Source organism: Capra hircus, chromosome 2 (genome assembly GCF_001704415.2).
Source record: "Capra hircus breed San Clemente chromosome 2, ASM170441v1, whole genome shotgun sequence".
NCBI classification, from domain to species: Eukaryota; Metazoa; Chordata; class Mammalia; order Artiodactyla; family Bovidae; genus Capra; species Capra hircus.
In genome coordinates this window covers 30,375,682-30,519,860 of record NC_030809.1, presented here as the reverse complement: position 1 = coordinate 30,519,860, position 144,179 = coordinate 30,375,682, and the positions used below count along the sequence as shown (strand labels likewise).

Below are 144,179 nucleotides of genomic sequence, written 5' to 3'. Positions count from 1 at the left end.
TTATTTGGTCTCAAGTTTTTATTTTTGCTTACTTTAGCCACAACAAAATAACTTAAAACTATTAAAAATCAACTTTTAAAATATTTCTTCAAGGGAAAAAAAATGAATTTACAACTCTCTTGTCAACAACTTTTATTTTCCCAGAGTAACAGTGGTTTTGCTAACTTGATTTTGATGATGTTGTATTTGTTAAGAAGGCAATTAGCACATTATAACATAAGAGACTGTAATTAAATATTTTATTAATATTTGACTTTGCATTTTTCTCTTGCTATGATCTGGGATGTGTGAGAGGCAGAACTCTCTGAGGGTAAGGGATAGGCAAGGTGGCCCCAGAAGAACTGGAAGTGGCATCTCTGAGGTTAGAAAAGGATGCCCAGGGTTTGGAGAAAACTTGCCCTCCTTCCCTGTCAAATGCAGGAAGGGACTGCCTTGAGTAACTGAGAAACTGTAGGTAGACTATGAGGTTCCAAGGACTTAGCAGTGTGGTGGCATCTCCTTTTCACTTGATGACTTAGGTCAAGTGGATGAAATACACTTTCAACGTGAAAAACTAATAGTGATCAAAAGTTCAAACATCTGCAAAGACGAATTCTGGTGAAAATTCATCTGACCGGTAGTAAATCAAAGAGTAAATTAACATCCCAAGACAAATAGGAAAACAATTGTTTTTAGAGGGAATTAAAACCCTACCACAGACCCTATTGCCAGAAGGGTCCAGACTGAGGCACTTTTGGACCTGGGGTCTTTTTTCTCACTTTGTCTTGTTTCCAAGCCCTTCTGCCATCCCTTGCCCCATAAACAAAAGATGCCTCATACACATTCCCTCATGCTTATCTTCCCTCAGATCTCCCTCTTGCTTGTGAGTTATTTATCTTTCTTCTCACAATCTCCATTCCTTCCTCATACCCTTCCACTACCAAGGTACCTTCCACTCAGTCCAATGAGTGGAGAGTCAGTACTTACATTACTAATCAGTTAAAAGATCTGAAAGAGATGAGGTGAGCAAAATGGTTCTGGGAAGGAAGTGAGGAAAATTTCCTCTTATGAAAGTCTGAATTTTAAAGAGAGAGAAATAAAAAAAGACAGCAGAGATCATTTCCTCCCAATGTGACAACACTCACAAAGACAAGGACCAAAACTAAATAATCTGTGTGGTGTGAAGCCCCTAAGTATGCCTGAGAAATTTCAAATGTATCTGTTTGAATGGAGAGAAATGGCAGAAGAGTAGACAGTCTGGAGGCAGATAAAACTCACAAGGGCCTAATTTACCATAGTAAGCAATTCAGTGTTTACCCAGTGTGTAAGTGAAGTAGACCTTTGAACAGAGAATGCTATGGTCAAGGTCCTGAACTTCTAAGTCCTATGCAGAACTCAGGGTGGATTCTTGTATCATATCTCCATTTTTTGCATCCAGTTACACCCACTTTTATCTAAGCACCATCCCCACCGTGTTCAGCATCACCTCCACCACTCATACAATCCCTTGTCATGGGCATCACCCTCACCACTATCCCCATTACCACCTCCCCATCGCTGCTTCCCCCACCACCTCCCATCGGTGAGCTGTACCCCGAGTGATTACCAAGCAGCAACACTGTCATTCACTTTTTGAGCAGATACCAGGCAGACAATGTACTAAATATTTTTAAGTGTCTTGTTACTTTATCCTTACATCCTCATAAGATACATTCTCCTGGGACCCCCATTTTATAGAAGTGGAATGCAAAGATGAAGAAATGAATCATTTGAGAATCGTTATGGAGTAAGCAAGTGACAGAGAGGGCCAGACTGGGGTAGCGACCTCATTTTCAGGCTCTGAAAAATGGAAATGTGGGAACTCTTGCTCAAAAAGCCAGGGAAAGATGGCATAAAGACAGGAAAATATAAGGTATTTTCTATTCTCCCACAATCTCTCCTGATATTTTTTTGTCTATTTAATGTTATTCTAAGAAACAAATTATAAATTATTAGCATGGATTCTACCATTCATCTTTAAATTGTACAGTGACATTTATTTTATTAAGATATAGTTGAGAAAAGGGAACCCTCCTACACTGTTGGTGGGAATGCAAACTAGTACAGCCACTATGGAGAACACTGTGGAGATTCCTTAAAAAATTGCAAGTATCTTTTCATGTGTTTGTTAGCCATCCATATGTCTTCTTTGGAGAAATGTCTATTTAGTTCTTTGGCCCATTTTTTGATTGGGTCGTTTATTTTTCTGGAATTGAGCTGCAGAAGTTGTTTGTATATTTTTGAGATTAGTTGTTTGTCAGTTGCTTCATTTGCTATTATTTTCTCCCATTCAGAAGGCTGTCTTTTCACCTTGCTTATATTTTCCTTTGTTGTGCAGAAGCTTTTAATTTTAATTAGATCCCATTTGTTTATTTTTGCTTTTATTTCCAGAATTCTGGCAGGTGGATCATAGAGGATGGCTAACAAACACATGAAAAGATGCTCAACATCACTCATTATTAGAGAAATGCAAATCAAAACCACAATGAGGTACCACTTCACACCAGTCAGAATGGCTGCGATCCAAAAATCTGCAAGCAATAAATGCTGGAGAGGGTGTGGAGAAAAGGGAACCCTCCTACACTGTTGGTGGGAATGCAAACTAGTACAGCCACTATGGAGAACAGTGTGGAGATTCCTTAAAAAATTGCAAATAGAACTACCTTATGACCCAGCAATCCCACTGCTGGGCATACACACCGAGGAAACCAGAATTGAAAGAGACACATGTACCCCAATGTTCATCGCAGCACTGTTTATAATAGCTAGGACATGGAAACAACCTAGATGTCCATCAGCAGATGAATGGATAAGAAAGCTGTGGTACATATACACAATGGAGTATTACTCAGCCATTAAAAAGAATTCATTTGAATCAGTTCTGATGAGATGGATGAAACTGGAGCCGATTATACAGAGTGAAGTAAGCCAGAAAGAAAAACACCAATACAGTATACTAACACATATATATGGAATTTAGGAAGATGGCAATGACGACCCTGTATGCAAGACAGGGAAAGAGACACAGATGTGTATAATGGACTTTTGGACTCAGAGGGAGAGGGAGAGGGTGGGATGATTTGGGAGAATGACATTCTAACATGTATACTATCATGTAAGAATTGAATCGCCAGTCTATGTCTGATGCAGGATACAGCATGCTTGGAGCTGGTGCATGGGGATGACCCAGAGAGATGATATGGGGAGGGTGGTAGGAGGGGGGGTTCAGGATTGGGAACTCATGTACACCCATGGCAGATTCATGTCAATGTATGGCAAAACCAATACAGTATTGTAAAGTAAAATAATAAATTAATAAATAAATTAAAAAAATTTTTTAAGTTATGGAAACTGAGATTCAGAAGTTTAAAGTAGTTTGCATAAAAGTTACATATGTATGGAGTATGTGAAGCATGTGATTGCAGTGTAATGGATTAGAATACCCCAAATCTCTCTTATGCCACCACCTTATTCTGTGACCTGGACTTAATCTCTTTCTAGAATAACACAAACCATTAGCAAAACCATTATTCTTTAAGCATTCATTCAACAGCTTTTTATTGAGATACATCATCAACTGAGCCTAGCTTACTGTCTTGTATATATTTGCAAAAGATGACCCAGCTATTGTCTAGTCTCTTAGAGAAATTAACTTATCAAGACAAACTAATGAATCCTTCCTTGATATATAAAGTGTCCTGAGAAGGGGTACTATGTGGGTTCAGATGCATCATCAACATGATCCATATTGTAAAGAACTCAGCTGAAGTGATCGTTTATATTATTAGGGAGATATATTTGTCTTTACTGAGTCTTTCCTGAGAATATTCTGTGTTCAAATAAAAACCGCTCTACAAGCTGAGTTATGGGAAGACTTTAGCCTTTATGGTGTTCTGGAACTCACGCCCATAAAGTAAGCACAGTTCCTAAGTGACTTGGCTCCTTGTCTCCAGGAGGACAGCAAATAAATCAATTCACCCCCTCCCCACAATAGAAAAAGATTTCAGATTAGAAACTGGGCAGAAATAGTAGAACAAAAAGTTCAGGACTAGGGAAAAAGAGCCCAAGGTGAAGATGGGGATGGCCACTTATTATGACTAGGAAATGACTTGGAAACAAAATGGCCTTGTTTGTAATGGGAGTTAAGCTCATTTAATCTTACTTTATTCAGCTATATTTGAAAAGAAGCTAGCAGTACTCTTTTTCTTCCAAGATTCTCAAGAAGTTCAAATGTTTTTGTTGCCCTTTTTGATGTATTGGCCCTATCACAATTTCAGTTTTTGCAGCCTCTCACTCAGACACTTTTAATATGTTTACTTTTATCCAAGAACTTGTCCTTTTAATCATTTCTGCTGTTTTCCAGGAACAAGAGGATAAACAACATGACTTTGCAGGAGTTATCCCTAATTTAAAATTGGAATTTCTTCCTCATGTGACATATCTCTTTTGAGATCTTACTGACTCTAGTTCTCTGGCCCTGAAGTTATTGTTCGCTTGAGAGAATGGGGTTAGGGCATGAAGGCATGAGTTCAGAAGAGCCAATGTAACATGTGACTATCACTCAATCCTTGGCTCACATTCAGAATGCATACAGGGATATTTGGAGACTAGGGTAAGCACTTGTCCTTCTATTTGTGGTTTGAATTCTATAGGCAGAGCTAATTGAATCTGGTAAAAACGGATACAGAGGAAAAAGCAATTCTGTTAATGGATTAAACATTAGAAAGCTCTGGATCAAAGGATTCTTGCATCATTAAAACTTCAGGAAAAGAGTACAGTGGTTTTCTAAAGCAGGTGCTCAGGCTAATTTCTTAAGGATTTGCGTTTTGCGGTGGATTGACAAGTTAGCTATTGGAGACTAAAGTTATCCCTGGATTATTCAAAGAAAAGAATAAATTCTTGGCTGGTAAATCTAAAACTTGAATTCAGTGAATGAAGGTGCATAAGATTTCATGCTCTATGGTTTCCTGGAAGCCTGATGTAAGTCAATGTCCAACTGAACACTTGGTGATGAGCAGTGGAAAAGTGAAATTGCCCTGGATGTAGAGTGAGGACATGCGCATGCACACACACACACACACACACACACATATGCACACATGCACACACACACCACTTGCCATAATTCGGACACTGTGTTAGAGATTGATATGCAACAAAAATAGCAGGATATACTCATTGTTAAATGTAAATTCTTTAAAGGCTGAGACCAAAATGTGTAATTTCTCCTGCCATGATTAGTAATGTGCTTATTCAGAATATTCAAGAATTGTAATATTTCTCTTCAGTCAAAATTCTGAAGATACATGTAGAAAAGAAATTCAGGTTGAGTAAACTTAAGGCCTTATTTGACAAAATAGGGAGAAAGATTAAGACAGGAAAATGAATCTACTTCCATAATTATTTTGTCATGGCAAGAGGAATTAGAAGCACCTTGTCATTGGATCCCATCTGGGTAATAGTCCACATTTCTTCTTATGCTAAACAGTTAATCATTGTGTACCTGAAATTCAAATTTAACTGAGAATTCTTCATTTTATCAGGCAACTGTAAACCACATCCCTCTCCTAACCTTCTTTTCACCAAAAAAAAAAAAAAGAATTTAAGCCCTTTTCATTCATTAAGAGGAATATATTGACTGTGTGGGTAAGATGGATTGGTTCAGATCTGTGTGACTAAAGAAATGTTATTTTATCAATGAGGATTAAGACTGTACACTTTTGGGGGGGTGTGGAAATGTGCATGTCTTTTAAAAGACTACTGTCATTTAACATTATTTTTTTAATTGTACAATTTGACAGTCAAACTATATAGACACATGTAAAGAAAATTGAGTAGACTGCTACTCGCTGAGCTCCAATCTCATCTACCCATAGTGACCAGTATCCACTGTTTGTGTATTTATGCACATCTTCACTATGACCAAGTGTTTATGTACTTCCATAAAATTCTCTCCTAGTAGGGTCACAACACTCTGAACTTGATATGCTTACTTTAAGGTTGTCTAGTTAAAGGAACTGGAGGGTTACAGCTCACACCGTGACAATGGCAGATTATCATACATATTCCATTGCTCCCAGCCTTGACTGCAAACACATCCTGTGTCCAGTGTCCCCTAGGACTTCTGTTACTTCTGCCATCAGAGTCCTGTAGCCCAGAGCTCTCTAATACAGCAGCTACAAGCCACATATAGCTGATGGTCACTTGAAATATAACGTTTTCAAATGGAGATGTGGAGTAGGCAGAAAATATGCACTAGATTCCAAATACTGTTATGAATATAAAATAACTCTTTAATGGTTTTTATATCTATTACCTATAGAAATAATGATGCTTTGAATATATTGGGTTAGATAAAATGTATTATTAGAACTAATTTCATCAGGTTTTTTTTTACATTTTTAAAATGAGATGACTAGAAGATTATACCTTACATAGGCAATTTGCATTATATTCCTACTGGCAGCACAGTTCTAACCTAAAGGCCTCCAAACTTGTATGAGTTCACCCCAGGGATGCACAAGGTGATTCTTCCAGGGTGTGAAAGAAGATATAACGTCTTACTCATTTTTATCTTATTCATATTATTATTTCTAGTATTGAGTCAGTCTCAGATAAAAGCAATACATCAGTATAGCAGCAACTATGTAAAATTTGCAATTAAAGAACATATGTTCATTTGGAAATAACATTTTTACTGATAGGGATGTGCCATTAAAAAATGAAAACATGTAGAGTCCAGGCTGTGTGGGGATGCACAGAGGGTCTGTCTTCCTGTCTCTCTTTGGTTGCTCCTCTTTGTGGTGCTTCCATGGGTGTGAGACCCTTCTTCCACTCCTTTGTGCTACTGACTTTCATTCATTTTCTCTGCTGAATCATGTCCAAAGGCTTCCCAGGGAGGAGAAAGGAAGCTATAAGCTTTGGCTTCCTGTTTCTTGAATCTTACCATTTGGTGTCCTTGTTCCTTGCATAACCTGAACACAGTCTCTAGCAAGGTTGGGCTCTCCTGGCCTTTCCCACATGTCTTCTCTGAAAGTCTAGTTCCCACCCCAAGGCATAGAGTTCTCTTTCGGATGTTTCCCCAGCACCTCCTTCCATCCTCTTGCTATGAAACCCTGCTTAGGCTGCTAAGGTGACTGAGGAGAACTGAGTTTGCATTACATTAGTCCTATCAGGTGATAAGGACAAAAGGGAAAGCAAAAGTGAGAGGGGAATATAGACTGGTTCCAGGGGCTTAGGAATGTGAGATGAAAAGGTAGAATGATTCCAAGGGCTCGGGAATGATCACAAAATGATTCTTTCAAGTCAATTCCCATTCAATAGAAACCAACACTCTCCCAACCTAGATTCCTGGCATTAGAAATTAATTATAGGAGTTCATTAAGACTGTAGCACTTTGGGGGCTTCCCTGGTGGCTCAGTGGTCAAAATCTGCCTGCCAATGCAGGATACACAAGTTCAATCTCTGGTCCAGGTTGGTCCCATGGGCCGCAGAGCAGCTAAGCCTGTGTACCACAACTACTGAGCTCTCAGGCTGCAGCTACCGAAGCCTAGTGCACCCTAGAGACTGTGTTCCTAAACAAAAGAAGCCACCGCAAACAAGAGAAGCCCGCACACCACAAGTAGAGAATAGCCAGCACAGCAATGAAGACCCAACATAGCCACTAAATGAACAAATAAAATAAATAAATAAATTTAAAAGAAGACTATGGCATTTTCTTCAAAAGTACATCTGTTCAGAAAGTTCTTTTGGAGGTAATGTGCTGATTCTCTGAAAAAAATAAAAAAGACAATGAGCTAGTGAGAAATATGGGATGGAAACATGAGTGGTCATACAACCATGCAGGGAAGGTAAAGACAGGGTTGAACTTTTTTAAGAAGTTTGGACCCCCACCCGTCAATGGCTTTGGTCCTAGCACACACGTATACACACATGCACACACTCACATACACACACACACCCCTTGCCCTGCCCCTGGCTCATTCTCTCTGAAACTGAAGCCTGTCTTTGTTTCTGATAATTCATATATTATTATGTCTCTCCCTTTCATGTACTCTCATTTTTGTGCTCAGGAAACATAATACTGATTGAGGGCCTGATCTATGGATTGCACCAAAGTATAAAAATAATCAAGCCTGGTGACCACATTCAGAAAACTTCTTATCAAGCAGAGCTTGGATCCACATACCCACTGTGCAGCAAAGTCAGTTTACTGACACCAGCTTCTGGTGAAGGAAAGTACAGCGTTTATTTCAGGGTGCCAATGAGGAGAATGGGCAGCTCATGCTCAAAAGAACTGAACTTACCAGTAGCTTTCAGGGAAGGATTTTTAAAGGCAACATTCGGGGTGAGGGCTACAGGGTGCATGACTTTCTTCTGATAAGTTGGTGGTGAGGTAACAGAGTGGTTTTTCAGGAATCTTAACCATCAACCTCTGGTTCCAACCAGTCCTGGCTCTATGTGCTTATGCTCAGCACTAGTCACCATCCTCTGCCTGTGTGGGGGTCTTAGTTCCTGCAGAACAAATCAGAGATACATGTCAGATTGTTGTGTACATCCCTTGAGGAGGAACTAGGACTCTGATTTATTGCTGAACTATTGTTTCTTGACTGCTTTCCCTATTTCTGCATTCCTCCACTTCCTTAGTTAGTAACTGCTTGAGTTTGCTCTTTGAAACTCACAGAAGTCCTAACAGACTACAGCCTTCTACTCCAAACAAGAAATAGGGGATACTGAGGGACTTTGTACCGGGAGTGGGGTAGGGTGGAGGGTTAGGGTCTTGCTTGATTTCAAATTCTGCATTTGGTGTTCTAGTTCACAGTTTCTGACTTCCAAAATGACCTTTTTGTGTGGTTCAGCTTAATGTTACTCATGCCTGCACAAAGATATTTTGTGGTTCATAGCAACACAGAACATTTGTTAAAGACATAGATTCTGGCACCAGACATATTATTATTATTTACTAGTTTTGAAAACTTAAGTAAGCTTTAAATACTTAGCTCATCTGAACCTCATTTTCCTCATAGGAAAATGGAAATAATAATAGGTTCTACTTCATGGAGTTGTCCTGAGGATTTAAAGAAATAATCCTTATAAAGCAGTTGATGTATTCGCCAGCACAGTAAGTGTTCAATCACAGTTAGCTGCTATGATTTTATTGCTGGGAGGTGTTATCACTCTCATCTCTGTGTTTTCTTACTTGCAAAACAATAAAATAGACCTGCTCCAACTAGAGAAAAAGCTCCTGCTGTTCCTTCCAGCTCCCACACTACCACCACATCAACAGGGAAAATGGAACATGTAAGCCATCCACAAAAGTTCTTCAAAGAAGGCCATTATGAATTTTAGTGTTTGATGGAGAAGTACAAAATGACAGCAGGAGAAAGAAAGAAAATGTGATGGGTGCAGGAAGAGAGGCAGCAGGTGTCCGTGCTGGCTTTGTTTCACTTTGGGGCAGGGTTTTAGCATCCAGAGCTTTGCCTATTTATTCTGAGTGAAAGCCAAGAGGCGAATGCCCTTGTGAAGAGTCCGTGCTGAGTTTCATGTTTGTGCAGGAAAGGTTCAAAGGGCAGAACACAACCACAAGGACTGACGGACAGAGAGATAGACGTGCTTGGATTCATGACAGGGTAGCTGATGGTGCTCATGGTCTGGTAAAGACACACAGTTGATTTAGCACAAGCTGCTGGTCTCCCAAGCCAGAAGTTGAAGAAATAAATCATTGGTGTTATTAAGCGTCTTCTGGCGGGAGGGTTGCACTGCTGCCCTGGCTGTGCCTACAAAGCTAAGATTCTCTGATACTGATTTCACACTGAACCACCCCTACAGAGAAGCTGTGGGCTAAGAAGCCCTCCCTTGTCATCGTCAGAGGTCACCATGATCATCTGGTTAATCATTCCAACAACCAGAGGGGCTCATTTACAAGGGAGAGAATGAGACAAAAGATAGTCAGACAAATAGATGTTGTACTCAATTAGCCAATAGATCCAAAGGGTTTGATCCAAAAGTGCCAACACAGATAAGGGGTGGGATCAAATCTCTCCTTTAGCATTTAATATTTGTGGGACATGAGTTCATACCTCCAGCCGTCAGTTTCCCCACCTGAGAAATGGTGTGAAAATCTACTGCATGCAGTTGGTTGTTGTGAGGTTAAGAGGAGATCATGCAGGTCGGGTGACTTTCCTCCTCTCTGTAGAAAGTCAGTCCAGGAAAGAGCCAGCAATTCTGGCCCTGACAGGCACATACAGCCCCACCCTGCCTATAAAAGCAGGTCCCCCTCTTTCCCTCCCTCTCTCCCTCACCCTTCTCTCTTCCTGGCTTTTCCCCAGAAGGCCCCAGGGCTCCCAGGAAAACTGCCAAACCACAGGATGCTGAGATTGGCGGTGAGGCACCCTCTTCTTTTGCCCCCTTCATCTTCTGTGCGGCAGTCATGTTTGGGGCTCCCTCCTGGGAGGGTAAGACCCCATGGTTGCCCAGCTTGCTGTGCTAGCATTTGTAGGGGATTCATCTGAAACCAGCATCAAAAGTCTGTGTTTATTTAGGGCCTGCAGAGGAGCCAAGGGTTATGAACAGATCTGCATTCCAGAGCTTTCCATGACTCCCATCAGGCTATGTCAATCAGATCCTTTACCTGGAAGGAAGCTAGGTTTTCTCTTCCCAACTCCCCCAAAAGAAGACCACACAATAGTTGTTGTCTGAAATTACACTTTTCACCCCTTGACAATGCAACCCAACCCTGTGCCTTATCAAAGATGAGAATTATTAGAGAGATGATGAGAAATGCTGTGTCTATGATTGCAAGGGATGAAAAGACTATACTGTTTAATATTTCAGCTTTTTATTGAAATCTAATACATACAGGGGAAAATGTACAAATTATAAATGCACAGTTAGAAGTGGACAGCAGGACAAAATTCACACTAGCACTGGGCTCCAACCTTATTAGCTATACTGTGAACTTCCTATTGGACAAGAATTGAGAATATACATTAGTAATCTTTCAGTGTATTGTCACAACCAAAAGTGGACAAGAGCCGGCTCTCACTGGCTCAGAAGAGCCCATTCCACATCACTTCTCATTGCCACATTCAGTGCCTCACTTTGGTCTTTGAAATCAGTGTTAATGGAAGTATTTACACCACAGAAATCAGTAAATGCTGCAAACCAGAAGAGATGTTATTTATCAACAAACCACTGCTTGCCACTCTCTCGAAATCTGTGAATAAAATTTAAGCAACTTCCTGACCAACTCCAGGTTACTTAACTCTTATTCTTTCTCTTAGAAAAAATCTGCTTCCCACCCTCCTGCCTTCATGGTACCCAGCCTTTGCTGTCTTCCTCTGGAAGCTCTCATGAACTTGACAACTGCCACATTCCAGGCTGTTCCCCTCTTTTCTGCATTCTGCTGAATGACTGCTGTTCTTCCTTTGAGGGTGTTTAAGAGGTTGCCCGGAGAGAGATACAGAAAGTCCATGGGTAAATACCAGCATGGCCTGGACAGTAAGTTAGGTTCCGAGGCCTCCAGTAGCTTCCATGGCCCCTTGGAGGTGGACACTTCCTGTTGTCCCTCTGCTGGATTCCCCAACCCTAAACCTATTTCAATTCATTTCATTTCCAACCTGACCCTTAGGGGAAACACAATGACTAAAACCGCTCACCCTAGCCAGGAACCATAGTAACCATGTGCATGAGTTATTTTATGACAGGAGGTTTTATTAAGGAACACGGAACTAATAAACCACCTTTAACTGGAAGAATTTTGGAAAGGTCAAAAGGAGATGTCATGTGTCCTACAACCTCCTAGAATCCTTCTCGCTGTCATCCATCTTGACTAAGCAATGTGTGAACCACCAGGAAGGACCCAGAGCCCCCAGAGTCAGAACGATTGGCCAGAGACAACCTAGAAACTAATCTCATCACCATAAAACCCAAGACTGTGAGCCACATGGCAGAGCAGTCCTCCTGGTTTCCCTTGCCCTCCTGCTTTGCACCTGGCCGCCCCTTGCCAATGAAGTCTTTTGCTTTGTCAGCGTGAGTCATCTCAGACAATTGATTCCTGAGTGTTAGACAAGAGCTCACTCTCGGGCCCTGGATAAAATTCCCCTTCCTGCAAAATGACCATGGACTGCCCTCTGGACATTTGAAAACCTATGACCTCCAGGTAGCAAGATAAGAAGGACCAAAGGCTCAGCTCCTTCTTGTCGCTGTCTCTCAGTCCCTCCTTTGCTGAAGGACTGTGTGGGTCAAATGATGCCCTAGTCCCTTCTGATTTGGTCTCTTTGTATACCGTGTTCCTTTCCACAGGCTGGCTGCACAGGGAAGTCCATTTTTTTCTTTTAACCTGAATAAAAGCAGGTGGGACAAAATACTGAAGCAATCTTTTAAAGACCCTCTACATGACCTCTGTCTGAACAAATAATTAATCTCCAGAAAAATCAGCTCACTGATGGGTCCAGGCTGTGCCTCACAGTTTGGGGCCAGGAACAGAGCCTGCGGATTTATGAGGTGACGTCAGTTTGCAGCCCGGCTAGCTAGCGGGGCCTGAGCTGTGTTTTACACACTCCTCGATTGTTTTAAAGGGGCCTGCTCTTGAAGGATTCCGAATCGCTCCCCAGCTAAGCTTTATTAAAATGGCAAAGATGGAGGGGAGTGCTTTTCCAGATAAGTCAGCTTATTTAGGTTCTGCTCTCTCCCCTCTCCCCACTGTCTACTGGAAAGCACTCCCAGCGGGGAGGAGGAAATGAAGAACAGAAATGCGTACTTGCAGGTACACGCTTAATGCCTTAAACTCTTGCATTGTGTTAACAGCTCTTCATGGGTTGGGCTTTAAAGAAATAGATGGATTCTCAATCTGAGCAATTTAAATAATCCCTGAGAGAGAACTAAGGGGAAGATTTATGTTCTCAGTAACTAAAAGACACACCAGCATTAGCCTGGAGGCTGGGTCGCTGCACTCAGAGTATCACAGTGCAATTCTTTAAGAGGATCCAAATAAAACTAGGTTTAAAGGATGAATGAGGGGAGGAGGATGGTAGGGGGTAAAGGGGGAGTAAAAAGGTGAAAAGCCAGAGTGAAAGGAGAGAGGAGGAGATGTCAACAAGAGGGGAAAAGGCAAAGGTTTTTGTTTAAGGCTAGCATGAGAGCAAAAGTGTACAAATAGAAAATAAATTTTTACTTTGTTTATTAAATGTCTAATGTCTATAAATACATACACATGTGATATACAAATATATATACACAATCTCTATGTATATATATTAGATGTCTGTTTGTCTATTTCCAAAACTAAAGAAATATAAAGACAGATTTACTTATATTTAGAATTGCAGGAGCAGAGTACTCAAACCTGGTGCTCTGGGACAACCCAGAGGGATGGAGTGGGGAGAGGGTGGGAGGGGGGGTTCAAAATGGGGGGACACCTGACATCCATGGCGGATTCATGTTGATGGTCAATGTATGGTGAAAATCACCACAATATTGTAAAGTAATTAGCCTCCAATTAAAATAAATAAATTAGTTAAAAAAAAGAATTCCAGAAACATGCATTAATTATGGAGATGAAGAACCTCAGAGATCTGAAATATCTAATTTATGAGAATAAAATTAAAAACTTATTGTTGCAATTTAGTAAGATATTTGAGAGATGGTGATGATGGAGGAATAATTTCAAACAAAATGAGAGGGCCTACTAGAGAATGAGAGAAAGGACCCAATTTAGGAGCACACAGGCCTGTATATGTGTGTGTTGGGGAAATCTCTACTGGGGCAGCAGTCAATCAGAGAATGGTGAAAGACAAATGATCTGGAGCCTTATACCTTGATCCTGACAACCATCCTATATTTATAATGGGACTTTAAAAGGCTGGTCAACCTAGTCAAAATTTAATGGGAAAAATAAGTGACTAAACCTAAGAAGCTCAGTTAGGCTAAATTGAATTAAATTCAATCATTTCTGATTCTAAAGCCCATCACTTTCTACTATTTTACGTTCCTGTGGCAGTTGCTAGGTAGTCAAAACAGAGCATGGGGGGATGGAAAAGGGTTTCTAGGGCTAGAACCCCAAAAGTTTGTGAGGATAACTTGGGCTGGGTTTTGTCATCTCAGTGATTGCAGGATGGATGCCCCTGATGGCCTGGGGAAGCTGCTTTGACACCCCTCTGTGCTCTCATAGGGCCCTTCTGGAGCCTCTGTCAAGGTCAAAGAAGACAACCTTCCAAGACAGAGAAGGACCAGCCTCTGTGAAGCCCTTAAGAGCAGAGGTCACAAGTGTCTCATTTGGTACCTGCTACTCTGCACAGTGTCTGGCCCAGGTTGGACTGCATGAAGCCATTTGCACAATTAAGCATGTCTCCACCACATGGAATACTAAGCAAGGCCTGCATTCTAGAGGATCATACTCCAAATGAAATTGGATTTCTACCTTGAGAGAGAACTAAAGACAGCATTAATGAATGTAATATATATATATTTTATCATAACAATATCAAATATCAGCACTGTTCAGAGACATGGAGAAAGTAGCTTCATATAGATAAGCAATACTTTGCCATGGTGAGATATGGAGAATGCATGGTGGCAGGCTAGATATAGATCTTTTAGAATAAACTGAAGTTAAGGAGTCAGGATCAGCTAGACTTTGAGAAGAAAACATATCTAATAGAAAGAACCCTGATAGATAAAATCAGATTTCACTTATTCAGCCCTAAGACCACATCAATGCAGACTTAAGGCAATCTCGTTTGGACAGATTTAACAGAGTGTCTGGTTAGATCTTGGCTCAGGCTCTGGAGTTTTCTTTTAAACAACACTCCTTCCACCCAGGCATGGGGTTATAAGGGAGAACACAGTTGATGCCTTCAAGGAACTAGAGTCTAATGAGAAGACAGACACACAAGACTGCCCCCAAAAGTAACTCAATAAAATCAACAAACTATGTGTACAAAGGGAATATGGTAGAAGAAATAAGTAATTCTGCATACCAGCTTTAGCAAAGGCTTTACAGAAGAGATTGTGCTTAAATCAAGACTTGATGGAATTTCACTTATAAGTTAGGTAGGAAAAGTACTTTCTCCTCATAGAGAAAGCTATGTTTGTGAAGACACATATGGCCAAGAGAGCCTGATACCCTGGGGTAATTGCAAATGTCAAACCTGAAACTAAGAGGTAAATGACACCATGGAGGCAAAAGGTAAGGCAAAAGCTTGATCACATATGGCCTTCTGAGTCATTCAAAGAGTACATTTGTATCCTGTAGGGTAGGGACTAAGGAGTCATTGGGAACTCTTCATCAGGATGGTGACATGATGGGACTTGCATGTCATAACAACAACTAATTTTTTGAATAATGTCTACTCTGTGGCTACAAACATGAAGTAGTTTTGGGAAGTTTTCTCCAGTCAGTGCTTTCTCCAGTCATGCTTTCTGGCCTTCTAATGATGTCTTAGACACAACTTTCTGGTGGCCGGGTATTGATCATCTTCAATAAGAAATTATCTATTTTAAAGCTATAAGCTCATATTCCATTTAAGGTTTCTTCTCTTCCTCTTATGTGGTTAGAGAGTACCAGAGTGTGTGTGCACACATTCAGTCATGTCCAGCTCTTTGCAACCCCATGGACCCTGCCAGGCTCCTCTGTCCATGGGATTTCCCAGGCAAGAATACAGCAGTGAGTTGTTATTTCCTTCTCCAGGGGACCTTCCTGGCCCAAGGATTGAACCCAAGTATCTTGCATCTTCTGCATTGGCAGGCAGGTTCTTTACCAGCTGAGCCACCAGGAAAGCCCAGAGAAGGGACGCCTATTCTTTTATTTCTTTTCTTGTTCCCATCCAAGGAGTTGGTAAGAAAGAATAGTCAGGTCCACCTATCCACCTCCCTTTTCAAGACTCTAGTCCATGCGAGATGTTGGAAATGAAAGAGAAAAGAAATAAGGGTATCTGACTGATAGTGGATACCTTCCATTGCTTGCATAAATGTTTTCCTGGCCTTTCTGATGGAAGAGGACTCCTATCAGTTGCTTGACTTGGAGAGACTGGTCTTCGGCAATTTTTTTTCAAAAACACTTCTTCCCCCTGCCCCCACAGAGTGACCACCTATTGCTGCTGGGTACTCATGGGCACTGACCACCCATCCTGAATGGACAGCCAGAAAAGCAGCCAAACAGCACATACCTAGGCCCATTCTATGGTATCCACTGGACCCAAAGAAACCTCACAGCTTCATGGCAGCATGAAAGGAGAGAGTTCAGAGTCTCTCCATTTCTATGCAGTTCTCTTTTTCTCTGCAGGGGTGTCAGTGACAATCGGAAAGGAATGCATGCAGGGAGTTCAATAGCTTATCAAGTGGGCTACCCAGGAAAACCTCTAATGAGGGTCTGGGATTCCAGTCTCTACTTCTTGGGGCATTCAGAATTTCTAAGAGACACTCTTTCAGTGGGTCCCTCGCTTGGCTTAGGTAAAAGGAATATAATGCAGTCCCCCCTCAGCCTGTGAGTCATCAAAGTGATCATTCTTTCCTCTGCTGTCTCCCTGTCTTCTACTTATATGGATCTGGGGTCAGGCAGAGGAAAGGGAGTGATACTGATGATGAGTGGGCTAGTTGTGAGATCACAGGAAAAATTCTTGTTTCGTGGTATCTATTTTGTAGGCAATGTAGCAAATAGACGGAAGCAAGTTATGAAGTTGCATCCATAGTCCAGCTGACTGATGATAAGAACAAGAATGGGAAGGAGGAAAAAAAGGTAGGAAGTAGACATGAGTGATTAAGCTCAGGCAGCAGCAGCAGGCCAGCACACTAAGCGTGGCCGAGAGCTACCCCACGTCCGAGGCCAGGAGCAATGGCCAAGAGGAGCTACCCCGTGTCCCAGGCCAGGGACGGCGGCCAGGAGGAGCTACCCCACGCCCAAGGAATGGTGGCTGTGTGGGGCACAGGAGGGCCTAGAGGAGCCATCCCACGTTGAAGGTCAGGAAGGGTGGCGGGAGGAGATACCCCTCATCCAAGGTAAGGAGCAGCGGCTGTGCTTTGCTGGAGCAGCCGTGAAGAGATACCCCACACCCAAGGTAAGAGAAACCCAAGTAAGACGGTAGGTGTTGCAAGAGGGCATCAGAGGGCAGACACACTGAAACCATACTCACAGAAAAGTAGTCATTCTAATCACACTAGGACCACAGCCTTGTCTACTCAATGAAACTAAGCTATGCCCGCAGGGCAACCCAAGACGGGCAGGTCATGGTGGAGAGGTCTGGCAGAATGTGGTCCACTGGAGAAGGGAATGACAAACCACTTCAGAAGCCCATTAACAGTATGAAAAGGCAAAATGATGAGATACTGAAAGAGGAACTCCCCAGGTAAGTAGGTGCCCAATGTGCTACTGGAGATCAGTAGAGAAATAACTCCAGAAAGAATGAAGGGATGGAGCCAAAGCAAAAACAATACCCAGCTGTGGATGCGACTGGTGATAGAAGCAAAGTCCGATGCTGTAAAGAGTAATATTGCATAGGAACCTGGAATGTTAGGTCCATGAATCAAGGCAAATTGGAAGTGGTCAAACAGGAGATGGCAAGAGTGAACGTTAACATTCTAGGAATCAGTGAACTAAAATGGACTGGAATGGGTGAATTTAACTCAGATGACCATTATATCTACTACTCTGGGCAGGAATCCCTCAGAAGAAATGGAGTAGTCATCATGGTCAACAAAAGAGTCTGAAGTGCAGTACTTGGATGCAATCTCAAAAACGACAGAATGATCTCTGTTCATTTCCAAGGCAAACCATTCAATGTCACAGTAATCCAAGTCTATGCCCCAACCAGTAATACTGAAGAAATTGAAGTTGAATGGTTCTATGAAGACCTACAAGACCTTTTAGAACTAACACCCAAAAAAGATGTCCTTTTCATTATAGGGGACTGGAATGCAAAAGTAGGAAGTCAAGAAACACCTGGAGTAACAGGCAAATTTGGCCTTGGAATGCAGAATGAAGCAGGGCAAAGACTAATCATGTTTTGCCAGGAAAATGCACTGGTCATAGCAAACACCCTCTTCCAACAACACAAGAGAAGACTCTACACATGGACATCACCAGATGGTCAACACGAAATCAGATTGATTATATTCTCTGCAGCAAAAGACAGAGAAGCTCTATACAATCAACAAATCAAGACCAGGAGCTGACTGTGGCTCAGATCATGAACTCCTTATTACCAAATTCAGACTGAAATTGAAGAAAGCAGGGAAAACTGCTAGAACATTCAGGTATGACCTCAATCAAATCCCTTATGATTATACAGTGGAAATGAGAAATAGATTTAAGGGCCTTGATCTGATAGATAGAATGCCTGATAAACTATGGACAGAGGTTCATGACATTGTACAGGAGACAGGGATCAAGACCAACCCCATGGAAGAGAAATGCAAAAAAGCAAAATGGCTGTCTGGGGAAGCCGTACAAATAGCTGTGAAAAGAAGAGAAGTGAAAAGCAAAGGAGAAAAGGAAAGATATAAGCATCTGAATGCAGAGTTCCAAAGAATAGCAAGGAAAGATAAGAAAGCCTTCTTCAGCGATCAATGCAAAGAAATAGAGGAAAAGAACAGAATGGGAAAGACTAGAGATCTCTTCAAGAAAATTAGAGATAGCAAGGGAACATTTCATGGAAAGATGGGCTCGATAAAGGACAGAAATGGTATCGAGCTAACAGAAGCAGAAGATATTAAGAAGAGGTGGCAAGAATACACAGAACTGTACAAAAAAGATCTTCACGACCAAGATAATCATGATGATGTGATCACTCATCTAGAGCCAGACATCCTGGAACGCGAAGTCAAGTGGGCCTTAGAAAGCATCACTATGAACAAAGCTAGCGGAGGTGATGGAATTCCTATTGAGCTGTTTCAAATCCTGAAAGATGATGCTGTGAAAGTGCTGCACTCAATATGCCAGCAAATTTGGAAAACTCAGCAATGGCCACAGGACTGGAAAAGGTCAGTTTTCATTCCAATCCCAAAGAAAGACAATGCCAAAGAATGCTCAAACTACCACACAATTGCACTCATCTCACATGCTAGTAAAGAAATGCTCAAAATTCTCCAAGCCAGGCTTCAACAATACGTGAACCGTGAACTTCCAGATGTTCAAGCTGGTTTTAGAAAAGGCAGAGGAACCAGAGATCAAATTGCCAACATCTGCTGGATCATGGAAAAAGCAAGAGAGTTCCAGAAAAACATCTATTTCTGCTTTATTGATGATGCCAAAGCCTTTGACTGTGTGGATCACAATAAACTGTGGAAAATTCTGAAAGAGATAGGAATACCAGACCACCTGACCTGCCTCTTGAGAAATCTGTGTGCAGGTCAGGAAGCAACAGTTAGAACTGGACATGGAACAACAGACTGGTTCCAAATAAGAAAAGGAGTACGTCAAGGCTGTATATTGTCACCCTGCTTATTTAACTTATATGCAGAGTACATCATGAGAAATGCTGGACTGGAAGAAACACAAGCTGGAATCAAGATTGCTGGGAGAAATCTCAATAACCTCAGATATGCAGATGACACCACCCTTATGGCAGAGAGTGAAAAAGAACTAAAAAGCCTCTTGATGAAAGTGAAAGAGGAGAGTGAAAAAGTTGGCTTAAAGCTCAACATTCAGAAAATTAAGATCATGGCATCTGGTCCCATCACTTCATGGCAAATAGATGGGGAAACAGTGGAAACAGTGTCAGACTTTATTTTGGGGGGCTCCAAAATCACTGCAGATGGTGACTGCAGCCATGAAATTAAAAGACGTTTACTCCTTGGAAGAAAAATTATGACCAACCTAGATAGTATATTAAAAAGCAGAGACATTACTTTGCTGACTAAGGTCCGTCTAGTCAAGGCTATGGTTTTTCCAGTAGTCATGTATGGATGTGAGAGTTGGACTGTGAAGGAGGCTGAGCGCTAAAGAGTTGATGCTTTTGAACTGTGGTGTTGGAGAAAACTCTTGAGGGTCCCTTGGACTGCAAGGAGATCCAACCAGTCCATTCTGAAGGGGATCAGCCCTGGGATTTCTTTGAAAGGAATGATGCTAAAGCTGAAACTCCAGTACTCTGGCCACCTCATGTGAAGAGTTGACTCATTGGAAAAGACCCTGATGCTGGGAGGGATTGGGGGCAGGAGGAGAAGGGGACGACAGAGGATGAGATGGCTGGATGGCATCACTGACTCGATGGACGCGAGTCTGAATGAACTCTGGGAGTTGGTGATGGACGGGGAGCCCTGGCATGCTGCGATTCATGGGGTTGCAAAGAGTCGGACACGACTGAGCGACTGAACTGAATGATTGAAGAATCTAGGAGGATAAGGAAAAGAGTTGTATCTAAGATGTCATGCTTTCACTTCAGTAACATATTTCATTAGAGCATTATTCAGAGTTGAGAAATCTGCAGCTGGGAGTGATAGGGTCAGGGTAGAGGAAGAATTGAAGGAGTTAAGAGATGTGAGTCAAGTTTAGGGTGTGTTATGGTGGAGCTGCATGAGATAAAATCCAGGCAAAAGGCATTGTTTGATTAAAAATAAGGAATTATGAAAATAAAAGTAATGTAAGAAGAAAGAATAGTTGAATATGACAGAAGACACCCACATCTTCACTGAAAATACAGGGAGAGCAGACAATTGATTCTATCGCAGAAGGACTGCATGTCATGGGAAGGGAAGACTGTCTGGACCCTGGGGTGCCAGAGGAGAGTTTTTTGGCAGAAGTGGGGTAAAAAGCATTAAAACCAGAGCTATAGGTACTGCTAGATCATAAAGAATGTAGAAAAAGCGCAACATACAATTGAAAGCAACAAAATGATATGTGCATGCATTCTATCAGCAAATGTGTCAGGAGAAGGGAAGCACTAGAATTAGGAAGCTGTTTCTATATGGTGCAATCTAAATAACAGCTACACATTTATTTGTGTGAGGATTTTATAGTTATCCAGTAATGATACTAAAAGTGCAAGGGTCTTCTACTGCTACTACTGCTAAGTCGCTTCCGTCGTGTCCAACTCTGTGTGACCCCATAGACGGCAGCCCACCAGGCTCCCCCGTCCCTGGGATTCTCCAGGCAAGAACACTAGAGTGGGTTGCCATTTCCTTCTCCAGTGCACGAAAGTGAAGAGTGGAAGTGAAGTCGCTCAGTCGTGTCCGACTCTTAGCGACCCCATGGACTGCAGCCCACTAGGCTCCTCCATCCATGGGATTTTCCAGGCAAGAGTACTGGAGTGGGGTGCCATTGCCTTCTCTGAAAGGGTCTTCTAGGAGCTTTGCAAATACCTGAGTTGCACTGTAGGTTAGTCTAACTAAATATGTCATTTTTCAGAACCATATTCTTCAAAACTGAACACTATCAGCTGATTCCTTGACCTGTACTCTGTGGGGCGGCCGTGTCTAACAGAACGAAGCCCTTAGCGAATGACCTCTTATCTTGAGAGCTGTTTGTTCCTAGGTTTACCACTGCCCTAAATAATTTCTTAGGAAGGACTCTTTTTGGATTTAAAACTGTGTCAGGAAGGGATGTCATCATAGAAGAACACATGGCAAAACTGTCCAGGCATTTGCATTCACCTCCCACGTTTGCAGAATATTGCCACCTACCCCAGTAAATCCAATACTCATATCCTCTCTTTGTAACAAGCCAGTTGTTTCTAGTCTTGCTGCCAACATGGCAGTCAAGTAGTCACTTGATAATCCCACAGCACAGTACCCGGCACCCCTGTAGATGAAGCAAGCTACAGAGGTCTGGTCTTCAAATTTTGTCTAGTATTATTAGATCTGATCTTTGCAGCTTACTTCACCCGCAAGAGTAAAGAGAATCTCTCTCCCTCCACCAGCCTCTGCCAAACACATGGTCTGAGTCCTTGAGCATTTCAGTGAAGGAACTTGGGTGGAGGGACTCAGATAATGTGTTTATTCTTTCCCAGACACCCTGCTCCCATCTCCAGTTCCAAATGCATTTATCTCCCCCGTAGAGTGCTTATTGACAGAAAACTTGAGTGCTCAGGATGGTGCCAACTGAAGAGAGACCTCTCCAAACAGAGCAGTCACGCTTCCCCTTGATCTCCCCAGGCTGAATCCGCAGCAGCCGCGTTTCAGTCTCAACGTTAAGGATTAGTTCAGAGACCACCCCCCCTCCACCCCTCCCATTAGCAATTGCTTTCTTGCATCATTGATTTTTCAGGGAGAAAATGCTTGTGGTAGAAGCATGAAATAGCACTGCTTAGCCTCAAGAAGAGGTTTGCAAGCTCACTCAAGCCAAAAAGTAATTTTGTCAGGCTTCTAAGAGAGTCTCAGCTCCACCTACATTTGCAAACACTCTCTTACTATGCACTCTGTGTTTTTTTAAGTATCTCTACTTATGACTATTCTTTCATTAGAATAAGAAGAAGATGAGTTTCCAGGTGTGCAACAAAGAAAATCAATCAAAAATGAGATTGAAGGGAGAGGTAGAGCTTAGCACATGCTTTTGAGCCCAATGTCTGATTTCATGTAAGACTGTAGCCTGGTTTCTCTTGTGTCATTTCTACTCTAACCAGGGACTACTTAAAGGATCTGGTCTGGTTAAAGTCTGTCATCAGACTAAATTAGGTATGGTCTCCCTTCTACAGGAACAGCAGGAACAAATGACTTCCAGCTTCATGTTCTTCTGAACTCTGTCATCAAGCAGAACCCTCATTCATGCAAAAAAATATATCAAGAATCAGCAACTATTAGTAAGGCACTGTGCAGAAGTGACAGAGTTACACAGAACAATGCCTACTTCAAGGAGTTAAAGTCTAGAAAAGGAAGCCAAGTGTTTTAATGTAGCCCTTTGTTCATTGATGAGACAGAGATTCAGATTCCATTCCAGTCCTGTCTCTTACTCATGTTATCTTGAGAAAGTCACTTAACCTCTTTGTACCTCAGTTATCTCATCTGCAAAATGTGGCTAGTAATTGTCTGTATCTCAAAGGGTTTTTGTGAATATTAAAGGAATCAATGTAAGTAAAGCCTGGAAAATAATGTAAGTAATGCCTGGCACTTAGTATTGCTTGGAGCTATTATTATCATAAGAGAGGGCTTTCCAGGTGGCATTAGTGGTAAAGAATCTGCCTGCCAATGCAGGAGGCTTAGAAGACCTGTGTTCGATTGCTGGGTCAGGAAGATCCCCTGGAGAAGGAAACGGCACACCACTTTAGTACTCTTGCATGAAGAATCCATGGACAGCAGAGCCTGGCAGGCTGTAGCCCATGGGGTCACAAAGAGTCGGACATGACCGAGCATGTGAGCATACAGCCCATCATAAGAGAACTGAAATAGGTACAACATATAGGAAAATACTGTGAGGATGAGACCTTATTTATTCAGGGAGAGGAAAGTATGAAGAGTGGGAATATATTCCCAGTAAACACTAAATAACAGGCGATGAAACCCTAAACTCTAGTGAACTGCACTCTCCTCATTTGAAGAGAGAAGACTCCATCAATTTTAAGAAATATTGTAGTCTGAGAACCAACAAGGTTTTGACATACACTAGATGGAGTGGACAGTTGACAAGGAGTCAAAGTACTGAGCCTTGGCAAGCTGAGGAATGATGGCATCATTAATATCAATTGGGAAGTCAGAAAAACAAACGTTTGTGGAAGAATGGGGTAAACTTGGTTTGGAGTCATGCTGAGCTTGAAGTACCTGTGGCATATCCTGGTGGGGATACCTAACCTACAATTAGAAATTATGTTCAAGGAAAAATGTGAATTTCAGAGACGTGAATTTGAAAGTCACCAGAAAAAAAAAGATATAGTTGAGAATTCAGGTTAAGATATCCAGGCAAAAGGTGAATATAGAATCTTGGACTAGGTGTGCATTTAGGTTCCAGAACAGAAAGGATAGCTATTACTTCTCAAGGGAGAGGGATAAGAGTCCCTTCCTAGAAAGATGATGCTTCAACTAGCCAATTAACGGTGGATCAGTTCAACTCACCATTATTCAGTGATTTGTTTTTCCCTCCACTATCAAACTCCAATAATGATACTGATGTCTGGAATGCATTAAATATTCAGTGTCCATGACTTAGTCTAGCAGCTTTTAGTCAGAGTTGTTCTTCTCACTGTTTAACCACACCCGCTTGGCTGACTCTGGATCTCTGAAAAGTACTTTCAAATTTCTGAATTATTAGGGACTTCCTTGGTGGTCCAGTGGTTAAGACTCCACTTTCCAATGCAGGGGCGGGGGGGGGCGGCGCGGTTTATTCCCTGGTCTGGGGAGCTAAGATACCACATGCTCCGGACAAAAAATCAAAACATAGAAAAGAAACAGAAACAATATTGTAACAAATTCAATAGACTGAATTATTGCCGGCTCCTGCTGGGTTTTCCATCTTTCCCTTTCTTTTTGATCAATCCAGCCAAATTATTGCTTCTTGTTTGGTGTTAACACTATTTATATTATTAATACTGTTTACTGTTACTCAAGCCTACCTCCTGCCTTGCTCTGGCTCAAGAAGCCCCAGTATTTCCTTATTGCCTAGTCACTGTGTGTAAGCTCTTTACCTTGACCTTCAAAATCTCCCTCAATACTGCTTATCCTCAGCTACCTGTGATTGATTTATATTTCTGACAAATATAACCGCTAATGCTTCTTGAACTCCATCTGCACGTCCACACTTCAATACCGGTGCTGTATCCCAAACTGAAATGTTACCCGTACTTTGTGAAGCAGCTGGGTTTTACATCCACATCTTAAAATCTATCTCTATTGTCTCTAATAGATATAAACTCTTCTGGGATCCAGTAGAGTGCAGTGGCCAAAAGCTTGGATTTCAAAGACCAACCATATGTTTCAAATTCCAGCTACGCCATTTGCTGACTGGGTGACCATGAACAACTCACTTTCACTCTATATCTGTTCCTGATCTGAGAAAGCAGAAATATTAATTGGATATTAAATGACATGATACGCATTTAACCTGGTGCATGGGTTCCTGTGAACATGCAGTAAGTCTGAGCTACTCTAGTAGATGCTGGTGATTGCCCGCCCACATTCCCTACCCTGGTATTCATCTCTACCATCTTGGGGCTGTTTATGTAAAACATTTGTGACCCTGCATCGTCACAAGAGTATGCTTAGCTCCCATATAGGACAGACCAGAAGTGTTGAGGCTTAATCCTTCAGGAAGCACTCCTCAACCAATGTCAGTTGTAGTATTAGTGGGTGAATACTCCTTATTTGGAATAACTGAAGAATTCAGGTATTCTATCCTTGGACAATATAGAATCTCTATTGTCTCTCAGAGTTCCCAAAGAGGCTCTAATATCAGTTTCCCTTAATGGTAACTGGTTTAATATGTGCCTTTATTATTTTCTTTCCTTTCCCTGCTCATGTGTAGAAAATAAATTAGTTGTGCTTGAAATCTTTTTTCACCATCAGCTTCAGGAAGAGCCTAAAACCATGACAGCTCTTACCATTAGAGATGATTTCTGAAACCACCAATATACTTTGTTTGCCAGAAACAAAGACATAGAGAACAGACTGTGGTTGCCAAGGGGGCTCTGGGGAAGTTGGAAGGGAGGGATGGATTGGGAGATTGGGATTAGCATATGCAAACTATTATATATAGTATGGATACACAACAAGATCCTCCTGTATAGCACAGGGAACTATATTCAACATCCTGTGATAAACCATAGTAGAAAACATATGAAAAAGATAAAACATATACATATACATAAGTATATGTATATATATACATATATATGTGTGTGTGTGTGTGTGTGTGTGTATGTATATATATATATGGAGAAGGCAATGGCACCCCACTCCAGTACTCTTGCCTGGAAAATCCCATGGACAGAGGAGCCTGGTAGGCTGCAGTCCATGGCGTCACTAAGAGTTGGGCATGACTAAGCGACTTCACTTTCATTTTCACTTTCATGCATTGGAGAAGGCAATGGCAACCCACTCCAGTACTCTTGCCTGGAGAATCCCAGGGACAGAGGAGCCTAGTGGGCTGCTGTCTATGGGGTTGCACAGAGTCGGACACGACTGAAGCGACTTAGCAGCACATATATATATACATATATATATATATCTGAATCACTTTGCTGTATAATAGAAATTAACATAACATTATAAATCAACTATATGTCTACAAAATAAATTTATATATACACGTGTATATATAGGGTTTTCCTGTTGGCTCAGCAGTAAAGAATCCACCTGCAGAGCAGGAGATGCAAGAGATATGGGTTCAATTCCTGGGTCCAGGAGAAACCCTGGAGGAAGGCATGGCAACCTGCTCCAGTATTCTTGCCTGGAAAATCCCCATGGACAGAGGAACATGATGGGCTACAGTCAATAGTGTTGCAAAGAGTTGGACATGACTGAAGTGACTGAAAAGGCATGCACACACACACACACACACACACACATACACACACACACATTTCTTTTGCATTAGTCTTCTCATAATCAGAGTCTACCCTCATTAGACTTGAAATCCAAAAGAAAATTAAGATTAGAATGTAAGTTACTCTAAAACATTATGTCCCCTCACAGAGAAGTTATTCAGTCTGTATTTGGAGAATAAAGGATAAAGGGAAATTAAAAAGGTACTTAGTGAATATAAAAATAGGGTGAGAATGATTTAGTGGTCACTAGGAATACTTGCAAACTTTTGCGGTCTGACACACCCCTTCTCCTAAGGATGGATTTACCTAAGAACACCTGCAGACATACTATCCAAGTACACACTCCAGATCCCGTGATGTTTTTGTCATTACCTCATTATCTTTTCTCCAGTCAACTTACTTGTGTAACCTTTTGTATTTTCCAAATATGGAAAATATTTTATAGGGATTACATTTTAGGCAGGCTGCTTCCTGAAGACCTAAGTTTCTCACTTTAATCTTATTAGCACATTCCTCAGATCTCATTGTGGGGTGGGTGACTTTTGAGAGATTTTTCTATAAATGGCTAATCCAACCATGGGGTGTGGTTTCTTGTACCAGTCAGGGAAATCTTTCTCCCCAAAGTCCTGGTCTGACCCCTTCCCGAACTTTACCTCCTAATCTTGGGGTCTGCCTTATGTGGACAGAATCAGTGACTTGTGTCCACAATTCTAGAATCAGTGAACTGTGAACCAGAGCCCTCGGATTATCACCAGGTGATGGTGGATTACCTGCAGATGGCTGCATAAAATCTATAATTACTATTTGAGATTAGCTACAGCCTTTGTGCTACCAACAGAACCTTTCAAAGTGATCCTTCCACAATAGTGTTCCTCAAAGCGTGATCTGTGGACCATATGTTAGATGGAGTTCTGACATTGCATGAAATGCAGATTCTTGTTCCAGCTTACGTAGACAGAGTCAGAAACTTGTGAAGGTGCTACAGTTTACATTTTCAACAAATTCCCTGGATGATGAACCTGTCCTAATTTTCCCTGGACTGTCCTGATTCTCTTACATTCAATAGGTTTCAAAGTGCCGCTTATCAGAACTCTTTCTGTTCGGGAATGCTTGGTCACCCTGTAGAGAAGGGAAAGTCGCTCAGTCTGTCTGACTCTTTGCGACCCCATGGACTGTAGCCTACCAGGCTTCTCAGTCCATGGGATTTTCCAGGCAAGAGTACTGGAGTGGGTTGCCATTTCCTTCTCCCCTGTAGGCACATCTTACAAACACTGAATTTTTAGAGCTATCTTACACACTCTAAGTCATGCCACACTAACAGATCCCATTTTTACTTGGTGGAAGTCTCTGAGCCCTTGAGGTGACTTTAATGCAGTGTGACATTGTAGTAGGGGAGGTCCCACAGATGTGGATTTTGCTGAGAGCCTTCTGTGAGGGCCTGTGTATGGGAAGATCTAGTGTGTTTGTTTCATTACTTTACTTTTTATTTCTGATTAACCTCAAGTGCAGGGAGTGGAACTTGATCTCAAGTCTCTGGTGCACCATTTTCTTTTGTGTCTGAAAGACCCCACCCTGGATTTATGCAGTTATCCATTCTCACTTTTCCTCCACTCTCCATGTCCACAAACCTCATGATGTGGTTGTTATATACCCTTAAGTTTGTTTACATCCTTACAAAACATGTGGCCTTGTTTCTTCTGTGTTTTAACGTCTGCACTTTGCACTCTGCTGCACGTTTCATTCTATCTCTGACCTTCATCTTTAAGTATTGTGTTTAATGCTGTGTGATTTTTTAATGTCTTGCTTCTTGCGATAGGCACCCCCTAAGATAACTAAAACCTCTTGATTTTCATGCCTTTGTACAATCACCTCAGGGCTTCCCAGGTAGCTCAGTGGTAAAGAATCCGCCTGCTAACAGGAAACACATGTTTGATCCCTGGGTTGGGAAGATCTCCTGGAGGTGGAAATGGCAGCCCACTCCAGTATTCTTGCCTGAAAAATCCCATGGTCAGAGGATCCTGGCGGGCTACAGTCCATGGTGTTGCAAAGAGTCAGACATGACGAAACGACTGAGCAAGCACACACAATCACCTCACCTTGAACGTGAGCTGGATCTCAATGTACTTTGCCAGTAAGAAATTGAGATGTTCAGTTCAGTAGTGTGAGGAACTGAATCCTGTCCACAGCCTTGTGAGCGAGTTTGGAAGCAAATCTTCTCCCAGTCTGTTTACACCTTAAGATGACTGACTGTGGGTCTAGATAACGCTTGATTGGCACCTTGTGAGCCAAAGAAATCATGAGCCAAAGGAATCAGCTAGAACATGCCAGCTCCTGACCCACAGAGATAGTGAATGTTTGTTGCTTTAAGATGCTAAATTTGGGGTAATTTGTTACACAGCAATAGATCACTGATCCACTTCTAATAATTGCATGGCATCCATATTATGTATCTATCACATGTACTTATCTGTTCCCTGCACATGGACACCTGACTGAATCTAACTCCCACTACTGCAAACACCACTACAGTGAATACATTGAGTAAGATCCCCCTCTGGACTCGTATGAGCATTTCCCTGGGGTGCACATACACAATGGAACTGCGGGGGAAGACCCAGAGACTAGAGAAGCACTTGAAATAGCTCTCAGTTTCTTCAATTCTTAAATTGTTCTCACTACTTTTAAAAAACTTTCATCCCTAAGTATTTTGTTCTAAAAGTAGATAGTCCTTGGGGAAAATAAAGAGACCCCCTGATTAATGGGTATTTTAGATATAAGATGGTAGGTCAAGGAATAGTCAGGAGTGGTCTTTGGAACAATGTGGAACGTTGGGGTCTTGTCTTGAAAAGATTCTCGGGTACGTTGCTTCTTTTGTGACCCAGGCTGACTGATTCATGCTGAGCTTTAAACATTAGGGGCTAGGTGAAGAAGCAGGAGGGCTTGTTCAAAGCTGAGGGGACACATCTATAATCATTAAAACAATGTTTCTCTGTTTGGATTTCGTAAATGGGCGTAAGTTCTTGGAAATGTGTGCAGAGACCCCATGGCCAGGAGAAAATCTATCATTTTATTTCTTACAGTAGGCTGAAATATATTTGGAAGTCATTGGACTGTGGCTGTCCTACATCAAAAGGCATATCATAACAAAACACCATCATGCCCCATTTATAGAAATGGCGTGCTGTGCTTGGCTGCTGTGGGCAAATAAAATATGTTCTTGTAACATAAACAGCCTCACCTTCCCTCTAAAGCTAAAGGGCCATCAAAGATTTATTTAAATAAGCTTTTGAAATATAGAGACATATAAAACCATGTTAAGTTTATATATATGTATATATTATCTATATAATATATGTATGCATGGATAGATAGGTAACACATACCCGAGATACTCTCATAAATGGACTTTAAAATCTGATAGATCGTATTCAAGGAGAGGATATCAGAGTCCAAAGGGACAATATAAATTTCCAATTCATGCATCTCATTTTACAAAAGAAAAAATGGAGACCCAGAAGTGACATGTCCAAGGACTGTGGCATGCCAGAGTCAGTGTGTAAAATAGAATCTGAACCTCAAACTCCTGGGCAGTATCATCCCAGACACTCACAACTGGCATAGATTTAAATTGTTTGCAAATGAAAATGAGTTATGTTCTTATCTCTCTTGGGTTTATTAATGGTGGAATTTCAAACAGATGAATGGTGCTCAAGATGATAGAACCTGTGATGATTTTAACACACATCCACAAATTCTTGATTTTTCTTCCTTCAAGAGTTGATGCTTACAAAAATAAACTCAAAAATGGATTAAAAACCTAAATGTAAGACCAGAAACTATAAAACTCTTAGAAGAAAACATAGGCAGAACATTCTCTGACATAAATCACAGCAAGATCCTCTATGATCCACCTCCCAGAGTAATGGAAATAAAATTAAAAATAAACAAATGGGACTTACTTAAATGTAAAAGCTTTTGCACAATGAAGGAAACTAAGCAAGGTGAAAAAGCAGGCTCAGAACGGGAGAAAATAATAGCAAATGAAACAACTGACAAAGAATTAATTTCCAAAATATACAAGCAGCTCATGGAGCTCAATACCAGAAAAATGAACAACCCAATCAAAAAATAGGCCAACGAACTAAACAGACATTTCTCCAAAGAAAACCTACAGATGGCCAATAAACACATGAAAAGATGCTCAACATCACTCATTATCAGAGAAATGCAAATCAAAACCACAATGAGGTATCAACTCACACCGGTCAGAATGGCCACCATCAAATTCTACAAACAATAACTGCTGGAAAGGTGAAATAGGAACCCTTTTACACTGTTGGTGGGAATCCAAACTGGTACAGCCACTATGGAGAACAGTGTGAAGATTCCTTAAAAAACTGAAACTAGAACTGCCACATGACCCAGCAAACCACTGCTGGGCACACACACTGAGGACACCAGAGTTGAAAGAGACATGGCAACCCACTCCAGTACTCTTGCCTTGAAAATCCCATGGACAGAGGAGCTTGGTGCAGGCTACTATCCATGGGGTCACAAAGAGTCAGGCACGAATGAGCGACTTCACTTGTATATCCCCATTGTTCATTGCAGCACTGTTTACAATAGCTAGGACACGGAAGCAACCTAGATGCCCATCAGCAGATGAATGGATAAGGATGTTGTGGTACATATACACAATGGAATATTACTCAGCTCTAAAAAATGAATTTGAGTCATTTCTAATGAAGTGGATGAAACTGGAGCTTATTATACAGAGCAAACTAAGTCATAGAGAGAAATGCCAGTACAGTATATTAATGCATATATATGAAAGGTCAAAAAATGGTAGCAACGATTCTATAACAAGGCAGCAAAAGAGACATAGATATAAAGAACAGACTTTTGGACTATGTGGGAGAAGGCAAGGGTGGGATGATTTGAGAGAATAACATTGAAACATGTCTATTACTATATGTAAAATAGATGACCAGTGCAAATTCAATGCCTGAAGCAGGGCACTCAAAGCACTCCGATGCTCTGGAACAACCCAGAGGGATGGGATAGGGAGGGAGGTGGGAGGGGGTTTCAGGTTGCGGGGACACGTATGCACTCGTGTGTGATTCATGTCAATGAATGGCAAAAGCCACCACAATATTGTGAAGAAATTATCCTCCAATTAAAATAAATAATTTAATAAAAAAAAAGAGTTGGTGCTTAAATCCCCTTCCATCAAATGTGAACAGGACTTAGCAATTCACTCTAAAGTTAGAATATGAGGGAAATAGCAGCATGTGGCTTCTGGGACTGGGCTATAAAAGGCATTACAGCTTCTTCCTTGGTCTCTCTTGGTCACTTTCTCAGGGGGACATCAGCTGACCCTTCACTTCTAAGTGGTAAGGAACAGAGGTCTCAAGCCTCGGTAAGGTCATCATCTTGGAAGCGGATCCTCCAGCCCCAGTCAAGCCTAGAGACGACTGCAGGCCCAGCTGACATCTTGACTGAAACTTTATGAAGGACACCAAGACCAAACCAACCATCACAGCAAGATCCTCTATGACCCACCTCCTAGTGTAATGGAAATAAAAACAGAAGTAAACAAATGGGACCTAATTAAACTTAAAAGCTTTTGCACAGCAAAGGAAACAATAAACAAGATTAAATACAACCCTCAGAATGGGAGAAATAATTGCAAATGAAACAAATGACAGAGGCTTAATCTCCAGATTATATAAGCAGCTTATAAGCTCAATATTAGGAAAGCAAACAGCCCAATCAAAAAAAAAATAAAGTAAAATAAAGAGGCCGAAGACCTAAACAGACATTTTTCCAAAGAAGACATACAGATGGCAAATAAACACACAAAAAGATGCTTAGCATCACATTAAATTATTAGAGAAATGCAAACCAAAACTACAACGAAGTATCACCTCACACTAGTCAGAATGGTATCATCAAAAAATCTACAAACAATGAATGAAGGAGAGGATATGGAAAAAAAAGAAATTTTCTACACTGTTGGTGATACAGCCATTATGGAGAACAGTATGGAGATTCCTTTAAAAACTAGGGATAAATCTATCATATGACCCAGCAACCCTATAATTGGGCATATACCCTGAGAAAACTATAATAGAAAAAGATACAAAAAAGTACCCCACTGTTCATAGGAGCATATTTAATAGCCAGGAGATGGAAGCAACCTAGATGCCCAGCAACAGATGAATCAATAAAGATGTGTTATGTATATATGCAATGGGATATTACTCAGCCACAAAAAAGGAACACATATGAGTCAGTTCTAGTGAAGTGGATGAATCTAGAGCCTATTATACAGGGTGATGTAAGTCAGAAAGAGAAAAACAAATACAGAATATTAACACATGTATACATGGAATCCTTAAAAAACTGATATTGATGAACCTATTTGCAAGGAATGAATTGAGATGCAGATGTAGGGAATGGACTTGTGGACACAAGTCGGGGAGGGAGAGAGTGGGATGAATGAAGAAAGTAGCATCGGCCTATACACACTATCAAGTGTCAGATGGGCAGCTGGGGGGAAGCTGCTGTGTACACAGGGAGTCCAGTCTGGCCCTCTTGCTGACCTGAAGGGATGGGATGCAGGGAGGAGAGGGAGTCTAGGGAGGGAGGGGATGTATGTATAATTATGGCTGATTTGCATTGTTGTTTGACAGAAATCAGCACAACACTGTAAAATTTCTTTTTAATATTTAAATTTAAAAAATAGAAAAAAAAAGATAAAGCTAGCCTTTTGAAGAACATTCTTTATATCAAGGCACTGACACTTGAGATTCAACAGCAAGAAGAATAGAACAGGGAGTCCTTCCTGGCTCACCATGGCTGCCTGTGTCTGGTTTGCAGCCTGATAACCTGGGTCAATCAGGCAGAGCACCCTACATGAGGCTGACGCTTTGGAAAAAGTGCCCCTTCTCAACGCTTGACTCTGGAGCCTTTGGGGAAGCATAGATTTGGACCACGTTGAATCAGCATGAGACCTGAGTGCTAGTTCCAGCTCTGCCCAGATCTAAATGTGTCACACCGACAAAGTCCTTTTCTCTTTGTAGGTCTCAAATGTCACCCCTTTAAATAAGGGACCGATTATAAAAGCTTCCTCCTTGCTCTTTTGTAAATGCTAGTCAATGCACTAGAAAGAGACCCCAACTAACAGCTGGTCCATGTGTCTGGATCTGAACGCAGCTTGACTCACCTCCAAGCTTCATGTTCTTCCTCTGGGGTTGCTTTGCCTTCTAACTTCCTCCATAAAACAAGGAGCTGAAGACACTGGACAGAAGCGCATGACTAATGGACTATTTCCTCTGCTTCACCGGCGTTTGTAGTCTGGTCCCTCTTTGTCTCCTTCCCTGCCTCCTTCCCTTGGCTCTCTGTACTGAGTCCTCTCTGCACGGGCTCATCTGTGACATGAAATAGAGGAAATACAGCCAAGCAAATGCAGTTCATTTAGACACTCAACTGTGGGTGATGGTAAGATGATATTATTCAAGAAGACCGAACCCTGAGTCAAATGCTAGTCTGGCCTTGGCCATACTGGCTGTGTAATCTTGGACGAGTAGCCTCACATACCTCGACCTTGGCTCCTTCTTCCTTAAGAAAAAATAATAATAATAATTTTAATAGCCAATGTTTATTGACCACATTCTCAGCACTAGATTACATAAGTTGTATGCATTGTCTTTAATGTAGCCCAACAAGGGTTAACCTAACATATCATCTCTATGTCATAGATGAGGAAACTAAGGCTCCAAGGTAGTCAGTGGTACAGCCTGGATTCAAACCCAAGCTCTTAACTACCAAAGTCATAGTAATTCCAAATCTGTCTCAGCTTGAACTGAACCAGCCCAGGTACTAGGATTCAGAATATGTGACAGGTGGAAGACTGATAGGGGTGAACCTTCCAAGTATTTATTTATTCCAGGAACCATAGAATGAGATTCATGTTAGAGAACATGTGTTTGTTTCCAGGACATGGCCTAGTGATTCCAGAGAGAAAAGGAAGATTCTGTTTCCTTGATACTAGTAACTGTGATTTTTTTTTTTTTTTAGAACCAGTAAAAGAGGAAAGTAAAAACAAAAGGGCTGGGATACTAGCATGCAGGGCATCTGCAGAATTGATGCCAGTATCTTCAGTAGTAACTTGTGAGGTTGCCTTGCCGTAGACATCAATGACCTTGACGTTAGGCCCTGGCAGGATCTGAATGTCTTCAGCAGACATCAGTGACAGAGTTTCAGAAGCAATGGGAGTTGTTACCCTACATGATCCAGGATGGAAACAGATGAAAGCACCAGATATCACATAGTGGCCCAGAGGACTGGCTTGCAGAGCACCAATATCCTCTACTCCAAGGCTACTGATGAGATACCAAGATAGAAATCCAGGAAGAAATCTGAGAGGGAGCTGAAACTTTTACAGAACACAAGTGTAGTTTCCTGGAGAAGTTCTGTGTTTACTCTTGGGATCTTATTTTTATCCTTAGGATTGGGTGGTCTGAAAAATGTAGATTACTGATTAAAGGAAAGGATGCTACTCTACAATGCTCTATATGGATCCTTCCTCTTTGCCTTATGATTCCCAGAATCACACCATATCAAACCTGATCAACAAAAGCACCAGGGCTGGCAGATGACCACGGATAAATTTTGAGAAGATTTCCCCTTCAGGAATAATTGGTGTTGAACTATGGTTATTTCTAAGCTCGTGGGTCCCAAGACTACTTGGAGAGAAAAGTGAGTAATTTTTCTAACTGGCTATAGTTCTCTCTAGAGATAAACATCTGATCTGGGGCAAAGAGGTTTTTTTTCTCCCACTGACAGCTGGAAAGTACTTCGCTAGGTGGACGGGGTTTGCTACTATCTTACTGAGGTGAGTGCCTGTAGGGAAGAGGGGTGGGGGGAATTGTGGTGAGGACCACCTGCCTCCTACCGGGAAAAGGGGCTGGCTTCCTTGGGAGGCCTGATTTCTGCTGGGAAAGGGCTGGGCGAACCATCTAACCCCACCTTTTGCTTGGAAATGAACAGCTTCTCCACCGGAGAGGAAGGAGAGGAGAGGAAAGGGGGAAAGGGCTATGGGGCGTATTTCTCCCCTTCCCACTCAGCAGAAAGAAAAGCTGCCTTCAATTAAGACAGGGAAGGAGATTCAAAACATCTGGCGGGAAAAGGGCTTGTGTACTGCAGGGCCGTGTGAGGGTAGAGCAAGATGAAGAAAGCCCAATGGGTGGACAGTCGAGGCTTCAGGACAACTTGTGTGCCTGGCCTGACCTGCCGGCCCCTGTCTCCAAGCCCACCACCACTTTTCCCCGTTCACTTCTGCCTCGACTCCTTGTCAGGCTTTGGCTGCCTCCTGCCCAGGCTAAAGGCAGCAGTAACAGTGCCCCAACCTGGGCAGCACAGACCACAATTTTCTGGGGGTCCATAGGTAATTTGCACAATAGCACAGACCACCCACAGAGAGGGTACACAGAGTTCACAACCTCTAGCATTCAGGCAGCTAATCAGCTTGGTTTTGCCTGTGGAGAGCCTCCTGTTTAATCTCAAATTTGCCAAGCTGCCTTTCTCCCCCTTCTTTAAAACACTCCCAGGCTCCCACTTCCTCTAAGAAGCCTTCTTGGATTATCTCTGCAGAAGCATCATATGGCTTACCCGCCCCCCACCACCACCACAGATAAAATGTCAGTACTGTGAAGTTACTTTTCTTTTGCTGTTACCTGAATCGACTTTGGATGGCCCATCTTTCTCAGCCCAGGCAGAGCTGCTGGCTGAGAGACATTGGGGGTTGCATATAGGGCTGTGATTAATTCCCTGAACATCAACCTCCAATCCCTAAGACCCTGGGTTTTGAGTCACAAGGCACCAAAGCCTGAAGGCTCCTTAAAGATTACCAACTGAGTAGGATTTACTACATTCCCCAAGAGGTCACTACCCAGGCAGGTTCTAATCAGGGTTCCCCTGGGGCATGGGTAGTACTGGATCTGGAAATGAGGCCAGGCAAGGTCTTTCCATTTTCTCAATTACTGACAGAGCAGAGCTGTGAGCTGAGCCGGAGCTGGGCATCACCAGGAATTGTGCAACTGTGGGCCCAGCATCTGGTTTCCATCAGGATCTTTCACTGAAACGTGGCAGTGTCTTCTGGTTTTTCAGTTTGCATTGAGCATCCAGACCCTAAAGAGTCCTTTGTCTCATGGAGAGTGCATTTTCGATTCTGCTTCAACACAGAGTCATGTGCCATGTCCCCAAGGAGCAGCCATTAAAAGCACATGCCAAAGCATTATCTATAAGCAACTATGGCTTCCAAGGGTTACTGCCATCATGGCAGTAATCAGTTGATTATAACTTTTAAACCTCAGCTGGTTTGTGTATAGGAACATAAATTACTGTCAAGCTATAGCACCAAGGGCTTTTAAAGCTAAGAAGGATTTTAAACATTGAGATCAATTTTTGTTTACCTCATGAAAAAACCTAAGGCCCAGAGAAGTTACATAGTTTGACCAAGGTCGTGTAACCAATTAGGACATCTAAGTTTTAGAATCTCCTGTGCAGTGACCTCTGACGCTATGCTGTTTCCACAATATTTAGGGGCAGAGTAAGACACTAATAAACTGTAGGTATGAAAAATAAACTAATGTAATGTTCAAAATAAACACCAAATATAAAAAGATAAGAATTACCAGCTTTGCTGAAATAGTTTTTTCCACTTAGATATTTCATTTGCAAAATTAGAAATGAACTTTTCTATTTTCTGTCTATATTTCCTACTTAGCTGGTACCTGTAGCACACATCCAGTTCCACTGATAGAGTAGATAACCCACAACAATACACGCCATGTATTTTGAAGATGAGCTATTTAAATAATGCAAGTCCCACAAGTCATTTTCCTTTTGGTTCTTCTGTGAGTCTCTGTGGAGGAGGCAAAACCTCAGGAGTTGTTAAGGGCTAGAAAGGGGGCACAGGACCAGGATCCCTTAGCTAAGTCAGGATATGGCAATATTATGGTAATAATATCTCCTGGTCACTGGACACCTTTGCCAGGCCATGGGCTTCTTGGGGGTCTGGAGAAGCACAGAAGCCTGCTTGGTGTGACTACTTCTTCTGCCTTGTTCTTGCGTTGTTAGCCAGGAACACAACCCAATGCATGAAGGAGCAAAGAGCCTGGGAGACCAGGCTGATGAACACTTTGGAAGGGGACTAATTTTAGATCTGGGGATTGGATGGAAATAAAGTTTTCAGGTGGTGTTTTTGGATGAGAGCCACTGAGGAGTCAAGGATGAAAGCTTGAGTATCCAAGAATATGTGAGAGGCAGACTTTGCAGGTCCCCAGGAGTGGGCCTAAATGGGGGAATCGGTGATAGACACAGATGTGTGAAAGTCTCCTGTGTAAAGCAAAAGAGGTCTTTTCTGTCTAGGAAACTGATGTATCACCTCCCTCCAATCTCTTCCATTTCCAAAGCAATCCCTCCACACGGATGCTCTTAGTGGTTAAAGGTGCCTCTAACATAATAAACCCCAAGAATTGAGGAAGACAAACAGACAGTAAAAATAAGCACAACTGGGACTTCCCTGCTGGTCCAGCCATTAGGACTCTGCTTCCACTGCAGGGGGCACAGGTGTCCGATCCCTAGTGTGGAACCTACATTCCACATGCTGTTGGCCAAAAAAAAAAGACCATGAGCAACTGACCATACCGTTCAGAACCAGAGGTTACTGCTCACCCCTCCAGAGCTAAAACTGTCTGCAAAAGTTTGAGATTTGGCCCATCTTTTAGTATATTGAAGTTGTTCTTTTCTTCCAAATCATTTTAATTTGGAACTTTCCTTGCTTAAAATTTTCAGAAACAACAAGAGAAGTTCAAAGCAATATCCAGAGCCTTTTGAAAGTTTGTCTCATGGTCAAGGTATGAGATGAGCATGGGATTCTTTTCATTCTCTTACTAGGAAGTTGCCATTGAGACTTTTAGGCTCTTTTCCCCCTAATTTCTAAAGCCCACATGCATGCTGCAATATGGGGGCAACCTATGCTTTAGTAGCTTTGAAAAGAGCTGACAGTGAAGAGATGAGATGGGAGAAACAAAGAAAATTTTTTCTTGAGAAAATAAGCCCCCCCTCACTTCTTTTAAAATTTAGGTGATTAATGCTAATCAGATTGGCTTTATTTCCTGGCCTGGAGAATCACATATTACCTGAAATCTGCACTCTGAGTAATGCCATTTGTGGAATGCTGAGCTGAGCCTAAGAAGTTAGAACCAAGGTCTGCTTGGAGAGGGGGTACACAGCATGTGCGGGAAAAGGAGAGGAAAAAACAAGAAAGTGTTAAGACACTCTTCTTAGGGTGGGTAAATATTTAGGCTGATTGCAGGTAGATTAAGTAGCTGGGAAATTTCTAGTCTAGTGACTTTCTGAGAAGCAGGGGATGAAACTCTGCCGTCATTGCATTGACCTGACCGTTCTGTACAGACATCCAGGATTCAGAGAACCTGCTTGAGCTCACCTCTCATTGACCTCCTGATCCAAGCCAGCTCCCCGGAGCCCAGCTCCCCAGAGCCACATCTGGGGCCCAGCTGAGCTCTGATGCTGGAAGCGTTTATTACACCCCTCCTCCCCCAGTTGCCAGAGGTGTCAGGGGATAGATGCTCACCAAGGCAACGAAGGGACCTTCCTCTTCTTGGGTCACCCACTGAGATGAGGAACATATGGAGAGTGAGATTGAGAGATCCTTGGGCCAGCGAGCTTTTCCAAAAGGGTGCTGCTTATGCATTTCTTTAGGATTTAAGGGGCCATTCTGACACCACTACCCAGTGACCCACTGGAAGAAGGTCCATTGAGAGCAGTGACCTTTTTTGTCTTGTTCCACTGCCTAGCACAACCATGGCACAAGTGGGAATTCAACACGTATTTGCTAAATGAATATAATGGAGGAACAGTGCCCCATGGGACCCAATCTTCCCAGGAATGCTTTGGACTCTGGATCCATCAGCCTTCCTTCTTCTACCTCCTACATCCCTTAACTTAATCTAAGCCTCCCTCTTCATGACACTTGGAAGGGCATGTCTAAGACTGAATGCACTGGACTGTGCTCATTCCCAGGTGAATGAATACACTCAGGGTGACTTAAACAACAAAACTGTCTTTTTTTATAGCTCTGGAGATGGGAAGTACAGGATAAAGATGCCACCACAGTTGAGTTCTGGTAAAAACTCTCTCCTTGACTTGTAGATGGCCACATTTTTCACTCACATGGCCTTTCTTCTGTGAACATGCAGAGATGGACTGATGGACAGACACACAGAGTTAATGACATGCTGCTGCTGCTGCTAAGTCGCTTCAGTCGTGTCCGACTCTGTGCGACCCCATAGATGGCAGCCCAACAGGCTCCGCCGTATCTGGGATTCTCCAGGCAAGAACACTGGAGTAGGTTGCCATTTCCTTCTCCAATGCATGAAAGTGAAAAGTGAAAGTGAAGTCGCTCAGTTGTGTCCTACTCTTTGCAACCCCATGGACTGCAAGCCTACCAGGCTCCTCCATCAACGGGATTTTCCAGGCAAGAGTATTGGAGTGGATTGCCATTGCCTTCTCGAGAGTTAATGACATACACACACACAAAAGGGAAATTTGGTAGAAATTTGGTATCTCTTGCTTTTCTTATAAGGACACTAGTCCTATAAGGTCAGAGTCCCACCTAAAGACCTCATTTAACCTTAATTACCTACTTGAAGGACCTATATCAAATACAATCATGTTGAGGATGACAGCTTCAGCCAATTTAGAATGGAGCTGGGAGGTAAACAATTTAGCTTATAACAGCAGACAAGAGAAGTGCTGTCCTGAGCCCCATACTTTAGAGGCACCACTCTAAGCCCTCCTCTGGTTGCACCTCTCCCCAGACTTCAATGAAGAATCTCCAAGATCATGGAATCATGCCCACCCAGAGCTGTTGCTCCACCTTCTAGGCCAAGTTCTAGGAGCACAGGACCCCAGGATTCCCTTCCCAAAGGAATAGCATACCTCTAACTCAGTGGTTAGCCAAGGGGAAGCTACTTCTAGGAGCAGAAAGAACTTGGAACTGTGAACTTGGGTGTCTGCTGGAAAGGCTCCTGAACAGAAAACAGAAAGGTAGTAATTGGGTGACCAGGGACTAGGGCTGCGGGCCAGTTCACTACAAGCCACAGTGTTGTTGCAAGGTCCTCTGAAGAGTCTGAAAGTTCTACTTGAACTTGATTTTCCAATGTTGGTCAGAAAATGTCAGAAAACTCATTCAACGAAAGGAATATTATGCATAAAGAATAATAATATTCATGCATGTCTAAAATAACAAACAAAAGAGGCTCATGAAACTTTCTCACTGCCTCTCAGAGCTCTAGGTTAAGGGTTGGGCAAGGTTTGGGGTGTTTTCTTTACCTACACCCAAATCCCTGTTTCCATTTGGCAGTCTTGTAGTGTCACTTCTTGGGGTCAGGAGTATGAGGAAGCTTCAAAACAGGTGCGGCCCAGTCTTTGATTGTGTTGTTTGGACTTTATTTTATTTTTTTGACATTGAGTTGCATGAGCTCTTTCTATATTTTGGATATTCACTCCTCTTCCATCACACTATTCACAAATATTTTCTTCCATTCTATAGGCTGTCTTTTTGCATTGTTCATAGTTCCTTAGCTTTGCAAAAGTTCAGTCCCCATTTGCTCATGTTTGCTTTTATTTCTTTTCCCTTCAGCAACTGATCAAAGAAAATATTGCTGCAATTTATATCAAAGAGTGTTCTGCCTATGTTTTCTTCAAGGAGTTTCATGGTTTCCAGTCTTACATTTAAGTCTTTAATCCATTTTGTTTTTATTTTTATATATAGTTTTATGATATTAGAGAATGTTCTAATGTCATTGTTTCCTTGTAGCTGTCCAGTTTTCCCAGCACCACTTGTTGAAGAGGCTGTATTTTCTCCATTGTATATTCTTGCCAATTCCCGAGAAGGGTAGTATGAAAGAACGTTCTAACCATCAGACAGTTGCGCTCATCTCCCATGCTAGTAAGGTCATACTTAAAAAAATCTTGCTTGCTAGGCTTCAGCATTATGCAAACCAATAACTTCCAGATGTCCAAGATGGGTTGAGAAAAGGAAGAGGAACCAGAGATCAAATTGCCAGCATTCACTGGATCATAGAGAAAGCAGGGGAATTCCAGAAAAACTACCTGTGTTTCACTGACAACACTAAAACCTTTAACTGTGTGGATCATAACAAACTGTGTAAAGCTCTTAAAGAGATGGGAATAGCAGACCATCTTACCTGTCTCCTACGAAACCTGTACGCAGGTCAAGAAGCAACAATTAGAACCCCGTATGGAACAACTGATTGGTTGAAGCCTGAGAAAGGAGTACAACAGGACTGTCTGCTGTTCCTTTTTGTTTAACCTATACACTGAGCACGTCATGAGAAAGCTGGATTCAAGACAGGTGGCAGAAACATCAACAACTTCAGATATGCAGATGATACCACTCTAATGGAAGAAAGGGAAGAGGAACTAAAGAACCTCTTGATGAGGGTGAAAGAGGAGAGTGAAAGAGCCAGTTTAAAACTGAATATTAAAAAAACTAAGATCATGGCATCAGGCCCCATTTCTTCATGGCAAATAAAAGGGGGAAAAGGTGGAAGTAGTGACAGATTTCTTCTTTTGGGGCTTGAAAATCACTGCAGACTGTGACTGCAGCCATGAAATCAGAAGATGATTGCTTCTTGGCAGGAAAGCTATGACAAACCTAGACAGTGTGCTGAAAAGCAGAAACATTATTTTGCCACAGAGGTCCATATAGTCAAGGCTATGGTCTTCCCAGTCATCATGTATGGTTGTGAGAGCTGGTGTGTAAAGAAGGTAAAGTGCCAAAGAGTTGATGCCTTCTAACTGTGGTGCTGGAGAAGACTCCTGAAGGTCCCTTGGACAGCAAGGAGATCAAACCTATCAATCTTAAGGGAAATCAACCCTGAATACTCGTCGGAAGGACTGATGCTGAAGCTGAAGCTCCAGTATTTTGGTCATCTAACGTGAACAGCCAACTCATTGAAAAAGTCCCTGGTGCTGGGTAAGATTGATGACAGAAGGAGAAGAGGACATCAGAGGATGAGATGTCTGGATGGCATCACCGAGGCAATGGACATGAACTTCGGCAAACTTTGGGAGATGGTGAGTGACAGGGAGGCCTGGAGTGCTGCAGTCCATGGGGTCACAAAGAGTTGGACATCTGGGTGACTGAACAACAACAACATATTCTTGCCTCCTTTGTTGTAGAATAATTAGTTTTAAGTGTGTCAGTTTATTTCTGGGTTCTCTATTCTATTCCGTCGGTCTGTGTGTCTGTTCTGTGCCAATATCATGCTATTTTGATTTCTGAAGTCAGGAAGCATGATACTTCAGTTTTGTTCTTTTTTCTCAAGATTGTGTTAGCAATAGGAGTCTTTTGTGGTTCCATATAAATTTTAGGGTTTCAGAAGGCAAAGTATCTGCATAAATTATTTGAAATTCTTTTGCACAGGAGATGTGTCACTTTCTCTAAACTTATTTATTCAGTCATTTATTTATAGCAGTATGAACCCACGGATATTTATATTATATGTTGTGCTATAATTTGTATTAGTCTGCTCAGGCTGCTGTAATAAAATACCATAAACTAGGTAGCTTAAACAACAGAAATTTATTTTTTCACAGCTTTGAAGGCTGGAAGTTCAAGATCAAACTTGGTTGATTTGGTTTCTGTTGAGAGGTCACTTCTTGGCTCAGTTCAGTTCAGTCTAGTCACTCAGTCGTGTCCAATTCGTTGTGATCGCATGAATCGCAGCACGCCAGGCCTCCCTGTCCGTCACCAACCCCTGGAGTTCACTCAGACTCGCGTCCATCCAGTCAGTGATGCCATCCAGCCATCTCATCCTCGGTCGTCCCCTTCTCCTCCTGCCCCCAATCCCTCCCAGCATCAGAGTCTTTTCCAACAAGTCAACTCTTTGCATGAGGTGGCCAAAGTATTGAAGTTTCAGCTTTAGCATCAGTCCTTCCAATGAACACCCAGGACTGATCTCCTTTAGAATGGACTGGTTGGATCTCCTTGCAGTCCAAGGGACTCTCAAGAGTCTTCTCCAACACCACAGTTCAAAAGCATCAATTCTTTGGCACTCAGCTTTCTTCACAATCTAATTCTCACATCCATACATGACCACAGGAAAAACCATAGCTTTGGCGAGACAGACCTTTGTTGGCAAAGTAATGTCTCTGCTTTTCAATATGCTATCTAGATTGGTCAGAACTTTCCTTCCAAGGAGTAAGCGTCTTTTAATTTCATGGCTGCAGTCACCATCTGCAGTGATTCTGGAGCCCAAAAAAATCAAGTCTGACACTGTTTCCACTGTTTCCCCATCTATTTCCCATGAAGTGATGGGACCGGATGCCATGATCTTCGTTTTCTGAATGTTGAGCTTTAAGCCAACTTTTTCACTCTCTTCTTTCACTTTCATCAAGAGGCCTTTTAGCTCCTCTTCACTTTCTGCCATAAGGGTGGTGTCATCTGCATATCTGAGGTTATTGATATTTCTCCCGGCAATCTTGATTCCAGCTTGTGCTTCCTCCAGCCCAGCCTTTCTCATGATGTACTCCGCATATAAGTTAAATAAGCAGGGTGACAATATACAGCCTTCATGTACTCCTTTTCCTATTTGGACCTAGTCTGTTGTTCCAAGTCCAGTTCTAACTGTTGCTTCCTGACCTTCATATAGGTTTCTCAAGAGGCTGGTCAGGTGGTCTGGTATTCCCATCTGTTTCAGAATTTCCCACAGTTTATTGGCTAGTAGACATCTAATTTCTCACTGGGTCCTCATGACAGAGAGAGAGTGAACTATCTCATGTCTCTTCTTATAAGGACACTAATTTTACTAGATCAGGGCCCTACTCTTATGACCTCATTAACCATAGTCACTCCCTAAAAACCCTATTTCCAAAGTTATATCAGGGGTTAGGTCACTACCATATGAGTTTGGAAGGGACACAATTCGGGCAGAGACATAATCTGATACTATCTTATTTTGTTAAACATAGTGTTTCAGTTTTTGCCACTGAGAGCTCTTTCAGTTGGTTCCTGTGTCTCTCTGATATCATTCCATTACAGTAGATTTTTCTGAGCACTTCTTTACTTTGCATTTTACTTTTTAATTTAATAATCCATTTTACAAATCATCCCCATTAAAACATTTCTCATTTAATTTATAGCTACAGAGAATGTTATTGAACAGTCATTTGGCTAAATAGTCACTTATTAAGAAACATTTAGGTCATCGTCAGTCATTTGCTACTACAAGTAATACAACAATGAGTAGCATGATATGTATGTTGGCATGCTCTCAGATAAATTCCTGAATGACAAATTTCTGGATCAGAAGGATACATGCTTATACTTTTGATAGATATTGCCAATTGCTCTTCAAGGAAGTGGTGCCAGTGTATATTTCTAAAAGCAGCAGATGGGAGTGCTCCAAAATCACTACCAATAGTAATAATGGCCATGAAATTAAAAGTCACTTGCTCCTGGGAAGGAAAGCTATGACAAACCTAGACAGCTTATTAAAAAGCAGAGACATCACTTTGTTGACAAAAGTCCAAAGCTATAATTTTACCTTATAGCTCATTTGGTAAAGAATCCACCTGCAATTCAGGAGACCCCAGTTCGATTCCTGGGTTGAGATCCACTGGTTCACTCTGGTCACTCACTGCAGCCTCAGGGAGGATGAGACTATTCTGTGTTCTGATGCACCTTAGCAAGATAACTCCACCTGAAGCCTTCTGTGAATGCCTATCTGTGAGCTCACATCCATTCACCAACTGAGGGAGAAGGATATCTACTTTCCATCATAATCTCAGGATGGCAGGGCTGGATGGCATCACAGTCATCATTTGGTCAAGACTCTTTATTTTACAGGGACAGGAATGGAGTGTGAAAGATCATACAGTTGGTTGTGGCAAAACCTTGAAAGTGAAAGTGAAAGTGAAGTCGCTCAGTAGTGTCCATCTCTTTGCGACCCCATGGACTTTAGCCCACCAGGCTCCTCCATCCATGGGATTCTCCAGGCAAGAGTACTGGAGTGGGTTGCCATTTAGCCAGACATTTTTATCAGGAGTGCTCTGCACTATGCCTGCCTTCACTTGGAATCCAGCATCTCCCTTCAGTAAAAGCCTCTGAATTTCACTGAAACAAGTGATCCACTGGTCTAAAAGAGTTACACATACCCAACAGGGATTGTTTCCCCTCCTTGAAAGAAATTATTAATCTTACAAGAGACCTGGAGTCAGAACCTTTCTGCTGTGTGACTTGGGAATGTCACAGAATATATGATGTTGGAGTATCAATAAAAAAAAGAGCTGTATCCTGCCTTTCTCACAGAGTAGGCAACAATGTCAAGTAAGTTAACACAAGTAGACTGAAAAATGTGACCAGTAATGGCAACGATAGCAATGTCTTTTATTTACAACTTCTATTTGTTTTTCTGAAACAATTACTTCTCAGCAGTGCTAGAAATCAAGCAGTGGACAACTTTGCTTTTTCCAGTTTTACTTCCCCATTCTTGGGTGACCATAAATCACAAATGACAACTTTCTTATCTCGCCTTTTCATACCTGCCTTCTGCCTACCTGCTTTCTCCCTACTGTTTCTCTCTTCAGCATCTTTTCCCTATTGTGACCTTGTGCTTCCCCTCCCTGGACTCAGTTCAGTTCAGTCGCTCAGTTGTGTCCGACTCTTTGCGACCCCATGAATCGCAGCATGCCAGGCCTCCCTGTTCATCACCATCTCCCGGAGTTCACTCAGACTCGAGTCCATCGAGTCCGTGATGCCATCCAGCCATTTCATCCTCGGTCGTCCCCTTCTCCTCCTGCCCCCAATCCCTCCCAGCATCAGAGTTTTTCCAATGAGTCAACTCTTCTCATGAGGCGGCCAAAGTACTGGAGTTTCAGCTTTAGCATCATTCCTTCCAAAGAAATCCCAGGACTGATCTCCTTCAGAATGGACTGGTTGGATCTCCTTGCAGTCCAAGGGACTCTCAAGAGTCTTCTCCAACACCACAGTTCAAAAGCACTCCCTGGACTCAGTATCCTTATTTGCATAATGAAGAGACTGCACTGGTGAGTTCCTTTCAGATCCTGAGATTCCATGATGCCCTTCCCATTTCTGTATTATTTCTCTCATGGCCAATAATGCAAGAATTGTAGTCATAATGAATTGGGAGCCAGACAGTTTCCTCCTTGCAGAGGAGACCTCATAATGCACACCCCTTCTTACCTCCCAACCCTATCCCCGATTTGAGTCTGAACCTCTGCAAGATCCAGCAGGTAAAGCATTCATGCCTGGTCTGATAGGAACCTCTAATCGTTGATAAAGACTGCCTGATGTCCTTTCCTTTGGGCCAATACCCACGCCTTACCAGTTTTTATGTAGAGTGTCATCCCAATATATTAACACAAGGTAGAACACTTTGACTCAGGATCCTTTCTTTTATCTATTTGCCCAAGCCTCCCAGGATTTCCATTCTTCCTCTTCACTGTACAGCCAGATTGGCCTGAAGTAGCCCCAACTCCCTCCTTCCTTATTCAAGACATGGTTCCATCCAGATGGAATTCAAAAGAAGAATGATCAAATTCACACTGAGTTTTTAGTTACTCACTTATGATTTCCGGGGATACTTGTGTATCTATCTAAAAATAGAATGCTTCGATTAAAAGGATGAATTGACAAGCTATTGCTCAAAGGTCAAACTCAACTCGCACCTGTTTATGTATAGTCCTCAAACAAAGCATGGTGTTTACATTTTTAAATGGTCAAAAAAGAGACTAATATGTGACAGAGACCATAAATGGCATGGGAAGCCTGAAATGTTTATTATCTGGCCCTTAATAGAAAAAAATGTTCTGGCATCTGACTTAAAGCAGAGATCTCTCATGGTGGAAATTCAACCAAGAGACTAGATTAAATGCAAGAGCAGGGGTTTATCAACTACTCAAGGGGCAATGCTATACTTAGATGGATGAATGAACAGAGACCAAAAGTAGTAGGAAAACTGTGGCAGTTGGCAAGCTCATCAGACGGCAGCCAGAGTGTCTCGTACTGAAGAACTGAAGACGAGTGTAGTGATGCATGGGCACATGAGGGCAGAGAAGGTGGGTCCTGCAACAGTTGCCAAACTTACTCTTTGGTATATCCCATTTCCTTTAGGAGCCCAAGAGCTAAAGATCCTGTGAGAAACAAAGGTAGAAGCAACTGGAATATGCAACAGTGAATAAAACCATGTCAAACTGACAAATCTGAGAACATGATTGCTAGTTCTGTCTTCACCTTGACGTGGTCTTCCCTGGTGACTCAGATGGTAAAGAATCTGCCTGCAGTGCAGGAGAGCAGGATTCGATCCCCAGATTGGGATGATTCCCTGGAGAAGGAAATAGCAATCCATTCCAGTATTCTTGCCTGGAAAATTTCATGGACAGAGGAGCCTGGCAGGCTACAGTCCATGGGATCACAAAGAGGTGGACATGACTGAGCAACTAACACTACCTTGACTTACTGGTAAAAAGATTAGAGAGTTTGATTGACATGTTCAAATAAACAGATATTTTTCTACAAAATATTAAATGCTAATAAAATTGGTACCCGTTATGGCTTGGAATTAAGGTAAAGAGATTAAAATTATAACACGAAAAGAGCAGCAATGGAAATATATGCACCACCATATGTAAAATAGATAGCCAATGGGAATTTGCTGTATGACTCAGGGAACTCAAACCAGGGCTCTATAACAACCTAAAGGGATAGGAAAGGGTGGGAGGGAGGTTCAAGAAAAAGGAGATATATGTATATCTATGGCTGATTCATGTTGATGTATGACAGAAACCAACACAATATTAGAAAGCAATTATCCTTCAACTGAAAATAAATAAATTTTAAAAAATTATAACATGAGTAAGAACCTTTCCCTGGAGAGGACTGTGAAGGTGAGAATGATTTTCTGGAGTAAATGGAGCTTCTCTTTCTAGAGAAAGCCTCATGGAAGACTGTTGTAGCCAGGAGTGAGGACTCTCTGGTACCTGTGACTCCAGTGTGGCATTTCTGCCCTCATGAAACCCCAACATGGAGTGCTGGCAAGCACGTATCTGCCAAGCAGCATTGCCTGGCATTTCCACTACGTGCTCACATGCATTTTTGTTTCTCAAGGAAGACTTATGGGTGGGGCACTCTAGTCTGGGAGACAGTGGGTGGTGAAAGTTTCCAGGAGGACAGAGACAGCTCAATTGGCTCAGCTGGGTAGAGCATGGTGTTAATGAGGCCAGGTCATATCCTGGTCCCCCACCACACCCAGCCAGCAGTCTCTACTCTGGGGTCACATATTGCACTCTTCACCAGAAAAGGAGGTGCCAAGAAAGTAAGTGGGGATAACTCCCTGCAAAACCACAGCATCTGCACTATCATCTCTCACTCATTTGGGGCATGATCATATAGTGGTACTGTATCAGTTAGCTTGGGCTGCATAACAAACCATCTCAAACATTAATGGGTTACAATTGCAACAACAAGGATGGACCTGGAGATTGTCATATTGAGTGAAGTAAGTCATACAGAGAAAGAAAACTATATTATGGCATCCCTTATATGTGAAATTTAGAAAGAAATTATAGAAATTAGCTTACTTACAAAACAAAAAGAGACTCATAGAATTATGATTGCCAAGGGGACAGGATAGTTAGGGAGTTTGAGATGGACATGCACACATTGCTATATTTAAAATGGGTAACAAACAAGGACCTACTGTATAGTACATGGGACTCTGTTCAATGTTATATAGCAGCCTGGATGAGAGAGGAGTTTGGGGGAGAATGGATACATGTGTATGTACGGCTGAGTCCCTTTGCTGTTCACCTGAAACTAACACAGCATTGTTAATTGGCTAGACCCCAATACAAAATAAAGGCTTTTTTTAAGTTTTAAAATAAAATCTCAATGGCTTAAATCAATAACCTTTTTTTTAAACTCACAATTCTCTGGGTCAGCTGAGCAGTTCTTCAGGTCTAGGCCAGTTCACTGATCTTTCTTAGGCTTACTTGAGCATCTCCCATCAGCTGGAGAGTCACATGGGGGCAAGATGATCTAGGATGGCCATGCTCACATGGTCTGGCAGTTACTGAACTTCCAGTCAGGGCAATGGGGTCCATGGGACCATGTGTCTCTCGTCCTCCAGCAGACTAGCCCAAGTTGCTTCACACGGCTCTGACAGCAAAGGACAAATCCCCAGGCAACTCATTGTAACAGTGACCAGAGTACTGACTTAGATTTATTCCAGAAAACAAAAGTGGCAACAGTATTACTGCATTTTTAGTAAATGGTGGTTATTTTAATGCATCAGGAAATATTTTAAGTCCTCTCCATACATTATCTCATTTAATCCTCCAAGGTAGGCAGTAAAGGGTCTTGTCCAAATTCACTCTGCTATGAAGTGGCAGAGCCAATCAATGTTCAAGCTCAACATTTAAACCATCGTAACACACTGTCACGGCTCAGGCACTTGCAGAATTGCATGCGTCTCCCAACAATGTCACCACTGTTCAAAACTTCCCTGGCATCCCTTCCCTCTGGTCAAATCCAGAGGGAAATCTGAACAACACTGAGACAGCTGGACAGAATAGGCATTGCTTCCTGTGGCTGAACAGAAACTGGATTTGGCTCAGATGTGCCAGATGACTGAGATGAGCGATCAAGCTGTATAATTTCAGATGACAACTGAAGAGTACAAGAAAGAGAAAAGACTCAGCTGTGTTAACGGTGGTGTGTACCACCCAATATTTTTAGAGTTGAAATTGGGGTTCTTTTTTTAGCAGCGCCGATTCTGCTTAATCTTCCTAAGGCATTGAGAAAACGCCCTCTTCCTTCCCTGTTTCTGCTTTATCCTCTGTATAAGAGACTTAGACTATATGGTTTCTAAGATATTTTCTGTCCTAGAAATCTGTGATTCTACTGTATATCATCCCTCAGAAAAGACCATTTTAACTACAAATAATAATAACGGTGAAGACCTCTCACCTTCAAAATAAAGACATGTCTTTGCCATTACCCCGCTTGAGAACTTGGAAGAGACTGAAAAGATGCTATTTAGTGACGACCAGATTTTTTTTGGAAACAACGGTTTTGGAGGGAATATTAACATCACATTCATACCAGGAATTAAGGCTTGAATGCTGCAAGTCTTCTCAACCCTCTATGCAACCTAAATTTTATCATTTATCCATTGACTTTCCTGAGCCGGAAAGAGACTGGGTAAAAAGACCCTATGATATCCTTTTAATTCCCATGCAGATGTCAGAGGCTTCTTTTTCCTTTGGTCAAATCTGATTTGTATTGCTCCTCGGTTAATACCCCCAGAGCACTCCAGCCTGCTTTCTGCCTGAATGTTACATAAACAAAAGCATGTACTGGTGTTAGGGTGAGCAGAAGTGGGGAGTCAGCAGGGACTGAGACGTTGAGGACAGGATGCGCCGTTCCATTTCCCCACTTCCCAGACCTTGTTCTTGCCCTCCTGCAAAGCCTTAGGAAGGCCTCATGGGGGGAGTTTGAACTAATTCCCACTCAAGCCTGCTGGTTCCAGCTACTCAAACTTTTACTGAATAGCTCTGCACAGCTGTTCCTAGTTATGTGTCTGCTTATGTTACTGGCGTACGTGCGCTTGCGTATGCTATGTGTGTGTGCCTTGTCTCTTTGGGTACTCAGCTATCCCAGACCCCCAGCAAATCCACTTGGGATCATTGGAATCCCAAATGGAGAGAAGCGCAAAACAGCATGATGTTCAAATTCAGGAAGCATTTACAAAGGTGGTATTTCATAAAGCATTCTCTCTGTCATTCATAGATATGAGGGGAGTTAGAACTGAAGAACAGGGATGCAAAGACTTATACATATCATCAGGCTCCAAAAGAATAAATTTTTCCCCTAGAGTGAAATTAGAGTGTAGTCTTTTTGAAACAGGTATCTTTTTGTTTCTGTTTTTTCAATGATTAATTTCAAATTCAAATTTCAAACATCATCCCCAACTTTACCCATTCATTTTTTTTCATTCATTCATTCAGCAGACACTTATTAAGTCTCTTCATGTGCACTGAACCACTCAAAGCTCTGTAGGAGATACAGAGGTGTGTTTTGCTCCCCGTGAGTGGAACAGTTCCAAGCCAATGGCCTTGGCTAGGTTCCTGAGGGCTTTTTCTGCTTGTCTTCAACTTTAGAGACCAGTCTAAATGTGGGTGAAATCACTAGTGTCCCTGTCTCTGGAGGAGGAGGGACCCTATTCCACACCCAACACATCATCCTAAGTGGTAAACTTTTAACATAGTCTTATTAAACAGTGAGACACATCCCTGTCTAGGTTTGTATAACCAACGCTACAAAATTCAGATATTTCTCTTTTCATGAGTCAGTCACCAAACCCAGTTGAGGACCTACTGATGACTTTAAAAGGGCCTATTGTCTAGGTACTTTCACCCCATTCTTCCTGCCATAGTTGCCAAGTGGTGATTTTCTAATTTCATCCCTTCTACATTTGTGAGGTGACATTCTAACACAAGGATGAGCTTTCCCTTCTGTTCATTTAGTAGTCAGGGGTCTCATGTTTTATTCAAGAGGCTACAATCCTTTAGTATCATAATTTATTTTGATGTCCCAACTGTCCCAGAGTTTCCCAGTGGAAGCTCCTACAAGCTGACTTCTGTACCCTTTTGACATTTCTTCATCATTCTTTAAGCACCTTCTTATTTTATGAAGCAAAAAGATATTCTCAACTCATCTTCTACTTTCCTTCTAGTCATGGAATCACCATTTCATCGAAGACCCGTAATTTGTTTTAACTGTTTAGAAACTAAGATCTAGACGCCAAGTGTGCTCATTGTTGCCGAGGCTCATTGGTTTAGGACCTCTAAGAGAACAGACCTAGGAAATAGACGTATGTATACACACACACACACACACACATCTACAACTGCACACATCTACAACCACACATATCTCTAAACTTGGTGATCTCTCTCTCTTTCTCTATGAAATATATGTCATGAATTTAGATTGAAAGTTCCAATTTTAATCCAAAACCAATTTGAATTCACTCTATCTTTTCCTCTTTACCATGTTTATGGCTCTTTTTTCTGCAAATAAGAACACTGATTCCCTTTATCTGTAATATATTTACTTATTTGTTCATCACTAGAATTCACACAGGGTTGTCTCAGAATTGCTAACCCGTGCCTGTGGCGAGCAAGTCTCATTCTAATAGCACAATAATTGTTTAAACTTCTTTTATTGTTTGGCCTGAGGACATAGAGTAAAAGAATGTTTGAGTTAGTTCTTTGTTTAGCATCAGGTTAAAGCACAAGCCTATTTTCCTCTCCTTAATATCCCTTTGGGACATTTTCCTGAAGCCTTGTCTTGAGTATCTTCAAACTAAGCTCAAGTCTCATTCCTGCTTTTCTGGTACTAGAAAATACCAAGTAAATAGCCAATGCATGTTTGCTTGCTTCTCCTTCCCTTGAAGTTTATCCAACAAATAGATTATAAAAATATTCACATTCCCACAAACACACTTGCAAGCTTATACAAAGAATGTTATCTTCTAGGACTATCTATACTCCCATGGTTTCTCTACATACATATTTAGACACCAAAATCTTTCTTCTCTTCCAGAAAAATCCTAATTCCTCTCCACTGTGAAAGCATTGCCATTCCTTTCTCCTTCTCCTTACACATATAGCGTAGGTTCACAAATGCCATGCCCATAGATTTGTTTCCTACTTATCAAGTTCTCACATTCTCTGTCTTCCATATTTAAAAATATTTATTTAATTGAATTTATGAGCCAGAAATTGAGAAATATGTGGAGTTAAGGGAAGGAAAGAAAGAAAAATAAAAATAGCCCATTCATTCAACTTTTCCCAGCTGCCATTTCTGAGTTGGGATATTTGGCTGAGGTCTCAGGTAATGCCTAGCAATAAAACTTCCATAGCATGCCAAATTTAGGTCCAGCATGAAAAGAAAACAAAATTTCTCCTACAAGATAAACTGTTCAATTTGGAAATGGGAGTTTTCTTACGGTGCCACATTAAACCTTCATAGTGGCAGTTTCCACAAGAGTGAGGATCAGCTCACCTCTTGGGGAGATTCTAAATGGGGCTATGTAGAAGATTTTTAAAAGCATTCATTTCCCTGAATAGAGTCCTGTTTCACTTGGGGGCTGTTTTCTCCTGTTTTTGGACCAAATCCACTTTGCCATAGCCCTTTTAAAGGAAGAAATGTTGTGGAATGGAGGCAGGGAGGCCGATTCTAGGTGCAACCAATCTTGCTCAATGAGTCCTATTTGCTGTTTGGAATCCATCTTTTTCCAAGTTGGCTCACACACAGTCCATCTCCTTTTGCAGGTTTCCCCTCTGGACTAGCCTGCAGGAATCTGGGTGCACACCTCCTTGATATATATAAAGTCCAAGACGTGACAAGTGAAAATGTAGAATGAACCTTCTCAGACTGACATGAGTGTTGGATAGTTTCATATGCTATCTGGTTGTCTCTATTGTTGTATCTATACCTATGTACATAGGTATGTGTATACACACACACACACACACACACACACATACACACACACACATAACCATTCTCTATTATCTACCTTTCCATCTATCTAAGGAAACCCTTAGTCATAGTTTCACAGGGAACTGATCCATCTGTGCTCTAGAATTCTTCAAATGGCACGGACTACTTACATCTCACAGACTACTTACATCTCATATATTTATGCCCAAACTAATGTTCTCTGAAACTGCATCTTCCTTCCTAGTTGGAATTCCAGGCTTATTCCAGGATTCCTTTGACCTATTATCCCAGAGAATGACCTATAACTGAGAATTAATCTGGTCAATCTCCTACAAGCAAAAAAGAGCCAGATGGTCTCTTTAAGACCCAACCATGAAACTAGGGGGCTGAGTGGCACGTAATGAGGAAACCTGCCACAAAATGATAGTGAACCTGAAACAGAAAAGCCGGAAGTCCCTCTCATGGCCTTTGTGCAAGAAGAAAGACAATGCCTCTCTGCTCTTCACTTCACTGCTTGAGCCTCGAATGTGGCAGTGTCTATAACTATTACATTTCCTTGTCTAGTCCAAGTTCACTAGACACACATGCCCATTTGGATCTGAAAGTTCTAGTTCAAGGGGGCACCTTGTGTCTGATTTGCCTACTTTCTTCTGGCAGTTTAGACTAGATAGTGCAGCATCTAGCTCGTAAGTCCAGACTCACCCTTCCCTGGGAGCCAGTTTCTCCTCAGCAGTCTCACTCTCCTGTCCTGTGATGAGTGCTCAGCAGGGGACATTCCAGTTCATTATACATGAGGTGGAGAAACAGTCATGTCCCCTCCCCATTCCTTTGTGCACCCATGGCTACATGGACGCCAGGGAAAGGCAGATCATCCAAATCCACTTTCAAGGAGCACTTGACACCGCATGTGAAATTCACCTATCTCCGGAAGCAAGGAGGAAGGAGTTCAAGAGAGGGTCTCTGCCCACCACATTTTTGCTATAGACCCTAGAATCAGCCAAAATACCTTGCTGTATGACATTTGATGTCATATAACCCTGGTGGCTCAGATGGCAAAGAATCTGCGGGCAATGTGGGAGACCTGGGTTCAATCCCTGGGTTGGGAAGATCCCCCTAGAAAATGGAATAGCTTCCCACTCCAGTATCCTTGCCTGCAGAATTCCATGGATAGAGGCGCCTAGCAGGCTACAGTCCATGGGGTCACAAAGAGTCAGACGCGACTGAGTGACTTTTGCTTTCACTTTCTTTCTTTCGGCCATCACCTTAGTTTGGGGTGCTATAACAAACTAGCATAGACTTAGCAGCTTAAAAAACAGACATCTATTTCTCAGTTCTGGGAGGCTTAAGAAATCAGACATCAAGGAGCCAGCAGATCCGATGTATGGTGGTGAAGGCGCTCTTCCTGGTTTGCAGATGGCCTTCTTTTCCTATATCCTCACTGAGCGACTGGGCTGAACTGAACTGAACACGTGATGGACAGCAGAGACAGAAGCAAGCTCTCTTCATCTCTTCTGGAAAGGGTACTAATCCCATCATGAGTGCTTCACTCTCACGACCTAACCACCACCCAAAGGTGCCTTCTCCAAATATCATCATCGCATTGCAGATTAAGGGTTCTGCAAACAAAATTTGAGGGGGATACATTCTGTCCACAGCAACCATTTGTAAATAGCTCTACAGAAAGAAGCTGTGAAGGAGAGAGATATGCAAGAGTTTACACTTTGTTCATCTAATACAAAATTTGTCTTCTATAATATAATGAAGCTCTCTCAATCTGCTTTATTTATGTCCTGCCTAAACACCACAGCATGAATTAGTTGAAGTTATTTTCTGTTTGAAAAAAAATACGTATCTCAGACTGCTAATTTATTGTCTTGTGGTTATTTTGATAATTCCCATAATGCTGGCAAAATGACCACTATTATTCTCATTACAGTCATTATTAGCAGTGGCAGTACTATCAACAATAATAGCTAATATCTTTTTAATAGCATGACATTATCAGTCTCATAGGACAGTCCTACAAGAGTGGATAATTGCAGGAGTAACATGAATAGCTTGAGATGGTAATGCATTTTTAAAGGGACCATGGAGCTAAGAGGTGGCTTATTTAAGTTCTCACAACTAACAAATTGTTCTAATCATTTTTATTAAATCAGAGAGCTAAAAATCTCCCTGAAGTCAGCTATATCCGGGTCACTTAAGCAGAGAGAGACCTTTGTGAGAAAGCTCCAAGGAAAGGTTGAGACAAAACTTTAGCAGCTGCGAGTAACTTGAGGAAGGAGGAGTTTTGAAGTCTTGCTAACTGGATGAGATGGTTGGATGGCATCACTGACTCAATGGAGGTGAGTTTGAGTAAACTCCAGGGTGATGGACAGGGAGGCCTGGCGTGCTGCAGTCCATGGGGTCACAGTCAGATATGACTGAGCGACTGAACTGAACTGAACTGATAGGAAAAGCTCAGTCTCTGTGCACCAGGAAGCGGAAAAGAATAGTTTAATTACTTTTCTAGGCAAAAGGGGACACAGTGGACTCCTGCCCTCTAAAACTGTGTGTCCTGAAGAGGGAGGATTTAATGAAGAGTTTCATAGCAATGCTTCAAGGGTTCAGCTCAGTTCAGTCACTTAGTCATGTCTGACTCATTGTGACCCCATGGACTGCAGCACGCCAGGCATCCCTGTCCATCACCAGCTCCCAGAGTTTCTCAAACTCATGTCCATTGAGTCAGTGATGCCATCCAACCATCTCATCCTCTGTCATCCCCTTCTCCTGCCTTCGATCTTTCCCAACATCAAGGTCTTTTCCAATGAGTCAGTTCTTCACATCAGGTGACCAAAGTATTAGAGTTTCAGCTTTAGCATCAGTCCTTCCAATGAATATTCAAGACTGATTTCCTTTAGGATGGGCTGGTTGGATCTCCTTGCAGTCCAAGGGACTCTCAAGAGTCTTCTCCAACACCACAGTTCAAAAGCATCATTTCTTCGGTGCTCAGCTTTCTTTATGGCCCAACTCTTACATCCATACATGACTACTGGAAAAACCATAGCTTTGACTAGACAGACCTTAGTTGGCAAAGTAATGTCTTTGCTTTTTAATATGCTGTCTAGTTTCAAGGGTGGGGTTGCTGAAAAGATTAGGGTGAGTGAAAATGAAAGTGAAGTGAAAGTGAAGTTGCTCAGTTGTGTTTGACTCTTTGCCACCCTGTGGACTGTAGCCCACCAGGCTCCTCTGTCCATGGGATTCTCCAGGCAAGAATACTAGAGAGGGTTGCCATTTCCTTCTCCAGGGGATCTTTCTGACCCAGGGATCGAACCCAGATCTCCTGCATTGCAAGGCAGACGAAAGGGTGAGTGAAAAGCCTCTTCTAATCTGGTCTCAGGTAATTTTGATGAGCTTCTCTGGTGTCCTTAATGTATCCACAGGTGGTCTTTCTCTTGTTTGAAAAAATGCTGACATCTTAGAGAGCTTTAAGACATGGTTCTGTGAATCCCTTGAAATGGAACCAAGGCAGCACTACTGTCTCCTGGCTGCCCCTCCCTTGTCTTTGCATTCTTTCCCTTCCCAGATGAGCAATGGGAAATCTGTTGACTCTGCCCTTTGGAACTCAGGGAAGGTCAAGGAGACTGGAATCAGGAAACCAGGAACTGAAAGGCTTCTGTACCCAGGAACTCCATAGGATTCTACTTGGTTTCACAGCCTTGCAGAGGCCATTACTATATAGAAGGTTTTAAAGCTTCCCCTGTCTCCTTTAAAGCCAAAACAGGCTCCCATATAGAAAAGACACTGGAATACAATTCTATGCAAATATCCCTGACAGCAGAATACTTCAGCCCCCTCCTTTAAAGGTGAAAGTCATTGCTACCTGGAGAAAGGTTGGAAGAGGATAATCCTCAGCAAATTCCCTCTGCCTCTCTCCTTGGAAAACAATTTGCTTTATTTTCTTTTAGAAAAATTAACCACATGAACAGATTTATCTTCCTTGGAAATAATTTTTTTAATAATCATTAGCACTCAAGCTTGAGGGGGGTCTCATATTGTCTATTTGCCCCTACATCCTCTCCCCATATCCTTCGCAAATTTAAGGAGTGCTATCCCCGAGAACTCAATTTTATCCATTTTGCTGTATTTCTAGTACATTTTAGCACCTGGTAAAGACTAGGACTTTAAGCAGCTGTTCCATAAGCTTGCTTTTTTTATCTGTCTTCACCTTTATACAGACATCAAATTGTATTAGAATTATAAATGGATGGGGGAGGGAGGAGGAGGGTGAAGATAACCTAAGTAATCAATTTGGTTCTCTCCTGCCCTTAGGCCGTGTTGACACAGCTTAGCTCTTGCCTACTCTCCCCAGACAAGCTTATCTTCTGCAGGCTGAACGCCATTAATCTTCCTGAAAGGCAAATGTGGTCAGGACAATGTTAACACTTAACTTCCCTAAGAGAAGAAAGATACTGTGAGCTCCAGAAGACAGGACTCAGGGCTGCTCTGGCCACTCAGAAGGGCCTCAACAAGACAGATTTCACATGGAAAGAGAGTGGATGCTGGGAAGTGGGCTTTGTAAACTTGAACACCAGCATCAAACTAAGCCAAACAAAACCAAGTGGAAACCAGAAATAAATTAGGACAAAAAAATAGCTCATGAGGAGGACAACCAAATAAATACCTGGGCTAATTTCAAGGCTACTTAACCAGAATTATCTTCAGGGTTAAAAGCAAGCAAAGCAATTGTTCATTGTTCTTTTAACTTTAGTAAGTGTTTGGTGTTGTGCAAATAGTCTACATGAGAATAGTAGATAACTTAAGAGAAAGAAGTATTATGGAACATATATGTTTGGACATCAAGACACCCAAAGCATTTCACTTGGACCTTATTGCATCCTCTACCTTCCTAAGCTCAGCACACTTCTCACACAGTCAGTGGGATGATCTGCCCAAGACTATCCAGGCCCTGTTTCAAGTTCCTTCCTGACTCCATGTTGTCTCTCAGATAAAGGAGAATTAATTGATGCATGCTCTCTGTGTGGCTCTTTGTGCTGACCTCCTTCCCTCATTTCTTTTCTTCAATAATAAATTATTTTATAGACTATTCTCATCATATGTAATGATGAGAACTCCTAATGGTGCCCACCTGCCAGCAACACTTAAAGACAGAAGGTAATTTGTAATGTATTTGGAATTTGAAGCAAGATCTATCTCTCTCCTGTGCCCTAGTATCACGGTGTCAATCTGTGTGATACAAATTGACTTTGGAGTGCATATTCTCAGTCAATCAGTTCATTCTGTCAGTCATGTTTGACTCTTTGCAACCCCATGGACTGCAGTACACCAGGCTTCCCTGTCCGTTATCAACTCCTGGAGCTTGCTCAAACTCATGTCCTTTGAGTCAGTGATGCCATCCAACCATCTCATCCTCTGTCATCCCATTCTCCTCCTGCCTTCAATCTTTCCCAGCATCAGGGTCTTTTCCAAAGACTCAGTTCTTTGCCAAAGTAGCCAAAGTATTGGAGCTTCAGCTTCAGCATCAGTCCCTCCAATAAACTCTGGTTTGTCTGAGAAGGGCTTACAAATAGCTGAGAAAAGAAGAAAAGTGAAATGCAATATTCTCAGTAGGGCAGGGCTTTGTTAGAAGAGCTGTGGGGACAGTTAGATGCCATTACATTGACTTGGATTGGGTAATTTTTCTTAAGGCCTCCCTGTGTTCCTCACAATCATCCAGAGTCTCCAGTATGTATAGTCCCCCGTCCTCATGCTCAATGCATTATGCCTCTTTGTCTGCACTTATGGTGTGGCTCCAGAAGGGTTTTCTCCATGAACAATTCCACAAGGTGACTTTGAAGAGCCACCTCTATGAGATGGCTATGTTGGCAACTCACAGAGTTCCCCTGTGAGGTTTGAGTCAGAGCCCATAAAGGTTCCAGCTCAAGAAGGGGAATAAGTACAAAGCTTGGTTCAAACTCTCCAACCGTGGCCGCTGTGACACTGGTTACCGCAGACAGATCTGCCCCATTGCTGGGCAAGAAGGCCAACCTCTGCCTTCTTGACCTTGTAAGTACCTTATAACCACTATCTCCATAACCTATAGATAATTTGTGTGAAAGGCTTGCCTTTTTCTATATATAGCCCAGATGTTGCTATGTCCTCCAGCCAACGGGCTCCATGAAGGAGCATTCATATAAAGAAGATGCCTCTTTTTCCAGCCAAATGATTGCCTGGACATTCAGAGAAAGAAACTCTTGTCACCTCTTAAAACCTTCTTTCCACCCCTTAGTACCTCTCGTCTTAGAGTAAAGCAGTGATTTATCTAATTGATGAAGCCTTGATTGCCAGCAGACCACACTGCCTGTGCTATTAGGTAAGGTGACTTTGCTTTGAAAACAAGAAACCATTTCATGCTTCAGTACTTTCTTGTTCTATGATGGACTTGCCTTACCCTGGCAGTATCTGCACATTAAGTAGCCAAGTGATAATCTTTGCTCTCTTTTTTCTTACTTCATCACCAGTGTTTGGGAAGGAAAGTTGGAGAAGTATGTCCCATTGGAAGGCAATTCAGTTCAGTTCAGTTCAGTCGCTCAGTCATGTCTGACTCTTTGCAACCCCATGAATTGCAGCACGCCAGGCCTCCCTGTCCATCACCATCTCCCGGAGTTCACTCAAACTCATGTCCATCGAGTCGGTGATGCCATCCAGCCATCTCATCCTCTGTTGTCCCCTCTTCCTCCTGCCCCTAATCCCTCCCAGTTCCAAATTTGCTGGCATATTGAGTGCAGCACTTTCACAGCATCATCTTTCATGATTTGAAATAGCTCACCTGGAATTCCATCACCTCCACTCCCAGCATCAGAGTCTTTTCCAATGAGTCAACTCTTCGCATGAGATGGCTAAAGTACTTAGTTTCAGCTTTAGCATCAGTCCTTCCAAAGAACACCCAGGGCTGATCTCCTTTAGAATGGACTAGTTGGATCTCCTTGCAGTCCAAGGGACTCTCAAGAGTCTTCTCCAACACCACAGTTCAAAAGCATCAATTCTTCTGCACTCAGCTTTCTTCACAGTCCAACTCTCGCATCCATGCATGACCACTGGAAAAACCATAGCCTTGACTAGATGGACCTTTGTTGGTGAAGTAATATCTCTGCTTTTCAATATGCTATCTAGGTTGGTCATCACTTTCCTTCCAAGGAGTAAGTGTCTTTTAATTTCATGGCTGCAGTCACCATCTCCAGTGATTTTGGAGCCCCAAAATAAAAAGTTTGACACTGTTTCCACTGTTTCCCATGAAGTGATGGGACCAGATGCCATGATCTTTGTTTTCTGAATGTTGAGCTTTCCCTTGGTATCTCTAATTTTCTTGAAGAGATCTCTAGTCTTTCCCATTCTGTTGTTTTCCTCTATTTCTTTGCATTGATTGCTGAGGAAGGCTTTCTTATCTCTTCTTGCTATTCTTTGGAACTCTGCATTCAGATGTTTATATTTTTCTTTTTCTCCTTTGCTTTTTGCTTCTCTTCTTTTCAGGTGGCAGCTGAAAGGAGCAACCCCACATCCAAGGAGCAGTGGCTGCGTGGGCGCAGGAGGGCCTAGAGGAGCTACTCCATGTTCAAGGTCAGGAGGGGTGGCAGTGAGGAGATACCCCTCGTCCAAGGTAAGGAACAGCAGCTGCACTTTGCTGGAGCAGTCATGAAGAGATACCCCACTTCCAAGGTAAAAGAAACCCAAGTAAGACAATAGGTAAGTGTTGCAAGAGGGCATCAGAGGGCAGACACACTGAAGCCATACTCAAGGAAGGCAATTAGTTCACTTCAAAAGGTGAGAAGAAGAATCCCAGTTCTGGCTTCCCATTTAATCTGCACCCCCAAAGCAGTTTTTCAGGAAGCCTTATCATCTGGATAACAACATTGATGTTTTGACCCCATTTGAGTCAAAACTTTGTATTTATATTTGATGAGTAGGGAATAAGGGGGGGGCCCTCATTATTCCCTTATTCCCCTTATTCCCTAACATCAATGCTGTTATCCAGATGATAAGGCTTCCTGGAAAACTGGGGACACCAGGTACCTTCAACCTAACTCTCACCAATGATATTAGTAGTATTGCATGGACTTCTTAAACCTATTAACCTCAGACACTTCTCAAAGCCTCCCCTAGTAGCTTCTGTGAAACAACAGTCTCACTTGCACTCAGGAACAAATCCTTTCCTGTTCCATTCTCCTTGAGACAAAGTAATGCCCAGCACTTCCCCCATTTCTGCTGTTGCAGGTACCTTGGTAAGAATGCTGCTCCTTGGGTCCTGTGCTAGGCCACTGGGGTGCTCTCTCCTTCTACTTGTGTTATGCCCATGATCCGGTTCCCCAAGACTGAGAGAATAAGATGCTCACAGCAATGCAAAAACACAAAGGGGTTTTATTGCTAGCTCGAGCTAGGGCTCATGTCTCATCCAGTGCAGTGGAGTTCTGGCAAGAGCCCCGAGCTCGGGATTACATTGCTTATATAGGGTATTCTCGTGGAAAATTTGAAAAATGGGAGTTTCCGGGTTGGGAGACGTCTAATTGGTTACCTTCTGTGGAAGGGTTAGGTGTTGGGTTCTGATTGGTTCCCATTTCCCAGGCTGGCCACAGGTTCTGATTGGCTTGTGGGTGGTGGGGTGAGGTCAGGGGATTTCCAAAGGCTCTTGGATTTCCAAAAGCTCTTTTCCTAGAACCTTACAAAATGGAGTTTTTCTGTTAACAAAATGCAGGAGCTTAGGTCCTTCACTTGCTGTTGGGTCTTGCACAGAAATGGAAGGCTTGTTCTCCTGTTTATTTTGCAGTGGATTTTGACATCTAGTATTTCAGTTTTGGCTGAGACCTTTTTTCTGTATCTGGGTCAGTCCTCATCTCATAGATCTTCAGGATTAGAGTTCAATTCGGTCTAGAGTTTTACCTTTGTTTTTCATTCCTCTTTCAATGTCATTTTTTAAATCCCCTTTCAAATAGAGCCCCGGTTGCACGATTAGTCCCAAGTCTCTACTTCAGTTCGCCAGGTCTATCTTGGTTCCAGATTCAACGGAGGTGGATTTGGTGACTATATTAAACAGCATTAGGCAAACCAGAAACCATAACGCCTATAGCAACAAATTCTAACAGGAATACAGAAGGACAGGGAGAATTGTAGAAAAATTAAAATTGTAGAACTCTTCTTAATCATTCAAAGGGAAGATTCATCCAGTCCTTAACTCCTAGAGTTAAGATTAGGGTAAACAGAAAACTGTACCATTTGAACATCAGTAAAAACTCACTGGAATCCCAGAGAGGCGGATATGTCACAAACATATTCAAGGAAATTTACATTCATTTAACTGATGTATTTATATGCTATCTCATGTTCAAAAAGAATGAAGTGGTTTATAGCACAATACTCAGTTAAAGAAAAACTAAATAGGAACGAAGAAAAACGGAGTAAGAAATAGAAGATCTAGACCATGGCGAGGAAGAAAACAGATATACAGACCATAAAAGCTAGCCTAAATATGACAAAAGAGTTCAAGGTTTCTCCGTTTCTTGGCATCACAAAGCATAAGTGACATAATTCTTATTAACTGAACAAAATAAAAAGCCCCAAAATGGCCATTCTTTCAGATAAGCAAACTTGAACCAAACATAGAATTTAGAATCTCCTTTGTCAGCCAAGCTTTCATTAGATGTAGAATAGCAGACAGTTCAAGCTTGCTCTTATTAATGAAAACTGAATAGCGGGTATTTGCAGAAGTGTTTTAGAGCATATCCATATGTTCCAAATCTTGATGGAAAGGTTGCGTACATCTTTTGCCCGCGATCTGCCATTTCCTCAATAAGCACTTTGGAACAGATTCCAACATACAAAGGGGCTCAGTTGATTTCTCAAAGCACTCCATTATGAAACTTTGCCAAGATTATTTAACACTAAAAAAATATTCCAACCAGTTTTCAACCTGTTAAAAAGTAATAATAATTGAGGCTTTAATAATGTTCCTGTGGAGTGACTGATTTGGGATGTCCTGACTCCTAGGAAATCTATCAGGTCCTCTTTCTTAATTAAATAACTCATCCTTCAATTTGGAGAAAGTTGATAGAAGCTAACTGAAAAAAAACCACCACTGTGATAATTTTGGTTTTGAACTTGATTTTCTGTACTAAGGGCTAGCTAGATCCAACTGTCAAGATCATCTTTGACTTTTGACAATGTAATCATACTTTCAGTGTATAGAAACATAATTTGCCTTCTATTATTTATTGTTTTAGCACATGCATCTTGTTCATATAAAGATGATTTCATCTAGTACAATTATAGGCTAAAAATAAGAAGAAATAGAACAGAATCTAGCTTCAGTTCAGTTCAGTTCAGTCACTCAGTCGTGTCCAACTCTTTGTGACCCCGTGAATCGCAGAACGCCAGGCCTCCCTGTCCATCACCAATCTAGCTTAGAGACCTCAAAAATATTCTATAATCTGTCAAATAGTTTTAACCAACACTTACGTTACAGTGTTGTTAAGATACTGAGATGTAGGTTCAATATGAAAAACACCATATAAAGGTTTAAATTATGTAGTTTGTCCCACTAATGGTGTTTGTTATAAGACAAATATATTAAAAAGTTCAAAAGAATTGTAAACAGTCATATTATTTTAGTGAGATTTTCCTGCAAGTTATTAGAAATAAAAACCTCAGTTTATCTTAACATTTACTTTAGCTATTGAATAGGTATTTAGTTTCAAAAGAAAAGTGAAGTGAAAGCCACACAGTACAATGCTTTGTGTCCAACTCTTTGCAATCCCATGGAATGTAGCCCACCAGGATCCTCTGTCCATGGAATTCTCCAGTCAAGAATATTGGAGTGGGTTGCCATTTCCTTCTCCAGGGGATCTTTCTGACCCAGGGATAGACTCCGTGTCTCCCTCATTGCAGGCAGATTCTTTCCCATCTGAGCCATCAGGGAAACCCAAAAGAAAACTGGCATTAGATATTGATTGAATACCTATAAAAACAATGGATCTATAATTTTGAGAGAGTGGGAAATTAGTTAATAAAATAAGCAGATTCAGTTTTGAGTTTATTCATACATTATTGTACCCACATTTAGTTATAACAAAATAGACTGAAAATGACTAGAGTCAACCAATGAGAACATGGCTCATAAAATTATGGTTTCATCTTTTGGGAAGGAAGTCACACAGCAGGTCGTTGTTTCTACTGCCACAGATAGACAAAGCCACACAAATTATGAGAAAAAGTCACAATTTTAAGGGATCAGAGAGATGTGGAAGCAATGACGACTGTATCAACTACAATGCAGAGAAAGAAAGCCATTTCAAGGTCAGCTAATGAAATCAGTAAACTTTTTCCCCCCCCACTGGAGACATTTGAAAATTTTAGTTGTGGCATGAAAATTGCTTATCCAAAACAGCAGGAATTTACAGAAGGAAAGAAAAACAAGCAGACTTTTGGCAGTCACATGGACTCAAAGTTATCTGTTAGTAAACTTAGGAAGTTTCAAAGGCATTGCCCCATGAAACATTTAGTGCATTGTGAGTCTATTAGGAAGCCTAGAGAACTGGGCAGAAGACTTCGTAAAGAAAAAAGCAACCTCTAGGAACTTCCTTGGTGGTCCAGTAGTTAAGAATCTGTCTTCCAGAGCAGAGAATGTAGGTTCTATCCTGGTCACAGAATTAAGATCCCACATGCCATGGGGCAACTAAGCTCAAGTACCACAACTACTGAGCCCTTGTGCCCTAGAACCCATATGTCACTACTGCAGAGAGGCTTGCATGCCCCAGTGAAGAGCCTGAGTGTCCCAACTAGAACCTGGTGCAGCCAAATAAAGAAATGCTCTTAAAAAAGAAAGAAAAAGTAAAATCTCACATGGGGTGAAGAAAACAGACTGATGGGGGTAGAGGTCTTCCTCAAGGTTTGTTTGCCAGAAACAAACCCAAGATAATTCAGATATTTGAGTTGGGATTTAAGGGCTTTAAAATAAGTACAATTAACATTTCCACAATAACGAGGAAAAGATGCACAGAAGAGATGAAAGTTTGCATAAATTCCACAGGTAGCTTGAATCTTTTTTTTTTTTTAAAGCAACAAATAAGCATTCCCAAATTTAAAAATATAAATGTTTAAAATTAAGAATTCAACAAATATGCTTAATGGCAGTTAAAATGTTTTTGATCCAAGAGTTTTGCTGAGGAAATAAAATGTAAAAACTGCAGAAGGAAGGTGGAATATGATAAAAGATTTAACAAATGTATGATTGGTGTTGCAGGAATACAAAGAGAAAATGGCCCCAAAGCAATATTAGAAAAAATAATGGCTTAGAATTTTCAAAAATTGATGAAGGACATATGGATATAAAAAACTCAGTGAAACCTAGGCAAGAAAATTACAAAACAAAGCATATTCAGGAACATGATAGTCAAACTACTAAAAGTCAAAAGCAAAGAAAACCTTAATGGTATCAAGAGAGAAAAAGACATGTACCTTCAGGAGAACAACAGTAAGAATGACAACTGACTTCTCAATAGAAAGAATGAAAGCCAGGAAATAATGTATTGATGAAATAGGAGACAGTTAAAGTACTGAAAGAATGTAAGTAGCAAACATAATTTTATACTCAGTGAAAATACTCTTTGGTTAAACTGAAAGAAAAATATTTTTCAGAAATTAAAAAGCAGAAAAATCTGTTATTAACAAGTGTGTACTATAAGAAACGTCAAAAAGAGTTCTATGCAAAAGAAGAATCATCTTTGATGAAAACATGGAAATTCAGAAAAAATAAGGAACACTGGAAAAGGTAAATATGTAGATGAATATAAATTAATATCGATTCTTAAAAAAATAGTTTCAATATTTTACTCACTTAAAAATAGATGTGAAAATAAAATTAATGTCAAAAATAATGCTTTGCAAAAGGAAGCAATAAAATTAAAATATTCTAGCAATGACAAGGAAGTGGTAAAAATAATAGTTTGTTTTGACCAGAATAAGTCAACATTGCATTGTAATCTCTAGGATAATCACTAAAAAATAGTAAAATAATATATTCAGAAAAGAAAAAATGGAATAATAAAAATAATGTTTATATTTTTATTAAACATAAACCTTTATTGCTTTATATTATTATTATTCTAATATAAGATAAAGTGAAAGTGAAAATCACTCAGCCACGTCCAACTCTTTGTGACCCCATGGACTATACAGTTCATGGAATTCTCCAGGCCGGAGTACTGGAGTGAGTAGCCTTTCCCTTCTTCAGGGGATCAATATAAGGTAAGAAAGGATTAAGAAAAAGAAACAGTAAACAAGTAAGTCAAAGAACAAATAATTGAAAGGAAGATATAAACTCAATTATGTTAGTAATTACATTAAAAATAGGCTGTTGTCTCCAAATAAAGGAATAAAATTGTCAGGTTGGATAACCATAAGGATTCTCAAGTTCTTTATTTTTCTTTTTAACCACAAGAACTGGAAGCAAATATGTTATTGGATTCCAACTTTGGAGGGTCTAGGTTCCATCACATTTGACATAGCTGATCTAGGATTACAAATTTGGGAGGTGAAATATATCTGCCAAACCCAGGAAAATGACAAGGATCTGAACCAGGTTTAATAAATGTTTAAACGTTCTCAGAATGCCTGACTGTTTGACTCTGTGGGAGATGGAGAGGGCGGGATGATTTGGGAGAATGGCATTGAAACATGAATAATATCATATAAGAAATGAATCACCAGTCTAGGTTCGATGCAGGATACAGGATGCTTGGGGCTGGTGCACTGGGATAACCCAGAGGGATGGTATGGGGAGGGAGGTGGGAGGGGGATTCAGGATGGGGAACTCACATACACCAGTGATGGATTCATGTTGATGTATGGCAAAACCAATACAGTATTGTAAAATAAAAAAATGAAATTAAAAAATTAAAAATTAAAAAAACTTAATCTAAGGTATTATTATTTTACACATAGAGGGATCAATCAGGAATTCAAAATGTTTAGGTTAATTGCACTGTTTTCTGTGAAATTAAACTACTACAAGCATATTCATCAAGGGGAGGTATGCTTATGCAAACTCAAAAAAATTGAAAAACTGCACTGAGAGAAGAATTTCCTGTCTCCCTTTGTATGTAGGAAGACTCAAGAGTTCCCTTGAAGGAGGCAACCATCACTTGCAGTGCTTTATCTACCACTTTTTTGACCAGTTTCCTGGTCAGATCCAGCTCTGTCAAGGGATAAGAACTGGATTGTCTTCCAAACGAAGCCAGAAGGAAGAGACTAAGTTGAGAAGGAGGCTTAACTAACACCTCTCACTGATTCGAAAAAGTATTACAATCCTAGTTTTCCAGGAAAGAGCTTCTCCTGCAGTGACAGAGGCCACACACATATTCCTCTAGCTGACTTGGAAGCTGTCCAGGCTACAGCCTGGTCCCACAGGAGCTACAGCCATGCTACAGGACAGCAAGGACATGTCTTTCTGGCTCAAGTCAGTAACCTTTGCATCCAGGGCTAAACCCTCTCAAGTTATTCTTTTAACTATGAGTTTAGACAGAAAATGGGAGAAATGAGGCTACAAACATTGTTGGGCATTAAATTCAAAGGAAAGCTCAGTTGGTGTCTGAAAGAAAAGTGAACTTTGTTAATGTCTCAGTTCAGTTCAGTTGCTCAGCCAGGTCCAACTCTTTGTGATCCCATGGACTGCAGCACGCCAGACATCCCTGTCCATCACCAACTCCCAGAGCTTGTTCAAACTCTTGTCCATTGAGTCGGTGATGCCATCCAACCATTTCAACCTGTGTCATCCCCTTCTCCTGCCTTCAATCTTTCCCAGCATCAGGGTCTTTTATAATGAGTCAGTTCTTCGCATCAGGTGGCCAAAGTATTGGAGCTTCAGCATCAGTCCTTCCAGCGAATATTCAGGACTGATTTCCTTTAGGATTGACTACTTGTATCTCCTTGCAATTCAAGGGACTCTCAAGAGTCTTCTCTAACATCATAGTTGAAAACCATTAGCTCTTCAGTGCTCATAACATAATGAACTTTATGTCTCATTCATGCCTCAAAGTTGTCGTTGCTGTTTAGTTGCTAAGTTGTGTCCCACTCTTTTGTGACTCCATGATGGAATTCCAGTGCAGCTATTTAAAATCCTAAAAGATGATGCTGTTGAAGTGCTGTACTCACTATGTCAGCAAATTTGGAAAACTGAGTAGTGGCCAAAGGACTCGAAAATGTCAGTTTTCATTTCAATCCCAAAGAAAGGCAATGCCAAAAGATGTTCAAACTACTGCACAGTTGTGCTCATTTCATATGCTAGCAACGTAATGCTCAAAAACCTTTCAAGCTAACCTTCAATAGTACATGAACTGAGAACTTTCAGATGTACAAGCTGGATTTAGAAGAGGCAGAGGAAATAGAGATCCAATTGCCAACAGCCATTGGATCATAGAAAAAGAAAAGGAATTCCATAAAAATATCTACTTCTGCTTTATTCATGACCCTAAAGCCTTTGACTGTGTGGATCACAACAAACTGTGGAAAATTTTTCAAGAGATGGGAATACCAGACCACCTGACCTGCCTCTTGAGAAATCTATATGCAGGTCAAGAACCAACAGTTAGAACTGGACATGGAACAACACACTGGTTCCAAATTGGGAAAGGAGTACATCAAAGCTGTATACTCTCACACGGCTTATTTAACTTATATGCAGAATACATCAAGTGAAATATTGGGCGGGATGACTCACAAGCTGAAATCAAGATTGCTGGGAGAAATAGCAACAGCTTCAGATATGCAGGTGTAACACTCTAATGGCAGAAAGGGAAAGGGAAAGGGAAGAGGAAATAAAGAGTCTCTTGATGAAAATGAAAGAGGAGAGTGAAAAAGCTGGCTTAAAACTCAGCATTCAAAAGTCTAAGATCATGGCATCTGATCCCATCACTTCGTGGCAGATATATAGGGAAAAAGTGAAAACTATGACAGATATTACTTTCTTGGGCTCTAAGAAAGTGACTGCAGCCATGAGATTAAAAGATGCTTACTTCTTGGAAGGATACTATAACAAATCTAGACAACATATTAAAGAGTAGAGATATTTCTTTGCCGACAAAGGTCCATCTAGCCAAAGCTATTGTTTTTCCAGTAGTCATGTATGGATGTGAGAGTTGGACCATAAAGAAGGCTGTGCACTGAAGAGTTAATGCCTTTGAATTATGGTGTTGGAGAAGATTCTTGAGAGTCCCTTGGACTGAAAGGAGATCAAACCAGACTATCCTAAAGGAAATCAGTCCTAAATATTCTTTGGAAGGACTGTTGCTGAAGCTGAAACTCCATCAGCCACCTGATGAGAAGGGCTGATTCACTGGGAAAGACCCTGACGCTGGGGGGAAACAGAGGATGAGATGGTTGAATGGCATCACTGACTCAATGGACATGAATTTGAACAAACTCGGGAAGATAGTGAAGGACAGGGATGCCTGGCGTGCTACAGTCCAAGGGGTCACAAAGAGTCAGACATGACTTAGCAACTGAACAACAACATAGACTGTAGCCTACCAGACTCCTCTGTCCTTGGGATTTCCCAGTCAAGACTACTAGAGTAGGTTGCCATTTCCTTCTCTAAGGCATATTCCAACCCAGGGATTGACAGGCAGATTCTGTACGACAGAGCCATCAGGGAAACAAATGAGAAATGCGTAGAAAATAAGAAGGGAGTCCAGCCCTTCTAAGCATGTTCAGTATCTTGATGAGTATGGGTCAAAGAATTAGAGACAGGAGAAGAGCATTTCCATTCCCTGTGTCAGATCCTCAATGCTAGAACTCCAGGAAAAATCACAAAGGATCTGTTTTTCTGAGCTTGGCAGGTGTGGCTCCTTATATGGAAATGATTGTGTCAGTAAGACTGGATTATTCTGGTTAATTGTCTGTATGGATTATCTGAAATCTGAACATTGCCTCACAAGTAAATTATTTTATTGTATGCTAATTTCTTGAAAATCAGTAATCCTTCTCACATAAAAACCATATGGCTTCACTTTGATTTGGTTATTCAGGGAACATACCAATATCTTGCAATGCCTCACAGATGTCAACTTGAACAATAGTTATCTACAGGACCAAGGGGAAAATACAGTTAGTTCAGCTTTCAAACTCTTCATATTAATTAATTTTGCATGTGTGGGATAATCACAGTTTTTTCAAACATTACTGACTATTCATATGTGCCAAGTTCTTTTATCTATATTGTTTATTTTAAACCTCATTTTAAACTTTTCGGGTAGATTTTGCTATTCCTGTTTTACCAAGGAAGTAACTGAAGCTACAAAGGTTTATACTATCTGTTTAAGACCACAAAGAAATTAATAAGAATTTGAACCATGGCTTCTGATTTCAAGCCCAATGTTCTTTCTACTGCTCCTCTTGTTTGTCCACAATTCTCGTATTTTCATTTCTGATAACCACAAATAACACAAATAACAGTAGCAATAATCCAAAAAGTGGTACTTTTACATATCTTTGCAGTCTCTGCCAGATGATTTCATTCCATGAATGGGTTCTCTGGAAATTCTTGGAAAATGAAACCTGAAATTCCAAAATGGGTTTATCATCACTGTAATGAGTTGATGCTACAAAATAATAATAATGAAGATGAAATAGAATAGGGATGGGCCTTGAATTTAGACAAGGAGCTCTGCCTTGGAATTTTCTTGGTTCTTCTTAAATTTCAAGGATCAGTAACTTATTTTTGGAGCAAGGCCAGGAAGCATGCAAATGTGTTTTGGCCTATGGGAGAGTGTGGGTGTTTATGATCATGTCATTTCATTCCTCTAGGTGTGTGAGTTATAGTCTCTGCATAGTCACCAAGATCATCAGTTTAGCTCCATATGCCCAGGGGTTGATTGCAATGATGGTTAAGGCAGAAGGCCACTGGAAAAACAAATTGGAACTGCTGAAGGAAAGATGGCTCAAGGGTCAGCTTTTCCTGTAAAGTAGCAAGTGGATTCAGCATTCGTGAAAATTTCCAGTGCTGGTTGGAGTCCAGAGGGACCTAGGGTGTTCGTTCAGCTCTCTGCCACTTCCTGGCTCTGGCTAGGATACACATTGCCCTCTGACTCTAGTCTGGCACAGCACTGCACCATGTTGAGGTCTGTGCCCTCTGTCCTCATCTGCTCTGCTCAAAGATGCCCCTTCTGTGCTGCTGCAACAGTGCCTGCCAATCCTGATGCCAGGAAACATAAGCACCAGACAGCTTGGGTTCAAAGAGACTGGTAAACAGAGGCCAGAGAAAGAGCACATGTTCTTGGGGGCAGAGAGGAGGGCAAGTGAGTGAGAGAGGATGCATGCAACATATGGGAGCCCTTCAAAGGTTCCACTCCCTCCTTCCCACCACTTCCCTAGGACCCATACCACCAACACACACACATATTTCTGTTTTCCCAACTCTATCTAATCACACAGCTCAAAGTATTCTCATGAACCACTTAATCCTGGTTGAAAACAGATTTGAAACTGGTTTAAAGCCTAGCTTTCAGTCTTGACCCTCCTATCCAATAGTGTGTGGTTCTAGGAAAAAAATGTTAACGTTCCAGATTCTTAGTTACATTTTCTCATATATAAAATGAGTATAATGTGCATCAATCAGAGTTCAGTGAGAAAAAGAGAGTGATTGTAAGCACTATGGAAATAAGGAGGGGGAGATTATTAAGAATTAGAGCCTGCACAAATAGAGAAGGAGCCAAGGTGTGAAGGAGGGTGTTGGGTGATTAGCGATTAGGCTACTAAGTGATTTGCCTGAATCAGTGGTGAGCATGGGCACATCAGAGCTTGCAGGAGAGTCTGAGAAACCAAATGCACACAGCAGCAGAAGTGGGAGCACTAGGGAAGGCTTGAGAAGGAGGCTAGGAAGCCACTGTCTGGAGGGCCGCAGCTAAGTGCTTGGTGGTAGCCAAGACCACTGTTGTCCTCAGGGCCAAGAGTCCTCAAGATGGACAAATAAAGAGTAAGCCAGGCTCCTCTGTGTCCATTCATAACTGTGTCTGGCAAATGACAGATTCTTAGGGGAATGGCTTTTGTTTAATTCTGTCTTCCTGAATCTTCTTCTTTTGGCTAACTCTAAACTGGTACCATATAGGAAACAGAATCATGGAAACTTAGTGTCCAGCCTTGAAAAAATGGAATAATATCTTGTAGTCTTTCCTCCTTCTCTGACTGCAAATTTGTGTTGGTTCCTAGCTCTCTGACTCTCATTCCTTGAGCTTTCAGGGGAGCTCACTCTACCACTATCCCTATACCCCATCTCAACCCCCGGGGACTGGCACAAGACTCAAGCCTAGCCAACAAAACATCATACACCTATGGCCATAGACTGGTTCAGGGCTGAACTCAAGACCCAAGGAGAGCTAATGAAAGTCTGTTCTGAAAATTTGTCAGAGCCATTGGAGGAAACAATCCCTCTCTTCCATAGGACATAAGCCTCAAGCGACTAGTGGTCAACAAGCCAGTAAGAGAGAGCTGTCTGAAAACATAGCTAATCCAGGGAAATCTGGACCTAGACAAGCAAAGTGAGGCTAAGTCCTATTGACATCTTTTAAATCACATATATATGGAAATCAAGAAATGGCTGGATTCAAAGCCCAAAAAATTCATATGTAAATAGACTGACTAAGGTCCCATCATTTGCAATTGAAAGGTCCCAGATTAATACAATAGAGTTAATTGGGGATCAAATAAACAAGAGCATGTCACATAGTAGTGTTCAATAAGTGTCGGCTGTTAATATTGTTATAATTGCTATAATTACATAGACTTCTTCTATTTCTTCCCTCTCTTCCCTTTCCTGTGTTTATGCAAATTTCTGTCTGAAGACATTAAGCCATATAAAACAACCTCGGAAAGTCCCTTTCTGTCTGTTAGGGTCAGCAGCCATGATTGACAGACAAAAAACCTAAGCTAAAGTTAGTGCTTTTACAAAGAAACAGGAAAAGAGCTTGAGTAGGAAACTTATCTCATCCTCCAATATTCTGCATCCTGTCATTCTTTCCATGACAACATCTTCCTGACCCTGAAGATGCTTCCTCACGACTCTCTCCTTTTCACTATCCCGCTACTTTCTCCACAAGGAGTACAAGGGGGGAAGATGTGCTAACTCAAACCTCAAAAGGGATTAGACTTCTTTGAAAAGAACCCTATTAAGGCTCCACTGCCCTTAGGGCACTCTGTGTAAGGATGAGAGAGGACTCAGGAGAAGCATTCACAAGTTGAAAGATTGGTAAATGGCTTTTCCTTCCAATTTCTACTGGAATTAGCAACACTAGAAAGGAATGATTTAGTAACAACTGATCCCTGGCTTTTCAAAATAGGAGAAATTAAGATGCAGGGGAGAGTAGCCATCTAGTTAACTCAGTCAGAGCATACTTATAAAGTCCATAGTGTGCTATGCTCCTTGGAAGGAAAGCTATGACAAACCTAGGCACTATGTTAAAAAGCAGAGACATCACTTTGTCAGCAAAGGTCCATATAGTCAAAGTTATGGTTTTCCCAGTAGTCATGTACAGATATGAGAGCTGGACCATAAAGAAGGCTGAACGCCAAAGAACTAATGCTTTCACATTGTGATGCTGATGAAGACTCTTGAGAGTCCCTTGGACTGCAAGGAGATCAAGCCAGTCAATCATAAAGGAAATCAACCCAGAATATTCATTGGAAGGACTGCTGCTGAAGTTCCAAGTTCCAATACTTTGGCCATTTGATGTGAAGAGCCACTTCATTAGAAAAGACCCTGGGAACAATTGAAGGCAAAAGGGGAAGAAGGTGGCAGAGGAAGAGATGGTTAGACAGTATCACCAACTCAACGGAAGTAAATCTGAGCAAATTCTGAGAGATTTGAGCAAATTCTGGGAAATAGCGGAGTCCAGAGGACGCTGGAGTGCTGCAGTCCAAGGAGTCACAAAGAGTCAGACATGACTTAGCAACTGAACAATAACAATAACATAGTGTGCACAGAATATAGTAGCTCTTCTCGATCTCCATTGGATTTTAACAGGGAAATGGTTCAGGATACAATGTGGGCTTCAGAGTAATCATTTGCAAAGAATTCTAGATAGTGTGCAGTTTAACAGTATTAGATAAATAATGACGTTCCCCTAAATACCTTCTCTGGAAAATGGTAGCAACTCAAAATACAGTGACTTCAAAGCATGGGAGTGATGGCTTTCAGAATCCAGTCCAGTATAAGAATAGCAATTTTTCCAAGGCAAATAATCACCTTTTATGAGTCTAGGCATGTGAAGAAGTCATAGTTATTAACACAGGGTGAATATAGGAAACATAGAGTGCTCACTTCTTTTGCTTTCTAGCTGAACATCAAGACTTTCTCATTCTGTTTTTATCCTCCACTTCTAGTTCCAGCTATTTCAGACCTTCCTCTAAACGGATCTCATAAGTGACATTTGTTTTACGTTTACAGCAGATGTTCAAGCTAGCGCTGATGTAGGATTAGTACTAATTTTAAGCTGTGTTCACCTGTGGGCTACCTGGCTACTGCACTTCCAAAAGTCTATTTCCATTAAGTCACCTGACAATGAATGAACTTATCAAAATGAGTAGGTTGAGAATAAGAAGTTGGGCCAAATAACCAAGTCTTGAAATTTCAAGGGAGAAAGGATGTTAAGTGCAGCATGGTTTTTAAGGGCAGAACTTGCAACTCTTAGCAGGAGCAGGAGTGGCACCCAGCTAAGGGACAGCAGTCCCCTGGAGAAGCAATGAGAGTACCCAGTGGATCTTCTGTGGGAGCTGAGCAGACTTGTTCAAGAGTACCGATGAAATTATCTGCCGGCAGCTATAGTTTCAGGGTGGTAGTAAAAGGCAGTGACTTGGGGTCACTATAGTTGTACATCTTGAAGGATGAAATCTAGAGAAACATTGCTGACATATATATTGGACAACATCTATATTGCTACAGATCTTATCTATTTCGGCTCATACTCCCTCGTGGCTATGGTGATCAGTTCCCTGAAGATTTTATCAAGTGTCAGTCATGAGTCACCTGCTAGCACCTCACCTCTTTGCTTCATGCCCTGAAGCTTAATTGATGCCAAAGCTTGGGATGCCTGTGGCAATCCCTCAGAATTTCTCATGTACAGCCTAAAAATCCAAAAGTTTACACTGAGAGGGTGGGGATAACTCTTAAAAATGGGAAGTGAAAACTGATAGCTGTTTTTTTGTCCTTCCAGGGGAACAGTTCTAAAATGCATTTTATAGGACTTCTGAGACAGCCAAAGTACTTAGTCACCCCTAGTGCTTACCAACCCAGTGATGTATTTTGGATGCCCTGTCCCTCCTGCCAGGTCATTTCTCCCGTCCCTCATGCCTGTACCTAAGGATCAGCTTTCTGAAAAAACCACCACACTTCTGCCTCATCTCTGATTCTGCTTTTGGGAAAGCTCACAATAAGAATTTGACTTCTGAAGCTAAGCACAGTTTTCATTCTACAAAACTCTTTAAAACTGGGTTTTGAAGAAATATTTCCATAGGTAAACACTTTTGGTGTTCTTCTCTGTTTCCTACCACTTCCTTTGAACTTTGTCTGACCTCCATCATCCAGAGTCCCATGATATCTAATACCCTCAGAGAAGTATTTTCATCATGTTTTAAATGGTTCACCAGATTGTATCATCAATTGGGAACCAAGGGAATGCATTTGCAGGCCAAGAAAAGAATATTAGCTAATATATGTCATGGCATTTGATGCCTGGGATAGGGAAAAATATTTGCAAGTGACAAAAGAGAATTAACACATACAACTCCTCCCTGGTAATTTAGATTTGGGACTAGAGTGTCTCTCTCCTTGTAGGTCCTCCTCCTTTCAGATAAAAAATCTGAAGACTAGGTCAGTTAAATGAAGAGCTCAGTTATTCAGTTCCCTAAACCTAGTGCTTATTTTTTGAGGAGATACAAAATGCCATAAAGTATGGATGAAGCCATAGGCTCATTTAGTATCTCTGTTGATGCTAATGAGGTTGATAGAAACAAAAGTCAAGCAAAAGAGGATAGACTTATCAGTTCATACAATATGAGATTTAGAAATCTAAGCTGCTACTAAAGCAAGAATCTGTCAGATGTTTGTTTCTAATTTAAAAAAAATCCCCACCTCATTCAGTGAAAGAAGTCAGCTTACAAGCTAGTAGAATGCTGTTACAGATGGACTGAGTTCATGAACTCAGATCCCTCTTGCCTTCACCTACCCCTCTTGCATTTATCCTTCCTCCAGTCTGTTCCTACTTTGCTTTCTGGTGACCCACTCAGTACATACCTTGCTTTTGGTCCCTCTACATCCCTCCTGGCTTTATTGCCTGTATCCTTTTCTTGACACATGGCCTCTTAGGGCTGCTATCAGGTTCCACTCTGATTGTCTCAGTTCCCAGACTTCATTCCTCCCTGGCTCCAACCCTGGGTGACCAGAGAGAACAAACTCTCCCTAGAATATCCCTAACAGTGGCAACTGAGCCTTCACCTGAGCTTTTGGAGCAGGGAAGCACGCTACCTCATGAGACAGCTGTGCGCTCTGTTAGAAATCTTTATTTAGAAGTTGTTGCTATCATTGTGTGAGAATCTGCATCACTGTAAGTTCTAAGCATCAATCCTGGTTCAACCTTAGAAAGCAATTCAGCCTGCTCCATCTGAAAGTTCCTGATAGTTGAAGGCATTTCTGAGATACATCCACATTCTTCACCTCTCAAGACCAATGCTGGGACTTCCCTGGTGGTCCAGCCATTAAGAATCCACCTTGCAGTGCAGGGGACACTGGTTCAATTCCTAGTCAGAGAACTAAGATCCCACATGCCACAGGGCAACTAAGCCCACATGCTGCAACTAGAGAAACCTGGGAGCCACAACTACTGAACCGCAGAGAAAGCCCATGCACTGCAACCACTGAACCTGCTCGCCATAACTGGAGAAACCCATGCACTGCAACTGGCGAAGCCCAAGAACCACAGTGAAGACCCAGCACAGTCAAAAAAGAAAAATAAGAGAGAGAGACTTATATAAATATCATTTCCCCGAGTCCTTCACCATTCCACACATGATAAAGGTTCTAAGCCCTACACTGTCCTAGTCACCTGCTCTGAATTCCATCTCCATCTGCCCTCCTATCGCACTGAATTCTACCCTCCGGATGACTAGTTTAGTCACCGCCAGATTATTGCTTTTGGTTCACATTGAATTTGTGGTTTAAATAATCTCATAGATCTTTATTTCATGAACCAAATCAGAATTAGATCTCTTGCCCTAAATAGTTTTTGGAACAATATGAGCAATAAGGAAAGGAATATACAAATGAATACAAATAAATGTATATTTGGTGCTCAATATTTTTAGTCCCAGTTTGAACCAGACATATCTCTGGCTATACACTTTACTGAGAACACTTTATACATTTGGATTATTAATATTATGATGTCATATTTCACAGGTCCCCAGAGGTGTCACTGCCAGTCTCTTCATCACAAAGATCCCTGAATGTTTCATATTTCTGAAAATTTTAATTCTAACCGTGATAGCTGGCCTATAAAATAGAAAATTGGGATTTTTTTAGGCTCCTGACTCGAATTAAAATCCTGATTTTTATGGAAAGGAATGGGGATAATTCCTTCAAAATAATTTTTTATGATAAAAGGGGAAAAGTTGTTAATTTATTCAGAGTTTTAGTGGAAAAAACTACATTTTGTTTTAAAAATGCCGTTTTTTTCCTTTCCTTATTTTTGAATTTTAGTGTGATCAAGTCTAACACAAATGATGTGAAAGACTTCTATAAAACTAATTTATCACACTCACCTTGGAAAATTGCCTTCTCTTACAAAATTGTGAAATGGATTGAACAGTAGCATTAAGGAGCATCTACCAGAGAAAGGCACAAAATGAGGCTTGATGTTGATGGTTAAAGGAGTCTGTACTTAATCTCACAAAATGTGCATCTTATTAAAGGTGATACATATAAATGGTATAGGAAACTTCAGCAGCCCAGATTTGATCATGATGAGCTATGTGAGAGCATTTGGAGAGGAAAAGCAAATTCACAATGTTCCAATGAATGTTAGGAAAAAGAAAGGAGGTCACACAGGATAGATGACATCTAACTGAAATCTAAAAGACTAGGTAGAATTTAAATAGGAAACATTATGTGCATATGGGATTACAATACGCCTTCTCATGGAGGAGGCCTTCTGAGAGCCCTGCATAGTGCTCCCTTTTCTGACCATCCCTTGTTAAGCAGCGTGTCAATTTGACCTCATTCAGGTGAGAGGAAGACTAACAACAGAACCAGAATCAAGCCTAAGGAGAGAGCGTTGTGTAGACGCCCACCTCCCCAGTTTCTATAGTGAGGTCCAAGTCATACAAGACTTCCACTTAATTCTTCATGCACTTGGACTGTGAATTAATGCAAAAATCCAGGAAATCAAGATTTCAGGCCCCAAACTGAAGTATAAAAGAGCAGAGCCATAGGAGGAAAGAGTTCTAGACAAAGTAAATCTATCTGGACATATGGTAATTCCTCAGCTCTGTCCCGTCTTCCCATAAAGGTAAAGATGTGTGTTCTTTTTCTTAGAATATCCCAGAAGGTCTTCTCCTTGAATGAAATGTAAACACATGTGGATGTAGCTGTAAATGATTAGCATGGAAGCTTTTATTTCCAGCTGAAAAGGAAAGAAGGATGTCTCTGTAAGCACCAGATGATAATGGAGAAGAAGAGATAATGTCTAACCCTCTATGTGGCCTCATGGACCATGGCCAGTCAGGTCAAAGGCAAGTCCAATGAAGCTGCTACCATAAGGGTCTCAGTAAATGCAGTTTTATGGAAATGTGTGATGGATAAGTGGGGACTATGTCAGTGTCCTACCTTGGCCAAGACCATAGCTCTACTCTTGACTGACAATTTAGGGTAATGATTGCCTTGAAATAGACTTTGGCATTAACAGGTCATCCTTAGTGATGGAAACATATGGGTTCCTTATTACTCAGCCATTAAAAAGAATACATTTGAATCAGTTCTTATAAGGTGGATGAAACTGGAGCCTATTATACAGATGAAATAGGCCAGAAAGAAAAACAATACAGTATACTACTGCATATATATGAAATTTAGAAAGATGGTAACAATAACCCTGTATGCAAGACAGCAAAAGAGACACAGATGTATAGAACAGTCTTTTGGACTCTGTGGGAGATGGTGAGAGAGGGATGATATGGGAGAATAGCATTGAAACATGTAAATTAACACATGTGAAATGAATTGCCAGTCCAGGTTCGATGCATGATACAGGGTGCTTGGGGCTGGTGCACTGGGATGACCCAGAGGGATGGGATGGGGAGGGAGGTGGGAGGGGGATTCAGGATGGGGAACACATGTACACCCATGGTGGATTCATGTCAATGTATGGCAAAACCAATACAATATTGTAAAGTAAAATTAATAAATAAAACTGGGGAAAAAAACATATAGATTCTTCCAAGTGGCTTTGGAAATTGAAGACAATGGTCAGGGGAGAAGAGCAGGAGAGAGAAAGTGACAGAAGTTAAGTAGTGACTTGCAGTTGACAGATTGGTGAACAAGAGTGAATTACAGTTCGGTTCAGTTCAGCCACTCAGTCATGTCTAACTCTTTGTGACTCCATGCACTGCAGCACGCCAGACTTCCCTGTCCATCACCTGGGGAGTTAGAAGTTGTGTATGAGCAGGCAAGAGGGAAAGCAGAAGATCTGTATTATTACTGGTCATGTCATGTGTCCCTTTTACAGTCTTGAAAAAAATTGGAATTTTCTATATTTTCTTTGGGCCCCAGCCAATTCTCTCTTCAAAAAGACCAGATTTGAGCAACACCATGGGTATTAAAGTAATATGATGATACCAAGGTTGACCATTGAGAGCCAACAAATCCCATGCACACTTATATTCCCAGCACACTAAAAGTCATCAGTCTTGTGATGTACTTGATAAGCTCTGCATAGTTTGGACAGCAGGGGTGAAGCAATAAGAATTGGCTCTAAAATTTCCTGTCAAGAGAATAGTGTCATCCTTGTAGGTGGCCAATTGAGTCCCTATAATAAGATTTGCACTGATGTTGAGTTTCCACTCAGGTATCCAGCCATCCTGATGTTTAGAGACCTAGAGGGATAATGTTTCCTTCATGTGCAAACCATACTGAGCTCTTTTTCCACATAAATTCATTTGGACCTAGATCAAAATTAAGCTCCAGAATCTGAATCACTTGAGCAGGCAATGGGGCCAATGGCAATATGCTGGAAAGATGAGGTATATTTTCAGGGGTGAGAATTGAAGGTGGTGGAAATATCTGTTAGGTCCCTGAACAGTCCAGACTGTAGAGGAAAAACATCTGGGAGTGAAAGGGGGACAGCCTCTTCCTCTTTAAGCAAAGTCAGAGCAGAGCACCAGGAACATGTATATGGAGAGTTGACTGGAATATGAATGCTGGAAAGTACTGAGAAACCTACAAAAGCAGCCATCTGCCAACCTAAAATTAAAACTCCTCTGATTAGCACCCAGCAGGAGGGAATGGAGGAGGGCATGGCGGGCAACCCCTCTAGTATTCTTCCCTGGAGAATTCCCCATAGATGGAGGAGCCTGGTGGGCTACTGCCATGGAGTCACAAAGAGTCATACATGCCAAGCTAAGTCACTTCAGTCGTGTCTGACTCTGTGCGACCGCATAGATGGTAGCCCACCAGTCTCCGCCGTCCCTGGGATTCTCCAGGCAAGAACACTGGAGTGGGTTGCCATTTCCTTCTCCGATGCATGAAAGTGAAAAGTGAAAGTGAAGTCGCTCAGTCATGTCCGACCCTTAGCGACCCCATGGACTGCAGCCTACCAGGCTCCTCCGTCCATGGGATTTTCCAGGCAAGAGTACTCGAGTGGGGAGCCATCACCTTCTCCAGAGTCATACATGACTGAGTGACTAAGCACTGAGACAGCCAACTAGACTGATTTCAATGGCAAAGGACCGTGAATGTACCACCTAACAAAGTGAGTCAGAATCCACAAGACTTTCATTTAAGATTCCCTGTGTTAGTCTCTTCAGTCATGTCCGATTGTTTGTGACCCCATTAATTGTGGCCTGCCAGACTCCTCTGCCATGGGATTATCCTGGCAAGAATATTGGAGTGAATTGTCATTTCCTCCAGGAAGATACCAGGGCATCTTCCCATCCCAAGGATCGAACCCAGTCTCCTGCATTGGCAGGCAGATTCTGATTCTGCAGTTGTTCGTTTGATTGGTTTGATTTGTTTAAGGAGAAGCAAAAAGAAGAAGAAAAAAGAAGAAGTGTTGCTCAGGCTATGCTAGTTTACAGATGGTTCTAAAAATGTAGGAATCCTTAGAAGTCCAAATCAAAAAAATAAAGCAAGTTTCATTCTTGGGGTTGGGTCTGCCAGCAATTGAACTGTCTTGACTGTCTGTGTATTTTCCAGTATTAAGACCTGTGATATTCCAGGCTAGAGTCAGTGTGCAATGGAAGAAGACAACAGAAAGAGAACAGAGAAGACAGGGAGATACGAAATCAGCTACAGCCTAGGGACCAGCCTTCATCCATCTTTGCGTCTATGGTGCCTAGTGTACCACCCAGCACATCCCTGCGTGGTACACTAGTGTAACACCCACCTAGTGTACTCACAGCAGAGGAACTGTGTGAGCTTTTCAACATCAGTGGGCTCTCAAGAATTTGAGGCAATGTTAGTACAAAAAAAATGAAAACACTCCATTGTGTATATGTACCACAGCTTTCTTATCCATTCATCTGCTGATGAGATGGATGAAACTGGAGCCAATTATACAGAGTGAAGTAAGCCAGAAAGAAAAACACCAATACAGTATACTAACACATATATATGGAATTTAGGAAGATGGCAATGACGACCCTGTATGCAAGACAGCAAAAAAGACACAGATGTGTATAACGGACTTTTGGACTCAGAGGGAGAGGGAGAGGGTGGGATGATTTGGGAGAATGGCATTCTAACATGTATACTATCATGAAAGAATTGAATCGCCAGTCTATGTCTGACGCAGGGTGCAGCATGCTTGGGGCTGGTGCATGGGGATGACCCAGAGAGATGTTGTGGGGATGGAGGTGGGAGGGGGGTTCATGTTTGGGAATGCATGTAAGAATTAAAGATTTTAAAATTTAAAAAATAAAAAACTAAAAAAAAAAATGAAAAGCATTTTTGTGGTCTTTGTAGGTGGGGAACTCTATTTTTCTTACTCACCTGTATCTGACAATGAAGAACAATAGAAACAAATTCATTTATTGAGTTTCTCTGCATGGAGTAGGTAGATTCCCAAGAAGGTATCTGACATATGTTTGCTAGCAGAATGAATAAATGAATGAACAAATCAAAGAATGAATGAATTTTGTTCATCTTCTCCTACATAGTCTTACAGCTACAAGAGTGAAAAGAACACTAGATTTGGAATCAGAACCAGTGTTTCTTCTTTATTTATCCCTCCCACAATTATTAATTGAGCAACTGGCTGACCTGCTTCTATTACCATGACATGGTAGGATGCTGGAGCTAGAGCGCAAACAAGACAAAGTTCTTTATTTGTGAGAAGGAAGGAAAACACAGCATCATCATTTTCATAAATCACTAACACTAGTCCAGAGAGCACAGAGCTATGTGGAACTGGATAGGTAGGTACTCTTTTGTAAAGAAAGGTTAGGAAAGAATTCCTAAAGATGTGACATTTGAACAGAAATCAGCATAATGAGAAGAAGCAAAGTAAAGGTCTTGGATAAGAGTACTTTATGCAGAAAATACAGGAAGTGCAAAGTCCCTGAGATAGGAAGGAACCCAAGGTAGAAAATCAGAACACCGTCTCATTGTGCCTGGGGCAAGCCAAGGAGGGGAGCAGAATAAGACATAAGGTCAAAGTGGTAGGTATGGGCTTCTTTCTTTATTTTATTTTATTTTTTTCCTGGATCAGTTTTCTTTCTTTCTTTTTTTTTTAAGTCTTTAATTCTTCCATGCGTTCCCAAACATGAACCCCCCTCCCACCTCCCTCCCCATAACATCTCTCTGGGTCATCCCCATGCACCAGCCCCAAGCATACTGTATCCTGCGTCAGACATAGACTGACGATTCGATTCTTACATGATAGTATACATGTTAGAATGCCATTCTCCCAAATCATCCCACCCTCTCCCTCTCCCTCTGAGTCCAAAAGTCCGTTATACACATCTGTGTCTTTTTTGCTGTCTTGCATACAGGGTCGTCATTGCCATCTTTCTAAATTCCGTATATATGTGTTAGTATACTGTATTGGTGTTTTTCTTTCTGGCTTACTTCACTCTGTATAATCGGCTCCAGTTTCATCCATCTCATCAGAACTGATTCAAATGAATTCTTTTTAATGGCTGAGTAATACTCCATTGTGTATATGTACCACAGCTTTCTTATCCATTCATCTGCTGGCTTCTTTCTTTTATCTGGTGGTGGCATAAAAATAGTAGCTAACAGTGTCACAGGAGAAGGCAATGGCACCCCACTCCAGTACTCTTGCCTGGAAAATCCCATGGACAGAGCAGCCTGGAAGGCTATAGTCCATGGGGTCGCTAAGAGTCAACACGACTGAGCAACTTCACTTTCACTTTTCACTTTCATGCATTGGAGAAGGAAATGGCAACCCACCCCTGTGTTTTTCCTGGAAAATCCCAGGGATGGGGGAGTCTGGTGGGCTGCCACCTATGGGGTCGCACAGAGTCGGACACGACTGAAGCGACTTAGCAGCAGAAGTAGCAGCAGCAGCAACAGTGTCACAGGTTTAGAATGTGCCCATTACTGTTTAGACTATCTTATTTGATCCTCACAATAATCCCAATAAAACAGGTAGGTGATAACTGAAATATTTAACAACAAGTACATCATATCCACCAACCAATAAAATAATGCCAGCATTAACCACCATGCTGGCCACCTAGTTCAGACTGGCTTGATATCAGGTACTACCATGGCTACTTTTGATAGATAAGGAAACTGAACTCAGAGATGTGATAATTACCTCAAAATTATACAACTGGCCATTTTAACCCAAAATATATATTGAAATGGGTGAGTAACCTACCCTTGATAAATGCTGCTTATAAGATTCAAGGAATTCTTATATAATGGGAAAATAGGTAATCTGGAGATTACTATTCATGCTGTGGAAAAAATACCACTGTGCCAGGAATGTAGAATCATGGAACTATGCTGGTACTGACACTAACCAGCTTTCAGGCTTTGAATAAACCACTTTACCTCTCTCATTCTCAGAAAACCTTTGGCTAGGATAGTGAAAGTGTTGAAAGTGTTGGTTGCCCAGTCGTGTCTGACTCTTTGCGACCCCATGGATTGGAGCCTACCAGGCTCTGTCCATGGAATTCTCCAGGCAAGAATACTGGAGTGGATAGCCATTCCCTTCACCAGGGGATCTTCCCCATCCAGGGATCAAACACAGGCCCTCTGCACCGGAGGCAGATTCTTTACCATCTGAACCACCAGGGAAGCCCCAGCACGGATGGTAAGCACATATATCTCTAGAGCAGGGATTCTCAACTAGGGGTAATTTTATTTCACAAAAGATAATTGGAAATGTTTAGTTGACATGACTGTTGGTGTAGGGGGTGTTACTGGCATCTAGTGGCATTCCTAGAAGTTAGGCATGCTGTTAAACATCCTTCAATACAGAGGACAGCCCCACAGCAAGGAGGTATTACTACTAAGGTAAAGAAACCCTGTTCTAGAGCCCAGAGAGGTAACAGACACTTTGAGGCGTGTCAGGTGTGGCATCAGGGAGTGATGGAGGCTGTAACAAATTGTAAAGTACATATACTAAAGACAATTAATATAAAAATATTTATAAACCTATGTAGACTAAAGAGAGGATACATGCAGGTCAATTTCAACCTGCTTTTGATCTCACTGCAGCCCTGGTTACAATGTTCTTTCACAGATAAAGATGGAGCCTTTCAGTCATCCAGAAGTCCATATGTGTGTGTGTGCATGCGTGCACATACATGCGTGTATGCTCACAGACACACAGATACATATTCATATACATGCATTGGCAAAAAGATTTATTTTTTAGTTAATTTATTTATTTTGACTGTGCTGAGTCTTGGTTGCTATGCGGCCTTCTCATTGCTGTGACTTCTTTTGTTGAGGAGCACGGGTTCTAGGGCATGCGGGCTTTTGTAATTGTGGCACGTAGGCTCAGTAGTTGCAGCTGGCAGTTCTCGAGAGCACAGACTCAATAGTTATGGCACAGGGGTTTAGTTGCTCTGAATGTGGGATTTTCTCCAACCAGGGATCAAACCAGTGTCTCCTGTACTGGCAGGCAGATTCTTTACCACTGAGCCACCAGGGAAGACCCCAAAATATTTTTAAGTGTTTTCCAAAGGGAAACCCTTCATCCCTTTTAGAATACAGTCTGGGTTCTTTTGCTTCTTTAACTTGTCAATACTTTCTCCCTCCATCAGTTTCAGCCCCTTCCTCTTGTTCTGGCTTTAGCAAAAGTAAAGCCCAAATGTTCCACTCCACCCACAAGAGAAACTTCTGGTTTCAGTTTTGATCCCTTCTTATTGCTTAAAGCCCCCAAGAAGGAGACTCCCTAGCTTGCATTACTGCTATAGCCTTTAGAGACAGATAGGCTGGAAAAGACAGGTTGGCCCCACATTTACGATGTGCCCATGGAGTTATTTACGGTTTGTTTATCCACTCAATGTGGAGCAGTTGTGGCCTATGACTTTCAGCTCCAGGGTGCATTAACAGATCTGGGGAAGAATTGGTAGTGTCAAACTATACAGTTGCACTGGGCTTTTCAGCCTCCCCCTGAAAAGCAAACCCAGCATTAATTCCCAGACACTCAGGCATAATAAGATTTCTAGAAAGATGCCAATTACACCATTGACGAACATGGTGGGAGAAAACTTGCAACAGGTGAGAACCAGATGAAATTAGAATGAAGTTCTCTGCTCATCAGGCTCAGAGATGGGAACAAGCATGGCCAGAGTAAAGGCACAGATGTAGAATGTGAGACATCACCATGATTTCTGAGACAGGCAAATAAATGGGAATGAGGCGTCAAGGTGAAGTCTTCTAGGTACACACTGTTGGAGGGTCAGAGCTGCACCAAGGAAGTGTATTTCTGCAATGATGCGAATGTTCAGTTCAGTTCAGTTCAGTCGCTCAGTCGTGTCTGACCCTTTGCGACCCCATGAATCACAGCAAGCCAGGCCTCCCTGTCCATCACCATCTCCTGGAGTTCACTCAGACTCATGTCCATCGAGTCTGTGATGCCATCCAGCCATCTCATCCTCTGTCGTCCCCTTCTCCTCCTGCCCCCAGTCCCTCCCAGCATCAGAGTCTTTTCCAATGAGTCAACTCTTTGCATGAGGTGGCCAAAGTACTGGAGCTTCAGCTTTAGCATCATTCCTTCCAAAGAAATCCCAGGGCTAATCTCCTTCAAAATGGACTCGTTGGATCTCCTTGCAGTCCAAGGGACTCTCAAGAGTCTTCTCCAACACCACAGTTCAAAAGCATCAATTCTTTGGCACTCAGCTTTCTTCACAGTCCAACTCTCACATCCACACATGACTACCGGAAAAACAATAGCCTTGACTAGACGGACCTTAGTCGGCAAAGTAATGTCTCTACTTTTGAATATGCTATCTAGGTTGGTCATAACTTTTCTTTCAAGGAGTAAGTGTCTTTTAATTTCATGGCTGCAGTCACCATCTGCAGTGATTCTGGAGCCCAAAAAAATCAAGTCTGACACTGTTTCCACTGTTTCCCCATCTATTTCCCATGAAGTGATGGGACTAGATGCCATGATCTTCATTTTCTGAATGTTGAGCTTTAAGCCAACTTTTTCACTCTCCTCTTTCACTTTCATCAAGAGGCTTTTTAGTTCCTCTTCACTTTCTGCCATAAGGGTGGTGTCATCTGCATATCTGAGGTTATTGAGATTTCTCCCAGCAATCTTGATTCCAGCTTGTGTTTCTTCCAGCCCAGCATTTCTCATGATATACTCTGCATATAAGTTAAATAAGCAGGGTGACAATATACAGCCTTGATGTACTCCTTTTCCTATTTGGAACCAGTCTGTTGTTCCATGTCCAGCTCTAACTGTTGCTTCCTGACCTGCATACAGATTTCTCAAGAGGCAGGTCAGGTGGTCTGGGATTCCCATCTCTTTCAGAATTTTCCACAGTTTATTGTGATCCACACAGTCAAAGGCTTTGGCATCATCAATAAAGCAGAAATAGATGTTTTTATGGAACTCTCTTGCTTTTTTGATGATCCAGCAGATGTTGGCAATTTGATCTCTGGTTCCTCTGCCTTTTCTAAAACCAGCGTGAACATCAGGTAGTTCACGGTTCACGTATTGCTGAAACCTGGCTTGGAGAATTTTGAGCATTACTTTACTAGCATGTGAGATGAGTGCAATTGTGCGGTAGTCTGAGCACTCTTTGGCATTGCCTTTCTTTGGGATTGAAATAAAAACTGACCTTTTCCAGTCCTGAAGCCACTGCTGAGTTTGCCAAATTTGTTGGCATATTGAATGCAGCACTTTCACAGCATCATCTTTCAGGATTTGAAATGATGTGAATGTATGAATGGATAAATGAATGAATAAGTGAATGAAAGAAATCTTTCCTCTGTGAACTTGGCACTTCACTTTAACTACTTGTTTAATGCCTCTATTTCCTAACATCTTGTTGATATGCTGTAGGTACAGAGGTTAACCCATAGGGTCCCTATTGTCTATAGTTTATCAGGGTAGATCCAGGTTTTGTAGAACTGGTCAAAGCTATGGTTTTCCAGTAGTCATGTATGGATGTGACAGTTGGACCATAAAGAAGCCTGAGTGTCGAAGAACTGATGCTTTTGAACTATGGTGTTGAAGAAGACTCTTGAGAGTCCCTTGGACTGCAAGGAGTCAAGGGACTCCTTGACTGCAAACCAGTCAATCCTAGAGGAAATCAATCCTGAATATTCATTGGAAGGACTGATGCTGAAGCTGAAGCTCCAATACTTTGGCCACCTGATGTGAAGAACTGACTCATTAGAAAAAACTCTGATGCTAGGAAAGATTGAAGGCAGGAGGAGAAGGGGACGACAGAGGATGAGATGTGTGGATGGCATCACCGATTCGATGCACATGAGTTTGAGCAAGCCTGGGAGATGATGAAGGACAGGGAAGCCTGGCATGCTACACTCCATGGGATCACAAAGAGTCAGACATGACTGAGTGAACACCAAAACAGCAGCTTTTGCAGTCCATATTGTTGTTATTTGTTTAGTTGCTCAGTCATGTCTGACTCTTTTGTGACCCCATAGACTGTAGCCCACCAGGATCCTCTGTCCATAGGATTTCCCAAGCAAGGATATTGGAGTGGGTTGCCATTTCCTTCTCCAGAGGATCTTCCTCACCCAAGGCTTGAACCCACATCCCTGCACTACAGGCAGATTCTTTACTGCTGAGCCACTGGGGAAAACCTGTAGTCTATGAAACCCTCTTAAATAAAACGAACCCAAAATTATAAATGCAAAATTTCTAGATACTCTCTCAGGGCCTTGGAAAAGGCAGGTGTTAGTAAAGGCTTCTGAAACTTAAGTTCATTGACTTTTTGGTAAATCTACCCTTGCCATTTAGAATGTTTCTCCAGGTATTAGGGGCTTGAAACAACAGGCTGGATCCAGACCTGTTCTACTCTCCTACCTACCAACTCATGACATTACGTGGATCAGGCTTCATCCCTACTAACCTCCCAAGATGGAAGCCTTCCTCTGCCACAAGGAGCACCCACTCAGCATCCTGGTGGATGGGTCTGGAGAGGGGAGGACTTGTTTACTTCTTCCATTCATTCATCTGTCCACATTTACACACAAAACATTGAATTGCACTCTCTATGAGTTAAGCATATGTTGTGTTGTAGGAATAGGAAGAGAAGAGAATACATAAATGTATCCATTTTCTATTGCTGCATAACAAATTCCTACAAATCTAGCAGCTTAAAACAATGAGCAATTCTTGTATCACAGTTTTTGTGGGTCAGGGGTTCAAGCACATCTTATCTGGGTCCTCTACTCAGGATACCACCAGACAAGGTATAGGCAGGGCCGTTTTCTCATCTGAATCTAAACTGGCGTAGAACCTACTTCAAGCCCCATCAGGTTGTTGGAAGGATTCATTTTTCTGTATGAGTGAAGGTCTCAGCTCTTGATCCTCTGACCCTTGATTCTCTTGATCCTCACAGTTCCCTATCACATGGCACTCTCCAGAAGCAGTTTACAACATGATTGTTTCCTTTCTCAAGGACAGAAGGGGAATTTCTCTGTATAGTTGTCTCAGACAGATTCTTACATAATGAAACATAATCACAAAAGTAACATTCCATTACCTTCATCATTTAACATAACCTAATGATGGGAGAGCTATCTCATCACCTTTACTGTATTCTATGGGTTAGAAGCAAGTCATGAGCCCTTTCCACACTCAGTGGAATTATTCACAGATTGTGGATCCCTGGGGTCACCTAACAGTGTGTCTTCCTCTCTCCACTTTGAAATCTCAGTGAAAGTGAAAGTCGCTCAGTCGTGTTTGGCTCTTTGCAACCCAGGCCAGAATACTGGAATGTACTGCCTTTCCCTTCTCCAGGGTATCTTCCCAAACCAGGGATTGAACCCAGGTCTTTCACATTGCAGGCAGATTCTTTACCAGTTGAGCCACAAGGGAAGCCCAAAGGGCTTGAAATCTCAAGGGGTTCTCATGTCAATAATTTAGATTACTGGAGCCCACTCTCATTCTAAATATTTGGAAAATTCTTCTGATTAGTTATATTATAATTAAATCTAATCTGTTGATAATTTCATAAAAGAAGAGCAATGCTCCCACATGGTATGAGTTAGGACTCCATACAATTCCAACTGTCAAGAACATAGCTTATTGCATGTATATGTAGATATGTGGATACATCTACATGTCAGATGCAAAAAGAATATCTTTAAGTGTTAATGCATAGTAATACAATGAACTCATATACCTCCATTCCAGTTTAAGAGACCATTATCAACTTCATTCTATCTACCTGTGTACTTCTTCCTATCTCATCCAAGAGGCAATGACTCTTTTACATTCAGTTGTTATAATTTCCTTTTAATTTTATCATGGGCGAGTTTAACAACAACAACAAAACCACAAAACAAACAACAGCAACAAAACGTGCATTTTTGCTAAATTCTGAACTTTACAGAAATGACAATATATATCACAAAGTTTTCTGCAACTGACTTTTTCCACAGAGTGTTATGTTTTTGAGATTGATCTTTGCTGCTTCATGTAGCTGTGGATCAATCATTTCCACTCAATCTATTTTGTTGTGCTGCGCAAAGATGGTGCAAATAAATATTCACTTTTATCCCTATACATTAAGTTCTCTCCAGTTTTTACAATCATGAATAGTGCTACTGTGAACACTATTTCATGTCTTCTAGTATACTTATGTGATAATTTTGTTAGAATATCACCTAAAATTAAAATTACTGGATCTTAAAGACTGCAAATATTCAACTTTACAAAAAATGACAATGATCTTACAAAGCAGTTGTATTAAGGTAGATTCAATTTATAAGTGCCCTTTAATCTACTTAATCCCACCAACACTTGGTGTTTCAAGACTTCTTAATATCACCAATTGAGAAACTTTAAAGGGTATTTCATATTGACCTTAGTTTGCGTTTTCTTGGATATTAATAGGACCAATAATTTTATATGCTTATTTGCCATTTTTAATTTCTTCTGTGAAATGCTGGCTCAAATAATTTGCCTGTTTTCTTTTGTTTACATTTTTCTTACTGATTTGTAGAAGTTCTTCACATATTCCAGGGATAAATGTGTCTGAATTCATATGTCAATAAAATATATTCTCATAATATGTAACTTGTTTTTCACTTTCTTTATAATATCCTTTAATAAATAGAAATTTTTATTATAGTCAAATATATCGATCACTTTTTTGTGCTTAGATTTTTTATATTCCCTGGTGGCTCAGAGGATAAAGCGTCTGCCTGCAATGTGGGAGACCTGGGTTCGATCCCTGGGTCGGGAAGATCCCCTGAAGAAGGAAGTGGCAACCCACTCCAGTATTCTTGCCTGGAGAATCCCATGGACTGAGGAGCCTGGAGGGCTATAGTCCACCGGGTTGCATAGAGTTGGACACGACTGAGCGACTTCACTTTCACTTTCACTTTAAGAAATCTTTTCCTACTTCAAAGAATGGGAAAAAATATATATATTTTCCTTTATATTTTCAGTTTTTTGACTGAAAAAAGATATGAATGAGTGAAAAGACTAAATATCTTAAGGATATCAGTATTTTCATCTTTAGTGATTTATAAGTTCAGTATAGTTCCCATTTTAAAAAGTTCTAAGAGATTATTTAGATACATTGCAAGTTTATTTTAAAATTTATATGGAAGAACACAGAACTATGATTAATTAAGACGCTCCAAAATGAAATCACACAATAATTGAATTTACCCTACCATACATCTCTATGCTTATTTTTGTACCAATATAATAATAGGTATCTATACTCAAATACATATGATACATATGTATATAATATATTTACATTCTTATATATATATAGACTATAAATAAAATCCATTTATATAAGTATGTATCACATATACTTAAATTATATATACTTTAAGAATATATTTGTACCATTATACAAAGATATTTATATAACATATAATTACATAGACCCATATATACATAAGTATATATGTCATGTACATGTATAAACCTATATTTAAATCTATGGAATATGTATTGGATTTCATCAAATGGTTTTTTGGCATCTATTGAGATAATTATATGTACATTTCTTAGGCTCAGTTCATGTGGTCAATTACAGTTATAGATTTCTGATCTGCAACCACTTGTTTTGCAGAATGAAGTTAATTTTAATGTATCATAATTTTACATACCATTCAATTTATTTTGTTGATGTTTTGTTTAAACAATTCTACATCCATGTTTCTGAGATTAACCTGTAATTTTCCTTTTTCTTCCTATCCTTGTCTGGTTTTGAAATCAAGAATATATTGACCTCATATGTATAAAATAACTAATGAAAACTTGCTGTATAGCACAGAGAACTCTGCCCAATGGTCTGTCATGACAAAGAAGGGATATATATATATGTTTAGCTGATTCACCTTGCTATACAGCAGACAGTAACACGACACTGTAAAGCAACTAAACTCTAATAGTATTAAAAAAAAAAAAAAGAGGGGGTTATATTGACCTCATACTGAATTGAAGAAAACTAGGACTGACATTCAGTAAGTACATATCAGCATGCCTGTACCTTATGTTTATGACCGGCATTGAAATATGATTGTTTAGGACATACTATAGTCATTGTCAATGATTTTAAATTATGCCTTGCAAAACCAGCCTATAAAATGATTTGGGTTTGCTGTTTTCTTCACAGGATTATTGCTAACCACAGATTGAACTTTATTAATTTTTATAGAACCCTTGAAGCTTCCTATTTCTTATGAGTCAATTTTGATATTTTTTTGAAACATTTATTTCATTTAAATTTACAAATGTATTACCACAACATGCTTCATGCTATTATCTTATTTTATACACCTCTGTTATGTGTATACTTATGTTCACTTTTTTATTTCCAGCATTTTTATTTGTGTTCTTTCTTTCTCAGTCAGTCTTGGCATAGTTATTTCTCTGAAACCATTAATAAAAGAAGCTTTGTTTGTTGGTCTGTTTCATTTATTTATTTCGTTTTTTATTTCATTAATTTCTATTCTTATCTTTATTATTTCCTTTCTTCTACTTCCTGTGATTTATTCTGTTTTATTTTTTAGTGTCTTCATTTAATTACTAGCTCATTAATTTTAAGCTACTGAAGTAACTAAAAGTAACTTTCCATCTTCCTGGTAATATAATTATGCTTGGCTATAATGTCCTTTTGTAGTTCACTTTTCACTAGATGTTAATGATTGTAAATGTAATTTCATTCTCATTTACTTGTAAGGATTTTCTAAATGTTAGCATTACTTCTTTTTGACCCGTAAGATATTTTGAGCTTATAACATTAACAAATATATAGATGTATTTGAATTTATCTTTTGTTAATGACTCCTATCTTAACTTCACTCTGATCAGAGAACATGTCCTATAGATATCTATATAATAGACATCTGCTGAGATTTCTTATATAGCCTAGAATATCCTCAGTTTTTATAAATGTTTCAAATGTGCATCAAATGAATGTATATTGCTACTTTCAGGAAATGTCTTCTATGTTTTTAAATCAAGCTTCTTTGATTCAATATTCTATATTTTACTATAGTAACAATCACCTTTACTAATATTATTTTACTTCTTGACCTATTAGTAGTTGAGAAATGTGTGTTTAAAATCACTTGTAAAGACAATAACCTTGTACTTTTCCCCCGTAGATGTATCTTATTTTATTTATTTTAAGCATAGCTGATTAGGTGTTTGGGCTTCCCCAGTGGCTCAGTGGTAGAGAATCCATCTGCAATACAGAACCCACAGGAAATGTGGGTTTGATCCCTGGGTTGGGAAGATCCCCTGGAGGAGGACATGGCAACCACTCCAGCATTCTTGTCTGGAGAATTCCACGGACAGATGAGTCTGGTGGGCTACAGTGCATAGGATCTCAGAGTCAGACACAGCTGTAGCCACTTACCATGCACGCAACTAGGTATTTACAAATTTATAATCATTATTTAACAATTCTTATGGAATTAAATCTTCCATTATCATGTAGTAACTTTTATTAAAAAAGCCTTTTATTTTACAGAATGTAAATATAATATGGTGTGATTTATATAAATTTTAAAAGCTCAAAGATATGTTTATGAATATTATGGAAGAGGCTACTTAAATGAGATTTTTTTCTGTTGACCCAATCATGGCTATGTTCCTCAAGCTGAAAATATCCATCCATTCTGAAAAGGTTATATATATGACAAATCATCTCTAAGTCTGTGGCTAGTCTTGATTCTACTTTTTAAAGGTACCTTTTGCAGATCTAATGTACAGCATGGTAAAAAACAGTTAACAAGACTGCAATATATACTTGAAATTTGCTAAAAGGATAGCAACACAACAAATCTTCTCAACACATACACACACACACAAACTCACTTATATACACACAAAATGGTAACCATATAGAGGTAATGAATAGGTTATTTAGTTGAATTGTGATATTCTTATAAATGGCAGTCCACTCCAGTACTCTTGCCTGGAGAATCCCATGGAGGGAGGAGCCTGGCAGGCTACAGTCCATGGGGTCGCAAAGAGTCAGACACGACTGAGCCACTTCACTTTCACTTTATATATGTGTATGTGTGTGTATATATATATATATGTCAGTCGTGTCCAGCTCTTTGCGACCCCATGGACTATATATAGCCTGCCAGACTCCTCCATCCATGGGATTCTCCAGGCAAGAATGCTGGAGTGGGTTGCCATTTCCTTCTCCAGGGGATCTTCCCGACACAGGGATCGAACCTGGTTCTCCTACACTGCAGGCAGACGCTTTACCATCTGAGCCACCAGGGAATTTAAATATATGCTACTGCTATATGTTAAAGGTATTTCAATGAAGTTGTTTTAAAAAATACATGTACATACAAAAAGAAAGATTGATAAATTCAATAACATTTTAAATGATTGTTTCTCAAAATATAATACTTTTTTTTTTTTTTTTTAGTTTTTAGATGTTTATCAAAGGATTTTAGTAGTTTTTCTGCCATGTCTTTTTCCATTCCTTCATTTTTCACGCTATCATTTTCAGGCATTTCATTTTCTTATATTTCAGATGAGTTTCTTTAACGAGTATCATTAAATATTTTTTAAACTTCAATAAGTAGACTCTGTGTCTTTTAACAGTTAGGTTATCCTAGTCAGATTATTGGAATTATTAAAATGTTTGTATTGTTTCCACCATCTTCATTTTACTACTTCCTTGTTCACTTTTTATATTTTTAGTTTTTTCCTTCACCCTCTTACCACATCTTCATTCTGTCTTCCTGTCTTTTAATATATCTTCTTACGCTCCTTGTCTCTTTCCGTTGCATTTTGGAGAATTTGTCCATACATATCTCCCAGCTCTATAATAATCCCAGTTTGTGCTTCATATGTTGTGTTCCCATATACCGAGCATTCAACTTTAATGATTTTACTTTTTAAATTTGTGGGGTTTTTTTTTTTGATGTAATGTGGTTATTTTTTGAGATAAGAGAAGAAATCAAAATAAAGTACAATTTACTGAAGGCTGACTGAGACCACAAATAATCACAAAAATGAGAAATTAAATCAATATTTGTAATCATTAAAGGACTAACTCTATTTTTATAATACTTTTTCCCCGCAAATTTTGGCTGAAGACTTATTGATTGCATCTTCCTGTGGTGGCAATTTTGTAAATCATTTTCTATAGAGAGAATTAAAAATGTTAGTTCTTCTACCAGAATAGACTGAATTTTTTATTGATAGTTTAGAAATGATTGTTTTATTTGTCATTTTATGTTCTATTTGTATCTTTTCCAAATCTTCCCAGTTATCTTTATGATCTCTTCTTGTTTGTTTATTCTGTTTGAGATGTCCAATAAAGAAAACTGGATTTTTGCATGAGGTGTGGAGGATATAATTTGGTTCTGAAATGTAATTTGGGACATATTCATAATTCTCCTTTTCTTTCAACTACTTTAGATGATTTCTGGATTTTCACCACTCCATGGTTTTGTATAATCCAAACATAATGTAAGGCACGACTCTCTGTGAACTATTATTAGCACTAGTAATAATCCTTTGGCCTTCCCAGGTGGTGAGAGTGGTAAAGAATCTGCCTGCCAATGCAGCAAATGCAAGAGACACGGGTTCGATCCCTGGGTAGGGAAGACCCCTGGAGAAGGAAACGCAACCCAATCCAGTATTCTTGGCTGGAAAATTCCGTGGACAGAGGATCCTGGTGTACTATACAGACCATGGATCACAAAGAGTCAAACTTGACTGAGCGCACACTGTGCTAATAATAATCTCCTAATAAAAATAAAGTGCTAGAGTTCGTCCCATTCATCTTCCTCCTTGATACAGAGCCAGTCTTGTCAGCCAGCTACCAGATAAGCGGGGGCTTCCCTGGGGGCTCAGCAGTAAAGAATCCACCTGCAGTACAAGAGATGCAGGTTCAACCCTGGGTTGGGAAGATCCCCTGGAGGAGGGCATGGAACCCACTCCAGCATTCTTGCCTGAAGAGTCCCATGGACAGAGGAGCCTTGTGGGCTACAGTACACAGGGTCACAAAGTCAGACACGACTGAAGCAACTGAGCACGCATGCACCAGACAAGTGGAATATTCTCTTGATGTCAATCATCTACAGAATTATTCTTTAATTTGCCTGTAATTGTCCTTGGGCAAGCCTAAGCCCAAAGACAGATTGAAGGCCCCCTGTTCTTCACCCCAACCGCTTTAGGCACAGTTCACATTACTGCCCTACACCATAGCTCAGATCTTATCCAGAAGCCCAAGGGAAATAAATACCACACAGCCCCACTCAGTGACAAGACCATTGTCCCAGGGGTTTAACTTAGAAGTGATTGCTGCCAACTGAAAAAGAAAAATTTTCCCCCAAATTATCACCATGTTGACTCTGTTACTAAACTGATATCCGAATCTGGACTTGTAGAAAATCATCATCAGAAGAGAATGTGAATGTGCTGCTAATGATGGGAATGGGAAAAGGAATTCTTCCCTCCATAATCTACATTTCTCCTCAGCCCGTAGGAAAGCATTTTCTGTATGTGATCTCATTCAATATTCACAACATCCCTATGAAATAGATACGGTTAGTACTTTACTTCTATCTTATGGGTGTGGCATTTAAAGCCTAAAAATGTTTAATTACTTGCCCAGGGTCACATAATTGGAAAGTTGTAGAGTTGGGGTAAAGACAGCTGCTTTCTTGTTTTATATTATCTATATTTACAACAGCTCTGTGAGACAGGTCTTGGTCTCATTGTACAGGGAGGAAACCAAAGCACAGAGAAACTGGGTAACTTGTGCAATATCACACAGCTAACTATACGGCAGAGCAGAGCAGGATACCAGAGCAGCCTGAGTAGAGAAATGCTGCTCTTAACCCCAGACTGTGCTCCTATGTCTTCCTCTGTCGATAAAACTAGATGTGGTAAGAATGCTGTTTGCACCTCACTTTATCTTTTGTTCTATATAACCATCCAGTACTAATAAATTTCTGTTGCTGCCCAGTCCTCTACCAGGCTTGTATTTATATTAATATATTATGGAAAATAGATGGAGAAACAGTGGAAACAGTGTCAGACTTGATTTTGGGGGGCTCCAAAATCACTGCAGATGGTGACTGCAGCCATGAAATTAAAAGACGCTTACTCCTTGGAAGAAAAGTTAGGACCAACCTAGATAGTATATTCAAAAGCAGAGACATTACTTTGCCAACAAAGGTCCATCTAGCCAAGGCTATGCTTTTTCCAATGGTCATGTATGGATGTGAGAGTTGGACTGTGAAGAAGGCTGAGTGCCGAAGAATTGATGCTTTTGAACTGTGATGTCGGAGAAGACTCTTGAGAGTCCCTTGGACTGCAAGGAGATCCAACCAGTCCATTCTGAAGGAGATCAGCCCTGGGATTTCTTTGGAAGGAATGATGCTAAAGCTGAAACTCCAGTACTTTGGCCACCTCATGAGAAGAGTTGACTTATTGGAAAAGACTCTGATGCTGGGAGGAATTGGGGGCAGGAGGAGAAGGGGTCGACAGAGGATGAGATGGCTGGATGGCATCATTGACTCAATGGACGTGAGTCTGGGTGAACTCCGGGAGTTGGTGATGGACAGGGAGGCCTGGCATGCTGCGATTCATGGGGTCACAAAGAGTCGGACACGACTGAGCGACTGAACTGAACTGAACTGATACTTTCAGAGAATAAAGTCAGTACAAAGTGAGAAGAAACAAATAGTGGTGTAGTCTGGAAATGAAATGAGATGGATAGAGATGTTTCAGTTCAGTTCAGTTTAGTTCAGTCGCTCAGTCGTGTCCGACTCTTTGTGACCCCATGCATCAATTCAGGAGAACCTCCTTTTGATGTATAGCTGAGACTGTTGTGTGTTCCTTTATGTGTCAAGGAGGGAAGTGTCCAATCTCTATTACTAGAACAGGCTTTCTCAACTCTAGCACTACTGACATTTTGGACCAGGTAATTCTTTGTTGTCTAGGGACATCATCTGCATTGTAAGATATTGACCAGCATCTCTAGGCTCCACTGACTATATGCTAATAGCATCCTACCCACTCCAGTTGTGGGAATCAAAAACATCTCCAGAAATTCCCTGGCAGTCCAGTGGCTAGGACTCAGTGCTTTCACTTCCATGGCCTGGGTTCAATCCCTGGTCAGGGAACTAAGATCCCAAAAGCCAGATGGTGTGGCCAAAAAAAGAAAAAAAATTCCCAACCATTACCAAATGTCCCATGGTGAACAAAATCAAATCACCTCTAGTCAAGAATAACTAATTTAGAGAATCTCAGAGAACAAACCTAAAATAATTCCTCTGCCTCTAATATTAGACACTGCTTGCAATAAGTTGGTTAGATTGAACAACAGGCCCCAAGAAGGGATCTTGGCTGGAGTGAGAGATTACCTTGAACCCGAGCTGAGTCACAGCCCAGTGTACCCACGCCCTTTTCTTAGTAAGGAAAAGGAGATGAAGGAACTGAGGGGACAGCCAGAGACCACAGGTGTATTCTGAAGATTCAACTTCAGAGAAGTTAGAGTGGGTTGGAACAAATGTTTAGTAATATAAGGGGGGGGCAGGAATGTGACACCTCTTATTTACTGAAATATCATATACTTATATCATTTAATCCTCATGGTAACCTGGTAAAGGATATATAGTTTATCATTTCTGTTTTACAGGTTAGGAAAGGAATGTGAAAGGTGCTGAAAGACTAGCCTAAGATTAGAAAGTGAGAGGGTTGGAACAGATGACAGAGCTCTCTGATTCAAATGTCTATATTCTTTTCAATGTACCCCAAGGCTATAAAGAGAACTCTCCAGAGATGATGTGGAACTATTAGCATTACACTATCCTTTCATTCATTCATTCATTCAACAAAATATATGCACACCTACTCTGTGAAGATATTTTGGTATCCACCAAGGATACCAAAATAAATAAAATCGGATCCCAACCTCACAGATCTTATAATAGTGGGGGAAATATATATTTAAAAAATTTCAGTGCACCATGCTAAATACACTGAAGAAGAAATGTGTGCAGGGGTCACTGTAAAAAGGTAGAAGAAGGAACCCTAATGCAGCCTTGAGAGTGTGATGGGAAGGGTCTTGGGGAGGTCTTCATGAAAGAGAAGACATGGGAGGTGGGTCTAGGGATGTTAGGAGTTGAGATTTGTCCAAGGAAATGGCAAAAATCTCATAATTTACCACTAAAAATAAACTTCTACAAATTGCAGTTTGTATCTAATGACAGAAAAGAGCAATAAAATTTTGAGTTAAAAAGAATGACAGTGTGTTGGGCTGAGGTGTCACTTCTATAAGGAAGTAGGAGGAGTGACTGCCATTTGTATCACCCAGGGTTCTTCCAAAAATAGAACCTATGAGGGAAAAGAGAGAGAGCTAGAGAGGGAAGATTTTAAGGAATTGCTCACATAATAATCAGTTCAGTTCAGTTCAGTCACTTAGTCATGTTTGACTCTTTGCGACCCCGTGAATCACAGCACGCCAGGCCTCCCTGTCCATCACCAACTCCCGGAGTTCATTCAAACTCATGTCTATTGAGTTGGTGATACCATCCAGCCATCTCATCCTCTGTCTTCCCCTTCTCCTCCTGCCCCCAATTCCTTCCAATATCAGAATCTTTTTAATGAGTCAACTCTTTGCATGAGGTGGCCAAAGTATTGGAGTTTCAGCTTTAGCATCAGTCCTTCCAATGAACACCCAGGACTGATTTCCTTTAAAATGTACTGGTTGGATCTCCTTGCAGTCCAAGGGACTCTCAAGAGTCTTCTCCAACATCACAGTTCAAAAGCATCAATTCTTCGGCACTCAGCTTTCTTCACAATCCAACTCTCACATCCATACATGACTACTGGAAAAACCATAGCCTTGACTAGACGGACCTTAGTTGGCAAAGTGATGTCTCTGCTTTTTAATACGCTATCTTGATTGGTCATAACTTTCCTTTCAAGGAGTAAGTGTCTTTTAATTTCATGGCTGCAATCACCATCCGCAGTGATTTGGGAGCCCCAAAATATAATCCGACACTGTTTCCACTGTTTCCCCATCTATATGCCATGAAGTGATGGGACCAGATGCCATGATCCTCATTTTCTGAATGTTGAGCTTTAAGCCAACTTTTTCACTCTCCTCTTTCACTTTCATCAAGAGGCTTTTTAGTTCCTCTTCACTTTCTGCCATAAGGGTGGTGTCATCTGCATATCTGAGGTTATTGAGATTTCTCCCGGCAATCTTGATTCCAGCTTGTGCTTCTTCCAGCCCACCATTTCTCATGATGTATTCTGCATATAAGTTAAATAAGCAGGGTGACAATATATAGCCTTGACGTACTCCTTTTCCTGTTTGGAACTAGTCTGTTGTTGCATGTCCAGCTCTAACTGTTGCTTCCTGACCTGCATATAGGTTTCTCAAGAGGCTGGTCAGGTGGTCTGGTATTCCCATCTCTTTCAGCATTTTGCACAGTTTATTGTGATTCATACAGTCAAAGGCTTCGGCATAGTCAATAAAGCAGAAATAGATGTTTTTCTGGAACTCTCTTGCTTTCTCGATGATCTGGCAGATGTTGGCAATTTGATCTCTGGTTCCTCTGCTTTTTCTAAAACCAGCTTGAACATCAGGGAGTTCACAGTTCACGTATTGCTGAAGCCTGGCTTGGAGAATTTTGAGCATGACTTTACTAGTGTGTGAAATGAGTGCAACTGGACGGTAGTTTGAGCATTCTTTGGCATTGCCTTTCTTTGGGATTGAAATGAAAACTGACCTTTTCCAGGCCTTTGGCTACTGCTGAGTTTTCCAAATGTGCTGGCATATTGAGTGCAGCACTTTCATTGCATCATCTTTCAGGATTTGGAATAGCTCAACTGGAATTCCATCACCTCCACTAATAATAGTGGTTGACAAATACAAAATCTGTAGTGGGAGAGGAATTTCAGCAGGCTGGAAATTCAAGTAAAATTTGATGTTGCCATCTTAAATCTGAATTCCCCATAAGACTCAGCAGATAAGGAAGCTCAAGAAGAGTTTCTACTTTACAGTCTTAAGGTAGAATTTGCTCTTCTTTGGGAAACCTCAATTTTTATTCTTTAAGGTTTTTCTTCAACTGATTGAATGAGGCCCACCCATACTATGGAGTGTAATCTGCTTTACTCAAAAGTTTATTGATATAAATGTCAGTCACATCTATCCACATCTAAACTAATGTTTGACCAAGCAACTAAGTAATATCCTAGTCAAGCTCACAGATTAAGTTAACCAGCCTACCACTGAAAATAGTAGCATGCTTTAGTACAGTCTAACAGTCATAAATCCTGGTAAGCCTTAGCCCTAAATCAGATCCCGAAAGGAGATGGAGGAATTCTTAAAGTTTTGGTGATTCAGTACTCATTGTAAATATACAAATGAGCTTGCTTTTTAATGAACCCTAAGGTGAATTTTTTCATAAAATGACAAATTTATGTAGTGATACTTTAGTTAGAGGAAACAGTCATGTGTTTCTAAAGTCAAATGCTAAAAAGTCTTGACTTGAGTCATGTGTATGCATGAACTTGTGTTTATTCATTCTTATTTCTCAACTGACAAAAAGATAAAGTTATTTCATTCAGATCTGAGACACCGTATATAGCGTGCATGTGTATATACATGCACATAATGTCCGTGATCAGAATTTGTTGATTCCATCAGGACTATCTGTTCCACTTTTGAACAGTGAAACTGTCCAAGAAAGAAGCCTGAATGAAGAAGTCTGTAAGATTATCACCCTGGAGTTCACTGTCACCTTTTGATCTTTTTATTAAAAAATGCGTTTATAAAGAACATATCAGATTCTTAGCCAGAAGTCTTTAATTTAGTAGCCAGTTAATTTATTGCAGAATCCACATACTTTGAAAGGCAATGTATACAAAGAACTCTCTGACAAATCTAAAATGAATCAGTCAGTAGGAAAAAATTTCCCCCCCAATGTTCACAGAAAAGAGTGTCAGAAGTCTATGAGAAATGGCAGGCATAAACTAAGCTTGATTACAAAAGCAAGAACTTCACTCTGGTTCTGTAAAACGATGGGGGTTAGGGGCTGGAAAGAACATGATAAATTATTCAGGTTTAAGAGACAGTGATAAAAATGTAAATGTAACCCTGTCACTGAATCTTTGCACCAGCTGAATAAATTCAGACTAGAAGCTGAATCAGCATCTTGCCTCTGATGAAAACCAATTGAAAGCACAAAGACGGAAAGAAGAAAACCTCAGAAGCTCTTTGCAAATGACAGATAAATTGATTAGGCATAACTGCAACCCTAAGATGAAACAGTTTTACTGATATTTACAGCAGACCAGAGAGTCCTTCCAGCTCACTTCAAATGGGAACACTTGTAATCAAAGAATCAGGTCTTGCTTAAGCCTCAAAGTGATTATTACTTCATTAATTATGGTCATGTCTGCTCTTTCATTGTGAGCACATTTAATCTTTTCCCAAGAGCAGTACATTAGCCTCATTTCATCTTTAATCAGTAGATCCCTTCCCAAGGATGTTCTCTGCAGTGTGCATCCAACAACTCTATATACCAAGCGGACTGCCAACATCAGTCCTGTGCTTGGCCTAACATTATAGTTTAGGATGTAAAATATAGGAAAACCTCCCCACTTGGCAATGGAATATAAACAAATTTTTTCATATCTATTTTCAAACAGATCAAAAGATAAGGTATAAATGCTAATGAATGTATTTTTCTTGTACAGCTCAGTGATTAAAAGCATGGGTTTAGAATCCAGGCTGTCTGGGTTCAAAGACAGGCCCGCCACTCAGAAAAGCCAGCTGCTCAACTTCCCTCAGCCTTTCTTATCTCTAACACAGGGATAATTACAGGGTTTGTTGTGAGGATTAAATGAGTTAAAACATGTAAAGGGCTTAGGACGTGTCTGGTGCATAGTAAGTGCTCAATAAATGTTAGTTCTTATTAATATTGTGCTTACACTAAACATATGCCACCCACTTAAGGGTTAGACAAATGGTTTGTGTGCTTAATAGAAAAATCACCAGCCAGCCCACTGAGCTGCTATATGAATCTGTTTAACAGTACAACCCTGTCTGCCCATTTTTATGCATGGATAGAATTACATGGATAATGACTGATGTCCATATTTACTCCCAATCTGGCTATAAGCCCTTAAGAGATATTTTAATGTCATGGTGTAGTGAAAATTATAAAATTCTGTTGATATACCCCCTGCACATAACTATGGGAATTCTCTGTACTTTTTGCTCAATTTTGCTGTGAACGTAAAAGTACTCTGAAAAAATAAAAGTAGAAATAGAAATAATAGAAATTTTAAAATTCTATCAATATCAGATAATAAAACTGATTAATGAGCCACTCACAAATATCCAGTGGAAAGCACCCATGTGCCCAGAACCACGCCAACCATAAGACAAAAAAAGAACCAGAAAACAAACTAAAGCCTACTAGACATTGACAATTGTTTAGGGAGAAAAAGGTTTATCTGGAACTACTAAAAGATTAAGCTATTATGTGAATTATGTAATTACAGACAGTTAGACAATAAGCTAACATATCATAATATGCTACTTGTGGGTTGAGAACATTCTGCAAAGGAAAATGGAGGGTGATGAATCTGGACTGGGGACCCATGTGTTGGGAGTGGTGGATGTGCATTAACATCCTAACTCTATCCTCCCACCATCAGGTAAAATTGCCTGGGCTCTACGTCCTTGTTCATCCTTCTTTTTCAAGGAACTATTTAACTAGTTGAAAGGGGGAAAAACCCTTTCCATGGCAAAATGGTGTTCTGCAGGAATGTTGACAGCTTCTTACCCACTTCATCTTCACATGTGGCTCAGGGTAGTGTCCTCCATGATTAGCAAGGATAAGGGCTTCCCTCATGGCTCAGATGATAAAGAAACTGCCTGCAATGCAGGAAACCCGGGTTCAATCCCTGGGTCGGGAAGATCCACTGGAGAAGGAAATGGCTGTCCACTCCAAGATTCTCGCCTGGAGAATTCCATGGACACAGAGGGAGCCTGGCAGGCTACCGTCCATGGGGTCAGAAAGAGACAGACACAACTGAGTGACCAACACTCTCGCCATAAGCAGCAGGCTGCATTGTTGCCAAGCCTGCAGCCCCCCGATTGCGTCTTGCAGTCCATCGTGTGCTAACTCCCGTTCCTCTCCTCCATGACTCATGTTTCTCCCGGCTGTCTCCAAAGCCAGCCGAGGAAGGTAAATGTTACCCTTAAACTATATCACATGGCATCAGTGGGGAGTGGATATGACCCGTTTACACACCATTGTTTCCTGTAACTAGGATTTGGTTCCTGGCCCTGCCCTCCACAGTCACACCAGTCACACCAGAATAGGCCTGGCTTGTAGCCTGTGTACCTATGTATCTGGAGGAAGGATCCCACTTAGGCCTGGGCATGTTAGCTTTTCTTTTTAAACCAATTTATTGATAAGTCAGTAACATAAGTAGTTCAGGGAAATTCATAAAAAGTCTTCCTCCTTGCCACTGCTCAGTAGCACTGTCTACTCCCCCTCTATCAAAAAGCTGGTCTTCTTTGTCCAAACATTTCTGCTCGGGAAAGACAACCTGCCTGGGCTAATTCATCAGCTGTGGTTTTTAGCCACTGGGAGAGATGGGCTGGACTTACTTCCTTTGTGTGAAATTCCTGGCTGAGTGACCTCACCTTTGAATGAACTAGGTCATAAATTGTACCAAAGTTGTTTTTTTGTTTTGTTTTTTTTTCCCTGATATTGAACATCCATTCTGAGCCCAAGCCACTGTGCTAGGTGCTAGGTAAGGATGTAAAAAAATAAGTTGTGTATAATTCTTGCCCTCATGTTGATGAGAATTTGGTGTTACTATAGGATTAGTAGGAAGTGCAGACAAGTATAGCATTATTTTAATGTAAGGCAGAAATCCAAGTAGATAACTCAGGAGAAGTTTTGACATCCGCAGGCAAAGAGAACAGCGTAAGCAAAAGCAGAGATGCAGAAGAGGTCAGATGTATTCACAGGTCAATGAGCAGAAGTGGATGGAGATCATGGTCACTAAGAAGATGCTCGCTTCACAGATATGAAGAACAGACTTTTGGACTCTGTGGGAGAAGGCGAGGGTGGGATGATTTGAGAGAACAGCATTGAAACATGTATATTATCATATGTGAAATAAATTGCCAGTCCAGGTTTGATGCATGAGACAAGGCGCTCAGGGCTGGTGCACTGGGATGATGCTGAGGGATGGGATGGGGAAGGAGGTGGGAGGGAAGGTCAGGATGGGGAGCACATATATACCCATGGCTGATTCCTGTGACTATATGGCAAAAACCACCACAATATTGTAAAATAATTAGTCTCCAATTAAAATAAATTTTAAAAAAAGAAGGCCACTTCACTCTTAGGGGAAGCAGAGAATTTCAGAGAACAACTGCCAACTGTCTCTGCCTTAGGGCTTTAAATCTCGCCCTCTTGAATACCACACTCAATTTGGGGCCCATTTCACATTAGTTTCTTAAAATTCAAAATGCTTAATAAAGCCCTGAAAAATTGTCCCAGATACTAAGCCCTTGTGGTTTCTTAAAATCAGAGAATCATTACTTAGAAAGGAGAGATGCATGTGCTATTCACTCTGCCCATCAGCCTCTGAAAAGTAACATAATGACATTACTGGGCAGATGAGAGTCTCACACAAAACAGCCAGTATATTTTTTACTATTTCACTAATGTTGAAGACTGGAAAACTATATCATTACTGAAACTATCAATCATTAGAATGGGCTCCTTTGGGAACCATGGAGCACTGAATAGTATAGACAGAGGCCAAATAATTTTGTCAGGAATTCTCTGAAAGGGACCCTCTGCTAAGTGGGAGATTGGCTCCACTTGTGTTTCTAATTCCAAATCCTGCTGTGGTCCAGAAAAGATATTAATAGTCCATAACATGGATGACAGGAATGCAGAGTAGGAGATAGGAAGGGAAAGAAAGAGAAGAGGATCAGAGTGAGGAAGCCAGGGAGGATGCAAGAAGGAAGAAGGGATTACTCTTGCAACACACAAGCCAGTATTTAGAAAGTACTAAATAAGAGTAACTCTAAATTCTGGTACTATGACTATATCAAGTGAGCTCTTCAGTTTTGTGACAAAAGTATGTAAATTGCAACTTTGGTCATAAATTGGATGAGAGAACAGATTGTACTACCTGGTGAGAAGGAGAGGGTTAAGAGTCAGGTTTAGGATGAGTGCACATCATCAGGGACCTCCAACTACTGAGAAGAGGTGGTCCTCACAAGGGCCCTGGGTTTTGACAGCTGGTGTCTTGGCCCAGCACCCTGCATCATAGTGAGGGCTTGGGACCATGCTGAGTGCAGAAAGATCTGGAAAGATTCTAGCTCTTCACCACCAAGCTGGGTGACATTTCACTTTGTAACAAAAACCAAACCAGTCAGATTAAAACTACCAGCCTGTTGAATGAGATAATTTATGCAACAGTGCCTTGAAGTAAATAAAAATCACTGTGCCTTAGTAAGGTATCATTATGCAAATCAAGGTATAATATGAGGTTCCTGATACCAGTGGTTTGCTACACTCCAGGATCTCTGTCATCTTTAAACATACACTCCCTTGCATGTGGATTTATCAGAGTAGATGTACACCGAGAATGAAAGATTTCTCAGACCCTCTAATATTGAGGCAAGTGCTGTGTGGTCAGCAGAAACTAGAAGTAGATCAGAGGGTAAAAACAAGAGATTTTGAATTATGTTTTAGAGAATTTGGAGCTGTTCTGGGCCTTTCATTGAAATGGAAGAGGTAGCTATGTTGTAAACTCTGCAATTGATAATTTCATGTCTTTCTCTGCAAGCTTAACATAGTACATAGCACAGAGAAGGTGATCAGGAAATGTCATATCTACATCTATATTATATGCATCGTTCAATATGAATGAGGTTGTGCTATGATAACAGTCCTGCCCCCAACCACACACACAAATATCAGTAGCCTAAAACAACAAAGATTATTTCTCAATCATGCTACACCTCCCCTGTCGTTTGGCCATAGGTTCTGTCCCATATCATCCTCTCCACAGGATTCAGTCCAGTGAACCAACCACCATCTGGGACATTGCTGGTCACTGTGGCAGAGGGAAAGAGAGCTCTGAATGGTTTCATATCAGCATTCAAATGCTTTAACATGAAAACGACATTTCACTTGTATTCACAACTCACTAGACATCTCTAGTCGCATGGTACCCTGAGTAGGATAGAGGGTTAGAGCAGCGATTCTCAACCATGGGTGATTTTGCAACTCTTTGGCAATGTCTGGAGACATTTTCAGTTGTCATAACTTGCAAGATATGGAGGAGAGGTGGGAGGGTAATACTGGCATCTAGTGGGTAAAGGACAGGAATGCTACTGGCATCTTACAATGAACAAGACTGTCTTCTACAACAAAAATGAACCTGGTCCAAAGTGTCTATAGTGATGAGTTTAGGAAACCCTGGGTTAGAGAAAGACAAATCATATCAATTTTGGGGGGAGAGATAAACAGAGGTATGTCAGAAAGGACATGATGAAAAGTACATCTGTGGTTAGGGGATGAAGTGGAATTTTAGTAAGAAGAGGTAGAAGGCAGAGTGTAGTAGAGACAGCAGCATAAACACAGCAGGTGAAGGAGTATAGCAGATATTTGCAGAAAAGTGAAAGCCCACACATAGGAGGAAATATCAATAGAAACTGGAAAGGTAAGTTAAAGTTAAATCTTGGGAGACCTGGAAAGCTGAGAATTTATTTGCAAAGGACCTGGGGCAAAGCAAAACAGTGAATAATCTCAGAGTATTCGTCTTGGAGCTGCCAATCCATCTCACCAAGAATCATGCATTTATACATAAATTAATTCCCTTTTGATTCAAGCATTCAGTATCAATGTGATCTGTCTGTTGCCTTAGTCCTACCTCATCATTTGAAGGAGGGAAAACTAGGGCTCATGGGATGAAGTCACTTGCCCATGGACACTGGCAAGTTAGTGACTGAGCTGGAACAGAATCTAATCTTAGCATGAGATCCAGTCCTTATCCTCATTAAAATCACAGTCTAACTTTGTGTATATACCCAAGTGCACAGGATCCCAAAAGCACAGCCAGCCTTTTTCTCTCTAGCTATCCTTAATTTATCTTCTTATATAAAAAAGATTGTTGATACATTTTCTTTTTTTAATAAATTTATTTATTTTAATTGGAGGTTAATTACTTTTACATTATTGTATTGGTTTTGCCATACATCAACATGTATCCACCACAGGTATACACACGTGTTCCCCATCCTGAACCCCCCTCCCTCCTCCCTCCCCGTACCATCCCTCTGGGTCATCCCAGTGCACCAGCCCCAAGCATCCAGTATCATGCATTGAACACTTTCTTCAGTCTTACTTAGGACCCAAAATGTGCAAGGCCAAATGTTCATGTACAAACCTAATAGAATTTTCCTACCTAAAAAACGTGTTGTTGAAGAAAGAAGGTAGGAATAAATGGAAAGGTGTTATTTGCCCTTTGGAAGTGCTTTCAGAGGATTGTTATGGGGTCAGACATATTTCTCATTTCCAGTATCACAATGTGGACTCACCTTTAATGAAGAATTGAGATTTGGCTAAGAAAGCAAGTGATGTGTGTGTGCTAAGTCGCTTCAGCCATGTCCCACTCTTTGCGAACCTATGGACTTTAGTCTGCCAGGCTCCTCTGTCCATGGGATTCTCCAGGCAAGAATACTGGAGTGGGTTGCCATGCCCTCCTCCTCCAGGGAAAAGAGCAAGTAACCTAATCTTCAAAACAATTCCAAGGATGGATCTAGTTGAAACAGCTTGAGCACAGAACCAAACTTCTTTGACCCAGAGAACATTTCACAACCCAAGAGCTCAGTTCTGGAATTTTTGTATTCCTTCCTCTCAACTGGACGAGGAAATTGCATTCCCAAGACCATGCTGCTGCAACATAAAGGTTATTTATTTTCAAACAAAAGAATTAGGAAATGTGAACTTTAAGGCTTTCATACTAGCATTAACTCATCTGCTGGAGACAGATGGTATTTAGTATTTTCAATGAAGAGGCTGTTAAATGTGAAAACTTAATACATCTGGGATGAGTCATCAGGGTGAGTTAATTTGCTAAAATCTTAGCTTTCGCATTTCCTGATTAGATTTTTCTCTTTTTGGTCTTTCAGCCTGGCATCTGTGACCCGAACAATTTTTCATTTAACGCAACGGAAATACTTTGATCCCCCTCTATTTGTAGTCTCACCTGAGGTTATTCTGGGGTACAGTTCCTGGGCTTAGTTTGAAATGATGATGAAACTATTTACAACAAAGGCTTTAATATGAAAGTCTAATCTAAGATGAGATGTCAGGTCAACTTGATGGCATAATATATTTATTTGATATTTCTTTTCACCTCTTTCCACCTCTGCTCATTCCCATCTAGTGGTTATGTGAGTCTCACTTAAAAGCTTTAGACTGGGGAGATAGGATTTTGGTTTTCTTTTTTTATTAATGTGTCCCTTTAGTGTGATGGATTTCTTATAAACTCTGTTAAACAGACATCCTCACCTTCATTTGATGCATTCAATAGATTTTTCTTAAATGTCTCATATATATGCATCCCTTTTGTAATTTCCATGACATTTGGAAAATTGTGAAGTTTCAGGACATTACAAGAAAAAAAATGTTATTATGAGACATCCACAGACAATACTTAGCTCCAGAAAGTGAAAGTGAAGCGCTCAGTCATGTCTGACTCTTTGCAACCCCATGGACTGTAGCCTACCAGGCTCCTCAGTCCATGGAATTTTCCAGGCAAGAGTGCTGGAGTGGGTTGCAATTTTCTTCTCCAAGTTAGCTCCAGACTGTAGTACAAAACATTTTTCACTTTTTCTCAATGAGTTATCTATCAATCCATAGAGTCCTTATCCAGGGGCATCCTGAAATTCCATCTTTTGGGGGGCACCTTTTCATCTTCCTTTCCTAAGGGCCCCTCAGTCTTTTCAGTGACTATCCATCCCTTGGCTTCTCCCCAGGAATGTGGCTGGTCAGATCTTTTGGGGAATATGCTCCTGAACCAACAAACATTACTCTGGCTACTATTTGTTGGAATGTAGAGGTGATCCTGAATCTTATCTCTTCCACTTTACTTTGGAACCAACTGAGACTTAGATACAGGAGACAGGTGTTGGGAGAAAAATATCAGCTTGATGGCTAATAAAACTACCTTGGAAAATATGGTCTGGATCCACGGTCACAAATGAGCTTCTCAACAGTTCTCAATTCTCAGATCTAGACCTCAGGAGCTATTCTCAGTGGAATGTGAGGGTCTACAGGGAAAAGTCTTTTACCCAGACTCATTCTCTCACACCCATTAGGTCTCAAATGTCAGGAAAGAAAGTCTGTCCTCTGGACAGCCTCTAGCAGTTAGTCACACCCGGCCTTTGACCCTCATGAGCTCACTAGGAAAGAAAGGGCAAAGACGGAACCATGAAAAAGAAAACTCAGAGAGACTGAGCCACATGTTTCTAAGTCCTAAAATCCAATTACGCAATCACTGAAGACTAGGGTGGAGAGGGAGAGGAGATCTTCCCTGCTTTTCCTCTGAGTCGTGTAGTGGAAATGTTCTCCCCTTTTTGAAAACATGAAGAGTGGGGAATGTCTCCTCTAACACTCTAAGATTTTGTTTTCTTAAACCATTGTTGTTGTTTACTCACTAAGTTGTGTCGAAGTCTTTTGCGACCCCACGGAACCCGACAGGCTTCTTCCCAGCAAGAGTACTGAAGTGGGTTGCCATTTCCTTCTCCAGAGGATCTTCCCAACCCAGGGATCGAACCCATGTTTCCTCCATTTCAGGTGGATTCTTTACCACTGAGCCACCAGGGAAGCCCTTTAGGTTGTAATTAAACTCATGATCCCGCAGGTTCTCTTATGGTGGTCCTGCTTCCACCTTGGTGAGGTCTCTCTTCTCTCATGCCAGTGTTCCCTCTTCTGGGTAAACTCCCTGGGTCACAACAGAGAATTTAACCTTTGCTCTAGTAGGCTCTGAAATGAGTTAAAAACCCTAGGCTGGAAATCCATTGCCTATCCTTTATCCCATCTCAAGTTGTCACTAGTCATGATATGCCCAATATACTTCATCAGAAGTTATATAGCAAGTACAAGTAACAGCAATACAACCCAAAATATGGTGTCAGCAGAATATGAATGACTCAAACTTGAATTTGAACTGTCTCCCAGTACTAAACTCCTGGTGAGCAATTAAAGTCCAAAATTCAAATCCTCCTTTACTTTATAATCCAAAAAAATTAAAGGCCAACATCCTTAAATTAAAGACTACAGAAATTAAAATCTAAATAATATCTTCTCCATTTGTGAAAAAAATTGTTGCTTAGACTCACACGGCAGGATTCTCAGATGCTCCTTAATAGAGTGTTCCTTCAGCATCTACAGCTTCTCACTGAAAAGCAGGTGGTTTCTTCAAGGTCTTGGATTATTTAGCCAATTCTTTTTTTCTTTTTTCTTACTTTATTTATTTTCCATTGAAGGGTAATTACAATATTGTGATGGTCTCTGCCATACATCAACATGCATCAGCCATAGATAAACATATGTCCGCTCCCTCTGGAGCCTCCCTTCCACCTCCCACCCCATCCCACCCCTCTAGGTTGTCACAGAGCCTGGGTTTGAGTTCTCTGAGTCATACAGAAAATTCCCATTTAATTAGCCAACTCTTAAATATCCCACTTTTAAACATGTTAAGAAGAATTAATAGAAGTGGAATTATCATAGCATATACCAATGAACCTACATGTAAAACTATTTCTAGAGCAGGTAGGCAAACAGATACGTACTTACATGCATACATACATACATACATACATTTCCCAGGTGGAGAAAGCAATGGCACCCCACTCCAGTACTCTTGCCTGGAAAATCCCATGGATGGAGGGACCTGTTAGGCTGCAGTCCATGGGGTCGCGAAGAGTCAGACATGACTGAGTGACTTCACTTTCACTTTTCACTTTCATGCATTGGAGGAAGAAATGGCAACCTACTCCAGCGTTCTTGCCTGGAGAATCCCAGGAATGGAGGAGCCTGGTGGGCTGCCGTCTATGGGGTCGCAGAGTCGGACATGACTGAAGTGACTTGGCAGCAGCAGGAGCAGCATTTCCCAGGACCCAGTTAAGGCAATCAAGAAGGATGTTACTGCTTCCAAAGAACATAATAGCAGTAGAGGAAGGTCAGAGGTTTAATAGCCAGAAAGGTTTGGCTCACTTAAAAATAATTTCTAGCTTCTCACTCCCCGTCCTCTGTAAGAAAAGCTAGATAGATAGCTACCTGACTTTCTTAGTCATCTTCCAGCCTGGATTACCTATGTGATGCACATCTGGCCAACATGGTGCAAATGAATGTCTGAGTAAATAAAGCCGCAAGTAAAACTTTTCGGCCCTTCACCTTCTTCAAGCCTAAAGCACAGATATGATATTGGGAGATCAACAGCCATCCTGTGACCAGGAAGGCAAAAGCCGTGTGCTAAAAATGGAGGAGTTGAAACAGAGGAAGAGCCTGGGTTCAAGATGGATCTCAGATCCATGGTATGCCTGCTTCTAGATCTCTTGCTATGCCTACCTCTGGGTTTCTTTCTATGTGAGAAAAGTAAATATATCTTTAAACAACTTAGGATTTCTGTGACTTTGTGAGTAAACACACTTATGAATGATTCAAAGGGAAAAGAAAATTCTGGTTCCAATTTTGCAAGCATGCAAGTCAATCTACAATGGTTGCTCAGAAGAGTTAGGAGAAATACCTTATCCGTAGATGATTTCCACCAATCTTGGGAGAAATATCCACCAATGCATCCTGTTAGAAATTATACTGATTGCATCACAGCTAGTGGCCCTCACTTGACGTATCTTTGTTTCACAATAGAACCTCTTAATTCCCATTTTTTTTGACCTCCAAGCTCCAGTGCCCAACCTCTGACCACTCCCATGCTGCTGCTAAGTCGCTTCAGTCATGTCCGACTCTGCGCGACCCCATAGATGGCGGCCCACCAGGCTCCTCCATCCCTGGAATTCTCCAGGCAAGAACACTGGAGTGGGATTCCATTTCCTTCTCCTCACTACTCCCGTGCTGAACTATTAAAACTATTCTTAGGTTGATCAACCTTGCTTCTAATGAGAAAATTTGATAAGCTACATCTACTAACTCTTGCCAAAGACCACCTTCAGGAAGGAGGAAAGTCGGGGGAAAATGAGAAGTCGGGGTAAAAACTGACTATCTCAAGTGTAAGGTATTATGTCTGGCCTTTGGCTCCTCCATAATATTTACCAGGTGTAGATCTTAAAGGACTCAAGGGCTAGTAGGCTAAACACAATATACTCACTTATAAGAGTTACATGTCTTTGGATATGACAAGAAATGCACCCCAAAATATGGCATCTAATGAGGCTCAGGGGACAGAAATAACTCCTGCTGTGGATGTTTGGATAGGCACCAAGGAAGCAGTATTTGAATGTTATACCCACCTTTCCTATTCCAGCTCAGAAACTGAAGGAGGAAGAAGAGCAAAAACGAAGCATCCTTACAGAGGGAACTGCAAGAGCAAAACACAGAGTCAAAGAAGAGCCGGGCATGTCCTGAAAACTTTGATGTGTTCAGAAGTGCTTATGCCAGAGTATGAAGGCAGCTCAGATAAGATTAGTTTAAAGGTGAAGTGAAGTGAAGTCACTCAGTTGTGTCCAACTCTTTGTGACCGCATGGACTGTAGCCTACCAGGCTCCTCCCAAATTTAAAGGTAGTTTAGGTCACATAATAAGTCTTGAATGCCAGGCTTAGGTGCTCCAACTGTTTTTCAGGTGATATAAATCCATGGACAGTGGAGAGAGATAGAGCAAATGAATTTTAAGATGGTCAATCTAAAAGCAATATATAAAATACAGGTGATAACACTAGTCTCATAAATGGGCAAGGAACAGAAATCAGGAGATATAATTCCCAAGACCTTAGGACTAATTGAATATGCTGAGCCAAGGAGAAAGAAAGTCACTAATGACAGAGGTTTCTGGATGGGTTGCCAGGGAAGATGGGAAGGTCTTTAATTGAAATAGTCATGTCAGGAGAAGAAAAGCTAATTTATTTCATTTCTAATCAGTACAGTGACATCAAGGCAAAAATGTCAAGCACACCATCAAAAATGATAAACCAGAGCTTAGGAGAAAGGATAGAACTAAAATTAGAGATTTAAGGGTTCTCCCCACATAGGATGTGGTGGAAATCATGATAATGAGTGAATTTACCAAGGGAAGGAATACAGAGAGAGAGGACTGTGAACCATAAACTTGGGGATAATTTTCAGAATCATGTATGAATGCTGATATCATCAAATTTCAAAGTAGGAGAGACTTTCTAAATTGAAAAGAAAGTCTCTAAGATATAGAATGTAATTTACCTCTTGTTTTTGCCAGTCTTTATAACTTATACAAATAATAAAAGCAACAAATGCTTTTAAAGAATAGCAATAGTCGTAGTGCAACATATTATAATGGAGGCAAATTGGTAACCCTATTCTACAGAAAAAATAAAACAAAAATAGAAGATTATAGGAGTTGAGAAACTTCCCCAGAATCATATAGCTAGGAGTAGTGCAAGCGGGATTCAAAGTTTGGCAATCTAGCTTCAGGTCCACACCTAAGACCTGAACACAGAGCTTAGTTCACTTGCAGCTCCTTTTCCTACTCATGCCCTCAAAACACCACGGTCCATCCTAGAGATGTTCAGGGGCACCACACGAGAGCAGCAATGTATGGCTTCTCCAACTCTGCACCCTACCCATTTATGGGGTGATCATCCACCTTGGCTAAAGCTGGGAGATAAAGGGCCGTAGTCTTTGCTAGTACATGCGTCCCAAATACTGAATCTTTCTAAAGGATATGAAAGCCTTCATTTCACTCTCCTGTTGACAAAAGGAGTGATGAGTTGGTTATGGATGAGGTATTTCTCCTGCAGTTCTATTCTTGCTGGGATGATTTACTGAATGTCTACTTAATAGTTTGTGAAGCTAAGGGGAGTTAAAGAGTTGGGGTTGGGAGTGAGACGGGTGAAATGGATGAAGGGACAGAAGGCAAGATTTATATTCAGACAGGACAGTGACTTTAGCCTGCCTCACAATGGAGGTTATTCATCACAGCCACCAGGGCCTCAGGGAAATGAAGTGTTTGAATTTGTAACATATTCCATCAGCCTGTTTGCTGGTGAAGCTTAAGGCAACACAGGAGAAACTGATCAAGTGGCTTCTGACCTGCCTCTAGCTTCTCTGACCCCAAACACAAGGTTCTCCTTTCTTTATGGGCTTCTAATCTCATGTCTCTATGTGTTTCCCTTTCATCTTTTTACGGTTGGTAAAATGATGAACTTCTTTGAATTTAATATTCTTAACCCAAGGAGATGGTGGCTGTCCTGACAGAATACTCAGTCTTGAAATAAAGGCAGCAGATAAATCTAATTCAGAAGGAAGACAGCCTACTTACAGAGACTTTATTCTTCATTCATATCAGCATCCTGAGCAGCAGCAAAAGAGAATATGTATCTTTAGCCAGTATTTCTGGAGCATGTATTTTGTCTCAGAAACTAGAGACATAGCATTGAAAATGTCACTTAATGTCCCTACCCTCACAGAGTTTAGGGTCTGATAGGAGTGAGAAGCATTAAAACCACCTTGGCACAGAGCTAAGGGGTATGATAAGTAAGAGGATATATGAGACTCCAGAAGTGGAAGGTTCATTTGTCTCTACTCAGTAGGATGACTACGTAGTGGTCCTTGGAAAAATCCATCTTTTTAGGACCTCTGTCCCAGGAAAATGCTACCTTATAATGAGACTTTATATTTCTGATCACCAGAACAGTCTTTTAAATCAGTTGAAACTACAGCCTTTGGTTATAAACAAGATGATGTCTCTCTCTTAAAGTTCAGAGACCCAAATACTCATTTTGAATTGGTTAGAGTATGATTGGCTTTAACAGTATAATATTTGAGAATGTTTGTGGTTATTTGTAAACGAGGAGTTAGCTCATGAGCCGTAACTGCACTGGAAGAGTTCAGCAAATGAGAAGGGCCTTTGCTGCTGTCAAGGAGAAGGAGCCCTCATTGTTCAGGTCTTTGCTATTATTACTGACAGAACTTTGACTAAGAAAAAATAAAGTCATGAGTCTAGTTAAAGCTATGGTTTTTCCAGTGGTCATGTATGGATGTGAGAGTTGGACTATAAAGAAAGCTGAGCACTGAGGAATTGATGCTTTTGAGCTCTGGTGTTGGAGAAGACTTTTGAGAGTCCCTTGGATAGCAAGGAGATCCAACCAGTCCATCCTAAAGGAAATCAGTCCTGTATGTTCATTGGAAGGACTGATGCTGAAGCTGAAACTTCAATACTTTGGCCATCTGATGGGAAGAACTGACTCATTGGAAAAGACCCTGATGCTGGGAAACATTGAAGGTGAGAGGAGAAGTGAGGACAGAGGTTGGATGGCATCACTGACTCGATGGACATGGATTTGAGTGAGCCCTGGGAGTTGGTGATGGACAGGGAAACCTGGTGTGCTGCAGTCCATGGGCCTGCAAAGAGTTGGACACGACTGAGTGACAAAACTGACTGACTGATTGTAGAACTTGTTGGTGAACCTGCTGAACTTTTCCTAACCAGGCAAGGTGAATCTGAAACACTATGGGGACCTACAGGTACTTGAGGTATCATATGCTCTTCCCTCAGAGTAGGTGCATTCTGCCTAGAGCTCTAAATTTCCTTTCCCATGGGCTAAATATTTCCCATCTGTCTTCACTAGGTCCACCAGAGCTGAGAGACGGCAACAAAGCTTGGTTTTGTTTTGGTTAGACCTGGTGAGTTTGCACCCTCTGAAGAAAAGACGCTCAGGTAGAGAAAGAGAAACTGCTATTATTTCTGCTTCTGGAACTAGGAAATTCCTCTTTCTCTGAAGTTAAAGAGTGAGAATCCAGCCAGCCTTCCTATACAAAGTCAAGGTCAAATGAAGGATGGAAATTGCCTGGGGAAGATGCAGGCTTTGGGAAGGAACATCTGGTATGAAGACTCAGCTCTCTGAAGCAAGGATACTACCGCACATGTAAGGTACTAAAGAGGGGTGAGGGCAGAGGCAGGCAGGCTAGTGTTGTGAGGCTTATAGAAACTAAACAGTTTAGAGTTGATCCTGAGGTCAAGGGGAAGCCAGTGAAGAGTGTGAAACAGAAGAAAGGTATGTTTGATTCCCTTTTGAGAAATACTCTGGCTACAGCATGGAGAAGACATTTAGAAAGGGACAGATTGGAGGTAGATTAGAGACTAACTTGACAGGCATGGCCATTGCCCAGGGACCTGAACCGGGGTGGTGATGGCAAGGATACAGGAAAGAAGACACATTCAGTCGATGTTGAAGTCAGATGCCAGAACGATCCATTTCAGGTGGATAGTGAAGGAGCGAGAGAAGTCAAGGATACTCACTGGGTGCCTGCTGGCTTGAGTACCTAGAGTGATGATAGAATCATTCACTATGTGCTCTGGACTGAATGTCTGTGTTCCCCCCAAATTCATAAGTTGAACCCCTGACTCCCAGTGTGATGGCATTTGGAGGTGGGATGTTGGGAGGTAATTAGGTTTAGATGAGGTCACTGTGGGCTTAGAGTCCTTATAAGAAGAGGATGAGACACCTGTGCTTCCTCTCCCCACCAGGTGAAGACACAGCAATAAGACGGATGTCTGCAAACTAGGAGGTGGGCTCTCATCAGACATCAGATTTGCCAACAACTTGATTGTGGACTTTTTAGCCTCCAGAGCTGTGAAAGGTTAATGTCTTTTGTTCAAGCCACCCAGTCTAGGGTATTCTATTATAGCAGCCTGAACCAACTAAGACTTCCTATGACAGGGAAGAGAAGGTAGAATAACTCTGATTTCAGATAGGAGCAGGTGTGAGGGCTGCCGGATGTCCAAATGGTTGAGTAGACACCAGGAGTCAGATGAGAAGTCTAGGCTAAAAGATACAATTCTGCACCATATCCTTACAGGAGGAATGTGCAGTTGTAGCATATACGGGGAAGGTGATGGGGAAGGGCGAGAAGAGAAGAGGTTTAAGGATACCAATATTTAAAGGAGGTGGGAGGGGGGTTCAGGATGGGGAACACGTGTACAAGCATGGTGGATTCATGTTGATGTATGGCAAAACCAATACAATATTGTAAAGTAGTTAGCCTCCAATTAAAACAAATAAATATATAATAAATAATAATAATAATAAAGGAGCAGAAACAGCTTTGCGCACCATGTTCACAGTCACTAAGGTCCAGAGTCAGGAAGAGTCCAAGGGTCACTGAGCCACAGGCTGGTAACTCGGGCATATAATTCTGCCCATAAGATCTTTAGCTTCTAGCCTAACGACAACGGTACCATAAGGAACTGACTTCTATGAAAACGTCTGAGTTAGGCCTGAGGTGTCCTTATACATCCTATGGATTTAAAATGCCCTGCTGCTATGAACTACTACCCTGATGATAATGTTCACTGTGATTCAAGCTACTACTGTTCTCCCCCATTTTAGAGCAGAGAAGTTACATTCAGAGAAGTTACTTGGTTTGTCCCAGTGATAACCATTCTGGATCTTCTAATTTAAGCTTAATGCTCTGACCCTGTCCTTGTAAGTTACTATTATTTCTCCTATATATTTATGTTAATTTATTATTTTCTGAACCTGTGGGTCCTCTCCACTAGAATCCATAATAAAAAAAAAAAAGAAGAAGAAGAAGAAAAATTCAACTGAAGACATGGAAAAATACAGCATAAGAAAAATTCTCAGAACCATTTCCGAGACCTAAGATGCCCTCCTCTTGCCACCCTGGCCTCTCAGCTGCTGCTGAGTCCTGGAGAAAATGGGGAGTCTGAAATGCAAGCTGTGTTTGTCCCTGCTTCTGCCCCGTGTTTTTATTTCTGTTTCACACCATCACGGATAATGAAAGTCGACTGGCTGCTTGGGTTTCCTTTCTCTCTGCCGCTGTCATTTCCATTTGCTGTGTCTCATGCCTTTTTAGCACAAACTTGTTGTGTTTGGGCTCTAATTTGCCAGGCAGCGATAAATTCCAAGAAAAACCTATTCTTATTGAATTATTTTCAGAATGTTATGCAAACATGTCTAAATTATGTGGCAGCCAATTCCATTCTAAGATCTGGTTTTGACTTCATGTTAATTCAAATAGGGAAGAAAGAAAGAAAGAAACAAAAACCCAAAATGCTGAGATGCCATCTTTCATTCCTCAGGGGATTCCTTTTTTTTTTTTAAGTCTACTGCTTTGATACAAGAGTTTCAGTTCCCTGTCAGAACTCTGGATAATGAAGGCCATGTTCTAGTCCTGAGTACTCCTCATGGAAGAGTACCCATGGGAGCTTCCCACTTCAGTTCTGTAGGAGAAGAATCACTGAAACATGCTGAAAGCTCATCACTGAATGTAGAGTGAGGCTATGATTCCCCCCTACCTTTTTTTTTCCTTTTTTTGGAAAGAATCAAACAGGACTTCTTTCAGTGAGTTAAGATATTAAATCCAAGCCGTGTTGTCCCCAGGAGCTTAAAAAAAAAAAAAGTGGTATTTTCCACCCCTGTGTTCTCCATCACCAACTCCAAGAATCAAGCTCTAATTCCAATAGAGACAACATATCTCTGATATTGGGGATGGTCTGCCCTTTTATATTTTCACATCTTCTAGAATCCATATTTCTTTTAATGGAACATTCAATTTCCCAAGTGACCGTCCTAGAACCACTGATGACTGGGGCACTTTTCTGAAACTGTAGCCTGGATGGGAGAGTGAACCATCCTGGTGTAGAGTATGGAGTCCTGACCACATTATCTGAGCTCCAGCTTCAGCCCAAGCCTGAGCCTGATCTACCCCTTGGACCCTGTAAATACACTAGTGAAAGTAAGAATCTCAACTGCTGTGTGTTTCAAGTTTCAGTATCTTTATCCCAAAAATGCACAGGTGAGTATACTGAACCTTTATAGTATATTATTGCATGGATCTCTGAAATCCCAAAAGACTTGTCCATCATGCTCTTGTTCAATATGCCATTAAGGGTACAAGTGGATTACTGTATAGAACAGAAATAGTGAAGAAGAGAGATTCAACTTCCTGGATTAAAACTTTTATTGAAAAAAAAAAAAACCTTCTATTGCAGGGGCCCCCATTGCCAAAGATTCCAATCAAAACTCCAGAGCCCAACTCTACCAGCTACTCAACTGCATTTTCAGCCTTTTCTCTTGACATCCCTCCAGTTTTCCATCCCCTGACCATACTAAGCCCTGCACTTTTCCTCACTCATCCGCAGTACTCCCCTTCTACATCCCTGAAGTCATGGTCTCCTTTCTGTGGGATGCCTTCTCCACTCATCCCCATCCCACATCTCCATCCCCATCCCACCCACCTGCAAAGTCTCACTCAAGATTCACCTTCTCCAAAAATCATTCCTCAACTTCCTGTTCCCAGCCCCACTTCTAAGGAACAACTCCTTCTCTGAATCCCCAAAGCACTTAATTTGGACCTTACTGATACACACACACACACATGCATACATACACAATGGAATATTACTCAGCCATAAAAAAAGAAACAATCCCATCTGCACCAACATGGATGGAGCTGGAGATTACCATATTAAGTGAAGTAACTCAGAGAAGGAGACATATCATATGATATAATTTATATATTGAATATAAAAAATTATACAGATGAATTTATTTACAAAACAAATAGACTGACAGACATTTAAAACAAACCTACGGTTACCAAAAGAGACAGCAGTGGGAGAGTAAACTAGGACTTTGGGATTAACATATACTCATTTCTATATATAAAATATATACAAATATACCACCCAGACCCTGAGTGGTCTGAGCCAATGTACAGGGTTGGGAAGGGAAATTTGCTCTTACATTATGACTTCTGATCTCATGCCAATGACTTGTTAATACAACAAATGGCTGTAGGATGCATCAGAGCACAATTTGATCAAGGAATATTTTCTTTCTTATCCCAGTAGAATAGTGTGCATAATGAGGCAGAATATAGAAAACAATTAGGTCAGACTCTTTACCTGGAAGATAAGGTAACAAGGCACCAGGGAGGATTCCAATCAAAACTCCACATCCTGGCTTTACCAGCTGCCCATCTGCATTTTCAGCCTCTTCTCTTGACATCCCTCCAGTTTTCCATCTGCTGGCCATACAGAGCCCCGTACTTTTCCCCAAATAGTGAAAGCAACTGAAGCGACTCCCCTTAGTTTTCTGAATGTAAGGCCAGCAGGCACCCATTGCTTTGAGGAAGGAGTATAAAGAGAATTGGATACTTTTCACAATATGTGCAGCTGAGAATGGCAAATTCACAAAGGGCTAAAGCGTTTCCTGGGAGAGAGACCTTATTATAACATATTATGGTCTGAATGTTTGTACTCCCCGCAAATTCATATGTTTAAATCCTAACCCCCAATGTGATGGTATTAGGAAGTGGGGGTTTGGGGAGGGTAATTAGATTGTGAGGGTGGTGCCATCATAAACATAGTTAGTGCCTTTAGAAAAAAGAGACATAAGGGAGCTTCCTACTCATAAGGATACAATGAGAAGACGATCGTCTGCAAACCAGGAAGAGAGCCCTCATCAGACACTGGGGCTGCCAGTGCCTTGATCCTGGACTTAGCCTCCAGAACTACAAGTTACTGTCTGTTGTTTAAGCCACTCAGACATGATATTCGGGTATAATGGCCTGAACAGAATAATACAGAACATCAGGGAGACTGGGATGGTCCCAACTGAGATCTTCTAGAATGAAAGGAGATCATAGCCCCGAAGGGCAGAATTCACCCTGAATGAACTGGAAGCCCTTCCACCAACCCCTCTCCCAATACACCACCACAGTGACCTCATTACCTCAAATACAGCCTTTCCTCACATTGTGGATCACTGTGGCTAGAACCTGGGTGCTCATGTGTGGCCTTGAAATCACTGGCCAGTGTTCATATCCAGGTCCATGAGAGCATGGCCATAGCTCTATTAGTCTGTAGCAGGGCGGCTTTTAACAAAAGCATTCATGGAAGGAGCTGGAACAACATGCATTCATAATTAAACAGACTGTACGCGCAAGTTCTCTCTCAGACCTGTATCTGGAAACAGGTTTGTGCACTTTGGACCATGTCCCTGGAGTTCCTGGACCTTGAGAGAAGTCTTCCTGCTAATGAGGACTCAACCAGTTAATTTCAAATTAAAAGGTGACCACATTCTTCAGGTGATGAAGTCCTTCTTCCTGGTCATTCCAGGACCCGCTAAGCCATCTCCAAGAAGTACACTCTGTTGACCACAGCCTTTCTAGAATACCAGGTGTAGCTGTGGCTTGTTGGAAAGTGTGACCCATGAAGAGAAAAACAAAACAGGAGATGGGCAGAGGAGAGGAGATGAGTAATTGCACCTGTCAGAAAATGAGGATAATGGTTGAGGATACACGCACGGAAGCTCTGAGCTCTATGGAGAAAAACACCAGTGCAAATATGAAGAATTGTTTTGCCCTCAATCTCCCCTGGAGAAGGTAGGCTTGATTGCTTGGATCTAGTGGCCTGTATCACCTTCCAGCCAACACTATTAAAAGTGCCTGCTCATGCTTGGTGGTTAGTGCAGGCATTTCACAACCCCTGACCTGCTGACTATCCCGTAGATACAGGCAGCTCTAATTTTGAAAAATGCTATTTTTAAAACAACCAAATTGTTCCACATTGCCCCCACTGCACCCCAGAGGAAGGAGCTGGTTGTTTCACCAAGACTTTGGCACCAAACGGCTTCACTGTGGATGTCTTTTTTTCTGCTGTCATACCATACTGATTAACATTTATTGTTCCGGTTGAAGTGAGTCACTCAGAAAGGATGGGAAGGGTAGAAGAGGGGAGTTTGCTTTTTTTTTTTTTTTTCTACTTCAATGTTTGTTCTGAAAGATCCAGATGAATACAGAAGTGAAGCAAAGGAATTTAAAGTGTGGAACATGTAATAAAGGACATCAAGTGAAAAAGCTATTATAGGCTTCATGTTTATCTTCAGCTCAGTGACTTGCAGAAGAGCATGCACTTGGCTAGTAAGCTTGGAGGATGTGACTGCTCCCTGCCAGTTAGAGCCTTGACCTGAACTCTCAAAAACACAGCTGACCTCATCCAGCCCCATTTACCCTAAATAACAAGACTAGGAAACCCTCCCCTCAACAGACTCACATACACATACACACACACCTCTCAGATGTAGATATTGGAAACTCAAAACCCTTTCTAGGTGGAGAAGTCATATACGACCAAGATAGAAACTAAGAGAAAGAAAATATATAATCAATAAACTTAAGACTGTACCAAAAACAAAATAAATATTTTTTATAGAACAGCTTTGACTTACTGGGCATTAGTGCAAAGGTTTACTCTTTCTGAGTCACTTTCCAAGGCTCAAACTAATACATTCCCTCTGAATATGTTCCCCTAGCTCTAAGATCACCCCCCTAACTGTTTGTCAAGCACCTCAGGCTACTTTGTTGGTAAAGTAGGCCTGGAAGAAGCAACTCAGGCTACTTGGGGAGTATTTATAGTCTATTTAGAGTGACTCCATCCAAACCCATGATCACTACTTTCATTCCAAATAGAAAAGATATATCATCCACTCTTTTTTCTCAATCATATTATCTTAACAAAAGGAACAAAGGTTTGGCAATGAAGGAAATGTACAGCTTTGCTGACTTTGTGCATTCAGTAGAAATCAAGTGGCTATAAACTCATGGAGAAACAGTTAGGCAGGGAGTCAAGAGACTAAAGCACAGAGCATTCTGTCCAGAATATGCTACATTTGACATCCATTGGCAAATGAGTGATTTAACTTGAGTATGAATTCCAGACACCAACCAACCAAAAACTACTCCTATTTTCTGGAACTCAGAGATGACCTAGTGCAACTCTCTCTAGGTTCCAGGGGGGCTCTAATCTAGGAAATGGAATACCTGTTTTTGCCAAATCCATATTACTGGCAGATGACTCTGCAGCAACTCATTACCCAAACAGTTCAGTTCAGTCGCTCAGTCGTGTCCGACTCTTTGTGACCCCATGAATTGCAGCACGCCAGGCCTCCCTGTCCATCACCAACTCCCGGAGTTCACTCAGATTCACGTTCATTGAGCCAGTGATGCCATCCAGCCATCTCATCCTCTGTCATCCCCTTCTCCTTCTGCCCCCAATCCCTAACTCCTCTGAACTCCCTCCACCTCTCAGCCCCATACGTACAAAATGCCACATAATGACTGATGGTAAATCAAATTCATTACCTCTTTAGGAGTTTTGTGTAGGGGCAATGACTGATTGCATCCCTAAAGTTTAGAGAAGACACTTTTTATCCTCAAACAAGAAACCAGAGAAGTTAACACAATTTGGTCTGCCCCAGAATTTGATACCTCCACTACAGTTACTGCTCTTACCAAATCCAGGTTTATTCATTCTCCATCTCTCTCTCTCTGGCTCTTGCTCTTGCTTTATATCTCAAACTCAAATAACTGGAAGGATTCCCAATCATGTGAACACCAATCAATGCAGTCTTGGCAAGACTTAGATAAATGACAAAATACAGGTAACACTTGGTCATTCACAAGGTTGAGCCTAGATAACTTCAGTCCTATATTGTCTTAAGATGCTTCTCCTACCAATACATTTGATCTGTTCTTCCCTGGGTTCCAGACCTACTTAAAAACTAGTGAGCAACAGAGAAAGAAGTCTCAAGATGCATTTTAGCCCCATTCTCCTTCTATTAGGGATGAGGCAGCTGATATTCAGAAAGGTTAAAGGGACCTCTCGGCTCTGGAAGATAACCTGGAGTAGAAAATAGCACTCCGCTCCAGCATTCTTGCCTGAAAAATTCCATGGACTGAAGAGCCTGGCGGGCTACAGTCCATGGGGTTGCAAAAAGTCCCCAACTGAGCAACTAAGCACACACAAAATGACCTGTCAAAGTCACAATGCCAGCATGGCCCAGCCAGGTCTCCCAAACCACCTCCTGTATCTTTTCTACCACTGCCAAGATTCACCCAGTCATCCCAGTTTCTGCAGGACCTGAGGCTTCTGTTTCCACCTGGAACTATTTTAGCAACAGTCTTTGCTAGTAACTAACTCAGGCTTCCCTGAAATGAAAACTCAGGAGGTGCTTAAGCAGGCAAGGTAGCCAAGGGATCCACAGAGGAATAAAGGGCCCAAGAAGGAGGCCACTATGATCCAACTGTTCCCCTAGAAGACCAGGACACACTGGGTATTTTGCTTTGTTTTGCTGCTTTTTGGGTTAGCCTTCTCCCTTATTTGTGTCCCAACTTAGTATTGTGTGGGAAAGAGAAGGTCAAGGATCTGGGAAGGCAGAGAAGATATTTTATTGGCCAGAAATTGGCGAGGCCTCATGTTCCTGCTTCATCAGTATGCCTGACCTGTTGGTTGGCTATGGGTCTTCACCTTCTGGCTCCTCTCGGGCCCTATAAATTCCTGCTCTTTAATTTTTACAGAGCAGTTTACAGGCTGCAAAGAGGGGGAAGCTGGGGATCTGTTGTCAGGGGCTGTGTTGAGCAATGAACCATCTTTTCTGTGTTCTTTTTCTTCCTTCCCCTCTGTGAGTCTTGTAAATAAGCTTTTAGACCCTCTGGGAAGGATGGAAAAGGGCTCTTTGAGGGCAAGGCATGAAAAAGCAGAAGGGTCATGAAGGGGCCTTTGGGAAAGTCTGAGACATTGGCCTGTCTCTAATCAAACCAGTTATGTGGGAAGGAGGAGAACACTTAGCAGATCATCTTCACAGCCCACTGTGAACCGAGAAGGGAAGGGGAATGTGTGACCTGATGATTTAAGCCAGAACTTCTCAACATGTTTAACAGCTCACATTCTGAAAGGAGTGCTTTGGGAGGAATGTGGTAGGATCTAAAGAAGCAGAAGCTAGAGCATTCTCAGTGTCTCTAGATTTACTCCCCAGGGTATCTTACTCCTCCATTAACAACCCCCACTGAGGCCAGATAACCACTTAGGCATGATAACTGAAAGAGATCAACAAAGATATAACACAGAACTGAGGCTGAACTTGAGAAAACTATTATGTGCAGGCCAGTTAAGTAAGGGGCAGTATGTTGCCAGAATTTTATCAATAGAGCAAAGTTTGGGGAAAGGACTAGGGGTTTTCTGAGTGTCTTCACCTTTTTAATGATTGAGAACCCAAAGGAGAAGAGAGGGTCAGAACAACAGAGGAGTTGTCATTGTCATCATCATTGTTATCTTACCTTTTACTGAACACTTATTTAAAACTTATTGGATGCCACTTATCTTATAAGTGCTTTACATACCGTATCATACATCATCTCTCCCAAGATAGCGCATGATTATCTGCCTCTTACAGGCCAGGAGAATGGAAGGGATCTCTCCTGCATACCCTGCAAGGGGTTGGCAAAGAGAAGAAGCCTCAACCTCTTCCAAGGTTCAACCTCAGTCGCTACAAGGGAAAAAGCAGACACTCATAGCATTTCAGCTCCTATTCAGGCTTTCTGATTTTCTCTTCTTCCTAAAGAATAAATCAGTTCATGTTAAAGTATGGAAGCTCCAAAGGGAAAGAAAAGAGAAACATGACTTTTAGGAAAAAAATTAGATCTCTGATTCCACAGTGAATATGGGAAGATCCGATGATGACGTTTTAAACCCTGCCTTGTGCTTCCTTCCCGAGATGACTCTGTTAGGCTTGAGAAGACTTCCAGAAAAAGCCCCAGCCAATTCATGGAATCTCCTACCTCTACTCCACCTTCTTGTGGCCCTGACTCCTTGGAAAGGTTTCATGCATAGAACTGGAGAGAATGTAAGCTGCCTGTGGGTGGTAGAGTGGCAGGGAGGTGGTCTTGGGTTTACATGTGCAGAGACTGCTAACAACAGCTGTCCACTTAGACTCACAGGACTTGGAGGTGGTGGTATCTCTTCTCTCTGCATGCTAAGTCATTTCAGTCATGTCTGACTCTGTGCAACCCTATGGATTGCAGCCCACCAGGCCCCTCTGTCCAGGCAAGAATTACTGGAATGGGTTGCCATGCCCTCCTCCAGATTTTCCCAACCCAGGGATCAAACCCACATCTCTTATGTCTCTGCATTGGCAGGGGGGTTCTTTACTAGTGCCACTTGGGAAGCCCATCTCTTCTCTCTGCTCTCCCTTGATTTCTGTTACTAAAGCCCCTTGAGTTTTTCTAGTAGATATCCAGTACCAGAGATGGGCTGATTATATTTTATTGCCTGAGCAAAGTGAAGAAGGAAGAAAAAACTATATGACCATAGATGCAAACTGAAAAAGCTGGAACTGGAAAAATCCTACTAGGGAAACATACAATATGACTAAAGCAATTTAGATTCTTCTGGGAGGACTTGTGTGTGAGGGAGTAGATGGTGATTCTAATAAACAGCACAATCTTGGAGTCTCCAAAAGAACAGGAAACCAGTCTCTTTCCCAAGACAGGGGCAATGCATTTAGAGAAATAACACCCTGGGATTGTCATAGGTAGCCCTGATACAGACACAGCAAGGCACAGTGCCAGAACCTGTGTACTCTGAAATCAATTCACAAATCCCTTGGATTACCAGGATTTTTATTTGCCTTTAGAATGGACCAGCCTTATACACCATAAACATTTCATTCAGGCATTAAGCTCTGGGTCCTGCCTCTCATTTCCGCAGTACTACTCCTGCTGAGAGCGTGCCTTCCATCCACTTTCTTTGGCTGAGCCTAATACAGTTAAACTACAATCTCCGGTTTCCTAAGGCTGCCAACGTGTTTTCGTGCGTACGTGCATGCTAAGTGGTTTCAGTCGCGTCTCCTTGCAACCCTATGGACTGTAGCCCACCAGGCTCCTCTGTCCATGGGATTCTCCACACAAGAGCTCTAGAGTGCGTTGCCATACCCTCCTCCAGGGGATCTTCCTGATCCAGGGATTGGACCCATATCTCTTATGCCCTCTGCATTGGCGGGCAGGTTCTTTACCACGAGCGCCACCTGAGAAGCCCAGTGTCTTTTCACATACCACTTATTCTCTAATTTCTCCTCGGGTTTAAATACAGATGATCTTGTATTTCCCATAGAATAATGGCTCCCCAAAGATGTGCACATCCCCCCAAACCTGTGAACATGTGACCTTACATTTTAAAAGGGACTTTGCCAACGTGATTCAGTTAAGGACCTTGAGATGGTAAGAGCATCCTGGGTAGCCCAGGTGTGTCCAACATAATCACCACAGTCTCTAAAAGATGGGAGAGAAAGGCAGAAGAGACAGAGACAAAGACATGGCAATGGAAGCCAAGGCCAGGCATCATTTCCTTGGAGGACCCTATTGTGTCTTCCTTTCTGAGATCACATCTTTTCAGTGCAGTCCCCCTTTGTACTGTGCACTTCACCACAATCACCATCCCAGCTGCAGATGAGGCTGTGTGACGGTTTGATTAATGTCTGTGTCTTTTGCTAGCACACATGAAGGCTGGGGCTATGCCAGATTTTGCTTCCTTCTGAAGTCTGAGCCCACAGCAGGCACTGCATAAATATTTATTGAATAAATGAGCAAATTGAAAAGGTGAAGAGGATCTAAACCTCCTATGGTTCTGAGTATTCTTTAGTGTGGGTGGAAACACAGCAGTCCATGAGGTCTCCCACCGATTTGCTCTTTGCTTTCTGGTTTCCTATCTTGCTCCAACCAGAACATTTATCTTTACATATGGTCTTAATACATTTCTGCTGAGAGAACAGCAGTATCTGTAATTCCAATCAAAGGCTCAGGGAGTGTGGAGGGATGGGAAGTTTCCTTCTTCTGTGTTATGATTTGTATTCAGATTATTCTGATTTTAACTCTTGACTTGATGGCCCCACCAGTGCACAGTGATCTCTGTTGTTAGACTGGAGATCCGCTGCTCTCCTGCTGCTTTCCTCTCCTCTGAATGTGAAAGATCATCCACTTAATCCAAGACCCAGGTCCCAAGCCTGGTTTGGCAATACCCCAAGGGCATCCCATTTTCAATTACCAGAACAAACCTTGCTGAAATTCTCTTCAATCTTGGTTTTCTCCTGCATATATTTTTAAAGGAAGTTGTAAAGAGATTACAGAAAACAAATAAACAGTTATAAACCTGAAAAAAAGCAGATACACTCATTTTCAAACCATTATTGCATACCAACATGTGTAAAACTCTGAAATAAAGTCTTTTTCCAGCACTCTCTTATTCCTTGACAATTGATTGCTTCTGTCTATAGGGCACAGCAAGAACATCCTCACATTTGGCCCTCACAACGTGCCTGGGAGGGAGACAAAGCAGGTGTTACTAATCTATTCAAGCATAGAAGTCACAGAGCAATTGCTCACTCTTTGTTTACATGGGCATTTCATCTTTGTTTTCTGGTGTTTATGTTGCTTAATATTTAATTGTCTGTGGTAAGTTAATTTTTGAAGGAGAAAGTGAATGCCTGGCTTCTTTCTAATAGTATTTTTGATCGACTTGCCCAGTATTTCCCAGTTAGTAAATGAAGGGCTTTGAACTTGAAATCTGGATTCAGTACCCTTTCCTCTGTGGGTTAGAAACGCATTCCTCCTAAGGGATGAGGGGTAGCTGGGTCATGAGTTTAAACACTGCTTCATACTTGAAGAGTTCTATGTGGACAGTGGACATATGGTAGAGAGCGTACGTCTCTCAAAGCAAAGAAAAATAAGCACATTTGTTTTCTACACCTGTGTCTCCATTTCTGCTTTGCAAATAGGATCCTTTATACCAGTTTTCTGGATTCCACATATATGTGTTAATATACGGTATTTGTTTTTCTCTTTCTGACTTACTTCAGTCTGTATGACAGTCTCTAGGGCCTTCCACATCTCTGCAAATGACCCAGTTGCCTTCCTTTTTAAGGGTGAGTGATACTCCATTGTGTATATGTACCCCGTCTTCTTTATCCAGTCCTCTGTTCATGAGCATCTAGGTTGCTTCCACATCCTGCAGATGTATAGATACCAAGGGGGAAAGGTGGGGTGGAAGGAACTGGGAGACTGGGATTGATGCATATACATTATTGAGGCATAGAAGAGATTACTAATGAGAATATACTGTATAGCACAGAGAGCTCTACTTAATGCACTGTGATGGCATGAATGGGAAGGAAGTCCAAAAGGGAAAGGATATATGTGTGTGTGTGTACAGTAGAAACGAACACAACATTGTAAAGCAACTACAGTAACAGTTCATTTAAAAAAATGTAAGCACAGAAGCCAGAAATCATTCTGTTTATCCAGTCAAGTCTCAGGAAGAAATGAGCTAGACAACAGACACAAATAAAGCAACAGAGATACTTGGAATCTTCTCCTCACCCCAGCTGTAGCCCTGAAAACCAGAGTGAACCCCCCAAACCAAGCAAGTAGAGCACACCCCTGACATGTTATTCAGTCCAACTCAGAGGATTTTATAGCCCTCAGGATGTTTAAAGAAGCAAAAGACCTGGAGGACATGTATTTCTGGCTCATTAAAGAAAGTTTATTTTAAAATATTTAGCATTTCTTTATTAAACGAGAACAGGCAGGATATAAGCTCTATAAACTTTCCGAGGAGAGAACATTGCTTGCATTCCAAATGGAGAAAGTATCGCCTTGTGTGAGAACCAAGCCTTTAGCCTATTTCACTTTACAGGTGGCTGCGTGTGAAATATTTTTCTTACAAGATCGTAATGCATAATAAGCTTTTGAAAATTAAAATTGTAGCTGGATTTTTCTTGCTGCTTCATTACTATACCAGGTAGGGAGGAGGTTTGTGGTTAATTCTCAGAGCAGATTTACCCAAAGCACACTTTGCATTATAGGTGCTCCTCAAATTCACTGGTGGCTCAGAAGGTAAAGAATCTGCCTACAATGCTGAGACCCAGGTTTGATTCCTGGGTCAGGAAGATCCCCTGGAGAAGGGAATGGCTAACCACTCCAGTATTCTTGCCTGGAGAATTCCATGGGCAGAGGAGCCTGGCAGGCAACACTCCATGGGTTGCAAAGAGTCAGACATGACTGAGCAACTAACCCTCAAATTATACTACATGGAATGTCAGCTGGGTTCACTCTGTCCTTAGGAAATAAACTTCCTTCTCAGATTTTCAGGGACCAGAGTACGAGTACCAATGGACTAAGCCTTTTCTCTTTCATTCCAAGCTCCATCCAGCACCAGGAGGGGCTCACATGTATGAATATGAAGATCCTAAGGTCCAACAACCAACTTTCATTCACATCCTTGCAAACCAAACTCCTTGACCTGTAAATGTACACACTGTATGGTGATCTACTCTCCAGAGGGGCTTGAACAAGAAGACTGTGTGGGCCTAAGAAGCCAGCTTGGGACCTGTAGGATCAGGGATTCCAGATGCCAGGGAGCCAGAGGGAAATGGGTTTCAGATGGGCAGACTCTCAACCCTCTGAACTCCTCACCCCACAGGGAGGGGTACCGCTGGAGGAGAGCTGGAAAGGAGGACTCTGAAGTGCAGAGCCCAGAAGTGGGATCCTGGCTGCCTCTATCTAGGCTAGTGCTAATCAGATTTAGGAAAACTTGATTGCAATTTCCCCAAAGCCCAAAGCTTCCTGCATAATATCTGTTATTTTCTCCAGGTTCGTGTATTCACAGTTCCATGCTCTGGCTAATCTCCAGGCAAGTACTACTTCTGTTTCACCTCACACCAACCCAAACTTGAAATGCCATCTCTTGACACATTTTTAGGAAAAAATATTCTCATACCAAACATCTTATTTTTAGTCAGTTCTACTGAAGACTTGGGTGTTGAACCATTCTGTTTTTATCTCTTCTTCCTCCTTCTTCCAAGGAGAAAATGAATTATCTTCTGATGATCAGAAAAAAGAGTTGAGAGGGTGTGTATGAGATTGTAATACATGTGTGTCTCTACACAAACACGCATGTAATCAAAGTTCAATAGAAGAGAAACAAACACATGGGGTTCAGCCAAGATACATAAAAGGCAGGACACAGAGGGTCTCCTAGCCTGCTGATGCCTCTGCCCTAAGTCCTGGTTAGAGTTGAGCTTGAAATTCCCTTGGACATTATAAAATATTTCTGATGAGAAACACCATCATCCAATCACTACCTTCTTTTGCGCTATCTGGAATTTCCATTTTTGACAAAAAATGCTGCTTTGTTTTACACTTATTTTCAAATGGGGAAACTGAAGTTTAGAGACATTGTGGCTTGCCTGAGGCAAGCATCTACTAAGTGTTGGGCCACAAATAGAACAGCATAAGGGACTATAATTCCCATGCTCTTTTCCACCCAAAGCCACAAGTTCATTAGGGTACTCAGGTCGATTGTATCATTGTTTAGCTCATATCTAGTGCCTCCCCTACCCACTTTATGGGTGATACATTCCTCATTTAGCCACTGCTCTGAGGAGCTGGGGAAATACACGGAGTAGACAAGATCAACATATAGCTGGCAGCAAGCCCAGCCCAACCCAGTTTAGATCAGATGCACTCCAGATAACTTGAAGACATGAATAAGAAATCAAAGAGAAAAACAAGTATCATATATTAACATATGGAATCTGGAAAAATGGTCCTGAAGAACTTATTTGTAGGGCAGGGACAGAGGTGCAGATGTAGAGAACAGAACTGTGGACACAGAGAAGAAAGGAGAGGATGGGACAAATTGAGAGAATAGCATTGATGTATACACACCCTCATGTGTGAAATAGACAGCTAGTGGCAAGCAGCTGTATAGCACATGGAACCCAGCTTGGTGTTCGGTGATGACCTAGAGGGGCAGGATGTGGTGGGACAGTGAGAGGCAGGCTCAAGAGGAAGGGAATATGTGTGTGTATATATATAGTTATTGTACAGCAGAAACTAACACAGCATTGTAAAGCAATTATATTCCAATAAAAAAGAAAGCATACTAAGTTAAAAAGTAAAATAAGACCAAAAGAAAAGGAAGAAAAAAAAATTCTTACTTTTGTAGACCGTGAAACCTTGGGGTGGTTCGCCACAGAGAATATATATGTACACACACACACACACACACACGTTTATCTCTGTATAAGATAAAGATATAGATACAGGTACCTTATACAGGAACATAATCTGTCACCCTCTGAGTAACAATTTTACCAAATGTTCCTCCACTGAATAAGTGAGTCACCAAGAAGTTTCCTTGCTGTGTAACACTTAACCTGGAAGCCAATGACACATGGTGTAGGCTTGCTGTTGCACCCCAGGTCCAGTACCAGGATTTTTATTAGTTGGCATTAGTCATTTATGTTGCAGCAGTAAACCACCCAAAAAAATCTCAGTGGCTCACAGCAGCAAGGTCTTACTTCTCACTGATTCACACTGGCTGCGGCTCTTTTCAGTGGATCTTCTTCATCTCGAGATACAGGCTGAAGAAGAAGCCCCTCTCTGGAACATATTATTCTTACGAAAGAAGGAGAAGATCAACAGAAGCTGGTGATGCCTTTTAAGGCTTCTGCTCAAATGTAGCCCACATTTCTGCTCACATTCCGTGTGGCGAATGCAAGTCACATGGCCAAAGTTAACCTGTGGGGTGGGTATGTGTAATCCACTCAAATAGGTGGAGAGCAACTAATTGAAACCAACAGCACTACAATATGCACAGGGCAACAACCACATCATCATCCTTCAGGAAGCAGCTCAAAATGTCAGCTTCTCGTTGTCGCTCTGTGGGGACGTCTCCCTGTCCTTTCTGTCCTACAGCAGACCTTGCAACATTGAGATGTGTGGAAAAATACCTTCAGGACAATGTACTGTCTCCCTTACTACTTAATAAGCCCTTTGAGGTCAAGGAATATCCTTTATTCTATTTTCCCAGTATGTAGCATAGAACTTGAAGCTTTGTTTATTGATATGCTTTTAAAATTTATATAATAATACATGGAACCAAGTATGAGAGTCAAAAGATGTTAGAAGGAAGTTATATAGGAAGAGAGGGAACAAGACTAGCAACTGAGTTTTGCACTTTTAATGTAGATATCTAGGTCTAGATCCAGATACAGATATAGGTTTAGGTATAAAATACATATACAAAGGGAAATGTAGAGTAGACCACTGAATTTATAAACCTAAAGTTTGGTGAAGGGTGGACATACAAATTGGCAGTCAGTCATCAGCACATGCGTACTAAGTCACATGGACTGTACCCTGCCAGGCTCCTCTGTCCATGAGATTCTCCAGGCAAAAATACAGGAGCAGGTTGCCATGCCCTCCTCCAGTGGATCTTCCTGACCCAGGGATCAAACCCACATCTCTTATGTCTCCTACATTTGCAGATGGGTTCTTTACCACTAGCGCCTCCTGGGAAGTCCCCCACCGGCACGTAGATGATATCCAAAGCTTTGAGACATGGTGATGTCTCCTAGGAAGAAAATGGAGAAAGAAAAGATGTCTATCATGTTTCCCATTTCTTACTTCAGTTCCTAACCTGCCTGACGTCAGAACTTGAACAGGCTGATTGGTATCTCTTGAATGAGTCTCCTCTACTTAATAAGCCAATCTTGAGTGACTGTAGGTATCTCACTGAAACGGGAGTATATACAGTCTCAAAGCTCTGATTTCATTGTACCCTTAGGTTTACTTCAGCATCAGGCTGGACTGTTTTTTAGGACCATCAAAGGGCATTCCCTCTCACCTTTGACCTTGACCTTGATTCCAGCCACATGTGTCATTCCCACATATGTCTGTAACTTCCTTCCCTCCTCTTCCCCCATTTATCATGTTGGGAAAAGGTCAAATTTGTGCTGAATGTGTAATGTGTCAGGAACAATAATGTATGCTTTGCATATGATATCTCATTCCATCCTCACCATAACTGGTGAGATAGACATTGACCCAATTTACCGATCGTAACTGAAGATCAGAGAGGTTAGGTAGAGTGACTTAAGTCACAGCTAGTGAGGGGCAGGACTCTTGAATTGGCTTCTCAGTGATGAGTCCTCATCCCTATATGAGCCACTGAGCTGTCTCAAAAACAAGAAACATTTGGGAGCTGATACTCGCACTTTGAAGATAAAGAAACGTACATGGTAGGTAGATAGATAGATATTCAGATACATAGATACTTATATACATGGATAGCATATAGATTGATGAGACAGAGATATATAGAGATATTTGGAATTTTTAAAAACTCAGATAATTCCCTACTTTCTTAAATAGGAGATGATGAACAACATAATTTGAACTTTCCTTCATACATGTATTTTATGCTCATTCTGTGCTCAGCATTGTGTCAAAAGCAGTGTTTTTATTTCACAGTGCCTTTTTGTCCTCTAAAACTCCCTGATGCTGGGAAAGATTGAAGACAGGAGGAGAAAGAGACGACAGAGGATGAGATAGTTGGATGGATCACTTACTGGATGGACATGAGTTTGAGCAATTCTGGAAGTTGGTGATAGAAAGGGAAGCCTGAAGTGCTGCAGTTCATGGGGTCACAAAGACTCAGACACAACTGAACTGAACTGAAAGCTGTCAAGTGTCTATAATCTAGTTGAAGAGGAATTAGAAAGTTTTAAGTATTCCCATATATGGACATAGAGAAAGATCATATTGTGAGAAATAGATAAATTTTTTAAGTGTTGAAGGCTTTCTAATTTGCAAGACATTTTCCCATGCATTATTTCATTTGACCCTCACATAATGATCACTATTTCACAGGTGAAGAAGCTGAGGCATGGAAAATTTCAATTGTTGATGATTACGCAAATACAGGCTAAAACTGAGGAATGAAACCCAGGGTCTCATCCAATGTTCTCGCTAATACTGGGATGCTAACTCAGCACTGTCTCAAGTGTTTTGAAATAAAAACACTGCTTTGGACACAATGCTGAGCACAGAATGAGCATAAAATACATGTGTGAAGGGAAGTTTAAATTATGCTGTTCATCATCTCCTATTTAAGAAAGTAGGGAACTATCTGCTGAGCTTTTTAAAATTCCAATTCAGCACACGTATTACAAAAGTACGTTCTTCAAGTACTTCAAGTACTTCAAGTTCTTCAAGACCACCAGGGAAAGAGATGCCACTCCTTCCTTCCATCACCCAGGACTCAGCTCCTTAGGAGATGTTGAGTCTCGGTGTTTGTTTCTGTTAAGCTGGGCTGTTGGATTTGGCTGGGTGATGCCTGAGGGAGAGGGTGGCAGGCGAGAGAATGTGTCTGCTTTGCAGCTCTTGCCAGCCTTGGAGAGCTAGCATTTTCTAAAAGAATGCTGGGTTCTCAGAAACACTGTTGATAATAAGGTTGCTCATTTTTAAAATAATGTAACCAGATATTCCATGAAAACAGACCTGGTTCCAGGAGGGCCGCTGTGGGATTTGGGTTTAAGGTTTGAGGTGGTTGTTTAAGATGAGCTTTCAGCTGGCCTGCAGACCTGCCACTGGGATTGAAAGAAGCTTGCTCAATCAGACCATTGTGGTAATGCAGAAAACTCAGGGCTCCTCAGAGCCTAAACCTGGCACATCCTAAGGTGGACTTTTCACCTCCTGGGACGCTGGTGAAAATGAAGTGTGTGCATGCATATGCCTGCGTGCGTGTGTTTCAAATCAGAGGAAACCAGCTCAGGGATCCCCTCTAGCCTCAGTCAGACTTGGAGAACAATGCAAATACACTTGGACTGAAGAAGAAAACCTGAGGCCAACAGGAAATAGGGTGGCACAGAGCAACTTGCCAGCCTTGGCAAGGATGCAATTTTCCAGGAGGCAGAGTTTTGATTTCTGTTTCTACCCCAGGCAGGGCAGGGGGCTCCACAGAGAAATAAATGAAGACTCACACATGATGGACAAACCTCTATCTCTACTTAGACAGCCACAGATTCAGAACTGAGTGTGTCTTCAGTAGGTCATCCAGCCCAACTCCCTACCTCCTGGACCACTTCTTTCCATCATACCTTTCACATTATATCTATTTTCTTAATATTGAATGAGACAGGAAATGAATGCTTACTACATTTAATTATATGCAAGGTGTTTCACTTCGTTCATGAAGAGAACAACACAGTCTGATGATAGCTGATATTTATGGAAAGCCTACTAGGTGCTGGAGTGGGTCTAAGTGTTGGACACACACTAACTTATGTTTAATTCTCATAGAGTCCTGAGTGGTAGGCTGTGGCAAGTATCTTCAGTTTATAGATAAGACAAAGGCACAGAGAAGGACTCTTGGTTAGTAAGTAGAGGAATTCCAGAGGCCTCCACTTAACCCAAAGACAAGCCTCTGGGCTGGATCCAAACCAGGTTCTCCATCCCCAACCTAGACACCTGGCCTCTCATTGAGGTCATGCTGGAAAGGTTTCTTCCTCTTCATCTTCCATCTTCTGTCCCCTCCACAGAGCAGACCCGAAGATGACCATCCACTGTAGGGCTTGTCAGAGTCTCCAAAGACCACTATCTCCTAACATTCCATTACCAAGGACTTTAAAAACTTGCCAATCCTTAAAAGTTCACCAACCTAACAAGTTAGTTGACATCCGGTGGTAACACTGTTGGTTATATCTCTGAAAATTAAGACATGTTTTATCCAACAGATCTATTTGGTCTCGGTTCTGTTTTACATTGGTGTTTATTGCTCTGCAGAGTCTAATTTAATGAGTCATTTCTGCAGGAGCTATGAATGTTAACTGGTAAAACGCAGACCCAGTTCTTGAGATGATGATGAGTGATAGCTAAAGAAAAAAAGACCTTCCCACAATGCAGCCTCAATCATAGTAACCTCTAGCTTACAGTGTACCTAGGTTTTCCTTTTAACCTTTGGAGATCTTGTTTCTTACTGTCTTGCTACTCTCTGCCCCCTTGCCCTGGAGATTCCAAGAACAGAATCTCAGCAACACAAATCTTCCTGAGGAGACTGCACACCCCTCTCTGAACACACTTTCTTAGACCTCCCACTCCAACCCCTCTACCCTGCTAATCTTGAAAACATCATCACCTCCTCCAGAATCCCTTCCCCAGAGGATGTCTTGGAGGTCAGGTACATTTTGTGAAGGCTCTTACCATATCTTGAGCTATAACCACATCATCTCTTCATATTGCTGTTGCCAGAATCCTCTAGCCAGGTGGGTTCCTTGAGGCAAGGACTATGTTCCTTTTACTTTGTATTCTCAGAATCTGACATTGTTCCTGGTATATAGCAGATACTCAAAAAAGTACTTGGTGAGTGAATGAGTCACTTTTGTAAATCCACTAGCTTACATGTGTTTTAAGGCTTTGAATGGGCTAAGGTTTGTAGGCCAGACACCCTAGGTCAAATATGACATTCACAATGAGACAGAAGGAGGGGCTCCATCAAACTAATTGGGATTAATATCTGAAGACTATTCTTCACTTTCATTTTAGTTTTTTGTATTAGGCAGATTTGTATTGGGATCATGTTTCGAAGTATCATGGTATAATGTTCAGCACCATAAAGAACAGAACTAATTTTAAGCATTTAGAAGGCAGAAATTCAGACTGGCTGTAGGTCACTGCAAGTGCAGGCATGTAGAATGTACATCGACACAGGATGCAAACACTAAGCTTTTATGTAAATGAACTATATCTGTAGCTATTATATAGATATAGATAGGTATGTGTTATATGTTAGGGTGCTTCAGTCATGTCCGATCCTTTGCGACCGTGTCGACTGTAGCCCACCAGGCTCCTCTGGTCCTTGGGATTCTCTGGGCAAGAATGCTGGAGTGGGTTTCATGCCCTCCTCCAGGGGATATTCCCCATGCAGAGATCAAACCCAAGTTTTTTATGTCTCCTGCATTGGCAGGCAGGTTCTTTACCACTAGTGCCACCAGATTCTTTATCCTCTGAGCCACCAGGGAAGCCTTATATAGATAGGTAGGTAGATACAGTTTATTGTTAAATAAAATACAAAAGAAAGCCTTAAACTCACTTTTAACATTGGAAACAGTGACAATAATTAGCAAACTCATGAATCAGAGCCATGTTTATATAATTCCTGACAATTATAATCACGTATTTGTTTGAACTGAGCTCTCATAGTTTTATTACGCTTACTGCCCCCCTCCAGAGTGTGGATTTAGATTTCAAAGGCTTTTGTTAGCTTTTGGAGACTCCTCTGGTCTAGCTATTATTTTTGTTCCTTTGATTCCTTACTGACTATTCTGTATTTTTATCCTTTCATGTGTAGAGTTAGTGCATCCATGCAGAGGGGGACCAAGAGAGCTGAATCTAGACAAAAAAGGACGGGAAGTTATCACATCATTCTCTTTGGAAGCAGAAAATTAGCAGTAGAAAGGGATTGTGTGTGTTTGTGGTGTGTGTGTGTGTGTGCGTGTGTGCGTGTGTGTGTGTGTGTGTGTGTGTGTGTGTGTGTGTGTGTGTGTGTGTGTGTGTGTGTGTAGAAGAGAGAAAATAACCCAGGAGCAAGAAGCCCATTACCTCCCTCCCTCTGCCTCTCTGGCCTTGGAAATTCTGTGTAAAATACAGCTGGCAGTCACTTCTTATACACTGAGCTCTGTGACCTTGGCTGGTATCCAAGTCTAAACTGCATCTATGGCATCCAAATAGCTAATTTGGTGTTGAGGAGGATGGGGAAGGCAGGTAGGAATTAAGGACTGTGAAGGAAAAGAACTGCAAAAGTTAAATTTCCTGCCAGGTGGCTTCCAAATCATCCAGCAGCTTTATTCAAGACTTTGAAGTCTTGGGCCAACAGTTCCAGATCTGTAATATTTACCCTGCAGTCTCCAAAAACAAACGTTGACTGTGTTCCTTGAAGTCAATCTCACCAGCATTTCAGGGTGACAGATGGGAGAGGCTGGAAAAGAATGATTGGATGACCTGGAAACTCCTCAGACTCTTCAGTACGCTTTTATTATGCCTCAGTCTCTCTCTCTTTCTCCTTCCCTCTCACTAACCTTGCTTTATTTCCACTATGAATTCCTGCCCCCTAACCTAATCACCTGTTGCATTATTCATCAAGTGTGTCAAGAACTTATCCTGAAACGGCAATAACTAACTACAGTCTAGATCCCTCGAGCCTGGTAGTTGAATTCTGCCGCTTGTACCCATGAACTAAACAAGTAATTACAGCCAATTCTGTACAGGAGGCAGGATCTCTATCCAGCTAAGAACGTATCTAGGAACTTACCCTTGTGGAGGGGAAAAGGATGATGGGTGTATACAAAATTCTAAAGCTAAAACACACTCAGGAGGCAAAGGCTATCCCAATCCAGCCTAGATGGATGCTTCTCACTTACCTTTCTCCTTTGCCCCTCCAAATCCTACTCATCCTTCAAGATTCTCTTAAGTGTCACCACCATCACACTCCCTCAACAAATATATATTGAGAATCTACCATGTGTCAGGCACTGTTCCAGGCCTGAGTGAAACAAAATTCTTTCCTGTTAGAATTCATGTTCTGCTGGTAGGGATAAATAACAAATACATAAATAGTGCTGCAATGAACACTGGGGTGCATGGGCTTTTTTCAGTTCTGGCTTTCTCGGGACATATGCCCAGTAGTGGGCTTGCTGGGTCATATGGTATTTTTATTCTTAGTATTTTAAGAAATCTCCATACTGTTCTCATACTGGTTGTATCAGTTTTCATTCCTACTAACAGTGCAAGAGGGTTTCTTTTCTCCATATGTGAAATAGATTGCCAGTGGAAATCTGATGTATAATTCAGGGAACCCAAAGCTGATGCTCTGTGACAACTTGGAGGAATGGAGGGGGGAGGGAGGTGAGAGGTGGAGTTCAGGAGGGAGGGAACACATGTACGTCTATGGCTGATGCTTGTTGATATTTGGCAAAAACTGTAATGATCTTGTAAAGTAGTTATCCTCCAATTAAAATAAATAAATAATTTAAAAAAATAAAATTAATGGTATATCAGATGGTGATCTGCACGGTGGATAAAAATAAAGCAAGAAGAATAGGATAGAGGTAAGGAGGAGGAGGGACATTGTATGCTGTGTAGGCAGAGACCTGAAAAGGGATGAAGGAATAAAGAAGAAGTTGTATGAGAGAAGAGCCTTCCAGCAGAGCCTTCCAGCCTTTGTTGGAGCAAAGGCCCCATGGGAGAAGAAGAGACAGCAACAAGGCCAACTGGCTGAGCCACGTGGGAGAGAGGAAGGAGATGAGAGAGACAGACAGCAAGAAGCGGGCTCACAGAGGGCCTGGGGAGGCCATTGCTTAAACTCTGGGTGAGATGAGAACCATTGGAGCATTTTTAGCAAACAAGTGATATTATCTGACTCTGTCCGATTTTAAGCTTCTCTATTGAGAATAGACTATTTTCGGGGAAGAGCTGAAGCCCCAGAGTCTTTTTCATTCATCCAGAAAAGAAAATGGTGGCTTAGACCAGGGTGACAGTGCTAGAGACTGAATTCTGAATGTGTTTAGCAGGTAGAGCCAACTGATGCAATTGCCAAAAGGTCTGGAAGTGAAGAATAAGAGAAAATGATGTGAAGGCTAACTTCTCAGTTTTGGGCATGAACAACTGGAAAAAGAGACTCACTCTTCCTCTGGGCTCCCATGTACTTTTATTAACTTCAATATTATAAAACTCTAACAACAACTGTGCGTGTGTATATCTCTCCCTCTAGGTGCTCTGTCTCTTAACTTTCAGGTCATAATGTGCTGAAACTCTAATGAAAGTTATGGGCTTTTGCCCATGAGGGGAAAAACATACATACAGAAATCCATACTAGCTTTTGTATTTAATTTCAAAAGGTTTATTTGTCTCCTGAAGCTCATCCAATTGTCTCTGGATGGTTCATGGATCCAAGATTTAAAACTCCAGGGACTAGGTTTATTTATTCTTTTGATAAATTATTACTGAGCACCTGGGACTCTGAAGACATTGAGGATTGGATGGTGACCAAATAAGACAGTATCCCTTTTCATGGAGATCACAGTGTGATGTGGGAAATAGGCAAGATGCTAGTGTAAGCAAATAGACAAGTATATAATTATAACTTGTGAAAGAAACTAATATGAGGAAAGGACAAAGCAAGGTTATCCAATCTACTGTTACAGGGTGTAGGAGGACAAGGTCTGATTAGGAAACAGGAGTCATCGAGGTGTCATAAACAGAGGGGATTTAATACAAGGAGTTGTACACACGATGGAAAGAAAAGAGGACAATGAAAACCATTAGATATTAGCAAAACAAGAAGTCCACTACCATCCGCAGGACTGAAGAAGCCAGGAGAAGAGGTGGTACGATGAGAGCCCAGAAGCTGGAATCGCAGAAGAGGTGCTTCCCCATGGAAATTAGGACTTGAAGTGAGGGTTTGTCTGTCAGAGATGCCAGCCAAGATAGAGCGCAAGAGAGAAAAGCACCCTGGCTTCTCCCATACCCCAGGGTTCTACTAGTGTCTTCCCTTGGCAAAATCTGGCCCCAGTTAGTTCTCTTGGTTTGGAGTGGAACAGGAAAAGAACAGGAATGGATTGATTGGATGAGAGAGCAATCAGGAAAATGATTGAAATCTATTTAGAAAAAGCAGTTAAGTAGACTACTTGCAGAAGCCAAAATTTAAGTTGAAACAAGCTAAATCACAAGACGACTACCAAGGAATGAGAGCATTCCCAGCAAAGGGGACTG

The 144,179-nt window shown here is 41.4% G+C and overlaps 1 long non-coding RNA gene across 2 annotated transcripts; it reads right to left on the bottom strand.

The window, feature by feature from the left end:
• Positions 6,354-10,237, bottom strand: LOC108633365. 2 transcript variants are annotated; one of them, XR_001917029.1, is made up of 3 exons: positions 10,098-10,237; positions 8,325-8,532; positions 6,354-7,788 (listed from the first exon to the last, which is right to left on the bottom strand). It is a non-coding gene; the product is annotated as an uncharacterized LOC108633365 (long non-coding RNA). The 2 variants fall into 2 exon arrangements; XR_001917028.1 differs by having other exon boundaries at positions 10,120-10,231.